The sequence below is a fragment of the Globicephala melas genome, chromosome 17 (genome assembly GCF_963455315.2).
Source record: "Globicephala melas chromosome 17, mGloMel1.2, whole genome shotgun sequence".
NCBI classification, from domain to species: domain Eukaryota; kingdom Metazoa; phylum Chordata; class Mammalia; order Artiodactyla; family Delphinidae; genus Globicephala; species Globicephala melas.
This window is the reverse complement of record NC_083330.1, coordinates 60,907,052-61,051,230: the sequence shown is the minus strand read 5'-3', so window position 1 is coordinate 61,051,230 and position 144,179 is coordinate 60,907,052. Positions and strand designations below refer to the sequence as shown.

The 144,179-nt window shown below is 40.6% G+C and overlaps 1 protein-coding gene across 7 annotated transcripts; it reads left to right on the top strand.

The window, feature by feature from the left end:
• The first annotated feature begins 23,368 nt into the window (after positions 1–23,368).
• ENPP2 (ectonucleotide pyrophosphatase/phosphodiesterase 2) lies at positions 23,369–131,348 on the top strand. Of its 7 annotated transcripts, XM_060286980.1 has the most exons (27): positions 23,369–23,835; positions 28,077–28,192; positions 55,855–55,957; positions 65,811–65,966; positions 70,331–70,456; positions 72,496–72,556; positions 74,667–74,764; positions 74,979–75,058; positions 75,811–75,930; positions 83,092–83,147; positions 88,079–88,144; positions 89,078–89,150; positions 95,694–95,802; positions 98,620–98,745; positions 102,003–102,034; positions 102,739–102,866; positions 105,542–105,629; positions 105,794–105,881; positions 107,002–107,186; positions 110,188–110,239; positions 117,456–117,530; positions 118,844–118,980; positions 119,962–120,097; positions 120,796–120,873; positions 124,046–124,178; positions 126,053–126,209; positions 130,750–131,348. In XM_060286980.1, exons 2-27 carry the CDS (start codon positions 28,175–28,177, stop codon positions 130,918–130,920), a joined length of 2,652 nt encoding a protein of 883 aa, XP_060142963.1. In that variant the 5' UTR covers positions 23,369–23,835; positions 28,077–28,174; the 3' UTR covers positions 130,921–131,348. The 7 variants fall into 7 exon arrangements, with proteins under 7 accessions (XP_060142963.1, XP_030731529.2, XP_060142962.1 ...); XM_030875669.2 differs by lacking the exon at positions 28,077–28,192 and having other exon boundaries at positions 23,370–23,835; XM_060286979.1 differs by lacking the exons at positions 23,369–23,835; positions 28,077–28,192 and adding an exon at positions 55,503–55,633 and having other exon boundaries at positions 107,002–107,174.
• The last annotated feature ends 12,831 nt before the right edge of the window (positions 131,349–144,179 follow it).

Here is a 144,179-nt window from a genome sequence, read left to right as displayed (position 1 = left end):
GACTTCATCAAGTCACTTACATCTCTCTGAACCTCTCTTTCTTCATCCCTTAAATGGGCATTATAACATCTCCTACTCAGGACAGGGCTGTTAGGAGATTCAAACTGCATAATGTTGAGTACTCAGCTCAGTGTCTGGGAATTAGTGGGTGCTTCTGAACACCAGATCAACACCCTCTACTATCTTAACAGCCTTGATGAGCAAAAATAATGAATCACATCTGTACAGTCTGAATTAGCACATTATGCATTTAGGTGTCTTTAGTTCAGGGGGAGCAATCTTCAGTAGTTTTCTTATCATACGGCAAGTTCTGGGAGGCCAGTCGAGCAGAGAACTGAGGATGACATCTTTTTCCCTTTCCTGGGCTTTCCAATGATCACTGATGTTCTGCATTGGAAAAGTGTAAAATAAAAAAACAACCGCAAAGGAAAGCAATAACTGATGATGCCAAACAAATCAGGCTTGATTCACAGTTCTAGTAGATAGATCGTGAGATGGGAGGCAACTACAGTGTGGGCTTAAGTCTCCTGAGAAAATTTGAGAGTTAAGAAAGGGAAGTTTGAGAGCCGCAGAGAGATAGGTAGAAAGGCCAAAGGACCAGGCATAGTGGCTTCCTCAGGGTTCCCGGAACCCAGACTGCCCTGGAGAAGCACCATCCCCGGGCTCTACCGAGAGGCGTGAGCATGGGTGTTCTGTGTTCATCCGTTCTGCTTGACGGAGCTGCACCTGCAGTGATTTCTGAGCGGTACCTCCGTAACTCCTGAGCTCAGCCCCCAATTTTATCCCTCCCTCACCTGCTGAAATGCTCATAATTGCCTTTCACGTGAAGGTGTTTTTCTAAACCAACCACCCTTTTGTCTCTCATTAAAATAAAAAAGAAAAATCTTTTCAGGAGAGTTTTCCAGTTATTACCTACTTTGCTGTGTGTCAGATGGGTGTTTTCCAGTGAGACAGCTTGCCGAGGGTGAGGCTGAGAACACAGGGCTTGTGATTTTGAAAGAGGAGGATGTGGTGCCTGACGCACTATTCTGGGAAGTCTTTTAATAAGTGTGGTCTGAGCACCTATATCACAAATCCTACCTAGACTGCTTATTAAAAATTCAGATTTCTGTGCCCTACCAAATCAATCTTTCAGGGGCAAGACCTGGGAATCTGCGTATTTAATGAACGCTTGAGTGATTTGATCACAGCTTCGAGAGTCCCTGCCCTGGTGGAGAATCCCCAGGGGTGAACTACATTAAGGTTCAATCAGTCAAATGTATGACAGATTTGCTTACATAATTGCCCCTAAGACAAATTCCATCTACTGTACCTCAGCATCTTTGTAGAGCGCATCCTGGTACTATTTCTCTTCCATGTAAGGAATGCCTGTACCAACGGGCTTGAGACGGAGAGGCAGGACCAGGGGGGCGAATAATCTTCCTTATCCCCTCTACACTCACTCCTTATTCTGCACTAACAAAATAATCACTCCCAGGTAGAAATACACAGGTCCTTTGATCCCAGTTGTGTTCAGTAGAGTACCACTGTGAGCATATCTGAATTGTTTTGTTTGGAGCTTCAAGGAGGAGAGAAAAAGTGTTTAGCAGCTCCCTACAAGATCATCAGTCCATGACAAAAAATCTCCAGGGAGCAAGTGTTGCCACAATCTGTTGTACAGAAACACACTAAACCCCGTTCCAATTTTGTAAGACTGGTTTGCATGTTCCGTAAGTTCTGTGGTGATCTTTTGCTTTTTGTTTTGTTTTGGCAGAGCTGGAGGAAAACTATCATGGGGGTTATTTCCCGTACTTTTACCATAAATTTTTATTTATCCAGCAGGAAAGACAAGAAGCAGTAGATTGAATATTCTGCTCTTAAGAAAGACACAAGCAGGAGGAAGGAAACTCACAAGGCTTTTAATGACATCATTTACAAAGGAAAGTCCTTAGAACCCTTCAGTGCCCCAGTAGGACTTGACTGGTTGGTGTCTGAAGGAAATGAATTGATTCCTGTTTTTGTACGCAGGTGGAAAGAGCATTAGAAGTTATGAATAGTGCTTTTACCTTGATGCCTGTCCTCCAAACTTGCAAACAGAAATAAATGCCCTCTCTCAGAAGTATTTTCTGAGAGAACCAGTTTAACCGAGTGAAGGGGCATCTCTGGTGGTCTTCATTTCTGGTTGGAAAGGAAGGATTTTTGTATCTTAAAACTTTTTTTATAGAAGAGTATGCAAGGAACGATTTTTGTGTCTTAAATGTTTTTTAAAGAAAAGTAGTAATAAAGGAATGCTGAGGTTTGAATTGTGTAACTGCTTACAAATAGTTTACATGACTCTATACATCATAAATTTTCTTACAGTTTTTACCTCTACTTTTTTTTTTTTTTTTTTCGGTATGCGGGCCTCTCACTGTTGTGGCCTCTCCCATTGAGGAGCACAGGCTCCGGACGCGCAGGCTCAGCGGCCATGGCTCACGAGCCCAGCTGCTCCGCGGCATGTGGGATCTTCCTGGACTGGGGCACGAACCCGTGTCCCCTGCATTGGCAGGCGGATTCTCAACCACTGCGCCACCAGGGAAGCTCTACCTCTCCTTTTCATATTAGTCAGACCAAGGTCATAGCAGAGGCTGTGCCACTTAATTTCATAATAGTTGTAAATGTATTGAGCATTTACTTTATGCCAAGCATTATAATATTGCTTTAGAAGTCTGATATTGTAAGAAATCAAAAGAGTTAAGTATTCTAATTTTTATGTTTCAGATAAGCAAACTGAGACTTGGAGATGACCAAAGTTAATCCCTTCCCAGCAAAAAGTAGTGGAAGATCTGTAACTTGAAACTAGACCATCTGGTTCCAAAGTGTGTGGAGTAAGTACAACCATAAGCTTGTAGTTTTCTATAGTACTTTGCTATGGGCATGCACACTCGTGCACACACACACACACACACACACACACACACAGATGGATGATTATTCCTTAGGGACAAGTTATTCCTTTACTTCATTTTTTATACTGGCATTGGTGGTATAGTGGTGAGCATAACTGCCTTCCATTTTAAAGGGACCAGGTTCAAGAGAGAGAGGAGGGACTTCCTTGGTGGTGCAGTGGTTAAGAATCTGCCTGCCATTGCAGGGGACATGGGTTTGATCCCTGGTCCAGGAAGATCCCACATGCCACAGGGCAACTAAGCCCATGAACCACAATTCCTGAGCCTGTGCTCTAGAGCCCGCGAGCCACAACTACTGAGCCCATGAGTCACAACTACTGAAGCCCGTGTGCCTAGAGCCTGTGCTCCGCAACAAGAGAAACCACCACAATGAGAAGCCCGTGCACTGCAAGGAAGAGTAGCCCCCAGTCTCTGCAACTAGAGAAAGCCCGCCTGCAACAATGAAGACCCAAGATAACCAAAAATAAAATAAAATAAAGAGAGAGAGGATATTAGAAGCTGAAACAAAGAACCCAGACACTTGGGAAAATAGGTCAGGGCTGTCAGCCTTCTGATACTCTTTCAAATCATTTTGGTATTTTAGTTTTATTCTTTCACTAACTCTTTATGTTCTTATTAGCAAGTGCTAATGTCCTTGACTCTGGGTTTTCTCATCTGTAAAAGATGGAGCTGGAGCAAATAACCATTAAATTCCTTCAGTTTCTAACATTCTGTATGTATGGTTCCTGCCTTGAAGAAGCTTGCAGCCTCTAAGGCAGGTGTAAAAATACAAGCAATGCATGATGTAAACAGAAGTTCAAGTGAGTGATTGAGGTCTCTCTTCAGGTGGTCTTGGAGTCGTTGCTAAATGAGTGGTGAAGATTGTAAGGAAGGTGTAGAGATGACTCAACCCTGGTGCCATCTGAAAAGATTTACCCAAGAGGATAAAGTGTAAGCTGGGTTTATAAAAAGTTCAGACAATTAGACTTGCAAAAATTGACAAATTGAATATATGCTCTTTGTAATGAGTCAAATGCTACAGGAGTACAGAAGTTGAAAGGTAGCCAGGATGGGTAGGGAAAAAGATGGGAGTCCTTGCTCTAGTATAGTTTGGTTTTTCATTGTGCTGTGTTCCCCTTAACACTTCAAACACATTGTGACTGACTTCACATCACATCGTTGTCGTTCACTCTTGGCACTTTGAGTTGATCTGGAATTCCTAGATGACACTTCTAGATCATCATATCTGGTACAGTGCGTGCAGCAACGATGCATTTAGCGAATAATCGGTTGAATGAATGTTGTTATATTTTGGAGATGTTTGTTCACCCATTTAAACAACAACAGTACCTCAGTTGAACACGTTGTGGGCCTGGCACCACGTGCAAAGATTAAAGTGAGATTGATCTTGCTCTCACGTATCTCCATAGTCCCATGGGGACGTGTTCATAAATGCAAAGTAGGAAGGGAAGAATTCCTCAAGAGAAATTTTGTAATTGAGACTCTTCCAATTTGGATGGACTAGAAGGAAGGGTGCAAGTAAATTTTCAACTCAATAAGGCCTAAAGAGAAGACATAGAATGGGAAAATATAGCCCTAAATAACTAGGTGATTTTCTTTGTCATATCAGTTCCCCAACTCTCAAATGGATTAGTACCCTTAGACCTTGGATATTGACTCAAGTTTTCTCCACTATTCCAGCATCTTGTAAGGCTGTATCCAAGAGACTCAGATCACTTCCTGACTTGTGGGCAGAAGTGTATCTAATTCTAGAAGAATCCAGAACATGTATGAAAACAATATAACAAAAGTGTTGGTTCTTATCACAGACTGAAAAAGAACTCAGATGGAAATGCTGGCCTGAGACTGAGGGGGAAAGGCGAGGAGAATAAAAAGAATAGGCTAGTCTTTTAATTTCCATATATCACCTCACAGAGAATTAAGCATGGCAAGTCTAGGTGAGTGGTGGTTCCGTTTTTAAATTAATTCATTCGTTTGACAACCACAAATGGAGTGTTGATAATGTCCAAGGCAATGTGCTAAGCTCTGAGAGACCCCAGAAACTCACCATTTCTGTAAATCTGTGACAGAATATTCAAAGTGTATTAGTTTACTAGCGCTGCCATAACAAAGCACCACAGACAGGGGTGGCTTAAACAAGAGACTTTTATTTTTTCACCATTCTAGAGGTTAGAAGTTCAAGATCAAGGGGTCAGCAGGGTTGTTTCATAGACCTTTCTCCTTGGCTTGCAGATGGCCATCTTCTCTTTCTATCTTCTCACAGTCTTTCCTCTGTGTGTTGCCTGCGTCCTAACCTCCAGTTCTTATAATGACACCAATCATATTGGATTAGGGCTCAACCAGATGTCCTCATTTGACCTTCGTTACTTCTTTAAAGTCCCCGTATCTCCAAATATAGTCACATTCCAAGGTACTAGGGGTTAAGACTTCAACATATGAATTTTGAGGGGACAAAATGTAGCCCATAACATGAAGCTTCAAACACTCAGCCTCAATTCGGGAAGGGGAAAAGCTTGGGGGTGTTTATTTTATTAAAATTTACCTTAAAATAAATATAATATTTTAACCTATAATAAATATAGGTTCTTTTAACAAAATGAAAACCAGCTTGAAGAATCCAAAGCATTAAAATTTTCCATTCACTCAGGGTTTGATTGTTTGATAAAGATAGTGATTTAAAAAATTTTTTTTGGCACTAAACTCCATTAACCAGCCCTGACTGTTTTGTTTACTAAGTCCTTAGTTACAGCCTAGAGTTGATGTAGAATATCTTACTCTGGAAATGTGTACACATTGTACAAGCTCTAAAAGAAGAAAAAACATGATACTTTGCTGGCTTTAGGTTATTTGCTATAAAAAGGATTTCAAGGGTGTTAAAACATGGGATGGATGGTGCTAAATAATTTTCTTCCAATGGACATAGGCAAATTGTTTGGACTTGGATAAAAGGAAACATTTTGACTTGGGATCAAGGGGAACAACGCGACATTAAGATTGTTGGTTATGCTTATCAACAGGAACCGCTATGCTTATTAAAGGCACTTCTATTCCCATAGAGGTCATTTTCATTTATGACCTTAGTCATGACATATAAGAGCCTGTGCAAAAAGATGAAAGATAATGCAAAATTCTATCTCTGAGTCGATTTTGTTATTATCACAGGGTGGTAACTTAAAAAAAAATCCTAATTTTGTACATGGAATATTAGATTGAGGTTATTTAGATAGTACAATTTATATGGATTTTAAATCTAGTAATGTTATTAACTTGATTTTTTCCATCGAGAAAGAATAATTTTCATAATGCATTTATAGAATAGTTGAACTCTATGACGTATTGTAAGGCATTTTGTTCAGCTCCCTTATCTTACAGGTGAAGAACCTGAGGTTAGCAGATGTGGCATATTTCTCTTAAGATTATCCTGTGAATTAGTGAAAGAATCAGGACTTAACCCAACTGAATTCAAGGTTCCTCAACTTCCTATTTAGGGCTTGTTCCAACTAGAGAGTCACAGAGCATTTGTGCTAAATGACCTCGGAGGCCGTTGAGTCAAATCCTCTTGTTATAATTGATTACTTCATTGTTGTTAATTAAGGGACTTGCAGCCCACAAAGGTGAGACAGTCTGCTGAGGGCACAGGGAACTGATGGCAGAGCCAGGATCTAGAACCTACATCTTTATTCTCCAAGTCCCTGAGAGCCTTCCTCCAGGATTTCTCTCGGGATGTTCTGAGTGTATGCTGTGCACAGAGCTAGTTAACGGGGCCCTGGCCCTTTATCTCCCAGGGGAAGGAAGCGTGGGGTTTGGGGCTACTCTTCTTGGAATCTTTATCTTCCTTTTGTACAGAAGGATGATGAGACAGGGCTCAGGGATTCCAACAAGAAACTAGCCAAAGTTCCAGTTTTACTTACGTGCAATGGATCAACTGAAGAATATTTTTATCAATCAGTCAAACTACTGAGTACCTGCTGGTATGCAAAGATAAAAAACAAAAGAGCCCCAGAAAAATGCACTCTTTCTGTGCTTTCTCCATCATCCATGTAGGGAAACTAGATATAAACACTCCAGTATATACCTAAAAATACACTAAGCATAAAACTTTTCTACTCGCATACCAGGTATTCCCTTTCTTTTAGTCTCAGGGGCACGTCTCCTCTCCCCTTCTAAATGGAAAGTTCCTTGAAGTAAAACTGTATCTTAGTCATTTCTATCTACAATATTTATCATGTCCAATACCAGTTTAACTCAATGAACTTGCATTTAACAACAATACAAGAAAGATTTCATAATACACAAGATGTCATAAGGCATCTAGACCCAACTGTGGGAAAAAGGAAAGAAAAGCAGTAGCTTAAACAAGAAGAGACATGTTTCCACCCCACATTCAAGAGGTCTGTAGGCAGTAGCCAGCGCTTCACAGTGCAACTGGTCTAGACATCTTCTTTCTTATTGCACTGCTGGGTATGACTTCCATTCCAAAATGGCTGCTAGAACTATAGCGATGACATGTAAATCCTATCCAGCAGAAGGGAGGGAAGTGAGGAAGAATGATATGCCCCCTTTTTTAAAGAATACTTCCAAGAAATTGCATACCCCACTTCTGCTTATGTCACATTAACCAAAATTTAGTCATGGACATAGCTAGCTGCAAAGGAAGCTGGGAAATGTAGTCTCCCCCCCCCCCCGCCAGGACCATAAGAATTCAATTAAATATTAGGGATTTGGGCTTCTCTGGTGGCACAGTGGTTGAGAGTCCGTCTGCCGATGCAGGGCACACGGGTTCGTTCCCCGGTCCGGGAAGATCCCACATGCCGCGGAGCGGCTAGGCCCGTGGGCCATGGCCGTTGAGCCTGCGCGTCTGGAGCCTGTGCTGCGCAACAGGAGAGACCACAACAGTGAGAGGCCCGCGTACTGCAAAAAAAAAAAAAAAAAAAAATCAGGGATTCAATTACTGGAGGAGAAGGAAGATCAGGGAGAAAACTGGCAGGATCTGACACAACTTCAACCTCCTGAAAAAAGTATTTCACTGCAGTATTTCAGTATTTTTTTCTTTTTTAATCAGGGGAAGGTCAGCCATCTCTAGTCTTATGACTAAGATTGTAGATTTAATAATAAACATCTGATTGTACTCTGGCTCTGCTGATTACTGCATGTGTGTGACTTTGGTTAAGGAACTTAACTCATAAGATTGTTGGAAGAACTAAGCCACAGTCTTGGCACAGATGCAATGTGCAATAAATGCTGGTGTTTATTGTCATTTTTTTCTTACTAATTTCCCTGTTGAGAAAATATATACCTCAAAACATGTCTAGTAAAAGATATACCATCCATCAGCTGGAGGATGCATACCTTATAAGCTGCAGTCACCAGCGTGCCAAAACAAGGAGTTGTATTTTTCCTTCTAATTGAGTTGGTCTGGGGAATCATTGCTGTGAATATTCTGTATATATGGGTCTTGGTCGTGTAGCCGCATGGGAAATGCCATTACTTGTAGGATCCTCTGCGTTTGCAGGGCAGGTGTCCTGGATGGAAATGGCATACAGGAATTCCAGAATCTTCATTGGTTGGTTGGTTTTGAATTAATTGAGCGATGAGGTTGAGCACTAGTTATTTACCCCAACCTTGGTGTTTTCAGGCTCTTTTTAACAGAGGCAAATAGGTTATAGAACCACCTGCAGTGACCTCGGCCTAGAAAAAACAACTCAGTAGAACAAATATCCATTGACTATGTGGCAGGCACCGTATTGAGCAATGAACAGCATTGATATCTTGTGGCAGAGACAGAATCCAAGGGAAGAGATGATACCCAGATAAAGCATAATGATAACAGAAGCTCTCAGGTCAAGAAAGTTTGCATATTCATCTCTGTACAACGTAGCTGGAAATGAATATGTGTACAGAACTCAGGTTGGACAAATTTCTATTAAAGAATGAGCAGGAAAAATATAAAGCTCTTTGCATTGTGGCCTTTCTTTTGTCACTATTTTGTGACCTCTGTTGGTTTAGTTACCATTTCCTGGGCACTTAACTATTGACAGGGATGAAGCCAATGCAGTCTGGCTGGTTTACAGGAGGGAGGCTAATAGGCTAACATTGTACCAACACAGCCCTGGGTACAGTGATTATGTTTTGCATGACAATCACTAGGAAACTATGATCTGAAGTATATTACATTTTTTAGTTTACAGGTATTTGTTAAGTTATTGTAATCTGACTTGGAAATTAGCATAGTGGAAACAGGATGGTGCTTTGAATGCAGGACAAGCTTGTGTGTAAATCTAGCTGCCTCCTTAGCTTCTGTGTGATGGCACAAGGGTTACTTAATGTCTGTTAGCCTCTGTTTCCTCTTCTGGGGGATTTTTGTGAAGATTAACTGTAATGATATATGCAAAACACTAGTGTATTGCCTGGTATGTATTAGATACTTATTATTAGTTTCTCATTTTCCCCTCCACTCTCCTTCCTTCCTGCCCAAATTGCTCTCACCAATTGCCAAATTCTGTGGACAATTTCAGGGCTTGCTTTATAACCCTTGTCAGCACTGGACACTGCTGACTGTACACCCTTTCTTGCTTCTCTCTCCTGTTGTTTTTCATAATGCCGCTGTTTCTTGTTTTCTTCCGGCCTTTACAATTCTACCCTTCATGGGCTCAGCTCTCCCCACCAGCCCCTTAAATACTGGTGTTCTCCTGCTTCCATCTTCATCCTCCTCTTACTCTATACTCTCTTTCTCGGCAAATTAATCTATTTCATGGCTCCAGCCACTGCAGCTTTCAATGTGCTGGAGACTTCTAAATCCACACCTTCTGCCCTGACTCCTTCCTGAATCTCAGTTCTGTGTTTCCAACTGCTTGCTTTCTATCTTCCTCTGAATGTCCCAGGAACTTCAACAGATTAAAAAATCAACTTCTCCCTCTGCTATATTTCCTCTCTCAGCTAATACATGGCCATCCACCAAGTTATGTTTTTCTTTTCCACTTGGCCTAATCTTCCCTTTTAATCGGTTACAAAGTCCTGTCAGTTTGGCCTGCAGAATTTCTCACAGACTTTTTCTCTTCCCCATCACTGCCACCACCACCCTAGTTCGGGTTTGCTTCACCTCTCTTCTATTTTGAATGAGCACGATAGCCTCCTAATTGGTTTCCCGGCCTCCATTATCTTTCCCCTCCAGTCCATCTGTCAAAATCATAATTAGTTTTATATCAACATATTCTCTTCTACTTAACTATTTTCAATGGAGAAATTTTGGCTAAGACAGGGGTGGATAGCTGTTTCTACTCCAATTCTATTGACATCTTCTAAAACCAACTGAAAAAAAAAGAAAAGAGAATTTTTATTTTCAAAGAACTTAGGAAATACCTATAACCTCAAATTCTGAAGAATAATTGCTAAGCATAGTAAAATTTGGATCTAATTGAGGAAAGACAGTAATAGTAAATCTGTATTTCCACAGTCGTCTTTAAAAAGAGGCAGCACATCATTAATGAGCCAACTGTGCCTGAAACAGCAATGTGTGGGGTTGTGGATGGACTAAGAAAGTATCTAAGTTCCAGTTCCCCACTGTGGAGTGTCATGGGAAGTGGAATCAAAAGAGAATCCTGCAGACATGCCATCTCTACAAGAGTTCTCAGAGTGAGAGTGTACACTAGAGAGGTGAAAATCATAGCAGGGTCAACTGACATATACAGGTAGACACGTACACACCAAACACTGCTGACATAAGAGCCTTCGCTGTATGCCAGGCAGACTCCTTGTTCTTCCAGCAGGTAGTTCTCTCTAAAGAAATGAAAGGAAATTCCCTGGCAGTCCAGTGGTTAGGGATCCAGGCTTCCATTGCAGGGGGCCTGGGTTCAATCCCTGGTCAGGGAACTAAGATCCCACAGGCTGTGCAGTGCAGCCAAAAAAAAAAAAAAAAGTGAAAAAAAGAAAAGCAGACATATCGAAGAAGATAAAAACAGACCACGGACCAAAAGTTAGAAAACAGAGGAAGCATTAAGAATAGAAAACATAACAAAGAGAATGTAACTAAGGACAAACACCTCTATCCTGTCAATAAATTGAAATGAGGGTAACATCATCTTTTAAAAGAAAGACACAAAGAATGAAAAACTAAAATCAAATGTATATATGACACCTTATAGCAAAACAAACTCTTGATTGATTAAAACTGTAAACATAAAATAGGAAGTCATAAAAGTATGAAAGAAAAAATGGGTGGATTTTAAAATAATATTGGAAAGGAAGAGACATTTCTAAGAACTGGACAGAGCCCAGACTGAGAAGCAGGAATAAGCCCCGTACTCTGGGATGAAGACAGGGACTCATTGTTTATGGCCTCCATTTGTACTGCTTGAATAATGTTTCAAATATGTGTATGGTTTTCATAATGAGAATAAAAAGGCTAAATACAAAATACAATCAAATTCAAAAGAGAACATTTCAAATCTCTTTAATGATCCTGCATTACTTGTAGGATAAATCCAGAAGCTCTGCCTCTCATGGTTAGCTAACCCAGCTGACCTTGCGAACACCAGCTCCCAGCATTTCTCTCTCTCTCTCTCTCTCTCTCTTTTTCGGCTATTATGCTTAAAGTTACTCAATGTTCTTGTACTAGTATTTTTGTGGCTCTATGTATTAATTCCTGTAGACATATTCCTAGGAGTGGGGTTTCTGGGCCATAGGATGGGTATATGTTTAACTTTATAAAAAACTATCAAATAGTTTCCCAAAGTGTTTGGACCACTGATGCCCCACCAGCAACATATGAGAGGGTCAGTTGCTTCATTGCCTTGCCAGCGCTTGAGATGGTCGGTCATTCTTTTTAATTAATTAATTATTGATTGAAAGATCTTTATCAGAGTATAATTGCTTTACAATGTTGTATTAGTTTCTGCTGTACAAAAAAGGGAATCAGCTATATGTATACATATATCCCCATACCCCCTCCCTCCTGCATCTCTGTCCCACCCTCCCTATCCCACCCCTCTAGGTGGTCACAAAGCACCAAGTACTATGCGGCTGCTTCCCACTAGTTATCTATTTTACATTTGGTAGTGTATATATGTCCATGCCACTCTCTCACTTCGTCCCAGCTTCCCTTTCCCCCTGCTCGTGTCCTCAAGTCCATTCTCTACATCTGCGTCTTTATTCCTGCCCTGCCACTAGGTTCATCCATAGTGTTTTTTTAGATTCCATGTATATGTGTTAGCACATGGTATTTGTTTTTCTCTTTCTGACTTACTTCACTCTGTATGACAGACTCTAGGTCCATCCACCTCACTACAAATGGCTCAATTTTGTTCCTTTTTATGGCTGAGTAATATTCCATTGTATATATGTACCACATCTTCTTTATCCATTCATCTGTTGATGGACACTTAGGTTGCTTCCATGTCCTGGCTATTGTAAATAGAGCTGCAAAGAACATCGTGGTACATGACTCTTTTTGAATTATGGTTTTCTCAGGGTATATGCCCAGTAGTGGGATTGCTGGGTCATATGGTGGTTCTATTTTTAGTCTTTTAAGGAACCTCCATACTGTTCTTCCCCAGCATTTCTTTTGATCAAAGAAATGAATGAATAAATGGATGGATGCATAAACATTTTTTTAAAAAAAATCTTGCACTCATGTTTCCAATGAACATCACATTTTGACTAAAAGAGCTCTGAAATCTTACTGTGTACTGTCCTGTATTTGTCTTAAGTATTTTTTTTTCTGCCTTCACAGAATGCATTTGAAAGTGTGAAGCTCTAGGAGCTGGGAACTCAGCTCATCCACAACCACGTCTTTCCCATTTTACAGACTAAAAGTGTCAGACTTCTTTCCTTGTAGTATTGATGGATGTTTCCAAATGCAAAGATGCTGGGTTTTCTAAGATGTCTTCACTCATGGGTCTGCCCACCCACCCCTGACATTGCCTCTCCTCTAGCCATACCTATCTTGTTATAGTTTCTTGAGCACGTCATGACTTCATTGTCTTTATTTATTTCCCCCTTTTGCATGAATGTCTCTGATTCCTTCCCAGAAAATTGTTAGTCATCCATTAAGGCCCAGTTCAAATGATGCCTCATTTATGAGCTCTGACCCTACTGTTCCAGGCAAAACTAGCTTTTTCATCATCCTTGCTCTGGTAGCACTTTAATCTGAGAGAGGCTAGATTTGTTGTCTTCTCAGCTGCTCTGTGAGTCCCAGGAAGAGCAGGTGAATCTGAGCCCCCTTCAGAGCACCTGATCAGGGCTCCAGTTGCTGGGAGAATTGACTCATTCCCGTGGGACTTCCGCGATTAGGGATTGTGTTGAATGCCAGTTTGGGCTCCATGCTTGCTTGGGCAGGTCACCATACAGGAGGAAGGGGACAGGAAGGGTCTGGACACGTTTGCTAATACCACACACGTATGTGTTTTACATAAATTACCTCATTCATTCTTCACCTTTCAAAGTAGGTCTTATTATCGTCATTTTGGAAATGAAGAAATCTGAGGCTCAAAGAGGTTAAATAAATTACCCAGAGTAGATGGTGGAGTTTGGTTTCAAATTGGGGACTTTCTGGCTCCAAAGCCTGTCCCTGTTCAATTCTGGAATCTGTGTTCTGGGGAGGGAGACGTTCGGCTGAAGCAACAGTATTCTCACTTGAGAGGCTACATCTCCAAACTCTCTTTTCTCTTCTGCTGTGGAGGTGACCAAGGGCGGGGCTGAGGGCAGGGATATGGAGGGCCATGTTGGGGAAGCGGGGTCTGGGAAGATGGGGAAAGTCATGTGTGGCAGCTTTCCCTCTGTGTGGCGTTTACTCTCTAATCCTCTGTGGAAGTTCTGGATTTGTGGATGCTCTCCTGACCCCAGTCCTGTCCTTCCAAAAGACCAGCTGGAGTGATTATGTTTTCTGGAATAACACAGAGAAGATGATGATTAATACTTGGCAAACTTCGGAGGAGGAAATGTGAAACACGTGCCTGTTTGGGGTTCCTTCGCATGTTTCTAATCAACCAACCAGATTTCACTAGAATCTTTTATGGCTTCTCTGAAATTTGTAGTGAAATTGAAAGCCAAGTGTAGCCCTTGGACCAATTTGTGGTTGCTATAATAACTATCCCTTTCCCTGACTCCTTCCACCACTTAGTGAAAATTATTATTGCAGTAAAGTTTCTTAGTCATACTTTCCAGGGGGTTGAAATTTCTTAGCTTGTCATATGGATAAATCTTACATTTATGTTAATATGAGAGCAGCATGGTTGGATGAGTCTTTGCATGGAATTTGACAAAAGACACAGTTGAAATTAGTTATTGAAAATTCTATATGTAGGATGTTCTCCACCTTCAATTCAGTTTAAGAAGCATTTTGAACACCTATTATGTGTGAGGTATGTCTGAAACTGTGTGTGCAGAGATAATTCCTACCTTTACTTCTTAGGAAAGTCCATAACTTAAACTGAATACATCTTAGTGAACTCTCTATCCTTATAGTCCTGAGCCCAGATGATGATACCACCAGTGACCCAGTTGCTGAAGCTAGAAATCCTAGGATCTTTTCTGATTCTTCTCCCTCTCTTATTACCATATTTAACCAAGTCCAAGTGATTTTTTCCTCCTCAATTTCTAAAAAAAAATTTGCATCCTTATCTCCATTGCCATGATCAAGGTCTAGGCTTTCATCATCTCTTGCCAGAATATTCCAGTGGCTTTCATTCTCACTTCCCTGCCCACAGGCTCTCATCTTCCTTACCCCTTCTAGAGCAATTGCTCAAGACACAAAAATGAATATGACACTCCCTTGTTTAAAACTCTTCATGAACTCCCTCTTACCCGCAGGATGAATGCAAAACTCCTCATGAAAATATTCAAGGCCTTCCCTGTGTTGCCCTGGGTGCCATGTTGGGGGAAGGTGGACAGGCCCATGAGTTGAAGACACCTTGGAAAGACCATCATCTTTTCATTTGGAAACATCCATCAAGGCTACAAAGAAAGAAGTCTGGCATTTTTAGTCTGTAAAATGGGAAAGCTGTGATTTTGGATGAGCTAAGATGAGTTCCCAATACCTAGAGTTCCACCCTTTGAAATGCATTCTGTGAAGGCAGAAAAAAATACATTTAAGCCCATTATAGGACAGTAGGTAATAAGATTTTGGAGCATTTTTAGTCAAAATGTGATGTTGATTGGAAACATGAGTTCAAGGTTCTTTAAAAATATGTTTATGCATCCATCCATTTATTCATTCATTTCTTTAATCAACAGATATCCATTGAATACCTAGACAAGAAAGTTACAAAGAACCATGGTACAGTCCCTGCTCTCAAGTAAAGAGATAAATAGGCAATTATAAAACCATAGAATGAGCACACTGTTATGAAAAACACATGGTGCTTTGAGAACACATATTGGGGGCTCCTAATCTAATCCAAGAGGGTCAGGGAAGGCGATATTTAAGTGGAGAGAAGAAAGAAGAATGTGACTTACCCACGTGAAGAGAAGAATGAAGAAAAGTTCAAGTGGAGGAGAACATGGGCAAAGAGTCAGAAGCAAGACAGAGGGGAATTTTGAGATGCTAATATGGCGGGATTATAATGCTGAGGTTAGGATGGAAGCACGTATAGGGGCTATTAGATATGTACCTACAGCAGGAAGTAATAGGTCATCCAGGGGGGATCTCCAGCCCTTCCTGTGTCTTAGGTAGAATGGGCCAGTGCTAGGGCTCATGGCTTGGCATGTGGAACACGGACCAGGTTCTAGCTCACTTGACTCCTTAGCTAGAAACTTTTGTCTATAGGCAGCAACCTTGACCAGATTATCGCTAAACTAGATTATGGAATTAACACTTTATCTTTGGGACAATGGGAAACCCTGCAGTGTATTAAGCAGAGGAATTAGGTCAGGTTGGAATTTTAGGACGATCTGTCCGGCTGCAGCATGGAGGGTAGGTTAAAAGACTTCAAATTGGAGTCAAGGAGAATGGTTAGGTGACTTTCTCAGCGGTCCCTATGAGAGGTTATGGTGGCCTGGCCTTAAGGAGTGGCATTCACTGGAGTTAGTGCCAACACATGAGGAGTTAAGAGAAACTCAGCAGGAGCCTTCGAGGAGCCAGGCAGGAATTCTAGTCTTGCTCTTTCTTACAAAAAGCCCACCTTGGTGAGAGACACAGAATAGTGGATTTGCTCCACCATGATTTTGACTCAGTGAGGAAATAGTTTCTTTTTCTTTCTTTTTAAACACATTTACTGAGGTGTAATTGATATAAAAAACCTGCACATATCTAACGGATATAATTTGATGCGTTTGGCCATATGCATACACCAAATCAAAGTTAACAAACATAACCATAACCTCCAAAAGGACTCTTAACAATAGACATTCAACAAAGGAGCAGGTAGAGAAACAGCACGAGATTCTGTTTGTCCTCCAAGCTGGCCCAAATGAGTATCGCCTATGACCTTTTGTTGTATAATCACCTCACCTGAGCCTGAGGGGCACATTGATGTTTGTGATAATTTGTTCTGTTTTTCCTCCCATCGGAAACATTTTCACGAGGCAATTGAAGAATCTCATTCATTACCCCAAAAAGCAATTTGAGCTTTCGTGGTTGTGCAATCGCACCAAGTTAAATTTTTACAGGCCCTTGGTTGGCCTGGGGTGGGTGAGATGTGAGCCAGCAGGGGTGGGTGGGAGAAGGACAGGGAGTCAGACGGTAAGGGAATTAGCCACACTGCAGATCTGCACTGGTCTGTGTTAATATCCTCCCTCACCAACTCAGGGGTGCTTTGAGCGCTAGTGTTTGATCTGGAAAAACCATTAATGAACAAAAGAATCATTCATATTTTCTCCAGTTTTCTAACCATGTTCAAAAGTCTATTATTTTTATTTTATTTATTTAGTTTTTGGCCTCACCACGCGGCGTGTGGGATCTTAGTTCCCTGACCAGGAATCGACCTGTGACCCCTGCAGTGGAAACATGGAGTTGTAACCACTGGGTCACCAGGGAAGTCCCCCAAAATCTGTTATTTTAACCAAAGGAAAAAAAAAAATCCCTGCCTTAAAAGAACAATGTGTCAGGAGAGTTGAATTCTATCCCCAATATTTTCCTTTCTCAGGCATTGTAGAAACTTGATAAGACACAACCTTTTCTGGGCTTCATTTTCTTGTCTCAAAACTCCTTTCAAAGTGAAACTCCCGTGCTTCTCTGAAATATTTGCATTTTGAAGTGTCAGCCCATAGTAGGCTCTCAATATATATCTGTAAAATTGGAGGAGCGAGCCTCGTGTGCTAGGCCCAGGGCTATTAATAGGAGACACAGAAATAAATGAAAAAGGTCCTTGTGTTTTAGTTGTTCACAGTCATACGCACAGGTGATGACTGGACACTGTCTAGGTTCTGCCCCACAGACATGTACAGGGGCTGTGAGATCACAGAGGGGAGGAAGTCAAGAAAGAGAGACAGTTGAGCTGAATCTGTACAGAGGTTTGCCAGATGTGCAGGAAAGGCCATTCAAAGCAGCAGAAGTCAGATGAAGGTCCGCGAATTACCCTCTGTAACTCGAAATAGACACTGGATGCTTATAGGCAAGAACAGCACCCCTGGAGCTGGCAGGATAATTGACCACTTGATAGCAAAATGGGTAGATCCTGTGCCCACTTGCTACAGATGGATGTGTCTGACCATTGGATTGCCTACCAAGGGTCAGCCACTTACGTGGTTTTTTTTAAATTTATTTTTTATACAGCAGGTTCTGATTAGTTATCTATTTTATACATATTAGTGTATATATGTCAATCCCAATCTCCCAGTTCATCCCACCATCACCACCCCCCCACCCAGCTTCCTGCCTTGGTGTCCATACGTTTGTTCTCTACATCTGTGTCTCTATTTCTGCCTTGCAAACCAGTTCATCTGTACCATTTTTCTAGATTCCACATATATGCGTTAATATACAATATTTGTTTTTCTCTTTCTGACTTACTTCACTCTGTATGACAGACTCTAGGTCCATCCACCTCACTACAAATGACCCAATTTCGTTCCATTTTATGGCTGAGAAATATTCCACTGTATATATGTGCCACATCTTCTTTATCCATTCGTCTGTCAATGGGCATTTAGGTTGCTTCCATGACCTGGCTATTGTAAATAGAGCTGCAAGGAACATTGGGGTGCATGTGTCTTTTTGAATTATGGTTTTCTCAGGGTATATGCCCAGTAGTGGGATTGCTGGGTCTTATGGTAGTTCTATTTTTAGTTTTTTAAGGAACCTCCATACTGTTCTCCATAGTGGCTGTATCAATTTACATTCCCACCAACAGTGCAAGAGGGTTCCCTTTTCTCCACACCGTCTCCAGCATTTGTTGTTTGTAGCTACCTACATGTTGAATTCAGATGTACCTAAGAGACACCGTAGGAGGGCTTAGCAGAGGATGCCAGAGGCAGGGCTGACACATAACAGTACAAGGAAAGTAAAGAAATTGCTGGAGAGGAGTGCAGATAAACAAGACAAGACACAGGGTCCATTTAGCCTACATCCTCTGCCTGCTAATGGCACTGATGAGCATTTGGTGGGAAGAAGTAGGTTCTCTCCATCAGCTTTTTATGCCAGGAATGGACCTAATCCGTCTCCTCCCTCCAACTTTCCATTGACAAGTACTCTTTGGCTTCAGCTACATCTTGCCACTGTCCCTACTGTCATCAAGCAAAACACAGACGACCATCTGGCAGTGGGTATCTGCATGGTGTGTGAAATTTTCCCAGAATAACGATTTGAATTATTTTGTAAAGCAGCAGAACCTTTTTCGCATATTAAATTTTACTTAGAAGAACAATATGAAAACAGCTGTAGTCAAACATCGACAAGTACCACACCATAAATATTTATCAGGCACTTGTAATGGCCCAAGTGCTGTGCCGTGCACTTGCTATGCATCCCCTCATTTCATCTTTATCACGATCCTATGATGTGGTGCTTATAAGGTAGGGTTGTTTTTATCCTCTTTTTAGAAATGAGGTAGCTGGGAATGAAGAGTAACAGCTAACATGTGGCAAAGCTAGAGTCTGATCCAGGCAGTTTGTCCTCGATGTGGCGTCCTTCTGGTGCAGGAAGTCCTGTCCCAGTGGCCTGGCTGTGACGGGACTGGTGTGGCAGAGCTGAGCCATCCGGGAATCCAACCGCTGTCCCTTTCTTCTGCGGTAGCAGGTGTAGCTAATCCCTGTATCCTCCTTCCCCCAGCTCAGGAATTTGGTAATTTACCAGGTTGCTGTGTAATGTGGTCTAAGAAATACTGCTTTGGTTTGTCCTCCAAGATCTCTCTACAGAGTCCATAATCTGCCACATCGACTCAATATGAGAGGGATCCTGCGGCCAAATAAGTCTTCAAATGTGGAAGTAAATGCCTATCACACACACACACAAAACAAGGAGTGTATGACTCCATTTATGTGAAATGTCCGGAAGAGGCAAATCTATAGAGACAGAAAGTAGATTAGTGGTTATCTAGGGCTGGGGGGCTGAGCAGTCATGGGGAGTGATAATTAAGGGGTACAATGTTTCTTCCTGGAGTGATGAAAACGTTCTAGAATTGATTGTGGTGATAGTTAACCCTGTGAATATCCTAAAAACCATGACTTGTACCATTTAAATTGAGGAATTTTATGTTACGTGATTTACAGCTCAATTAGGCTGTTAAAAATCCCCAAACAAACAAAAAAAAAACATAGAGCATCTCTTTAAAAACTTGTTTAATGTGGTAATCCATTAATTTATCTCTGGTTGGGCGGTCTGCAAGACATGGGGGTACAAGGAGGAAGGATCACCGGGTCAAAACAAATCATGACACAGCTGCTGGCGGCAGCACAACGGCTCTAACGGGGACACGTGCAAAGAGAAAGGTGAGCCCTTTGGGGACACTGGGAAAGATCTGGCAGAGGAGTTGGTATGGAGCCCCAATCCAGATTTTACCGGGAAGTCCAGAGGCAAGGAAACTCCTTAGACAGCTGAGATGCTCTATGGGTGCTCTTGGTAGAGCTGATACCACGTGAAAGCTTGGAGCAAGGACAGTGCAGGACTTGTTTTGCGGTTTGCATGCCTGGATAACATGATGAATGGGAGGACTCAGGGGAAGAGGATTGAAGGATAAGCTGGAGCGAAGTGACCCCATCCCTTGAATCATTCATTCATCCCTTCATTTCCTTCTCAAGCATCACCCACGTGTCAGGCAGAGGTTAGGTCAGTGGTCTCAAGCTTGGCTTTACGATTGCCTGGAAAGCTTACCAAAACTGGTACCAAGGTCTCATCCCAGAGGGTGCTCTGGGCATCAGGATTTTTCAAAACTCCTCAGGGAATTCTAATTGTAGTCAATGTTGAAAACCAGTAGGATGTCTGATGGACATAAAAAATTAAAAAAAGATTAAGGCGAAGATGGTGTGGCACCTGGGGGTTTAACAATCAACAAATGTTTTCTGAGAGCCTATTAAGTACACCCTGGGCACTGGGGATACAGCAGTGACTAAAAGATGGGTCCAAGCCCTCATGAAGGTTCAGACTAGTGGAAGCAGCAGGAAATAGGCAAGTAAGGGAACAAGGGAATCTCTCATTACAACATGGGATAAATGATGTGATGGACATAAAGAAGGCTAACAGGTAGCTGATGATGAGGGAGAGGATGGTTCCCTATATTGGCTGTCAGGGAAGGTCTCTTTGAGGAGGTGACTTTAAGCCTGGTTCTAAAGGAAGGAACTGACCTTGGAAGATCCACAGGAAGTATGTTCTAGACAGTGGATACATGTGGTGTGTGTGTGTGTTGTTATTGTTGTTAAAACGAACAGGCATGTATTCAGACCGTATTAGGAAAAACGGAGTACATTGTATGAGAGACAGTTGAATATGTTTAGCGACTGTGATTTTTTTTTTTTTTGCGGTACGCGGGCCTCTCACTGCCGCAGCCTCTCCCGTTGCGGAGCACAGGCTCTGGACGCACAGGCTCAGCAGCCATGGCTCATGGGCCCAGCCGCTCCGCGGCATGTGGGACCCTCCCGGACCAGGACACGAACCCGTGTCCCCTGCATTGGCAGGCGGACTCTCAACCACTGCGCCACCAGGGAAGCCCCTGTGATATTTTATTTATTCTTGTATTCCTAGAATCAAAGATGCTGACTGTCATGTGATTTATACATGCAATGTATAAATGTCTGATGAATAAATGAACTAGTGAAATCAGTAAAGAAGAAACTGAAGGATAGAGGGATGGCTGATGAAAGAATGTTCCAGAAGACATGGGAAGAGAGGGATTCCATAGCATACAGAAGGAGGGCCACTTCGAAAGTGGGAGGCAAGGTGTGGAGACTGGAAATAAGTTTTCTGGTGCAAGGACAGGAAGCAGAGTTCCCTCCTGATAGTGCTTGTGCCCTTTGCTGGGGGAGAGGAGGTCGTTTGCTGAAAGTCAACTGGGAGTGGGGTCCGGGTTCTCCAGGGGTGGGAAGAGTGACTTTGTGGAAGTGAAGAGGTGGGCTGACCAGGGACACTCATAAGGAATACAGTGGTGCTGGACCCGGCACCTAGGCTGCAGAGCACACACAGGTGGTGGTGCCAGTGGACACGGTGTGTGATGCTGTGTAGCTCTAGCAGACCGTTACATCGTGGCTGAGGGTTTGCAGATGGTATATGGCAGTGGTTGGACCAGGAAATGAACAAACTGAGGTGGAAGGAGAGTAAGATCGAAACCGACATTAAAGTCTAGGCTGGGACATAAAGGAAGGAAGTAATGTCGAGAAGGAGGAACAAAGTGGAAAGAATAAAGGACAAACTCTAATGAGTCAAAAGCCAAAAACGTATAATGGGGAGAAGGGAATGAGCTGGAAGGAAGGGAGTTCCTATTCCATGGTAGCTGCTGCACACATTAAAGCATCAATACTTTAAAAGACAACAGTAGCTACCTGTTGCTGAGCACGACTGTATGTCAGAAGAAAGGCAAGGGGTTTTACCTACATAATTTCATTTAATTCTCATAGCATGTACCATAATCCCCATTTCACTGCTGAGAAAACTGAGGCTTACTGAGGTTAAATATATTGCTCGCATTTTTTTTTTTTCGGCCATGGCTCACGGGCCCAGCCACTCCGCGGCATGTGGGATCTTCCCGGATCAGGGCACGAACCCGTGTCCCCTACATCGGCAGGCGGACTCTCAACCACTGCGCCACCAGGGAAGCCCGCTCGCATTTTTGTAGCTAGGAAGAAGAAGAAACTGCATCTGTCTGATGAAGCCAATGCCCATAACCACCAAGCCAGGTTGATATATATATTCTTCTTGTTGTAGAACAGCATAGGACTCCTGCATCCTTTTCTTATGAGCTGGTAACCCGGAGCCAGTTATATTAACCCATTGGGCTCCGCAGGATGAAGTCCAAATTCCCTCAGGTGACACAGGAGGCTGGTCAGAGTCCAAACCCACACCCTCCTCTCTAGACACAGCCTCCCACACCCTCCGCTCTTGTCTGCAGGAACTATTTTCAGTTTGCCAAAGGCATCAGGACAGCTTTTGGACATGATGCTGTATGAGTCAGTGATGTGCTTCTTCCTCTTCTCCTCCTGGCTGACTCCTTCCAGTCCTGCCAGGCTGAGTGTGAGTATCACGAAAAAATGAGGGTGATGCCATTGGCCAGACCAGACATCTCTGGAGCATCTCCGCAGACCCCCATCACAGCTCTCCTTTTCACACTAAAATCAGGGAGGCTGCCTCCTTGTTCACGGGGGCTTTCTTTACAATCCCACAGCCTCTTCCCCTTCTACTTAGCATTGTGCCATCTGGAAGGACCCAGAAAAAGGAGGGAAAAAGGCTCTGGTCATGACTAGTGACAGACTCTCGTAGCAGCCTCAGGAATCCCTAGACTTGCACCAGAACCTCAGAGTTGCCAGTCTGGTTCCTATAGCATTCTTTTAGCAGCTGGTAAAGAGAAAAAATTAGACCATAAAGAAACGTGGTCCATGAACTCAAGATATCTGTGGATATCCTTAACCAAAACAGCTATTATTTTAAAACACTTTCTAACGCTTTTATAATCCAAACATTAAAATGTTCTATAGTTACTCTTGCTGTGTATTATGCATTATGACATGTGCTTACGTGTTATAATTAAGTTACTGGGGTGGGTCACCCAGCAGGGAGGTGGGTGGTTTGTGGATGCGGACAGGATGTGATTGAGAAGACTCAGATTTCACTTTCTGGTTGGGTGATGGGGCAAATGTCTTATTTTTCTGGAGCTTCTTTTTCTTTATGTGTAAAATGGTAGTAATAGGAGAGTCTTCCTGGCATTGTTTGGGAGGCCAAGTGACAGCATGATTGTCACAAGCCCTTTGTCAATTGTAGCATGCTTTAGGGGAAAAAATGGGGGTATTATTTTCCAGAGTGTTAGAGGAATTTATACAACATACTGCTCGCGTTTAACCTGGGAATGCTAATTCAGGGAACTCATCAACAACACGGCAGGAAACTTCGGCAGCAAAATCCTTTCGGAAACCCCGGATAAAGAATCCGGCAGAATGAGGGAGAAATGGCAAATCAAACCTCGCTGAGAGTCTCCTTGAAAGATTACAGGATGAAAAATTAACTTGGCACTGTTGGGGGTGGGAATGCGGACGGCTGCCCTGGATGCCCGGTCTTCAGCCTCCGGTCACTTTCCTTCCCCAAAGCCATTTTAGTCAAAGGTCATGTGTGAGTCTTGTCAAAGGCCAGCTTCCAATGGAATCATTGTCCCCCGGGACAGCGGCCCCCTGACTACATCTGCATTGGAGAAATCCCAAAAGCAAACGGCCCAGTGCAAACAAGAGCAGCCCGAGGCAGCCGTCCCGGGGCAGAGCTCACAGCAGAGGCCGCGTCCGCAGCGCCCGGGTCGGAGCAGGCGCCCAGACGCCCGCAGCAATGAGCCGCCGCGCCGAGCGGGTACGGTAGGCGCCTCCCTCTCCCCGTCCTCCATTGCTTGGGCTCCCGGGTCCCAGCTGCTGTTCTGTCAGCCGAGAAACCTTGCAAAGGGCCTCCGGATGTGCCGGAAAGCGGTCCCCGTTGGGCTGCGTTCCCGTGCACTCAGCTGCAGCGATTTCCAGGCGCGCGAGATGCAGAGCGGAACTCATTTCGAGCTTTGGTTGCCAGGGAATGTTTGGGTTTGTAAATATGTATCTCGTTTCTGGAAACCCAGCCGGTAGTCCCTGCAGAGAGGGGCCGCGGACGAGTCTCCGGTCACCGCGGCTGGAACCTGTGCCAAGTGGGAGCTCCCCTGGGCGCAGCGGGTCTCGGGGTTCGGGGAGCTCGGTCCTCCGGGGCCGCGAGAGGGCTCGGCGTTTGGTGGATTACCTGTTGGACCAGGGCTTTGCGGAGAGGATAGGGATTTTTAAAGTCATCTTCTTCTGTAATGTGCTGTGGGATCCCACACTTGACTCCAAAGGCAACAGACATCTCGCAGATGGAGGGAGCCCGTTCCACATGGCCGGGTCCCCTCGGGGGCTCCACAAAGGGAAGGTGTTGCCCGGCGTGCACACAGCCGGCGGCGGCACAGCCAGCCCCTCGGCCCTTTGTACTTCACTATTTGAACAAGCTGACTTTCAAATGAATCTGGCTCGGTTTTGGAGAAGAGTTGAGGGAACCCGGAGTCTCAGCTGAGCAGGGGTGCTTCTGATCCGGACTTGGAAATCTCGCAGGGCAAATACGGCAGGTGGGGAGGGTCGGAAGGGGCAGCCGGCGTTCAGGTGCGAGCGGTGGGTCCAAGGCTTTCGATGGCTGTCCTGCTACACACTCTGGTTTCATTTTAACAGGTTCAGCCCCGAACCGAGCCGCTTCTCACTGATAAAGGCAATGAAAACAAAAGCCTTTCTAGCGCTCAGCAGGACGCAGAGAGGGAAGCCGGTTCTGGCATTTGTTTATGAATTTTTCACCCAGCCAGGTCTGCCGGGAATAGGACGTCTTCCTCACTTCAGTCAATCGATGTTTGTTGAGTTTCTGCACTTCCTCTCTAGCTGAAAAATTTTTTCTCCTTTACCTTCCCACCAAACGTTTTTTATTTAAATAAACAAATTTATTTAATTTTTGGCTGTGTTGGGTCTTGGTTGCTGCACTCAGGATTTCTCTAGTTGCAGCGAGCCGGGGCTACTCTTCGTCGTGGTGCCCGCGATGCGGGCTTCAGTAGTTGTGGTTCGCAGGCTCTAGACCACAGGCTCAATAGTTGCTCTGCGGCATGTGGGATCTTCCCGGACCAGGGCTTGAACCGGTGTCCCCTGCTTTGGCAGGCGGATTCTTAACCACTGAGCCACCAGGGAAGTCTGCCCCACCAAACTTCTTGAACGAGTGGGTGACATTCACCATCTCAATGCCCCCACTACCCAGTAACTTGCTCATCCACAGTCAATGGCTTCTGCCCTCCCTTCTGAAGACAAACCTTGGCCAGGGCCACCAGAGAACTCTTGGGAGCTAAGCCAGAGAGTGTGTTGTGTTCAACCTCCCCCAAGTCTTCTCTGTGTCATTTTGAACTGTTGGCCATCCCCCACACCATCCCTCTCTTTCTTTCTTTCTTTTTTTTAATTAAACTCTGTCCTGGATTCTTTGATACCACACTTCCCTGGTTTTCCTCTGACCTTCTGAGTTTCACTTAACGCCTCTAAAGTTCTTCCCTTCATCAGCATTGGTGTGCCCCTGTGTTCCTTGACTCTCTTCCCTTTCCATCCAGTAGTCTCCCTAGGAAACCTCTTCTACCCCCATGGGTTCAGCCACTACATACAAATCTATAGCCTATCTAGATATTTCTCCTAAATACCAACCTTTTCTATAGAGCATCTCCACTTTAAGGTGCATCTCCATGGAGCACCTTAAAATCAACATGTTCAAATTGAATTTGTCTTCTCTCATTCTCTCCCAGGCCTGCTCCTCCTTTTCTATTCTCCAGTGCTCAAATGGCATCCCTAATTGTCCAAGCCAGACATGACAGAATCTCATTCCTCTCTTTCATTCATGACACCTAGTCCTATCTGCTCTCCCTGCTTAATGCATTTCATACACATACCTGTGTCTCCAGCTCAGCTTCCACTGTTTTAGTGTAAGTCAGTACCACCCCAAATTTGATTCTGGTCAAAACTTTCTGTTAGTCTCATTTGAGGCCACTACTACCCATCCCCATGGCCCCTGTCTTGTCACCATACTGTATCAAATGGTCTTTCTAAAATGCAATATGATCATGCAGATCTTTTTTGAAACGTCTACCGTGGATTTCTATTTTTTTCCTTTTGAGAATAATGTCGATGTACACAGGTTCTCTGGGACTTGCCTTTCTCTTCCCTTTTATCTCTCATCAGTCACTCCCTCTACACATGTTATGCACATTTTAATACACACTTTGTGCATGTTGTATGCAAATTTATGCATATCAAACTATTTACTAAACAAGACTTTCCTCTTTGTCCTTCTCTTAGGTCTAACTTCTATTTTTCCCTAAGGACTCAGCTGAGAGCCACTTTCTCTTGGAGACCGCCCCTCATCCTTCAGAATGGGTGGGTGGCTCTCCCCTTTTTTCCCAGAGCTTCCTCTGTTCCTTCTATCAGAGCATTTACCATTCTTTTTTGCAAGTATCTATTTACTTGTCTGTCCTCCACTGGTCTGTAGACTCCTCGAGGGCTGGCATCAGCTCTGTTTGTCTGAGTATACTTCGAGCCTATAGCCTGGACCCAATGAGGATGCTCAGTAAATTTGTGGGAATTCTTGTACAATTCTTGTCAATGACTATGATCTCCAGGCATTGAATAAGATGAAAGAGATACAATGTATAATACAACATGGTAAAGAATGAAGAATGAAAGTCAACCCTGATTATCAGGAAAAGGTATAGTCTTCCAATTATTTAACAGAAGAAGGGTGTGGACTTTCTGGGTACTTAAGATAATCCCCCAACTCTCCAGGTCTACCAGCTCCCTCTCCCATCCACATCTCAGTGGCTTTCTCCTACTGCTGTCCACATCTATCCCAACCTTGCCCAAGGCTGGGAAAAGCTGCACAAAAAGCTGTTTGCAATTTTGCTTTGGCTTTGTGAAAGCGAGGGAACCGTTTTCAGTATAGTACCTGGCCCAGGAAGAGGTTGAAGACCAAGCTAGGTGGACTTGTAAGAGAGCCTTTTGATAAGCTGATATCAAAGATACAAGCTGGCATCTTTTGATACCAGAAGGAAGGCTCAGAAGGGACCAACAGGTGAGCTCTCCAAGAGCTGCTAGAGAGTGATGGAGGCTACAGATGAAAACATTCAGTTTGATTTTCTAAAGAAATTTGTGCATTTGAAACTCTAGACAGAGGTGAATGATGATGAAGAGAGTTACTTAAACTGCAGATTATTCTTGTTTGGAGCCACAGTCCTCGTGGGACTCAAATGTACATTACTCTCCTCAGAAAAAATGCACAATATACAAACATGGTACTTTCCATAAACTTTCAGGAGGTTCGTACAAGCCTACTCTTGGAACCCCTTGTGTTGTCATGAACCTCGGGTTAGGAATCTTGAATCAAAGAATTCATTCAGGGCTTCCCTGGTGGCCTAGTGGTTGAGAATCTGCCTGCTAATGCAGGGGACACGGGTTCGAGCCCTGGTCTGGGAAGATCCCACATGCCACGGAGCAACTAAGCCCGTGCGCCACAACTACTGAGCCTGCGCATCTGGAGCCTGTGCTCCGTGACAGGAGAGGCCGCGATAGTGAGAGGCCTCCGCACCGCGATGAAGAGTGGCCCCCGCTCGCCACAACTAGAGAAAGCCCTCGTACAGAAACGAAGACCCAACACAGCAAAAATAAATAAATTAATTAATAAACTCCTACCCCCAACATCTTAAAAAAAAAAAAAGAATTCATTCATTCAACAGATATTTGGGAGAGTAGGTGGTGATTAATAGGAACCCACGTAAGTCCAATAATGCATATTCTCTCTTTTAGAGGATCTCAGTGTAATGTGTGGTATTGAGTTTGGAGTCACAGGACTTGGGCTCATGTCCCTGCTTTGGCACTTGCTCGTTGTGTGACTTTCTCTCTGAATGATAGTTTTAGCATCTATTAAAAAGGATAGTAGGTGTTGGAAATGGTGACTAAAATAAAGTTTGTGAAAATACCTGGAACATGGTTATACTCACTTAACATTAATCAATTCAAAAACCTTGGTTTTAGGAAGGGCCCAGATCCTGTGATATTCTTCTGGATTAGAAGCATGCACGTGGGCCGGATTAATGACTGGATGCGTTTACTAAAGAATAGCTGATTGACAGATGGACGTCTTTAGGATGGTATGCTACTGGGGTCCATCTTCATTCCTGTTTTATTCAATATTCTTAACATCCATGAAGGCATAGCACACTGATCACATTTGCTCAGAGAAAAGGCATAAGGATTAGGAGTCCAGAAGTTATCAATTAGTTGTAGCATACTTTGACTTTTTATTTTTAGAAGCAGTGTGCAAAAATAGATATAAAATATATCATGCATGGCTGCCAAAAATCAATTGCAAATTATTGGGTGTGTGTGACAGAGAGAGAGAGAGAGAGAGAGAGAGAGAGAAAAGAGGGAAAGTTAAAGACAGAAGTGGTGGCTTCATGTAGTTAAGGTTTAGGGATTTAAACTGACAATAAATCAACCATGAGATGTTTCTTCTAAAATAATGTTAGGGGGCTTCTCTGGTGGCGCAGTGGTTGAGAATCCGCCTGCTAATGCAGGGGACACGGGTTCAAGCCCTGGTCGGGGAAGATCCCACATGCCGCGGAGCAACTAGGCCCGTAAGCCACAACTACTGAGCCTGCACATCTGGAGCCTGAGCTCCACAACGAGAGGCCACGATAGTGAGAGGCCCGCACACCGCGATGAAGAGTGGCCCCCGCTTGCCACAACTAGAGAAAGCCCTAGCACAGAAATGAAGACGCAACACAGCAAAAATAAATTAATTCATTAATAAACTCCTACCCACAACATCTTCTTTAAAAAAATAAATAAATAAAATAAAATAATGTTAGGTTTTATTAAAAGAGGTATGGTGTATAGCACATGGAAAACAATAGACCTTCTAATCTGTATTATGCAGACCACATTTAGAACAATTGTACCTGGTTCTGGGTGCTACACATTAACACATTTTTTGAGCACATACATATATACACACACACACACACACACACACACACGTGCGCATACACACACGCACACACACGTGCATACTATTTGCCAATCACTGTGCTAGACACTTATGACAACAGTGCTGAAAAGAGCAGACCTGCTCTCAGAGTTCACAATATAGCAAAGGTGTTAGATGAATAAGCAGGTGATTTTAATTAAATGTTTTACTTGTATAATAGGGGAAGCTTAGGTCCCTGAGGAACCACTTAAGAAGGGGTTTTTAATCCAGACTTAATGGAATTGGGGTAGACTTTCCGGAGGCAGTGATGTTTAAATTGAAACCCAAAAGCTGAGTAGGGGTTATCAAGGCGCAGGTGGTATAGGGAAGAGGGTTCCAAGTGCAGGTGACAGTAACTTCCATAGGGCAAAAGTCCTGTGCAAGGAACTGAGAGAAGGGATACACACACAGAGGAGAGGGGATGAGGGAGATGAGACTAGAGTGGTGGTCGGGGATAGAACTTCATGCTCTGAAGCTGTAATCGATCCTGAGAAGAACAGGGAGCCATTGAAGGTCGTAAGCACAGCAGGGTCACAATCAGTTTTGTGTTTTGGAAAGGTCAATATGGACAAAGCGTTGGAGGGATGGTCAATGAGAGAGAGAGAAAGAGAGAGAGAGGGAGAGAAACGACGTAGGAGGAGTTATTATAGTATAAGCAGGAAGGGATGGTGGCTCCAACAAAGATGGTAGCAGGGAGATGACAAGAGAGGAACATTTTAAAAGCTAATTAGGAGACACAAAGCAAATAGTGACAGGGCTTCCCTGGTGGCGCAGTGGTTGAGAGTCCGCCTGCCGATGCAGGGGACGCGGGTTCGTGCCCCGGTCCGGGAGGATCCCACATACCGCGGAGCGGCTGGGCCCGTGAGCCATGGCCGCTGGGCCTGCACGTCAGGAGCCTGTGCTCCGCAACGGGAGAGGCCACGGCAGTCAGAGGCCCGCGTACCGCACACACAAAAAAGAAAAAAAAGCAAATAGTGACAAACTTCAGGGATGCTGTAGGAAGGATGTCTGTAGGACATTTAACCTGCAAAGGAGAAAGTCTAGAGAGCTATAGTATCTGTCTTTACATCTTTCACTCTCCATGGGAAGAGAGATTAGTATTGTGCTTTTCTCTCTGAGATGGCAGTGCTGGGCCAAATGGGTGGGAGATACAGGGAGATAAATTTCAGCTCAATACAATGAAGAATTTTCTAACAGAGCTGTTCCAAGGCAATGCATTCTTTGTCACAGAGATATTTAAACAAAGGCTTAATAAATATGCTTGGAAATTTTGGACAGGCAGGGATGGGGTGGCCAAGCTGGAGGGCATTGACATTTCCTTTCAACCCCAGGATTCCAAGACTGTGTGTATGAAGTTCAAATATCTTACTTAGGCTGGCACTTAAGGCTCACTGTGACCCAGCCCTTTGTAGGGAAGTCTTATGTCCCGGTTTCCCTGTATAATCCTAGTGCATGCCTGGTGTCTCCTAGTAGCTATTATGAGCACTCAACGTTCACTCTCAAAAGGTCCTAGTTTGAACAATAAATTTTATGATCATCCATCCCTTGACTTAATGTTCCTGCCTCATGCCCTGGCATTCTGTGAGAAACCTTACAAACAACTCATACTGAAGTTTTTGTTACTCCCAGAGGAAACCTGGCATTTTGCTGCCTGTTTGTTTACTTAGGCCGTTTCCTATGTCAGGAATACTCCTCCTCTGTGCATTCTGCATCCTTCATTGAGAATATACTTTTTCATCAAGGCCTTTTTATAACACCATGGGTTGCATTAAAGTGCTAAGTACATAATTATTTTTATAAATATTTGATCTCCCCCTATTATCCCCTAGAAGTCCAGTACTAAGATCTGTGAAAAATAGTCAGCCAGTGGTATGAATGGTACAATGTGTAAGGCAGTAACGTTTCAGAAGGAAATTCCCATTTATTAGAAAAAGTCATATTTTCATTTTTAAAGTGATTCATGCATTTTGTAGAAAAAGTTTAAATTAAGGAAAGTACCAGGAAGAAACAAAGAATTGTCTACAATCGTAGCACCTATAGATAAGCATGTGAACATTTCAGTGAATATCCCTTCTATATTCTTTTATGCACATGTAGTCTTAAAATTGGAATCATGCATATCCTTCTGTAACCTGCTTTTCACTAAAACATACCAAGTGTGTTACCCCATGTCATTATATATTTTTCAAAAACGTGGTCTTTGGGGGGTGGTGAATTGTGTTCCATTCTGTAGCTGTCTCATGCTTTGTTTAACTAACTTCTGGTGGACATCAGGTTGTTTCTATCTTTTGATGTTACAAATAATGCTTTGATGACCCTCTGAGACATACATCCATGTACCCATATATCCATCTGTATGGGACATTTACATTTTCTAAAATTGCAAGATAGTTGACCAAAAACTGATATTGAGTTGCTAAGAAAGCATGAGTTTAAAAAAGGTCTAATTTTACTTTAAAAACTTCACTATTATTCTATGTTATATAAATCTATTATATATGAGATATTATGTGCATGTGTGTGTGTGTGTGTCCACTTATTAATTCTCTAATTTCATGAAGGTATCTGATTTGAAAATGTATCAACAATCTGTGGGCTTGATGCAGAAGTGAGAGATAACAAGTGAATACATTTCTTGAACAATGAATTGAGTTTGAAATCTAAAAACTTCAGTGACTGTATCAGGGTGACAAATTTTTGTTTCCAAGCTAAATATAAGGAAAAGTGATGACATGAATGTTGCAGGATAAAGAGAATTCTCTGAAAAGAGAGACACTGCCTAATGTTCTGGTGTCTGGAGGAGATATGTGGCCATGGCCTTAGATCTTTATTCTAAAGTAAATAATTCATCTTCTTAGACACTCAAGGAGCAGGTAGGTCTCCACTGTAGAGTGAAATGTTTCATCTGAGAAGCAGGCCTTGGTTGGGAAACACTGTGAATCAGTTTGGTGACTTTTTAACAAAATAAATGAAAGGTCTTGTCATGGGTTGATTTGTATCTATCTGCCACTCCTTGAAGTCCTAACCCCCAATACCTTTAAATGCGATCTTATTTGGAGATAAGTTCCATATTAGTCAGGGTTCTCCAGAGAAACAGGATCAATAGGATATACACTTGACCCTTGAACAGCACAGGTTTGAACTGTGTGAGTCCACTTATACATGGATTTTTTTCAATAAATATGTACTACATTTCTACTCAGTCTGAAGCTGGTTGAATCCATAGGTGCGGAACTGTGGGTACAGAAGGCTGACTATAAAGTTATACACGGGTTTTCGACTGCTCTGAGGGTCAGCACCCAACCTTGAGTTGTTCAAGGGTCAACTATATACATATATCTATGTATATATGTATTGGCTCACATGAGTATGGAGGCTGAGAGGACCATTGATGTGTTGTCTTCAAGCTGGAGAACCAGGAAAACTGGTGGTGTAATTCACTTTGAGTCGAAAGAATTGCGGGGTTAGTGGTGTAAGTCCCAGTCTGAGTCCAAAGGTTTGAGAATCAGGAGCACTGATACTGAGGGCAGAAGGAGATGGATGTCCCAACTCAAGCAAAGAGAGAAAATTCACTCTTCCTCTATCTTTTTGTTCGATTCAAGCCCTCAGTGGGATGGATGGTGCTCACCAGCCTCGTTAAGGGTGATTTTTAAAAAAAATTTATTTATTTTATTTACTTTCTTCATTTTTTTGGATGCGTCGGGACTTAGTTGCGGCACATGGGATCTTTGTTGAGGCACATGGGATCTTCTGTTACGGCGCACAGTCTCTTCATTGTGGTGCACAGGCTTCTCTCTAGTGGCGTGCGGGTTTTCTCTCTCTAGTTGTGGCGGCTTGTAGTTTGCGGCACATGGGCTGTCTCATTGAGGTGTGTGAGCTCAATAGTTGTGGCGGGCAGGCTTAGTTGCCCCGCGGCATGTGGGATCTCAGTTCCCTGACCAGGGATGGAACACGTATCCTCTGCATTGGAAGGTGGATTGTTTACCACTGGACCACCAGGGAAGTCCCGAGGGTGATCTTCTTTACTCAATCAATTCAAATGCTAGTCGCTTCCAGAAACACCCCGCAGACACCCCCAGAAATGTTTTGGCAGCTATAGGGGCATCACTTAGCCCAAACACATCGACACATAACAATTAACCATCATAGGGTCTTTACAGAGGTAATCAAAGTAGAGTGAGGTCATCAGGGTGGGCCCTAATCCAATAGGACTGGTGTCCTTATAAAAAGGGGAAATTCAACACAGAGACATGGAAGAAGATGATGGGAAGAGACACAGAGAGAAGATGGCCATCTACAAAGCCAAAGAAAAGGGGCCTGGAACAGATCCCTCCCTCACAGCCCTCAGAAGGAACCAACCCTTCTGACACCTTGATTTTGGACATCTAAGCCTCCAGCACTGAGAGTCAGTACATTTCTGTTATTTAAGCCATCCAGTTTGTGATACTTTCTTATGGCTTAATACAGATTTGAATTAATATAGATTTCATAAGAGCATAATCCCCTTAGCATGGCTTCAGCTGGTAACAATACAACATTATTTTGCTCTTTGGTAACCAGAGATTATGGTGTTGTCCCTAGGAATGACAGCTGACGATATATTGCTGTTTCAGTCAGCAAATATTTTCATTACCATGATCTCCTTTGACCCTGATCAAAGCCTAAGAGATGGGCATTCTTACATCTCTGTAACAATGCCCATTAGGGATAGGAAACAGAGGCTCAGAGAGACTAAGTGAATTATTCAAAGTTGCAAAGCTTGGAAGAGGTAGACCTGAAACTCAGATATTGGCTTCTGGATACTAAATACCACACTAGTTTAATGAAAACACAATGCTTTTCACCTTCATGGACATGTCAAATGTCATCTTCCTTCTTTAAAATTTGAAAGACACGTTTGTGGCATGCTGAGCCAGATTTTTCGTGGGTTTTTTTTCCCCCCTAAATCCCCTGAGAATGATTTTATAATCCTACTTGTTGGAAGATCTCTGATTGGCTGAAGGCACCTACTCCATCCACGTCCTCGTTATCAAATATTTATCAGGAATTTAGGCACCGTGTTTATGTGCACAGAATATTTCTTCTCCACACAGAAGCTTTGTTTACTGACAAAATGGGCTTTCTCAGGACACGGTTTGATTACTGACAAATCCAACTGCGAAACTTTGGATGTGTTGGATATAATTGAGTTTTTCCATCATTAATTCTGCTCAGATATTAATTCAACATAGTGACATGAGGGGCGCCAAGCAATTTCCAGGAAGCTGCTTGACTTTAATCAGCAGGAACAAATGCAAGATTATTGCACTTTTTCCTTGGGTGACCTAAGCTTGTTCTTGGCACCCGTGAACACAGAGCGCTGGTTGTCTCATAGTGTTTCAGTGGCTTCTACCCAGGGGACTTATTAGTTTTGAACCTTAGGGATAATTCCATAAGAATGTAATTCTTTCCCTCCCTGAAAGAACAAACTGTTGCTTGTGTTGGGCTATTCTTGTTATGTGATAAAACCAGTGGTTCCCAAATTGTGGAATCACAGAGATCTGTAGGTAGGGGCGTCAGATTTAGGAAAAAACGGGCAAGGGAACCAAAATACACAACAACAGTAAAACCTCCAGGATGCCCCAGTTTAACTTCAATGGCAAATAAACAAGAAATACTTCTATAGTATAATTATGTCCCCGATATTGAAAATACTAAAAAAAGTATTGTCTCTGGCAACCCTACCTATAAGGTTATATTGGGGGTAGAGTGTTGATAATTTGTCAATATTTCAAAAGTTATGAAAATTATACGTTTACACAAGTAAGACTTCAGAGGTTCCTGAAAATGTTAAATTTCCTTGATTTTGGTTGGGATTTTTTGGACCCAACTTGAAAGCACTGTCATCTCACGCTGAAACCATAATTTTATTACCGTTTTTGATGACTTGTGTTCCAGGGATCATGCAAAGCACATGCATTATCTCATGTAATCCTCAAAATCAGAGGTCGGAGGACTATAGCCTGCAGGCCAGATCCGGTCACTGCCTATCTTGTAAATAAAATTTTGTTGAAACGCAGCCACCTCGTTTGTTTCTGTATAGTTTGTGGCTGCTTTCATGCTCCAACAGCAAGTGTGTAGCTGTGATAGGAGATTGTTGTATGGCTCACAAGACCTGAAATACTTATTATTTGGCCCCTTGCAAGCAAAGTTTGCCTACACTTGCTCAAACCCACCCTTTGAAGGAGTTACCTATATTCCCATTTTTAGAATGAAAACATGAAGGCCCACAGAGTTTAAAAAACTGGGTAAGTTCTCACAGCTCTTAGAGTTCAAACTAAGGTCTGTTGAATTCCAAAACTTCTGACTACAGCTGACCCTAAGGCTGATAGTCAATTACATTTATCCTAAATGGGTTTAATAATGGAGAAACTGATTTCTGATTAAATACTGTCCATCCCGAAGATGAGGCAGAAGGAATGGGGTCGTGGTTAGGCACCCAGGCTCTGGAGCCACAATGCTTAAGCCCCAGCTCTACTGCTTAATTTCTCTGTATCTCAGTTTCCACCCTTGTGAATTGCAGATGATAATAATTCCTATATGTATGATTGTTACTGGGGTTAAGTGAGACAATGTCTAAAAAAACGGGAAGAGCAAAAAAAACAAAAAAACAAAACGGGAAGAGCATTTGCCTAGTGGTCCACTAGGCATTTATTATTTTTATTTCAAATGACTATTTCAAAGCAAGGGTAAAATAAAGAGTTTGGAAAAGTTGGGAACATCTGCCATGGTTGATTGACAGAACAGTTCAGGCAGGAAGCTCAGAGAGCACAGCGGCCCCTACTTGTCAGATCTCAGCACGGAAAGATGCTTGTCTGGCTTCTTTATACAGGCATATCTCATTTTATTTGCTTCACTGTGCTTCGCAGATACTGTCTTCCGTTTTTCTTTACAGACTAAATGTTTGTAGCAACCCTGCATGGAACAAGTGAACGGGCACCACTTCTCCAGCAGCAATGGCTCACTTTGTGTCTCTGTCACATTTTGGTGATTCTTGCAATAGTCCAGACTTTTTAATTGTTATTATATTTGTTATGTGATCTGTGATCAGTGATCTTTGATGTGACTATTGCAAAAAGATTGCGACTTGCTGATGGCTCAGACAACAGTTAGCATTTTTTAGCAATAATGTATTTTTAAATTAAGTTATGTGCACTGATTTTTAGACACAATGCTATTGCACACTTAACAGACTACAGGATAGTGTAAACATCATTTTTATATGCACTGGGAAACTAAAACATTTGCGTGACTTGCTTTATTGTGGTATTTGATTTATTGCAGTGGTCTGGGACCAAACCCGTAATATCTCTGAGGTGAGCTTGTAAGAGATGTCTTTGTTCTGAAAGTGTCTTTTAGTCCTTGGTTGGCCGTGTTTGCCTTGGGAAGCCGTGCTGTGAGATGTTACAGGATGTTCATCCAGTGCTCACTGGACCTTAAACCCCTTATTACTATTACCTCTGATATTTATAGCCCTAATATCCACCCCCAGTGGCTCCAAATTGACTAAAAATATAGCCAGGCTGCTGGAGAATAACCTTCTTAAATAGCACAAGACAGGCAATTGTCCTCAGAAACACCTCAATCTATAATTTAATCCTTAGGCAAAAACTAGAAAAAAAAATCAGTTTTTACCAGTATTCCTCACCCTCCAAAGCATATTTTGTGTATGGAGTCACTATGAATAAAATCTGTATGTAGACCCTGTTAAATATATTAGAATAGCCTTGATCTTTTGAGGAGACTAGGAGATAAACGTTGTTCCCTGAGAGTGATGGAATTGGATGACTTGAAAAGACTGGAAAAATCTGCAATATTGTGTATAAACCATTCAAGAGCTAAGTCAATATGTAGTCATTAAAAACATGGCCAAGACTCCTAGAGACTTTGCTTTGCAAAAGTGAAGTGGCATGAGCATGCATGGCCATTATCAGCAGGGTTTTGCAATTTCCTAGCGTGCCTGGGGTGCATGGAAACAGGAGCAAAGCAAGTAGCATTATTTTCCTAGGGTTGGCTTAGCCATCCTCTAGGATCTAGAAAATCCTTGAGAACTCTAGCCTTGGAGGTGGAGGGAGAAGCCTCCAGCAACTCTGCTGCCATTTTACAGAGAATAAAGCTGCAGGACAGTTGCCTCATCCCTTTTCTCCTCTGTCTCAATCCTCCACGCTCTGGTTACATTTCCCTTCCTCTCTCGTCACAATCTTCTTCCTTTGTTAATTCATTGAACCAACATTAATTGAATGTCTCTGTGTGCCAGGCACTGTGCCAGACTCTGGGGATAAATGAGAAGAGGCATAGACTTGGTTTCTAATCTCATGGAGTTTACAGTCTAGTGGGAGAGGCACACAGGCCAGGAGTTGTTACCGAGTCTAAGCTCACACTGCTCGCCACACAACAGGCCGATAATGGAGAGACGAGTTGCTGGGGCAAGGAAGAATGACTTTATTCAGAAAGCCAGCCAACCAGGAAGATGGCGAGCTCGTGCCCCAAAGAACTGACTTGTCTGAATTAGAATCCAGGCTCCTTTTTTACTAAAAGGGGAGGGAGTAAAGTCAAACACTTCCTGGTTCCCATCAGCCTCCGGAGGGGATGTGTTCATTTCTTCCTCCCTGTAGTCATTCACAGGTGGACCTGGTCAGGATGTTTCCTGTGAGCTAAACAAAGGTATTTTAGCTTAATGCTCATTACCTGGGAAGCAGGGTTCCCAGAGATGGGCCATTATCTATAATTTAAGCTTATAGGCAACATCCCTTTAGTGATTAACTTGTGATAGAATACGAAGGTTCTTCTCTATTACAGTTAGAGTAAGTATTGTAAGGCGTAAAGATTGGGGAGAAAGAGAATAATGACGTGTGTGTGTGTGTGTGTGTGTGTGTGTGTGTGTATGTATGTGTGTATGTGTGTGTGTGTGAAGGGTGTGGATGGGGTCAGGAAGGCCTTTCTCTGAGCTGAGAACTGAAGGCTCAGTGAGAGCAGAAAAGTCTGTTGAGTTGTTTCCAGACACAGCCAGCTAGTGAACAGTAGCCCTGAAGTTTGAACCTAGGTTTGCCTGACTTTGAGAATTCTCCACTCTTCACTAAATCTTAACCCAGAAAGAATTATACTTGCTCCCAAAATGTTTACATTTAGCTGTGTTGTCCTCCCATGAAGCAACTTGAACAACAGTAAGGAGAGAAATCATTCATCCTTCACCCCATCTGATCATTCACCATGGGCTAGCCACGATGTGTATGCAAGTGCAGAGCACAGCTGTGACCAACGCCAAGGAATGTTGAGGAAAGCATTGTTAGCCCGGACTTGGGGTGATGCGGCCAGAGTCCGCATGCTCTTCAAATGCATCACAATGCCCTCTTTGCTCCAAAGGATCCTGGCCCTCATTAAAATGCAAGGCATGTGCATCCCACTTGCTTATTCCTTTCATTCCTAGACAAACACAAGTCTAATAAAGAGGCAAACAAGTGTGTCCAGGTCATAAGTCCACTTGGGAAAATGGGTATTTTGGGGAGGTTAGACTAATGCTAGCAGGTTGCCATTGCATTGTGAACTCTGAATGTCATTTGGCACTCTGGGGTTCAAGGGTAATATTGCCTGCAGTACTAATTACACACTGCAACTCACTGCCAAGGGAGGTTGAGGAGGTCTGAATGTTAGAATTGGCAGCCATATTTCTTGGGTATTTAGAGTTCTGTTTGGGGAATGTGGCTGGTCCAGATGAAGGAAGTTCAACACTTTCTATGCCAGATGTTGTGGAACTTTCAGGAGATGATGGAGAGGCAATCCCTGTCCTCAAGGAACTTTCAGTTTAGTAGGAAGAATTTCTGACAAAACAAACTCAACCCAGGAGGCAAGGTGTGGTGAAAAAATCAGGAATTTGAACCATTCAGTTTGGGTTTTCTCCACCATTACCTTGTAGTCTTGAGGAAATTATTTAACCTTTCTGAGTCTTGGTTTCTTCATTCATAAAATGGGGTTTTATAACTACTTCATGCCATTGTATAACTACCTTAATAGATGGTGACTAGTAATCACTGTTGCTGTATTTATTACTGTTAGTATCAGAATATGGCAAATTCTGCTCTAACACTGAGTGACTTTGGGCAAACTATTCAAATCTTCGTCTGTAAAATAGGATAATTCTAATGGCCTTATGTGTGTAGTTCAAGAGCTAACTGCATTCTCTCATCACTCTTACCATCCTTTTTTATTCTTTATTTGTAGCTCTTATCACTCATTGACATATTTGTATATTTTATGTCTTTTTCCATCCAAAACAATGTAAGCTCCGGCAAGAATCTGGCTGCTTCTGTTAATTGCTGGTGTCATTTGTGCCTAAATACAATGCCTGGAACATAATATGCTCTCAATAAAATATTTACTGTGTAAATGGATGAGCAAGTGAATGAATGCTAACTCCTAGGTTAAATATTTAGCCAGTTGTCGGCTCCCAGCACACGGGACCTGTCCCTGTGCTTAGTGTCATTACTAGGGGTGGAATATGGTGCGTGCCAGGCCAGGACCCAATACAGAAAGATTGCTCCCGGCCCTGTCAGGTGGTGATCTTTGTTCTTAGCACTGGCATCTTATCAACTGTGTTGTAGCTGGGAGAAGCAACCGGGTCATTGTCAATAGTAAGGTCACATGAGACTAATTGTAAAAATAAGAGTTTCAGAATTTTTATCAATTCTCAAGAAGAAGGGGAAACAGCTGCAGAAAGGGAGGAAAGTCTGGGAAAAGGAGAAAATAGCATCTTTAGCAAAATGTTTTGTCACATGGGACCATAGGCTATAAGTCTCTGACTGAGACTTACCCAGCTCCAACCCTAGAAGGCATGCAAAGCAGCTGCCTCGGTCAGATGACACGAAGATAGTACACTGGTAAAGGGCCCCAGCCTGGAGTTGGTGCCAAAGTGAGAAACTGTCCTTGACAAATTCTGTTCTGTTTCTGAATTGTTAAAGGCACTAGGAAAAGAAACTCTCAACTGCCCTTCAAGTGTGAGATCAGAGGAATTTCTTTTAAAAATAATAAAACAAAATATAGCATAGTGGACTATAGCAAGAAATACTTAGAAGCTGGACTCTGGTTAGGCAGACCCGAGTTTGGAAGCTGGATTCTGGTTAGGCAGACCCGAGTTTGGAAGCTGGATTCTGGTTAGGCAGACCCGAGTTTGAATGAACTTGTGTGAACTTGAGCAAATTACTCAAACTTCTGTGAGCCTCTGTCAAAAAGAGAAACCAATATGTACTTTGCAAGATTGAGAGAATCCAGTGAGTTCATTCCTGTACAATGTCCGGCAGTTCTAGGGGCTCAATAGATGGTAGCTGTTATTGTTAACAATGAACACTACGTGGATTATTTTGCTGAATTCTGCAGTAACCCTATGAAAAGGTAAGGGGATTCTTCCCATTTTACATATGAGGAGATGGAGGTCTAGGGAGGTTTTCTAACTTAGTCAAAGCCACACAGCTAGTGAGCATCTGAGTCAGGACTCTAACCAAGCCTGAGAGCCCAGGATTTTCCTAATTAGCAAGTTGTATAACATCTCTCATAAGAGCAACAGAAGCTTAGCGGGACAACGGAAGGTCCAGGACTTCTGCATTCTCTTGCATAATACTCTAGTGGCAAGCTGGGGTTATCGGATTTCAACTTTTCAGTGGCTCTCTGTTTACAAAGCATTGTAAGAGACCTATAAGGCTGCTAGAGGCGATATAAGGTCAGCTTGTCTTATGCCTGTCTTCTAGATCCATCCAGAAGTAGATTGCTTCATATCTTAAGTCCATCAAATGATTTTGTGAAAGGTGTTCCTCCTTTTCTCAGCCCACTCCTGACAGTGTTCCCTTTAATTAGCATGAATTACATTGTGCATGCCATAGGTATTATATATCTATCTATACCTATCTATATCTATATGTATATTTCCTTCAGGAAATGAAATAGTAAGAACAAGGTTTGTATAGGATCCTTAGCTTTCCTTTGGATTTACTCAGGAAAAATAAAACCAAGTTCTGTTTATTTAATTTAATTGAGTAGCTCTTTGCTGGTCATTATATATAGAGAGAGAACTCAGCTCCCTAAGAGAGTTGTAAGAAGAGAGAAAAATAGTAGAGGCCTAGAGTTGGAAATGACCATAAATGTTGTATAGCCAATCTTCCTTTGAATTTAGATGCTTTATAAGACCAACCTTTTCTTGAATAGTAACCATGAGTTCATTTTTTTTTTTTTTTTTTTGAGTTCCTTTTTTATAAGAGAACTCTGGCAGCACGGCTGGCTAGAAAGTTCATTTTATTATGGGACGAAACATGCTTCTCTGTGCCTTCTAGTTTTGCTCAAGGAAGTGCAATGCCCTTCAAATATCTGAGAAAGACAACCACACCCACCTTCTCCCATCATGCATGCAAGGCACCCGGGAGGCATGGTCACAGGTTCCTCAGCCATGGGCCATGAGGGGAGCCCATTAGATGTCCATTCTCTAAATATTAGTCAGAGTGAGCCTTTTGAAACAGAAATCGGATCATGTCACTGCCTGACTCAGATCTCTCCAGTAGCTTCTCAGCACACCCAAAATGAAACATAGAGGCTCACTGGGTGACCTGGGTGGTCCTACATAAACCAGCACCTGATCCAGTCTTTGATGTCCTCTGAAATTGCTCCCCCATCTTTCACTCCACTCCAGCCACACGGGCCTTCCTGAACACACTGAGCTGTCCCTACCTCAGAACCTTCCCACCTGCTATTTCTCCCAAGAGACACCTGGTTCTTCCCTCACTCCATCCAGATTTTTGTTCAGAGGTCATCTCTCCAGAGAGACCTTTGTTGCCACCCAATTGAAAATAACTCCTCCCATTACTCTCTGTTCTCTGCTCTGCTCTGTTTTCCTTATCATTTATTAATTACCTGACATTATTATATTTCTCGCCCACTAGAATGTGAGATCCATGAGGCAGAAGTTTCGTTTTGTTCACTTTGCATTTCCAGTGCTAGATACATACAAAGTGCTCAATAAAAGTTTGTTGAATAAATGAACAAATAGATGAATGAATTAATGAATGGATTGGGTAATAGGGACTGCTCATCATCTTGGTCCTGCCTCTCTCAGTGCTGTCTGGTTCTGTAGTGACCTAAAACAAGCGGTCACTTAAATGAGATATCCAGAAGTGAAAACAGTCCAGACGGAGTCCATGCAGTGCCAGGCTCAGCTGAACTTTTCTCTCCTGGATCTGAGCGGTAATTGTCTATTAGAGGAGCCTAAGATAAAATGAGGTCATTTAGAGTTGTGGTCAAGCATAGGCTCCTATAGAACTTGCAGGTACCAAAAATTCCCAGCTTTCTTTTGTAAGGATTGTTTTCAGTTCTGGTCTCTCCTAGTGTGAAGTTTTATAACTGAATTTTGTATTCTAGTTCAAGAATCTTACCCCAGACCGATTGATCTGGCTCTCTCTCTATTTCTTCTAAAATCTTTTGACTTCAACCTGTCAAGATATTTTTGAATTTCGATTCAGTCCATGGTACGTAGTACGTGGCACCTAGCTGTTGCTGGAATACTGTGTTCAAGAACATACCCTGTATCCATGATTCAGGAATCAAGAAGCTACCATCTCTGTCACCCCCGCAGATGTCTCCTAGGGCATAGGAAGCTGGAGAATGGACACTGAAATAATGTTTCAGAAAACCTTCCACTTCCACAATCTTATTTGCACAGAGAAGCAGCTGAAAGGGGCTGGAAGAGAGATCCTGTCTTCATTCTGCTGTCCCAATCTCATGTACATAAAGACAATCTCAGCAGCATAACTGGCAGAGTCTATAAACTGTATCTATAACTCATCCTACAAAAAGCCTGCAAGACAGGAGGGCTCCCTGGAAGTGGGGTGGAGTAGAGATTGAAGGAGCCAGTTCTCAGTCTCTTCCACACATAACCCTTGCATACCTCTACAATGGAACTCACCAGAGTGTGTTTAACAGACAGTTGACTTCCATTTCTTCCGATGAAAACATGCTTTTTACCTCAATATCCCTGATACTACGTGGTACTTGGCACAGAGTAAGCTTTTACTAAGCATTAGCTTCTATTATAGGGAATGCTTACTAAATCTGTGTTGAATCCACACTATATGAATTTGTAAAACTCTCACACTCCAAAATTTAGAGCCATTGTCTGACAATGACCTGCATTCTCTCTGATCCCTTAGGAACTTTGAAATGACATGGTTATGATGCCCATGGCTCTGATCACTTCCTCATTACCAACTGATTCTTTTTTGGGGGTCAGTCTAGAATAGAAGTTAATCTGTGGCTTCTGATATGTTCTGAAATAGGAAACATTATCAAGTATCAAGGCTTATCAGACACTTATCAGATTCTCTGCTTTTAATAGAATCATGTTTCTTCTAGAAAATAGTTGAAATTCCCATTCCTTTTAGATCTTGCTAGTTTTGTAATTTTCATTGGGAAATCATGGAGAAAAGAGGGCTCCCCCACTTAATATGTACTTGAACTTGGGCAAGTTGCCCAAGTTGAGCTTGTTGACAGTGATAATAATCTGAAGGGCTTTATGAGGTTAAATAAGGCAATATATAAAAATATCTCTAGTTATGTTGCTGGGCAAAAGGCAGGCACTTACTAAGTACTAGCACTTAGGGGGTGTGTGATCCATGCCAGGTATGGTACCACTCATGCATACTTGCTTTTCCCTTTTCCTTCACCCAGTCCTGAGCTGTCCTGATATCCCAACCAGAGCTACTTTAGCTCTGTGACCTTGCCTACGAGCAGCATTTCAGTTTTATTGATTGCAAAGTGGGAAGACTGAGTAAGCCTTAATTCTTCTAACTCATAGCCCTTTTTTTTTTTTTAAAGAAATGTTCTTTAAATGTTAAGACAGAGGGGCTTCCCTGGTGGCGCAGTGGTTGAGAGTCCGCCTGCCAATGCAGGGGATGCGGGTTCGTGCCCCGGTCCGGGAGGATCCCACATGCCGCGGAGCAGCTGGGCCCGTGAGCCATGGCCGCTGAGCCTGCGCGTCCGGAGCCTGTGCTCCGCAACGGGAGAGGCCACAACAGTGAGAGGCCCGCGTACCGCAAAAAAAAAAAAAAAAAAAAAAAAATGTTAAGACACATTTTTTTAAATGAGGTATAATCAACATATATCATTATAGTCATTTCAGGTGTATAACAATGATTCGATATTTGTATATATTGAGAAATAATCACCATAGTAACTCTAGTTGAGATCCATCACCACACATAGTCACAAAACATTTTTTTCATAATGAAAACTTTTACGATCTACTCTCTTAGCAACTTTCAAATCTGCAATGCGATATTATTAACTACGGTCACCATGCTGTATGTTACACCCCCATGACTTATTTATTTTATAACAGGAAGCTTGTACCTTTTAACCCCCCTTCACCCATTTTGCCCTCCCCAACCCCCTGCCTCTGGAAACCATCAGTCTTTCTCTGTATCTTTGAGCTCTTTTTTTTTTTAGGCTCCTCCTATAAGTGAGAACATACAGTATATGTCTTTCTCTGTCCGACTTTATTTCACTTAGCATAATGCCCTCAAGGACCATCCATGTTGTTCCAAGTCATTGTTCTTAAATCCCCACAACTGTCCCACAGACTCTGGTTACTGTTTGTTGCCATTAAATTCGAGCCCCTTGAGATCTGTAGGTGAAATGACAGGGCTACAATGCCTTAGGTTTTCTTCTTAGGCTACTTTATTTGAAAGTAAAATGAAGCAGGAAACTGATGAAGCAGAATGGCAGAGACCCTGAAGTGCTCTAAAGGAGTCCCAGGAAATTCTCCTATTTTTAGGGAAGTAGAGGGTTTCATCACACATCGGGGCTAGTTAAAATAGGTCCACACCACAACTCAAAATGCTTCAGTTTTCCTGTTAATTATCAGGTTTGGAGGGTAACTGAGGTGACTCTGGAGACAGCTTTGAAGGCACTGACCCAAGCTGCAGATCAGGATTAATATTCCTTTTCTGTGGGTCCAGATGCTTTGGAATTTGCTTCACTGTGAGAATAATCTCACTAGCTCTCTTTTATTTTAGCAGCAATTTTTGAGATATAATTTATAAACCATAAAATCCATCCTTTTAAACTGAACATTTTGGTGGTTTTTAATACACTCACAGAGATGTGCAAACACCACCATAATGTAATTTTAGAACATTTTCAACACTCCAACACAAAACTTCATATCCAAAAGCAGTCACTTCCACATCGCCTGACAACCACTAATCTACTTTCTTTCTCTATGGATTTCCCTATTGTAAGTAGTTCATATAAATGGAATCATACAGTATGTGGCCTCTGTGTCTGGCTTTTTTCACTTAGCATGATGTTTCCAAGGTCCATCCATGTTTTAGCATGTATCAGGACTTCATTCTTTTTCATAGCTGAATAACATTTAATTGTATAGATATACCAAATTTTGTTTCTCCACTCATCAGTTGAGAATTCTGCTCTGGACATTTGTGTACAAGGTTATGTGTGGACTATGTTTTCAATTCTCCTGGGTATATACCTAGGAGTGGAATTACTGGGTCATACGGTAACACTATGTTTAACATAGAGTCTAACACTTTGAGGACCTGCCAAATTGTTTTCCAAAGCTGCTGCACCACTTTGTAATCCTATCAATAATATATGAGGGTTCCAATTTTTCCACATCCTTCCTAATACTTATTCTTTTCTGTCTTTTTAATTTTAGCCATCCTGGTGGGTGTGAAGTAGTATATATTTCATTGTAGTTTTGATTTGCGTTTCCCAAATGACTAATGATATTGAGCATCTTTTCATGTCCTTATTGTCCATTTATATATCTTCTTTCTAGAAATGTCTATTCTAATCCTCTGAACATTTAAAAAATTGGGCTATGTGTCTTTTTATTGCAGAGTTGTAAGAATTTTTTCCATATTCTGGATACTAGACCCCTGTCGGATATATAATTTGCAATTTTTCCCCCATTCTGTGGACCATCTTTTCACTTTCTTGCCATCTTGACAATAATGTTTTTCAATCCATGAACATGATTGTCTTCCCATTTATTTAGGTCTTCTATAATATATTTCAATTATGCTGTCTGGTTTTCAGAATACAAGTCTCACACTTGCTTTGTTAAATTGATTACTAAGTATTTTAGACTTCTTGATACTATTATAAATACAACTGCTTTCTCAATTTCATTTTAGATTGCCCATTGCTAGTGTACAAAAATACAATTGATGTTTAACATTTAGCTTGTATCATGCCATCTTCCTGAATTCATTTATTAGTTCTATTTTTTTTTTTTTTTGGTATGCGGGCCTCTCACTGCTGCAGCCTCTCCTGTTGTGGAGCACAGGCTCCGGACGCGCAGGCCCAGCGCCATGGCTCACGGGCCCAGCCGCTCCACAGCATGTGGGAACCTCCTGGACCAGGGCACAAACCTGCGTCCCCTGCACCGGCAGGCAGACTCCCAACCACTGTGCCACCAGGGAAGCCCAGTTCTAATATTTTTTAAACAGATTCATTAGGATTGTCTATGTACAAGTTTATGTCATTTGTGAATAGAGATAGTTTTATTTGTTCCTTTCCAAGTTAAATGCCTTTTGTTTGTTTTTCTTGCCTAATTGCTTTGGCTAGAAGTGCAGTGTTGAATAGAACTAGTGAGAGAAGACATCCTTGTCTTGCTCCTGATCTTAGGGGGAAAGAATTCAGTCTTTCACTGTTAAGTATGATGTTAGCTGTGAGTTTTTCGAAGAAATCTTTTATCAGGCAGAAGAAGTTTGTTTCTATTCCTACTTTGCTGAATGTCACTAATTGTTGTTTGATTTCAAGGGGAATCACAGAAATGGCAGTTTTGCTTCCTCCCTGAGAGGGTACCATTGTACTCTAAGCATGTGATGATGCCATTCCATTAGCAAGTATAAACTTCCTTTTAGGTTTGAGTTCAACAACTTTCTTGAGTTGAAGCTCAAATTCTCGGGACTTTCCAATTCAAATAGAAGGCCTTTATTATTGTAGTTAAAACCTGCACCTTGAAAGCTGTCTCCAGAGTCACTGCACCCTTTTCCAAATAAGTGCTGCCCATTTTCTCTTGAGGTTAGAGAGAATGTGAAAAAAAAGTTGTTTATAACATGTCTAACTTAAACCTACATGTAATCTCTCCATAAGTAAAGGCAATTCTCCTAGAACCTTTGTCACTACTAAGCACCTATTACGTGCCCAGCCTTTTGCTACCTACTGAGAATGAAACGGAGCAGGGCCCTATGGTCTGTTCCCCCCTTGTCCTCAGCCTGCCTTTTGTCTGTGGAAAGATTTTAGCCAAAGAATAAGTTTAATCAGAGAGGTGAGAAATTGCAGAAACAAAGGAAAACAGTCAAAGGAGACCAAATAATAATAGTTTAGTCATTAAGCATAGTCAAGGACCTTTAGTTCCTTCTCAAGGGCTATAGATCATATTCTGAGCCATATCCTGTGAGCTGTCTTATAGATACTGAAACCCCCGCTAGGTGGAAGAAGTTAACTCCAGGATGACCATTATGACATGACTATAGCAATGACATGAGCTGCCACCATTCTGAGGACTGGCCTCAAAGAAACGGAAACAAACTGACCCTGGAACTGAAGATTAACTATGCCTAAAACCATCAAGATGAGGCTGGTCAGACCACCAGTGACCAATTTCAAGATGACTGTCAGAGCTGACTGTGCTGTTTCTGCATGTAGCCCCTTCCCTCTGTCTATAAAAGCTCTTGCCCCCTGATTGTCTGGGAGTAGGGGGGAGTCAGCCTTTGGACCGGCATCTGCCCTCCCCCCACCCCCTGGGTGCCGGCATCCAAAAGAAAGCAAACTTTCCTTTCCACCAGCCTTGCCTCTTTATTGGCTTTTGAGCAGAGAGCAGCCAGACCCCACTTTCAGTTACATGAACATGATAGTAGATGATGAAGTCTTTATCCTCCTGGCTTTAATAATGGCTAATATTTGTATGTTTCCTATGTTCAAGTACTGACCTACCTGCTTAACATGCATTATATCATTTGGTCTTCATATCAACCCTGTGTGATGAGAACTATTATTATTTTTATTAAAAGAAATCTGAGTTTTAGAGAAGTTAAGCAAGGTCTCACGCTTAAAAGTGGCAGACCTAGGTTGGATGGACTCCAGAATCCAGACTCTTGTTTCTTTCCCCTGCTCTCTGGGGATTTATATTCTTATTGCTGAGACAGGAAATACTTAAATAAAACAGGCAATACTAAAGAACAAGAGATAAATGTTTTGGGTAGAATCTGTAGGTTCTTGAGGATAGCACAGTGGGTATTGCAGTTGTGAGGAGGGTTCTTGTTAAGATGCTGAGCCTTGGGGAAAGGAATGGATTGACTAAGATTTGTATGAGCACAAAGGAAAGAGGAGCAGGGCTGAGAAGTAGCATAAGGAGAAGTGTGGAAATTAGCTTAGACTTCTGGGGGGAAGAGTCTGACTAAAGTGAGAGTTTCTGTCATTTATCAATGGAAGATCTGGTTTGGGGGTAATTTGAGTCATATTTTGGTGTGTGTGTAGGTATATGAATACTACAACAAAGGGTAAGGTTTAGAAAAGTATTTAAGTAATGGAATTAACTTACTTATTGATTGTTTTTGTTTGTTTTTACAAACTGTACTCCTTGAATTTCCACATTTCTGAGAAAGTGCCAGAGAGAGAAGGGAGGTGGCTGCTTAGATGGGATCCTGGCTTCCCACTCACACTAGAGCAGCTCCAAATTTAGACGTTGGTATTCATTTTGAGATTTTATTTGAAAATAAAGTTTTAATGCTTAAAAAAGTGTTTCAAACCACTGAGTTAGCCCAATAATCCTGCTTTACAGATGAATAAATATGGGCTTAAAGGGACACAGCTAGTTAGTAAGAGAGCAAGAATTCAAGTTCAATTCAAGTTCCAATTTAAACTTCTTGATGCCAAGTGCTTCATTAGACAAACATTTATTGTCTGTTTGTTATATCCCAGGAAAGATTCAAAGCTCTGTGGAGTGCAAGGATGACTGGTCCCTGCATTTGAAGGACCACAAGGGATAGAGATGCCTAAAAAGAGATTATAGACAGTATGGGAGGCCCATTGCTCTGCATGGGAAGGGAAAAATCAGGGGGTGCTCCACAGAGGAGTGACACCTGACCTGAATATTCACGAATATGTTGGAGTTTGCCAGGGAGAGTAGGTGGAGAAGAGCATTCTAGGCTAAAACAACAAGGTGTATTAAAGAACGAAGATGTAGGAAAGCACAGCTTAATCAGGGACTAGCAAATAGTTCTCAAATTAAGAAAACTTACCCTTTATTTAGCATTCTCCTGTGTCAGGCATTGTGCTAGGCAATTTACATGGATTATTTCATGTAATGTTCTTAAGAATCCTATGAGCTGGATACAGATGAGAAAACTGAGTCTTAAGGTGGAGAAGTAATTCACCTAAGGGTCATGTAAGGTCTCACAGTTAAACAGTGGTAGAGCTGGGATATGAATCCGGGGAGCTTAATTTTGGATTTAGAGTCCTGTGCACCTTGCTAAGCAGTTTGGATTTGATCCTCTAGGTCAGTGGTCCTCAAATTTGCAGCAGAATCACCAGATGGGCTTGTTAAAACATAGATTCTGGGCTCTACCCCTGAGTTTCTTAGGTAAGACCCAAGGATTTGCATTTCTAACAAGTTTCCAGGTGATTCTGACCCTCCTGGGGATCACACTTTGAGAACTGCTGTGATAGGAAGCTACTGGAAGGTTTTCAGCTTGGGGCGGAAATCATCAGATTTGCCTGTATTTTATGCAGGGCTCTCTGGGTGAGGAATGGAAATGAATTACAAGTTGGATAAGAGAGACCTCAGTGAAATGGTGTTTGGAGGGGGAAGAGAAGGCACACAGGAAGAATAGTTATGAGATGAACTTCTAATTTGTGTCCAGAAGAATGAAGATGAAGAGATAAATCTAAAAGTAATCACACAGAAAGATAATTTAGGTATTAATGGCACTCAGCAGGCTCTGATAAAGGATAGTAATAATTGTAATTAATAATGAGACTCTGCAGACATGGTTTCTGATTAGAAACAAGAGATGAAAGGATTGTAGAACAAAAAGTGGTTTTAAGGTTTCCATGAAAAGACATTGGAGAGCAGAGTGGCTGTTGAGGTAGCTGTGTTTTGAACGTGCGAGTTGAGGCCCTTGTGTGGCCTCATAGAGAGACATCACACTATAGTGGGAAGAGGACCAAACTAGCTTAGGAGGTGTGGTTTCTAGAAACTCAGTCACTCATTCTACCATTTTGAGATGTCACCTATCTCCATCTCTTTATCTACAAGTGGTGTTGGCAACAGCTTCTCAGCCTGCTTATGTGAGACTGGAGGGTAAAGGCTGAACGTTTTCGACCTTGTGTTGATACTTTTAGCAAAACAATTTTCTCTAGTCACATACCCACCGATTCGTGCTCAGATGTTACACAGTCCACATGGCAAAGTAGACTCAAACGTCTTTCATTCACCTGGACTTTTACATGCACGTTTCAGAGTAGCCCCCCCCAAAAAAAGACTTAAATTGAGTTTGAGATTTAAAATGTTTTATTATAACCTAGGGTTAGGAACAAAGCTGAGTTATTTCCTGGGGGGTAATTCTTCTTAACCTCAATTATGAATAAATGCATTTTCAAGTTTTCAAGTCTACTATAACTTTACTTTAAATCCACTGCCTTAGAAGATTTTTAAGACTACTGACACGTTTTAAAGCTATTAGCGAGATCCCTTATGTTAACTATTTAATTCTAGAGTGTTAGCAAATGGATACACGTCTCTAAGTCTTTCTTATAATTCCATTAAAATTTAAGAAGTGACTTTGCTGGTCATCACGATCATTGCATATTCATTCACTCAGGAGTCATCACGTTTAACACCTGCCTGCCCCTCAACCTCCACACCCAATGCATGAACAAGTCCTTTTCCTATAACTCTCCCAGTTTTCTGCCTCTCCACCAACACCATAATGTTCTTGGTGCAAAATATCACTCAGTGTCTTTTGTCTGGATTACTGCTGTCATTTCCAAACTAATCTACTGTATCCATTTGACTCCCTCCAATTCATAACCACACTGTACAGAGATTAATGCTTCATATCTAATTAAGCTTCCACCGACTTAATCCCTTTAAAGGCTTTCCAAAGCTTTTAGGATAAAGACTATACCGCCCTACAAGACTGATGAGGCCCCACATGGACTGACCTCTACTAACCTCTCCAGTCTTATTTCACTCCAGGCTCCCTTTTATCTCCCTGAACTAGTCAAACGGGCTGCCTTCTCTTCTAGTGGATGCCTGGTGTCTCCAGGCTACAACTTTTGCGGCTCCTGTTCGCTCCACCTAGAATCCTTTTCTCCTCTCTTATCTAGTTACTCCCCCCTATCCCTCAAATCACGGCTCATCTGACACTTTTCAGAGTCTTCCGTGACCATCAAACCTGAATTACACGTTCTCATAGCATCATAGACTTCTTTACGTCTATGCTTGCCCCAGCTGCAATTTTACATTTATTTCTGTGTCTATTTGATTGATATGCAGCCAGGGGACTATGTTTGGTTTGGCTCCTCATATAGAACTAGTGCCCAGAAGAGTGCTTGGTACACAGTAGGAGCTAATGAACATTTGTGCAATGAATGCATATTCTTAGAGTGTGTTCCAGTTGCAGGGGCTCATGCTTAGATACCATTGGGAGTAAATGTAATGCACAGAAGTGTACGATATAAGTTGATGTCATTGAAAGAGGTGACAGTGTTGATTTCAGCTTTCAATTGTGTAATAAGTAATAACACAAGTACTGTTTTCATTTGAATAGGCGTATGCTATTTCTCCACTGGAGAAACCCCCGGGACCATAGATTACCCATAAAACTTTGCCTCTGTGGTTTAAACTCTTAAGTGGTGTCTACTTTATACATACAGGCAGTCCTGGGTTGTGGGAGCGATTGAGCCTGCTTGTTTTTCTATTAGCTGTCATGAGTTTTTGCTCCATTTAGATTGGCAAATCCCTTTTGCAGAGACTGTTGTCCGGTTTTTACTCTGAATTTTCTAATAGTCCTCAACCACAGCAGAATTGAAAAACAAGGCTTAAAGAGTTTTAAAATAGGATAGGAAGAATACACATGGGTGCGGTTTTCTTACTTGCCTGGTGTGTGTGCTGTAGTGACTGCTAAGTGGTACCCCTGAAAATCAGGTGGTCAGTGACTGTCTAACACCATAGTCTTAGAAGTATCCTGGGACTAGAATTAAGTCGTCAAGGCACCATGATTGCAGTTAATTTTGCACCATGAGAAGCTGGACGTTGATAAAGTTTGAATCCGTTCATGAATGCTTCATAATTACTGCAGGAGGCAAGAGTGACATCCCTCAATTACAGATCTTTCAAATCTCACTGTTAACCTCAAGCCCTCTTACCGTAATCAGGGCTTGGGAACAAGGATTCACAGAAGCATTTCATGAAAAGATGGACTGTGCATTTGTATAAATGCAACTACTGTATTGCAATTAAGCAATACACACACTGCTGCTTCGTACCACCAGCAAAGTAAATAAAACACTATTCTGCTGCTTACAGTTTGGAGATGATCCCCATGGAGGAATAGCCATGGTTTGTCATTGAGATTGAAACTTTAATGTCCAGTTAGTAGTGAATGCTATTAATGGTATATTAAAATTACATTGTGAATTAGATCAAGCAAGTCAACCTTCAGGGCAGATATTAACTGATTCAGAGTAATTTATTCTAATGCTCTGCTGTTCTTACATGATTTGTATCAGAATGTGGTCCTTACATCGCTTGCATCAGAATAGCCTATTGTGTCAGTTCTTGTCTGGTTCCTAAACCCCCTTTCTTCTCCCCACCTCCTGGAGCTAATGAATCAGAATCTTGGGGGTTAGACGATAAGCATCAACATTTTAAACGAGTTCCCAGGGTCATTCTTATGCCCAGTAAAACTTGAGACCCACAGAATGATTTTTAGGGCCTGAGACTTGTCAGATTGTTTGGGTTCTCTTCTGCCAGGGGGCAGTGTTCTCTGAAATATGGCTGGATTAATAAACCAAGCTGAAAGCTAATTTTAGTCTTTCTCATACACTTTCTTGTTTACTGACCCCAACCATGGTTGACCTGATACCAAAAATCTTAAATACCAGAGCAGGTGAACTTTCTTGATTCGGTTTTGTCATAGAAGGCTTTAGACTATATTTCAGTCATTTTAGTTGAGTTTCTGGACGTGCGGTATCAGGCTTTTTGGGTTTCTCAATTTTAGATCATGAGGGGTAATTTTATTTTGTGTTTGATTTGATGCCCAAGATAGGGACTTTGGTCATGCTACTGACAGTTAATTTATAATGATGTCTGTTAGTAAAATCCTGTGTAACTGTGTTAGATGGGGTGTGTGTGTGTGCGTGTGCGTGTTTGTGTGAATGTGTTCCATGCACACAATGACCTGGTAGAAGATAAAGTTCTTTGGCAGATGGTTAACAGAAATAATGGCTGAGTTCAATCCTCTTAGATAATTGGTAACAAGTGCTGTACAGAAGCCAATTCTGGATCACCCTGGCTATTACACTTCAGACTTTCCCCCCCTGCACAGCTACTCTGCATGTCAAAAAAAATTAATGGATAATGTTCAGCTTCTGAGTCTAATTTTTTTTTTCAAGGGGGGCCTTCACTGTCCTCATGCTGGATTTCTACCATCAAATGTCAGACAGATTCTAAATCTGCTGGACTCCGGTGAGGGCTGGGGAAATTGGCGAGGGCAGGGGAGCACCTTTGGAACGCTGTGCCATCGAGTGCAGTCACAGGACTGCCTTGCAATTTTCCTTTTAGCTTTAGAGTTGTCCTCTGTACAAGCAAGCCTGCATCTTGAAATTGAACATAAAGAGTAAAAAAAATCTTACGTGGGGTTAACATCTTTCATAAGCCTTGCTAAATGCAGGACCCCAAATCATTTCAGTATGGCACAGACTAAAGCAAGAGACTTCCATAGGAAAATTCATAAGCCTGCCATCTCTGCAAGACTGCGAAATGAAAAGGACGTTAGAAAGGCAGCTAAAAGTTTGGCACTGTGTTTTTTTCTTTTGCTCAATTAGCTGTTACTAAATTCTAGAATATCTAATGAAACCCAGGACTAATGTGCAATCCACCATAAACAAGTTCTGGCTTTTGTGCTATCAGGTTTTATTTGAGCTGAGCCACTGCTTCCTCAGTAATTTGTTGCATGGTAAGCGCCGTATTTGTTTACATACACACATATGCTGTGTGTAAGAACCATGGTCACCGGGTCTGGCCAGAGAAAATCCAAAGATAAGCTTTCCTCCCTCATTTGAATCCTAAAAGTGTACAGTATTTAAAGACCTCTCAGCTTTTGAGGCCTTGATTTCTTTTAGGAGTCTCCTGATTGCCAACTAGGTTAGTAAAGAGACTTTAATGCTCACGATAGCATCAAAGGGCACAGTGTTTGGTGGCTAGATGATAATTTATCTGGGAAAAACCTAGGGAAGCAATTCTTTAAAGCTAAATTCTTGCTGCCATTGAGATTTCCTTCCTCAATTCAATCATTAATAAAGCTTTCCCATCCCACCCCTGCTGCTCCCACACCCCTCCAAACACACAAAAACAAAAGCAAAAAACCCCAAAAAAACCCCAAACCCAAGCTGACAGTTTTTTCGGGAGGAAGAGGCAGAGAGACGTGAAGTTATATTGTCCCTCCTCACCGGTCAGAAGAACTGTGTTGCTTAGTTTGACATTCCCAGTATTTTGATAAAAGTTACTTCTCTAAACTCTAACAACAACATGGGGAAACATAATGCTATCTCTTGTGTTTAGTTACAATCGTGGGAGATTTCATCGTGAGAAATATTTGAGGAGTCGGGAGTAGCCGAGAATGTGGCAAAAGGGACAGGGTCGTTTAAACTGCCAGAAAAATAAATAAATAGGCAAGACAGAGAAAGTTATTAGGTTTATAAATTATAAAACTTTCCTTTTAAAAAAAATAAAGTCGTGGGGTTGACTACATTGAATAACTACATTGTAAACCTTAAAAGCTTAGAGCGGGTAGAAACCCTTTTATGGCTCTGTTTCATTTTTATCGGATAAAATGCATTTGGTTTCTTTTTTTAAAACCATGTTTTTAGGAGGGAAGAAAAATGAACATGCAGTGTTATTGGCTACAGCGACATAAGAAACCCTTATGTTACCAGAGGAAACCACATGAAAGTATCTGTGTGTCAGGGGAGGGACAGATAGGGGGTGGAGAGAAGGAGAGGGATATTTCAAGCTTCTTATGCTCAGAGCTGCGATTTGTGAACAAACTGTGATGAAATCAAGCTGTGGACAAATCAGAGGAGCCTGTCAACCTCCCAGGTGGGATTACTTGTAGTTAATAGACTGGACTCAGCCCCAAAAAGCAGTGCATTCAGTGTAGGCAAACAGAACACACTGCAAAAGGCTTTCCAAGAACCCTCTGCCATGGCCAGGAGAAACTCCTGTCAGCTGTATCAGGTAGGAGAATGAGAGAATGCCACGGGAAAGCCTTGGTTTTCAGAGCTGCTTCCTGATTTTGAATTTTCTTTTTGTTTCTAAAATGAAGACAGCACTGTATGGTGCCTTTGGGAAGTTGTGAGATTGGGTGGTGATGTTGAAGGCATTTGCATTTTGCCTTCCTGGAATTTGATTTAGGCTTCTCTGGCTGCATTGACAATTTGAGCTCTTTATTCCCTTAGGTAATATCCCTGTTCACTTTTGCTGTTGGGGTCAATATCTGCTTAGGATTCACAGCAAATCGAATTAAGAGGGCAGAAGGATGGGATGAAGGCCCTCCTACAGGTAAGTGTAGCAACTATTCCCATTTTCAATCTTTAAAAAATTTTATACATTGGGTCATCAATGTCAGCTCATTAAGAAATTCATCTTTAAACTGATCTTGCAGTGTAACTACTTTAGTCCTAGATGTCTCTGGAATAAAAGCAGCTCTGTGTATAATTCAGATAGGATAATGTGGTTTAATGAGAGAACATTTGTGATCTCTTCATGCTAGATCACTGGCTATTTAAATCTCTGTCCTCTGAAATTTCTAAATGTTAAGATAATATTAAAGCTCTTGTGAATTGACAAGGCTGAAACAGAAGTGGTGAGAACAGGTGCTGGCTTAATATTACAGATACATGAATTTGATTGATTGTCATGTGGTATGAGATGTAGTATTTGCTTCCAGAAAGTTCTGACCTAGAGAAAAATAGGAATGGAAGTAAAAAAGGCAGGGAACTCTCTTTGTGAAACTTCAGGGCTATGAGATTAAGATTTACCTAGAACAGGAAAAATATAAAAGAGAGGAGGTGCCTAGAGGAGCTTACAAGATTGAGTTCAACTCATTGATTTTTCTTTTGGGCTGAGGAGGGGTAAGTTTTAATAGTGTACCTTGATTTAACTAATAGAGCTGAAGTGAAAGAGTTTTCGTTTACAATACACTGTGCCATAAGCAGTGTGGGAATTCTTATGAAGGAGCTCCTCGTGCAGATGGCGGGGCTTAACTGACCAGGTCTTAAGTAATGAGTTGGTTAATTTCCTGGAAATTGGAGCTGCCGATGGTTTTATGAATAAAAATTACATATGAAGTAATGGGTACTCTATGGGGCAATCTTTTCTTGACTGTTCCTGACATCTCAGCAGGTTCGTCGGCCTTCCTGTGCATTTTGTGTTTCTCTGCACTGTATTTCTTGACCTGACTCATAAGAGACTCTCACCTGTCTCTGTTTAGCCAGCACGAGCACTTATTAGCCAAGTTATGATCCATACATTGATGGAATACTGAGTCTTCCTTACATCAAGCAACTTTTGAGTAAGGGTGAAAAAATTATATTAGAAGTAGTTTAGTGAGTCCAAGTGGGGTGTGCTTGGGGTGAAAAGTGAGAAAATAGATCATAAAAAATTGCACCCCTGGGCTTCCCTGGTGGCGCAGTGGTTGAGAGTCCGCCTGCCGATGCAGGGGACACGGGTTCGTGCCCCGGTCTGGGAAGATCCCACATGCCGCAGAGCGGCTGGGCCCGTGAGCCATGGCCGCTGAGCCTGCACGTCCAGAGCCTGTGCTCCGCAGCGGGAGAGGCCACAACAGTGAGAGGCCCGCGTACCGCAAAAAAAAAAAAAAAAAATTGCACCCCCAGGGAGCCAAATGGACAGAATGAGTTGTCTTCTGTTGGGGAAGGGGAGGAAAGTAGATCACTAGGCTGGAGAATCCTATTTTGATTGATAGCAAATGCTCTCTTCAAAGACTTCTTTTTCTTGTTCCAGACAAGCATAACTCCCATTCACACTGACTGTAACTGTTCAGACTGGAAGGGGGGAATTTGATCCTTAGTTTGGTCACGTGGGCAAGCTAACATCTTGAGAGCCCATTGCTGGTTCTTTCCAATGGACCCTAAAGGAACTTTTTTCCTGTATTGTATTAATATATTACTTTGGCTAAAACTGATATTAAAAGTGATTTCCCTGATGAACGTTGTAAAATCAAGTCGCCCATTATTTCCAAAGTTGACTTCTTTGGAAAATGGTCATGAAAGTCCTGGACTGGCACCCCGGATCTGTATCACTTGCTGGGCCGTCTTGGGGAAGTCACTTATGAATTCTGCTTCCTTAGTTGTACGACAAGGCACAGGCCTAGATGATTTTTAATTTTCATTCTGGATTTGAAAAAAAAAAGCCCATGATTCTGTCCACTCTGTTTCATTGCCTTTTGAATGTGTGTGCTCTCTTCAGGAGAACTTGAAAAATATAGACCAGATTTACTAATCCTTGAATATATTTTGTGTATAATAAATTATTTCCATATATTATTAAGAATAACTATAAGAACTAACGAATCAATGCTACTTCTGGAAAAATAATATAATCTAAATTAGCATCTATAAATCGAAGTGATCTTAAACATACTACAAAATATTTGCTTCTTGAATTATTTAATTAAATCATTGATTATTTTCAGCCTTTATGGTATCTTCTAAAAAAATTTATTAGTGAAAATTCTACGGCTAAGAAGTATTAGTCTTGGGACACAATGCCATTTAAGTCTGAGTTTTGGGATTTTGGTATACCTGACACTTTTTATTTTAAATTTTCTGTTGATATAGCTTACCGGCTGTCTAGGCACTGTGGATGATTTCTCCTGAATAAAGACCAAGATGTACTTTGGAAACTGAGTGAGAGCATAGTGCAGAGAATTTAAGCATTTTCATCTTTTTAAATGCTATATGTGCCTGAAATGACACATATAGTTGGTTATTCTGTCAGCAAAGCCTACACATCGGAAAACACTGGGTGAACGATTACTTATGTATTAGAACAAGGTACTAGGAGGAAAGGCTGCTACGCTTATTTTCAACAATGCTTTCATGTTCCAGAGAAATCCTGGGAAGCTAGATGCTTCGAGATCTTTCCACCAAATAGAAGGAACATAAAGGGTATTGACATACGGCCAGCTTCAGACTGACGGGAGCAAGACCTCTCATTCACAAGCGTTCAGTTTTTTGTTGAGCAAATGTAGGTCCTCAGAATCCTCAACTGTAGCTGAGAACGTTCTATATTCATGCACACCCTTGCTGCCGTACTACAGACTGAGGTGTTAAGTTTCAAGGCTGTGGCAGTGCAAACTGTTATAATTAATTAACTAGCACACTTGTTAGCTGGATTTTTTGTTAGGATGTTGGGATCTATTGGAAATCATGGTAGAATAGGATTTCCTCTACCAGATCATAGAAGATCTATAGATTTATTAGAAGATATGAAATGAGCAGAGGTAATTATAATTCTGTTGGGTAAATGTAACGGGCCATCAGGTAAATGAGATGGCTGGAATAACTTTTCAAAGAGAATGTAAAGAATATGTGCAATTCAGTTTGACATCCCTGTCGCATACATCTGATGTAGCCAGCTTGATTTACCTTTAAAATCGCAAGCGAATGTATGTGTATACAAGTGTGTGCGCACTCATGTAATGTGCATATATGTGTATGTTTGTGGTGTGGTGGTGGAGTCTATTTCACTGAAGTTGGTGATATGTACTCTTCCAGTCTCCAGGTGGAAATGGGATATCCTCTGAGAGAAGCAAGTTAATACTTGAAAGACAAAGGGAAATTTATAAGCTTGTGAATAACTGGCTAATACGGACTGGAAAGCTCAGTCTTCATTCTACAATGAAAAGTCACTTAAATGATAGGGTGGCAGCATGTAGGAACTGCAAAGCTGACAGATATATCAGTCATTACTCTGCAAGGAAAATTAAGGGGACTATCACGTTATGGGATTTTATGTTAAATCTAGTGTAGAAATCAGAGGGAGTTTAAGTCAATGGAATGAAACAATTTGAATTAGAATTTAAGGAGGGCATGGATTTTTCAGTTCATTTTTAATTGGTGCTTTGGTGCAGTGGTTTTTCATTTATCTTAAAAATGATACGGAATCTTCTATCTTGTTGCATTAACCAGAAATCTCCATCTTCAATAGAGTTCAAATAGAATATATCTTCCAAGATCATGTCTTAAAAAGAACATCTAAAATTCAGAGCTTATGTACATAATTTGAAAAATCCTTTGTTAATGAAAATGGCATTGTAGTTATAGTCAGATGATCTGAAATTGCAGCTAGGCCTTTGCTAACTCAAGTTAGGCCTAGAGCTCTGCTCTTCCAACCAGGAAAATGGGGTTAATGTTGCCTCTTTATCCGAAAAGATTTTTTAAAACAAAATGCCATGCTAAGACTGATGAGAATATAAAGTGTTAAGTATATGATGATACACTTAATTTACCTCCAATTTTGTTTGAAGGTCAGTGTCTAAATTTTTACCCTATCAAGTTGACAATACCTGCTATATAAAATGATGTTTCATTGTTTGGTAGCAGATTTGTAAATCGTTCAGACTTACACTACTGACTACTCTCATAAATGCTATTTGAGTGGTTTATAAGTGAAATTAAAGTCTTAAATTTCATTCAAGTCATCTAGAAATCTGTTTTCTTGTAGTTTATGAGGTCTTTCTACATGAGGATGTTGTATTTAAAAACACATTGAAAGTACAGGTGTTTGAAAACTTCCCAGGTGGACCTATTTATTAAAAAAATTGTCTATGAAATCTGGTTCGGAAACTGTGAAGAGGAGAGAATAGTGATGCCTAAGTAATAGGTATTTATAGAAAGTGATGTATTTAGGAAGCAGAGATACAGACATGTAGGCCTGTATGTAAGTGCTGCTTTCTAAGGGATGAGGTCAAAATGTATGGACACCAAGGGGGTAAGGGGTGGGTGGGATGAACTGGGAGATTGGGATTGACCTATATACACTACTACATAGAAAATAGATAACTAATGAGAACCTACTGTATAGCACAGGGAACTCTACTCACTGCTCTGTGGTGACTTAAATGGGAAGGAAATACAAAAAGGAGGGGATATATGTATAATCTAGCTGGTTCATTTTGCTGTACGGCAGAAACTAACACAACATTGTAAAGCAACTATAAAAATAAAAATTAAATTAAATTAAATTTAAAAAATAAAAAAAAGAAAAACAAACAAACAACAAAAAGAAAAAATGACTTCAGTACAGGAAGGTATGACCAGAAAGAACGAATCATATACTCCAGAAGAGGCATCAGATAGTATTAAATCCTGGAGTTGGATGGTATCTTGAGTGTCATTCATGTTGTCTGCCTCCTTTCCTTGCATTTTATATTTCAGACAGGGCAGGAAGACACAGGAGAACCAGATCTGTTTCAATGCTCTTGAAAAGGAGGCAACATAACCACAGTCTGTTTCATTTCAAGCTTTTACTCTCACTGTCAGGAAATACTAGGGCTGGGAACCATGGAGAATGGGAGGAACAGAGAGGGTGTCATATCACAAAGTCTGAATGCAGGACCAGACAAAACTTAGAAGAATCATCCAGCTTTATGCTGAGCTAAATGTTTTCAAACTTAAATACAGCCTCCTTCACTGGCCATCAGCCAAATCTGAAAATTTCCATTTTGCAGAGAGAGTTGAAGGGAAATATGATTGGGACTCCAGGATGAAGTAATGTTTAGGTCACAACTCTTGTCATGAATTAGGTTCTTTCCAATAGTCTAATTAAATTATCAAATTATCTTCTGTATATAAATAACACCAGAATTCCACAATGCTACCTCTGTGTCGATACGGTAAGATGGAATGTTTTAGAAACAAGGTTTTACTTAAAGAAATAAAAATAATTTCACTTGTTTCTCTCAGAATTATGAATTTGAATGAAATAAATCAGGTTTTATATTGGAGTTTTTTTCCTAAATCATGAAATTATGCTTCTGTGAAAAAAAAGAAATGTATAACATTGTTTTATGCGTATCATACATGTACGTTACACACATATTTAAAAATTTAAAGTCCCTATTTTTATTTTTTATTTTATTTATTTATTTATTTTTATTTTTTTTGCGGTACGCAGGCCTCTCACTGTTGTGGCCTCCCCCATTGCGGAGCACAGGCTCCGGATGCGCCGGCTCAGCGGCCATGGCTCACGGGCCTAGCCGCTCCACAGCATGTGGGATCTTCCTGGACCGGAGCACGAACCCGTGTCCCCTGCATCGGCAGGCGGACTCTCAACCACTGCGCCACCAGGGAAGCCCTAATGTCCCTATTTTTAAAAAACTTCCATCTGTGTAGATCTGTAACATTTATTTTTTAAGATTCTGGAACAGACTAGTTTCTTTGAAGTAAAATAACACCATTTAAGTATGTTATTAAATTGGCAAATGTCTCATACAAAATTTCAACCCCCCATTGCACCTAGCACAGATTTCTGACTTGATCGTTTTCAAGTTTTTTGTTTGTTTCATTTTGTCTTTCTTGTTAGTTCTGAGCTTATTAGGTCTGGAAAAGGAAGGCTTTACAGATTTTAGACTTCAAGCAAAGTAAGTCAGAGAATCTTTCCATGTTTGATCATTCAATCAGGTATAATAAAAAGAGAAGTCCTAAAATCTGTGCTTAGCCTGGTGTGGGGAGAAGGACATGGGACCTCGGCATGAAATGAAAAAGCCAGCACATGGGGAAGAATTACAGAACTACAGAAAGAAGCAGCGCTAGAACTTGTTATGAAAGAAGATGGCAGGGATGGAATAGGCCCTGGAAAGGCAAAGCGAACTTTGTTCTACTCTATCTCTTTATTTTCTTAGAAAAGTTGCGGCAGTTCAGTTCTTGGGCTCATCGGACTTGAAGAAGTATACGGCTCAATTGTTTATCTTCCTATTTCTCTTCCTGCCATTGTCAGCTGAATGCAAGTCAGCCAAGAATGAATTTTGTCATATGTATCCCTAATCCACATAGGCCCAGGAATTCACTCTCATCTGAAAGCTGTTGGTAACCCAATCTTGAGTACTTTTATGAGATGTATCTTTGCATTATGAGTGTAAGGGCAAATCTTTCTTAACAAAGCTGTCTTCAGTTTAAGGGTTGGCAAGGAAGATTATAATTGATAGGGGCAAGCTATTGAGGGAAATTCAATTATTTTCAAAGACAAAGTAAGGGATAAACTTAGAGAATAACCAACTTTGTAAGAAAAGAGTAAAAATCACGTTGATAGAATGGATGAAGAAAGGTTTAAAATGGCTAAAATTTTGTACAGATATTTTGAAAGGAAAGAAAGAAAGTAGAAAGAGATTATGATGAGGGGAAAGCAAAGGGCATGAATGGAGGAAAATTTCACATGCAGGCTGGGATGCTATGAAGAAGAGGAGCCAGGACAAGTAAACAACTACAAACAATGTGCCTTTGGATCTCTTCTGATTATCTCAGCTATAAGTGTAGCCAAGCATATTTAAGTATGCAGCTCATAGGCATGAATACTACTCAGAATTTATTAGATGGCTGTTGGAGTGATTCTGTCTAAGCAGTACCCTTAAAAAAGGAAAAATTCAATTATAAGCATTTTTCTTATCTTTATCTTTTTTCTTATCTCTACTATAGGATTTCTCTATTTTTCCTTTTTCTACTTCTCAACCCTCCTCCCCTCATAGTTTCTTAGGGTCCAGCATGCACTGTTGATTGGTTGGCCAAAGTCAATAGAAAAATGTCGTTTAGGAACCAGAGGTAAGGCATTGCATTGGAAACCTGACGTTATTTCTTAAACCAAACTGGTGTGCTTTGTGTGTATTTCAAGATCCCAGAATGAACCATGTAAAAGCGTTTCACATCTCGTCTAGTGAATCTGTTTGCTTTAGTTGAACTGATCTAATGCCATATGGGTGAGGATTGGGTGACTCTGACTTTAAAGAGGACAAAGAACTAAGGGATGAACAGGATGTTCAGATAAATGGCTTCGGTGAACCTAGAAATGTCATTTAACATCTGTTCTCTCCCTGCCTCTGGTGTTTTGATTTTATAAGTAATGAATACTAATCATAAAAAAATGAAAAATTTGTAAATGTAAATAAGGAAATAAAATTACAAATATCATGTTTTAAATAACATTTGTTAGGATATTTGTATATCAATATTATATAACATATACTTTATACACATATGTTCACATGCATGTATACATATATACACGAGAGAGAGAAGTAAGCAAGCAAAAACCCAAAAGGACATTTGTAAAATGTTAGACGTTTCAAACTGCAGAAAAGTAAGAAGTCTCCTTGTTTCTCTCTTTCTCATTTTCCCCAAAGGTAATTCCTGTAAGGAGTTTCTTACAGTGAAAATAAAATGGTTATTCATACTGGCACCGTGTCTCAATGCCTCTGTTCTCACCCTCTGTCTCATCTCGAGCTCTGGCCTCTGTTTTTATTTTATATTTATCTTTATCCTTATTGCTTTGGCTCTATTTTTAACACAAAATATATCAATTATATGTACTATTTACTACTATAACAGTTTTCTGTACTTTGCTGGTTAAAAAAATGTGTTTATCAATTTTGTAGATCTTTCCATATTAGCCTATGCAGATCTGACTCGTTCTTTTTAAGGGCTGGGCAATATTCCATTTATGGAGATAGTGATTCTTTCTTGTATGTGTATCTTGGCAAACTTTTGCAAATATATGTGAGAGAAAAATTCCTAGTAGTGGAATTTCTGGGTGAAAGATTCATATGCATTTAATAGTGTTGATAGATACTTCCAAATTATATAAAATTTTTAATAAAAATTTTCATTCCTAGCAACAGGTATGACACTGCTTATACTTTCCATTCGTCAGAAATTAATTATTTTGTAAGCTAGGATGAGGATCCAGATTAATTTTTCCAGTCAGCCCAGCACTACTTACTGATAAATCTTTTTTTCACTTCTTGATTAATCCTTCTTTCTTTCTCTGATTTAAAATGTTATTTTCATTATAAAATCACTTCTCTTATATTTGGTCCTATTTCTCATCCTCATGCCCAGCACTGATCTACTTATTTTCTATAACCAATCTGTTTTAATTATTTAACTTCAGAATATATTTTACTTTCTTTTCAGTGTTTTTTGTTTTCATATATTTATTTTTGATAAGCATTTAATATCCTCTCAAGTTTCAAGAATTCCTTTTTGTATTTTTATTGTGATTGCATTGAATCTTTAAGTTTATTTAGGAAGAACTGACATTTTGTTGTTGTTTTGTTTTTGTTTTTTTCGGCTGTGCCATGGCTTCTGGGATCTTAGTTCCCTGACCAGGAATTGAACCTGGGTCCTCAGCAGTGAAAGCACAGAGTCCTAACCACTGGACCACCAGGGAATTCCCGACATTTTTGTAATATTGATATTTTTACCTCCAAGATGGTATGTTTTACCACTTAATTAAATCTTTTAAAATATCTTTTTTTGTAGAGTTTTACTGTGTTCTTCATGTAGGTTCTAAACATCCTATTAAATTTATACCTAGATATTTTACATTTTAGGTACTATGATGAATGGAACTTCCATTTAATTTTTGAACTTATATTGCCTGTATTTTACAAATTTGTGGAATTTTTATCTCATTGAATTATTTTTTCCTAAAAGTTTTAGTCGGTTCTTGAGATTTCTAGATATACAATCATATCATATGAAGATAATGTAGGAGGATTTATGTTTGAAAAGCCGAGACTGTAGAGTTTGTGTTTGTGTAACCCTAGTTATAGGTGTAGATTTTATGGCTGGAAGAGATTTTAAGAGTCTTCTATTCCAATCCCATCTGTTCAGACTGTTCTCAGAACATTTAGGCTCAATTTTCCTTACAAAAGCTATGGATATTTGAATAGGGGAACGAACTCTTCTTTCTGAGTATATACTTCAAAGTTCTGTTCTCTGTTGGCATCACAGCATCCACAGAGAAACTATCCCTCATGTTTGTGGTAATAATCATTGTAAACAGTAGTTTTGTGGTAATAATCATTGTAAACAGTAGCAAAACCAATAGCCAACATTTGTTACTTTCTACATGGCTGACACCCTGCTCAGTGTTTTGCATGGTTTGTTTCATTTAATTCTCATTGTAACCTCGAGTGGCTTCTATTAATCCTCCACTCTACAGATGAAGAAACTGGAGCAAGGAACCTGCTGAAGGTACATAGACGGCAGGTGATGGATCCGGCTGCTCAGCCAGAGTCTGACTGCATCACCGCATTGTATTGCTACACAGGGTCACCCCTCCATAGCAACATAACCCATTCCCTAATCCCCTTGCCTTTGTCTCTTGTATCTTGTAGTGTTATCAGACTCCCCCTGGACCAACACCTCTGGATCTTGCAAGGGCAGATGCTTTGAACTTCAAGAGGTTGGACCCCCTGATTGTCGGTGTGACAACCTGTGTAAGAGCTACAGCAGCTGCTGCCATGACTTTGATGAGCTTTGTTTGAAGACAGGTGTGTAAGTTTTGAGTCTTCTCTAGCCTTGATTAGATGGCTTAAGACCCCCTGCTGTTGTACAACCTGCCATTGCCATTCTGCTTTGGCCAAACCAAACCGTGAGTTTTAGTTTTGTTTCTTGAATGATTATCAGTTTTATTATGAGCACACCCTATGTGACTGTTGTGTCCACATAACACCCACCCAACGATGGTTCTTTGCAGCTGCAGTCATTATTTGCTAGTTTTGGAAGTATTTGAGGCCAGCCTTTTTTTTTTCATCTTTATCATTTCTGTCTCTTGCTGTCAATTCCCTCATTCACTGCGAGGATACCTGGGCTGAAACTGTGCACATTCTTAAAGTGTTGGGGTTCTTTTGTTGTTGTTGTTTCAACTTTAATTTTTTTGTTTGCCTGCCCAGTTTCTAACGTTTGTTTTATTTCATCTTATAGTCTACTACTATACTACTTTGATGTCATTCCCTGTTCTCAGTGCAGGTAGAAAATTGTTATAGAATTCTACTTGGGGTCGCGTGCTCAAGGCACCTCTCAGATCTTCCTCTACAGGTTCCTGACCTTTCTTTGCATTTCTTCCCTATTGGAAGAGTCAGTAGAATATACAGGCCTCTGAGTGAATGTACATGAGTTGAGAAGAAGCACTTTGGAGACTCCTGCCATTCTACCTGCTCTGTTTCCAAAGCCTAACACTTTAGAGGGGACTTTTGAGATACCTTGTAGGCTATCCATCATGCCTCTGGGCAACATCACATTCAAACTTTCTGGGAAAGGTGATGAGCAACCCTGCTCTTAACACCATTAGATACAATGATTCTACAGCTCTCTTGATAAATTATTACCTGTTTGCAGACATTTATGGTTAGATGATTCTTTCAAAAATCTGACTTATATTATCATTAACATTAGTCTGAGTTTTCTAATGACATCATGAGAAACAGAGACATTACTCTCCTTTACTAAAGAAATAGCCGCTGATTTACATGAAAACCTATGTCAACCCCCTTACTAGTTCTGATTTGTTTGTTTTCTGCCCCAGATAAGAAGAATTTTATTAGACTGTTTTTTTGCATAATACATTTTCCAAACATTTGGCCATTTTTTGGGTTACTTTCCTTTGGAACTTCTCCCAGCTTCCTTAGTTGTGGGTTTGTAAACTTAAATGCTGAGAAGCTTGTAACCTGAATATATGGATGGAACAGATGTTCCAGGAGAGCTTTTGGCTCTAAAGTGTTATTTCAAACCAGCGGTCTGTATTTGCTTGGCACTGAGGAACTAGCTAATGTTGTGTGTTTCCTCTCTACCTTGAGTATCTTGTCCCTGACACGTCATCTCAGCCCTCCAGATTCCTGATCTTGGAGCTCCTTGCAAAGTTTAATGGATCTCCTGCCTTTAGGTTAGCTCTCTCTGAATGTAGCTCATGCCTTTCTTCCCAAGTTTAATAAGCATGGGTTATAATAGCACTTTAAAGTAGTTCATTTCCCTGTGGAAATGAACAAGGCCAAATGTGGAAGAATAAAATAATAGCAAAAGGTTGAAGGAGCAAACAGAAATCTCTGAGATTCTACTATGCTGACACAGCACTCTCTAGAGATAAGCACAATCAATGTTTCAATGTAAACTCTGAGACTGGGTGTGTGTTTAGAATGTGTGTACACATTTATACATGTGTGTATTTATGCCTGTGTGAGGTGTATCTGTATTTGTGTACCTTTGTACACATCCCCCTTTTGAATGCCTACATTGTATTCTATTGGACAGATGCAGCTACTTCATTGAGTAACTGATCAGCATTTATGTTTCGGTAATTTTTGCTATTATGAACAATGTATCAATGAATATTTTTCATACATATTCATATTTTTGCCTATTTTCCTTGAGATAAATTCTGAGGAATGGGATTTGGGGATCAAAGCGTATATGCATTTTTAAAATTTAAATATATATTACAGAATTACACTTCTCAAAGTTGATGTTTCTCTCAAAGGGCACAAGAGCTTTGCAGCACTCCCTTTTCAGCATGTTCTCATTTTAAATAATATTTTTCTGATAGGTAACTTTCTTGTTATCCAATAAAGTTCAATGTTTTTTGTGTTTATTCCCATATTTGCTTTGAAAATTATACAGCTGACTGAATCATACCTTACTTGTAGTTCACTGAATTTTTAAAAATTTCATTCTTATACAAAGTTAGTAATTTCTCAATAAACCTAGCTTGTTAATAGTGATGCTGTTTTGTGAGCAAAGGGATTTTCTTATGGAACTAGAGAGGAATAAGCTAGGAGAGGAATACTGGTTGATAGAGTTATCTCTGAATTGAGGAAAAGGACTCGCATGACCTCTATCAGTCAAAGTAACCTTGGAAAATTGCTAACCATTGGGAATAGCATACCCTGGGCAAGAGAATTCCAAGCATTTATTCTGGTTGGGAAGAGAAGGCAGTGGAAATGGGGGATATTAAAAAAAAATCAGAGAATGGAATCAGGATGCAAAGGTAATTCTAAAAGAATGGAAACTAGACAGTAGTTGCATTGTTTTCTAGTGTGGCAGCTGTTATCCCCTTATCCATTTATTCACATAGCTGTAGTATCTCTAGGTAGAATATTATTAAAGAGCTGCACTGCTTTCTTTTCTTTTTTTAAATTTAATTTAATTTATTTTTTATACAGCAGGTTCTTTTTTTTTTTTTTTTACGGTACACGGGACTCTCACTGCTGTGGCCTCTCCCGTTGCGGAGCACGGGCTCCGGACGCGCAGGCTCAGCGGCCATGGCTCACAGGCCCAGCCGCTCCGCAGCATGTGGGATCTTCCCAGACCGGGGCACGAACCCGTGTCCCCTGCATCGGCAGGCGGACTCTCAACCACTGCGCCACCAGGGAAGCCCCAGCAGGTTCTTATTAGTTATCTATTTTATACATATTAGTGTATAGATGTCAGTCAGCACTGCTTTCTAAAATCATTGCTTTCCACTTATGACACGTTTTAAGAGGTGAAGACCTGAAGTGTCCTTTAGCTCAAAGAAGCGTTTCTTGACCATTCTATGTCAAGTAGACCGGGCCCACCCCTGTCACTCACTATCCATGCCATCCTGTTATTTCCTTCACAGCACTTAGCACACGCTGAAATGATCTCATTGACTAGTTTACTTGCTTATGGTCTGTATTTCCCAATTGGAATGGAAGCTCCATGAAGACAAGACCTTGTTCTTCACTACCTCCCCAGCACCTAGAACACGGAAAATATAGTAGATGTATTTATTGAATAAATGAATTAACTCTGAAGTTTCTCAATACAGCAACCCCAAATTTAAAGAGTCATATTTTATTTTCATGGTAATTCTCAATTAGATTGAATAAGTGTTCATGGACTACCTGGCGTGTGCCAGGTAGATAGACTCAGGTACTGGGGATATAGCGGTGAAAGGAGAGATGTGATTTTTCCTTCCATGGGGCTTACAGTCTAGCAGATGAAAAGTCACACAAAAAGTACAGCACACTCTTTAAAATAAAAATATTACTTTTCCGAAGATATTTTCTTGGTAGAGTTGAGTGTGAGCTCCCAATCAAGTATGCTCAGATAGAAATCTGTAACCTAGCGATTGACCTCCTTGAAAAAAGGGCTCTGACCTCTGATTGTGGGTAGGGCCACAGTTTGGTCAATGCTTAGAGCTGTGAACGTTTTTAGTATACCTTTATACTCTTCATATCTGTTTAGGACTTTAACCCCCAAGTGCATCTTATAGCAGGTAGAGGCCATTTAGTTGCACTATTATTTTTTTTTAAACTTTTTATTTTATATTAGAGTGTAGTTGATTTACAATATTGTGTTTGTTTCAGGTATACAGCAAAGTGATTCAACTATACATATGCATGTATCTATTCTTTTTCAAATTCTTTTCCCATTTAGGTTGTCACATAATTTGAGCAGAGTTCCCTGTGCTGTACAGTAGGTCCTTGTTGCACTATCATTTGTATTTAAATCAAGCTGATTAAAGTTTAAATAAAGCTACTTGGGAAAATAAGAGTCCAGCTATAGCAACTATGCCTACAATGGTAGGTATCTCTATCACAAACCTTACACACTATACATTGTATTGGGTCATTTAGGACAGTTGGCAAATGGTTAAGGGTTTCATTTTTCCAAAGGAGCCCAGTGTCATTTGGCTTTGTACTCTGATTTGAAAAATTAAAACTCCATCCTATTTGTAAGCCCTCCAAATATCATCTAGGCCTCAGGCCAACTCTAATTTCACAAGCAGATTAAATGATGTGGGATTTTAGCTCTTTTTCTTGGCAAACGTTGTAAGCAATTGTGGCCTCTTTTATTTGGTTTGTGTGAAGCAGTGAGTGTTCTGTTGTGCCGATTTCAGCTGGCGGCTGGGAGTGTACAAAGGACAGATGCGGAGAAGTAAGAAATGAAGACAATGCTTGTCACTGCTCAGAGGACTGCTTGGCCAGGGGAGACTGCTGTACTAATTACCAAGTGGTTTGCAAAGGTACATGTTTCCTCGGGTTGGCTTGATCTTTAAAAGAATAAAAACTGGAGATGTTTGAAGAGACCTTGGATATTGTGGCTGTATCACCTTGGATATGGGCTTGGGAGGCAGGAAGGAGTTGTCCTTCCTAATTTCTCATGCTTCTTTCTTAGTTTTGCTTCTCTGCATTTCACTGATCTGAAATAACAAGGAAATAACCCCAAGTTCCGTAATTAGATACAGCCGGAATAATGAGGAGATTTCTAAAAGAGTTCCTGCCTTGGTCCTAGGTCAGGTTTCCTAGAAGCAGAGCCTGAGACAGGAATTGTGTGTGTATGGAATTTATTGGAAGAGTGCCCTGCAAGAAAACCGTATAAGGGAGCAGGGGATGTGGGAGAGGGGAAAGTAAGCAAGGATGTGGCCTCAGGGGAGGTCTCACCTTGGTCTGCCCTACTGCGGGCTCTGGAAGGTAAATCCCAGAGTCCTTACCTTTGAGGCAAGGGGCATGGCTTTTGTACTCACTGGCTGTAAGCTGTAAGGCAAAGCACCAGCAGCAGCATGGGGATGGGGGTACTAGCTGCTAAAGGGGATGGGACACCAATAGCTCCTGCTATACCCCAAAGCCATACATGCATGTGTGCTGACTTTGTGTGGCTGAGTGTCAAATATGATGGTTTTATTCCAATAATAAATACTACTCAATGGACTGCCAAACATATAAAAATATGCAGTTTCTGTCTTTAAGGATTTTTAAGCCACCATCGCACCCACTTCTAAAGTTAATGGAAGGATCCAAGGATCTTTGTGTAAAGTTTGCAAGTCATTTTTTAGTGTCTAAATTAAGTCCTCTTCCTAGCTGTGACATGGAACATTTAAATAGAGTTTCTGTTCAAATATTTTGGGGGAAAAGCAAATCAGTTCTGAAATATGCATAGTGTTTATTTATGGCAAGGCATACTGCTTGAATGCTGAGTTTGAAAATTTTTCCTACCCCAGATGATTATTGGAACTGTTGATAAAGCATAAAACTCGTTGAGAATTTATTTCCTTTTCCCTTTTATTTCCCTAGTAAATGTACCAATAAGCCACAAAGGCTATTAGAAGAGAAAATAAAGTCCTAAGTATCACTGGTCGTTGAATCATGAAATGCTGGCTTTTGCTGGTTTAAAATTCTAGTTGCAGTACTTTTGTAGGGCCCATATGTACGCCTGGGTTATTACACGTGTGGTAAAGCTTCCCTATTTTAAGGAGCATGGTACTTACACAATTGTCAGTGGTTAGATTCTTATTGACCAGGGAGATCTCCAGTGCTCTTTACATGGGAGCAATTTCTCCAAAGTCTTGGTCACAAATGTTACTTATGTTCAAGACATATGCTTTTTTTGTTTTAGGAGAACTTAAAGCAAATGCTTTTTGATAATTTTCTTTTTCTCCAAAGTAAGCTTCATTTTGTATCTAAGCTCTTTTCTGTTCTCTATTCTTGGTGGGAGTAACTCAAGAAAGACATGGCTTTATGCTTCCAGATCTTAGTGGAAGATAAAAGTGACAGATAGCATTGGTTTTATTCCTAAGTGCAAGGGCTATTCATGGATCCATTGGCGAATAACCTCTCTATTGCAATATTCCATCTATCATCTCTGAGTAGCCTAAATCTTTTTCCCCAACTAAAGGGAAGTTGTGCCATGTTTTCTACGGCTATGAGATGTTTGGTGGCCTAGGAAAAAATGTTCTGTCTAATGACCAAACAGTTTATTTCTGGAGGGAAACAAACATGGAATTTTGTTCGCTGACGCCACTGGTGTTTTTATCTACAAACCATTTAGACTCGGAAGGCTCAAATAAACACCACTTGGGGTTATTAAATCTAGACTTTCCCATCATGTATGGGTGTAGTTTAGTAAGCCAAAACAGACACTAGGCTTTATTTCAGAAGTTCTTTTTAGATGGCGTCCCATAAACAATGAGTATCAAACAGGACACAGGTCCTGCAATTATACACTTCAAGGCTCTGGATATTTATAATTAGATTCATCAAAAAGTCTACCCATTTTTCCTTACAGGAGAGTCACATTGGGTAGATGATGACTGTGAGGAAATAAAGGCCCCAGAATGTCCTGCAGGGTGAGTGCATTTTATGAATATTATACAGTTTTAAATATTTATTGATAAAATATCACAGGCTATGGATGGGTAAATAGTTAAAAACAATGTAAAACTGAAATCCTCTTATATAGGCAAACTTATGAGTACTTCTGAGTAATTTACCAGTCGAATGCTGGAATGTACATCTTGAAGTAGGGAATTAAAAAACTTTTTTTTCTCCTATCACCTGCACATATCAGAGACTGAATATCCTCTGTATCTCACCTTAGCTGAAGATTTTACGAAGTATATATAAATAATGCTGAAGAAGAAAAGAAACATTTCTGGCAGTGATTTGGTTTGTTTTCCTGTGTTTTTTCCTGAAGTGCTGCTTTTGCTTTTTGTTTTTTTGGTGACAGTAGTGGTGGTGGGGTGGCTGAAGGGAGGACTACAGAATGTCTCAAAAATATTATCTGCGATGATAACTCCTACCAGATGCTACAGAAACTTGACAAACCACTACAGCCCTGCTTTGCTGGGATACAGCCAAACTTGAGTGACACCCCACAGCTCAAGTGGGACCAGCATAAGACACTTATTACGCCTTCCAGGAAACTGTTGCAAATTCATGGACCCTTAAAATGCCTGGCAGAAAATAAAATGTTCTACAAATGTGTTTTCATGAATGTATTTGATCGAGTTCTTTTCGTTTTAGGCAGCAGAGCCTGGGACACAAAATCCAAGAATTTAAATATTTTTATTTTTGTCTCCTTTTTAACTTTCATGAGCTACTTGAACTTCTTTGGACTTTTAGAATGGGATGGCAATAGTTTCTGAATGTTTAAAATGTGTTCAGTTATTTTGGAGGTGAAAGCAGTCTATGTGGTAGAAGCGTAAAATTATAATAGTTATGATAATAATGAACTCATATAGTATTGTTCTAAGTTCTTTATATGTGACTCTATTTTAAATGAGTCATTTAAAATATGCCTCATTTGGGACTTCCCTGGTGGTCCAGTGGTTAAGATTCTATGCTCCCGATGCAGGGGGCCTGGGTTCGATCCCTGGTCAGGGAACTAGATCCCACATGCTGCAACTAAAGATTCTGCATGCCGCAACTAAAAAGATCCCGCATGCCGCAATGAAGATCCCGCGTGCCGCAACTAAGACCCAGCACAGCCAAATAAATAAATAAATATTTTTTAAAATGCCTCATAAGAAATGTAGCTTCAAGTAAATTCAAGCCCGTGCTTGCTGAATTATCTTCAAACTATTAGAAACAGTTTTGCACATAGTTTAGCATTCTCAAGTCTGATCGAACAACTGTATCTTTAGAATATAACAAAAGGCCTATTTCATCAGTCCTGCCCTAGTTAGGTGGATAGTCTAGTTCTTTATTGATTGATTTTTAGATCTTCAACAATTTTAATTATTTTTGAAATTATTTTGTAATTAAACTTAAAATAATTTTTGTATAAGTATTTAGTTCTAGTGACAGGAGTACTACTGCTATTAATTTCATCTCCCTCCCTTTCTCCCTCCCTCCCTCCCTCCCTCCCTTCCTTCCTTCCTTCCTTTTTTCTTGTATGTGATAAATATTTGTTGAAGCCCTACTATGGGTCCACAAAATAAAAGATGAATAAGACACAAACTGTGCTTTGAAACGAGTGAAGAAGGTAAACATGTTAATATAGCAATATAATATAGTATAATGTATATATGAATGATAAAAGAGGTATTAATTAATATCTTAAAGGGATTCAGAAGCATGACACCTAATACTATGAAAGAGGAAATCTTAAGCTGAATTTTAAAGAATGAATAGGAGTTTTTCAGGTAGCAAACGGGAGAATCAATATTCCAGGCAAATATAGCGGCTTTTTACATTGTGAAAAACCTTGTTTGCAGTGCAAGAGGCAGCAGTGGAGAAAGTACATTAGGGGAAATCTGGAGTCCAGTCCGTTCCCTGGTCATTTAACTCTGCACTTAAGTTGCCACAAATGTTATGTGGCTAGAAGCCCAGGCTTGTACAGAATCCTCACTTGAAGTTTCATCTTGGAAACCCTCGGTTCCAATTATTGAGAATGACTAGGCATAAAGCAAAGCTGTGACAATAATTTTTCTAAAGCTTAATGTGTTACTGTTTAAGGTTTGTCCGCCCTCCATTAATCATCTTCTCTGTGGATGGTTTCCGTGCATCGTACATGAAGAAAGGCAGCAAGGTCATGCCTAACATTGAAAAACTAAGTAAGTCATTTTCATACTGTGTTCTTATCTGTAATCCATGATCTGCCCAGTAGCCACTTAGCTGTCGGTTTTGAGATGTATGGACACATGACTTTACCATTTGAAGTTCAAAAGTGAAGGTAGCACATGTCTTTGCTCATTTATAGAATGGATTTGCATACATGAGGTGATTCCTGGTTGTTCTCTTGCTCTAATACCTGAATTCTGTTTCTAGGGTCTTGTGGCACTCACTCTCCCTACATGAGGCCCGTGTACCCGACAAAAACTTTCCCTAACTTATACACTTTGGCCACTGTAAGTATTTTTTCAAGTGGTGTAGAATCAAAGCGCTGATTTCATGCTGAAATGACTTAGAGAGATTTAAAAAACATGTTCCTTAGTGTTCAAAGAAAATCTTTCTCTTTTTCATCTTACCTGTATCAGTTGTTTATAGTAAATGCCTTTTACAACTCTGTGGATGACTGAACTTCATTGCAATTTTAAAACCTTTTTTTTTTTTCAGCTGCAGTTCTGTCTGCATATATACATTCAACCTCTCAAATACCACAGGAGCTATTCTTTATTTTCCGAATTTTCAAATAAAAAATGTTGACTTCAGAGCTGCTATGTTTAAATTTTCAGATACTCCCAATTCTACCTTGCTTTCTTCTTTAAAAAATATAATTTATTTAGTTATTTTTTGTTTGGAGTAGAAATAAAACCTAGGAAAAAGGAATAGTGTATTTAGAAACTTTGGAGGCACATAAGTAAATTTCATTCTAAGGGGTAATTTATTGTAATAAAAATTATCGTCATCTTATTAAATGCAACAGTTAAAAAACATCCCAATATTAAATTTCTTATAATCATGTCAAGTTTCACAGATGGCTTATAATTAGTCCATAGATAATATTCCTGTTTGCTAAGACAGACACGTATAGAGGTTATATATGTCTTATATAAAATTGGAAATTAAATATTGTTATAAAACCTTCTATGACAAGAAAATTTATGATAGAACTATTATGTGTGGATTATTTTGACAATAAATTTGCTTTTCCACAAAGGGCCTATATCCAGAATCACATGGAATTGTTGGCAATTCAATGTATGATCCTGTATTTGATGCCACTTTCCATCTTCGAGGGCGAGAGAAATTTAATCATAGGTGGTGGGGAGGTCAACCGGTGAGTTTTGCATTTTTTTGTGTGTCTGTGCCTTGAAACATTTCACCCACCCCTAAATTTGTTACCTGTTGAAAAGATGCATTTAATTTCCTCATACTTGGCAATGTTTCTGTCTTTTGATATTGTATATATATATGTGTGTATGTGTGTACATAATATATGTGTATCTATATGTGCATATAATATGTATGTGCATGTGTATTATGTATATATATACGTATGTGTTAACATGTGTGTATGCAATGTATATATACTGTATATACATATGTTTATGTGTCTATGTTTATACATGTGTGTATGTGAGGTTATGATTATAAAAGTGTGCGATGATAAGGATCTCCATTAGGGTGACAGTGGTAGAAATGGTGACATAGGGGTAACTTTCAGAAATATTTTGAAGAAGGAATACTCAGATCTTATTGATTTACTAGATTTGTGGACACAATGAAAAAGAAGTGAATGACATGACTGCCACAAAATTTTAGCCCAAACGCCATATGATCAGGAACAGGGAAACTTGCTGGGAAAAAAAATCTCAATGAAACCCACAGTAAATTTATGAATTCTTCTGTTTAATCCATTTTTTAAAAAATCTTCGAAGTTACGTATAAGTGGAATCTACCTTGGTTCTGGACCAGCAGATTGATACTTTGAAAGAAATCATCCTATTTACTTCAGATCAAATGGCTGGGCAGAAAGTAAAAAGGGATATAGGTGGCTTTCTGCACAATATTTTTCCTGTGACTGTGTGTATGTGTACGGTCAGGCAGCTTGCTTTGGTCAGAGGTGAGCAAAGCAGCAACATAAATCCAGCTGTTTAATGTGCAGAATTGAACTAAGTGCATGTGACCCTGGGTAGAAGGATCCGAATCCCCGTAGGAACACATCCCAGTACACACAGTCAATCAGAAACACGTAGAAGAAGGATGGCAAATGGTTCCATCTCATGTTTACTCTGACTGGGGGCCACGGCTCCCTGGAACACTGGTGGGAAGGGGGGCTGGGAGGCTTTTGTGCAATCTGCCATGGCATGAAGAGTGGGCAGTCTGCACATATCCACGTACCTATCATCCCCAAATGATCTCCTACCTGGAAATGTTTGCTTCAGTCTATGGGCTAAATAGAGAATATAAAGTATGAAAAAAATGGTATTGCTCTTTGAGAAAAGGTCATCTATGACAAAAAAATTCATATTGCATAATCAGTATGCATGGTTAAATATGGGCTTTTCATTTAAAAAAAAGTTGGAAGACTTGTATATCTGTAGAAGTGTTTCTTTCTATCAGAGGTTCTGATTCTGCTGTCTTTATTCAGGCTAGACTCCCAGAAGTCTGTGATGTCTTACGTTGTAAGCAAAGTGAAATTTGTTTACAGTGTGGATTTCCCAAACAAAGTTTATGATGGAGGAAGATTTTAGGTATAAATAAAATAATTGAAATTTGAGTTCTGTCAAGAGCTGTTGCTAGTTGGTGTTTTATATTAATTTTGTCATGGAAGCAAACTTGCTTGAAGAACCACAAAGGATATAAATAGTAATTTTATCAAATTGGATCAACTTCCACTGAGTGTGGATATTAGGCTTCCTCTGGGTTGGCATGACTCAGAAGATGAGTCCACATATTCATTAACTCCTGCAGAAACAGAGCAGACGGAAAGCTGTGAACCTGCTCAATGAAGTGAAGTCTGTTTTAACCCTGTTTGCCTGTTTCCTCACTAACTCTCTAAGACGACACATTTCACTAAGTTTAGTAATTCCCTAGTGCTGACGGAGATTTGCACTGAAACTGATTTGTGTTTCTGTCTATCTTCTTGAACAAGATGCCACCATAAGAAATCCAAGGAGCACAGTAGATATCATTTAAAAACATGTTTTATAGAAACTTGGCACATAGGAAAAATATATGGACAGAAACTATAAGAAACTACAGTATGAGTATAAGAAATTATAAGTGCTATAAGAAAAGATGAGCCTTAATAAATACTCCTTAAGCGTAAGAGGCTTGTATATTTCACAGTGAAAAAATAATTGGAGTAGAGAAAATATTTATAAAAATCTTAAACAGGTAATTAAGTCAAACAACTTATTTTTTACTGAGTGATTAAACCATGAAAGACATTTGGCTAAATAATATATGAGTCATATTAAATGGTGAATAAGAACCATTCTTATTCTAGTTTGAAATCTTATATATGACATGAGGCATTTGTAGTGTCCATTCAATTTGAATTGCGCCATTCAACTTCCAAAAATAATTTCTATAATTTAATTTTATTTTTAAAACCCTGATATAGCCACTTTAGCAAAGTTGAGTCTGCTTTTAATTTGTTGATCTTCAGAATGCACTATTAAAAGTTGTCATTCACTGTACGATCCTACATTTCTCCTACATATTATAATGGGATTCCTTTTCATGTTGTTTTGAAACTATTTACTTTTTTCTCATTACAAAAGTATGTTCCATACTCTTAACAGAGTGCCATAAGTGTGTTTGTTTCTTTGAAAAATCTCTCCATTCTAATCCTGCAATTTCTAATACTAAGATAACTCAGTGAGGAAATTGCCTGTTCCGTTCAAAGCTGGACTCAGAGAGGTGGAGAGTGAGTGAGACTCCACAGGGCCCACTACGTGTGACGATTTGAGAGATGAGTCCAGCACCCTACCATGGTGCAAGTCCTCTTGAGCCATAGTTTCTGGAGGAAGGAGGATTCTTTTTAAAAATTAAAAAAAAAATTTAATTGAATGAAAGATTCTTTAAACTCTGTAGTGCTTTACAATTTTCAAAAGTTTCACACACGATATCAGATAATCCCATAATAACCCCCCTTCTTTCCCCTACCTTTATATTGCCCCCTTCCCCTTCCCTCTCCTCACTGGTAACCACTAGTTTGTTCTTTATATCTGTGAGTCTGCTTCTTTTTTGTTTTATTTACTAGTTTGTAGCATTCCTATTACTTCTCAAGTTGCTGGACCTATGGTGGTTTTCGGCCAGCATTGGTGATGCAATGAGTTGGTCCTGAGACCATCCTTGTGAATTACTGTAGTGTAAGAACACAGGAAAGATGGCAGGTTCAAGAAAGAGATAGCAAAGAGAAGAAGAATGACATTAGAGTAGGAGTGAACTTCCAGGCCAAAGGGATTGGCCTGATGGAAAATGTTGGTCTTTGCTTACCACTTTGTCTAACAGGTGACTTTCTTTTTTATTTTTTCCAGGAAAATTTTACCTTTTCTTTATTGTGTTTCTTTTCCATATACTGCGATAAATCTATATTTCTTTCTCATTTTACTGTATCATAATGTACCTAGGATAGACTCTACTCTCCTGGTCCCTTTGCTGCCAGGCTCATTTCTCTTTCAAATTTCACTGTAAGCAACCTTTTCTAAGTAGATTTCACTAAGCTCCCTCAGCCCTCGCTAAGCTCAGGGACCCACTTTTGGGTTTTCTTGTTATTTCTATCATAATTGTGACCATATCATATGAAATTATTCACATAATCTGCTTTCGTCTATGGGCCCCATGAGGGTAGAGACTTGATTTATTTATCTCTTTATTCACAGGACCTAACCCACAGCCTAACACTTTTAGGTGTCCATTTATTATGTTTTGGATTGAACTGTTCTACAGTCCCATCTGAGGCGTGTTTGCCTGTACTTCTTCCTGGATTTCGTCACTCACCTTCTTCTGGCCCTAATCACCTGGAAAGAGCCACACTGGTTCACAGTCTATTCTGCTGCATCCCCGAACCCTCACATCTTTAGTTTGTTCCTACTCTTGAATCTCAGCGATTGATTTACTCCTGCTGATACTAGGGCCCCGCCCATTCCTCTGGTGTCCCAGAATTCTATTTCTTCTACCTCTGTGCTTTAGAATGCAAAGGAATAATTTCCCTGCAAAGAACTGCTAGGAAGACTACAATAGTAGTTCATGGTTTTCAAAAATGTTTTTTTGCATGTTTTCCTTTTTAAAACATCTCCCCTTCTCCCACAGCTGCATATTCTCCTGAATTTGAGAAAGTGTTGGATTTCGCATTTAAATGCTCCTGGTCCCAGTGGGAGTTTTCTTTTCTTTTTTTTTTTTTATTCCTGATAACATATCAAGAAGGTACAATATTATTTCCATTTGTCCCCTTTTCAAAATGTAACATCTAGGACACAAATGTTGAAAACTCTGCCTCTAGATAAAGGAAAGCAATGGGCGAAATACTGGGATTAAAGGTGGGAAGGCCAGACTCAGTGTCTTCTTAGCTAATTATTTTTTAGCTGTGTTGTTTGGCCCAGCGCTGAGGAAATACAGATTACATTCAAATTCAGAATGGGAAATGGGAAATTATAATTCCTATTTCTCTGAATTAACAAGAAACTAGTTTTATGATTTCTGTTTTATGATTCTCCCTCCCCTGCGCCTCCTCTACTTCATAGACCAAGAGGCTCCTTTTCATTTATCTTCCTTTGGACCAATATTTTACTGCACTTTTTTCTCTGTAATTACTAGATTTAACTTTAGAGTTCTGAAATATAATATATAACTTGCAAAGGAACTTTTATAACTGCTCATGATCTGATTTAACTTAAGAAACTTTCTTCATGCTTCAGTTTCATACCATTTGCCAAACCTTTGACCGACCAGCTTCATTACTGCTAGGGTCCTTTCCTTTGAGATTTTAAAATGTTTTTTTAATTCCAAGTATTCTCTCTTATTTGTTCATTCTTTGCACTTTTCTGACCATGCTCCCAATTTTCTTTTAGAAAATGCGGCCAACACGACTTGTACCAAGAAGCAGGGAGGAATTTTTTGCATCTTTTTTGGAAGACATAAATAAAAAAATTTTACCTTTAGCTTGTCTTCATAGTTCACATTGCTTTTGACAACCGGTTAATTTTTTTTTTTTTCTGATTACCAAGATGTTAATTGTCACTACAAAATTTTGGGGAAGTACAGACAAGTACAAAAAACCAATGATTCTGATTTTGCCACTGGGATAATTTTAGCACCCTCACATCTGTCGTCTCCCCTAGTGCTCTTTCCTTATACCATTGCAAAGACTCCTTTGGTGATCATTCCCCCTGAGGGTTAATAAGTTAAAAGTTACTTATAGGGCTTCCTGTTGCTCTGATAATGCCAACATCAGCATGTATTCCACAATATAACTTTTGAAAATGTAGGGTCATCATTTGACAAAATTCTATTAAAAAATTTTCCGTTAGAAAACCCCAGATTGATTTTACATTTCATATCTGCCAAATATTGCCTAATACAACTTCCTTGGAAATGTCAAGGCACCACAGTTTCTAGGAAGTTGTTTGGCTGTGCGTGCACCAAGGATGTGTCTCTGAAACTAAAATAAGTATGCGAATAGATCACTTAATATAAGAAACTGATCTCTCTGGGATCTGAGGTGGCTTTGAGGCACCTGCAGGGTGTCCAGGACTCGGTTTGAGTTCACCTTCTTGCTAAAGGAGGCGCTGACACAAGACTGTATGAAACTCCAGGACCCATTTGAGTCCTCCTTGGCTTGAGGATACCCAGAAATGCCAGAGTTTATCTGTAAAGCAGAAGGATACTTTGGACCAAACCCTGGTAAGATGCTTAGAGCAATCTGAGGTCCTGATCTCTCTGGTCCATCCTAATGGGACAAGGACTCCACCTTTCCCATGCTAATGACATCCGCTGGCAGCTCAGCCCTCCAGGAATCTGGGAGGGTGCTGTATGCTCTCCTGCCCCATCCCTCACTTGCCAGCTACAGCAGCTGTGATTTTGGAGCTGGGGGTTTCCAGTCCTCCCCAGGGGCCTGGGAATCCTTGCAGAATTCTCCCAGGCCAGGCGTTCCAGACCTTTCTGAGGCCGTGGCCAAGCTCCTGAATGCCCCACACCTCCAAATTGCCCCTTTCCTCAAAAACAAAGATTTTAACTGGAGTAAGTAAAACACTATCAAATTCTGGAGACAAAGAAACCAGAAAGGAGGTTGGTTGCAACTCGTAGACCATTTTTGTTTTGGTCTTGTAAAAAACCAAGCTACACTTCTTTTTCCTGTTTGCCTCCTAAAGCTAAGGGGTTTCTTCCGCGGACTTCTATTCAATGGGACACTGGCCATTCTAAGTTGTTTTTAGTGTCCTGAAAATAACTGGATTATATTTATTTCCATTAATGCATAATAATTAAGATGAAAATTGATCTAGTGTTTACCAAATGCTAAAACACTGTTTTTAAGGACTTTACATGTATTAACTCATTAAAGCTCAGAATAATCCTATGCGCTAGGTAATATTATCTATATTTTAAAGGAATGTAGAGACCTTAAATAACTAGCTGAAGGATCACGAGGCTAGTAAGTGACAGAGGCAAGGCTTAAAATGCAGCTAGCTGGTCGCTGGGCTCAGGTTCTTAACTGCCGTATCTTCTACCTCCCAACAGCATGAGCTGGAAAGAATATACATATATTGGCCACTCCACGGGGCATGAGGGATCTTAGTTCCCCAACCAGGGATCGAGCCCATGCCCCTTGCAGTGGAAACGCAGAGTTTTAACCACTGGACCGCCAGGGAAGTCCCTGGAAAGAATATTTTAAAAGCCTTAATGACATGCTTGGTTCACCTAACTTATCCCAGGAATTTACTCCTAAAATTCCACTTACTAAAAGGCTAAGTAAAAGGTACAAGGGGAAAACCAGAATAAAAAATAGCCCCTTTTCCCCATTTCATTCACCTCATTTCAAACAAAACAAGACAAAGCTAGGTTCCGAGATCCTGGCATCTGTGTGCCAAATTAGGGTTTTCCTCTGTAGGCTTTCAACAGTCAGGGAAACATATGGTCACTCGGGGTCCTTTGATGAGCAGAATTCTGCCATGTAAGTGAAATGTTCAAAACAATGATCAGAAAAGACAGGTACAGAAGAGACTCTTGAGATGAAATAAAAGTGTTTTAAAAAAGAGCCACTATAATCATAGCAGAGCTTGAAAGCTTTTGCAGAGAATGTATTGAATAACATTTATGGAAAGAATAATTCTGACTTCCAGATGTGAAAAAAAAAAGGTTGCAAATATTGGGAAATTTATGGTGGGGTATGGTAAAGTATAACATATCTGAGCTAATATATTTTAAAACCTTTTTCTTCTTTGACCCAAACCCAGAATATGTTCTAAGCCTCTTATATTTTCCTCATTAGCTATGGATTACAGCCACCAAGCAAGGGGTGAAAGCTGGGACCTTCTTCTGGTCTGTGTAAGTTACCTCTATTTTGTCAATGTAAAATTACAATTATGATTCCATTTAAGAAACATTCATTCAATTTGATTTCACTTCAGTTAAATGTTAACATACTCCAACGAATGAATATTTTCTGATTCAAAATAACCCTCCATTTTTTTTTTTAAGAGATCCTCTCTGTCTTTTTCCCTCTCCATTCTCTTTTTCTCTTCTCTCTCTTTTCCCCCATCTTTTCTTAATAGAATGTAAGGAAGATTTTCTCTCCTACATCTAGTCACCCTTTAGAATTTTCTGTCCCTGTTTGTAGGTTTTTGGTAACTTGGCAACTAGGGAATGTATATTTCTCAGGCTATTTATTGCTGTGATTTGAATTATCATTTTCTATAAATATATTACAACATTCTATATTTATTTTGGTTCACAACTTTAAAAATTGAATATGGTCTCAGACAGCTGATGTAGTGGTCTAGAGACTGGAAACTCCAGACAGGAGACAAGAGGAAGTCTCTGTTTCCACCCCATTTTCCCACTGAGCTCCAGGATTTCCCTAATAAGAAAAAAGGAACTACTTCTCTTCCCCGCAGAGGTGATGGGGGGATTAGTAGTTAATGTTCATAAAATAGCCTTAAGATGAAACTTACCTAATAAAAGTGTCAACATGTTGATTATTTTTGAGGTTCCTTAGGAAGAAAAGGAATCTGTTTCAACTTTCATGGGGATTTTGTTCCCACTGAGATGTTCTTTCCATCTTTATTTTTTTTAACCACCTAAAGCTGTTTCCATATTTGCCTCTTATGCCGTAACAAAAATATGACTATTCTGTAACAGTAGTGAGCTGAGAGCAATCACAGGTTCAGATTAACACAGAAGGGTACCGTCTATATTCTCCAAATTCAGGAATAAAGGTAGCTTTTTCAGATTGGAAGGGCTAAATTGAAATTGGGTTTGGTGATTTGATGCTAACACAGAGTGTCCCTTAACAGTCTCCCACCCCCCTTTTTAAAAAGAGATTTTCTCTGTTGAGAAATAAGTATATGTTAGAAATGACATGTAGATTTACCAATTTAATCTTATGCATTACATTTTTTAACCTTTGATTGCCATTGATACTTATAGAAGTGATTTCTTCTGCTCCACAACATATTTGGCTGGTAGAATGGAGAGGTGCCAACGGCATAATTAATACCTAGTCCCCACCCTTTACCCCCCGAAACTGCCGCAGAGCTTCATTGAAAAGCCTTAGTGTTCCGGTTTTGAATGGTAATTTTTTCCACCCATTTCAAACCTTATAAGAAGGTAGCTTTTTTGCTCCAAAGATGTCTGTAGTTTGCTTTGCTTCTCAGACTATTCTTTTATTTCTATATCCCGGAAGTGACTTGGATTCATTTTCTTTCTTTCTTTTTTAAAAATCTCTTTAGAACTTAAAAAAACTTGTCATACTTCCAGGTATTTAATAATTTAATATTTAATATGTCAAGGAAATCTACACATCATAGGTTCTGAAAATTTAAAAATTTAAAACCAGATTCAGCCATAGACTTAGACTTTAAAGGTCATCTTTTTAACCTGGTTCCATGTTGCAACCTAGAATTAGTCTAGCTTTTCAAAAGATAGCATTTCATTTCAAAATCATCCTCAGCTGAGTCTCCATTACATTCTTTTATGTCAATTCATGTTCAAAGGCAGTAATTCCCTTTATATATGGGTGTCTAGATTGATTCCAATCCCAGCTCTGTCACATAATAGAGTGCTGACCTTGGACAGGTGATTTAATGTCTCGATAAATGAATGTCCTCATCTTCAAAGAGGAATGATAGTGTCTTCATCATAGGGTATCGTGAAGGTAGAATGAGTTAACTTATTTAAAGTGCTTAGTAGGGTACTTAGTACATAGAGAACGGCCAATAAATGGTATCTGTTTTCTTATTCACATTACCTCTTTCAACAATGACCAGACAATGGCTATATATGACCTAAGGTAATTTGTTCCCCTTTAGCACTAAATCACTCATCTGGTTTATTGAAACTCATCTAGTTTATTTTCCATTTTTCCTACTTCCTTTTCTTTTTCTAAAACATGTCTAATGTACTTGGTGTCATGAGAAATTCTATATCAATCAATAATGGTAAAGGCAACAGCATGAATCCCATGTCCCTTTCTGTTTGGAATACACTCTTCCTTTGTCAGATCTGTTTGTGCCGTGTCTGCTTCAAATTTTAAACATTAATGGCTAAGGGCCACGTCTCTTTTGGTCCCTGAGGTTATTTCGTAAAGATAATCTAAAGCGACTAGGAAACTTAGAGACCACTGTGTCTGACTCCTCACGTTTGAGAGCAGAGTGCCAAGGCTTAGAGAGGTAAAATGTACCCAAGGCCACAGTTACGGTGGATACTCAGGCCTCCAAAGTACTCATGCTCTTACCACACACACGTATTCATCCCCTGCCCAGAAAATGGCAATTACCTGCTTCTCGTTCCAAGCAGAGAATGGTGACTTCCCCGTAATAGCTTTTTTTTTTTTTTTGGTAGGAGTATCTTGTATCTTTTTTCGTATTCACAGAAATGCCTTGAACGTAATACGCTTTTAACAAATATTTCGTGAATGAGTGTACTATATCTGTGGGCCTGTGAATCCAGTACATAATGATAAAAGCTAACTTTTTTGGGGGGTGGGGATGCCACGTGGCTTGTGGAATCTCAGTTCCCTTACCAGGGTTTGAACCCTGGCCACAGCAGTGAAAGTCTGGAATCCTAACCACTAGGCCACCAGGGAACTCCCGTAAAGCTAACATTTTTCAATGTGTCAGGCACTATTCTAAGTATTATCTCTTTTAATCCATACAACAACCTTATAAGATAGGGATTATTATTCTCCTCATTTTATAGAGGCACTAAAAGGTTAAGTCACTTGTCAAAGTCTCATCCAACACAAACCCAGGCATTCTGGCCTCAGAGCTGATGCTTTTTTTCCCTGCTCCCTACTTGTCAAGTACCCCATCCAAAGAAGGCATTAAAGGGTGAACATTTTGAGCTTGAAACAAATTCTATTAATTTGTATTTTTCCATTAGCATCAAGTGAGTCCATCAGAATCCATTTTTGTGACTTAACACCAATTACATAAAATAAAGCAGCTTGTAGGTAGGTAGTGAAGTAAGGTAAAATGAAAAGGCTACAACATTCACTTTTTTTTAAGTTAGGAAAGAATTCCAAATATGTAATTATTTTGTTCAGATACAGGGGATTTCTAAGGCTGGAGAATTAAATACCTTCAGCGATTAACCTGGCTTTGCTATGCCTACTTCAAATTCAATTATAGGTTATAATAGACAGGATCGCATTTATTCAATAGCGTTGGAATTTGTTTAAATGAGAACTTGTTTTATGGTAAACATGACTTTTTGGGGGCTGGTAGGATAGTTCTAGACAGAGAAGGCGCCAGAGAGAAGAATGACAAATCCTTTACCTATTGGCAATAGGAGGAGGCTGCCTGAGTAGAGTCCCTGCCAAGTCCAGCCATCTACCGTGGCTCTGAAGGTTCGTCTTTCCTCCTACCTCTCTCATGCTCACATCTACCAAAAGTAAAAGCTGAAATGGCTCACCCAACATCCCACAATAAATTTTTAGTAGTTTATTTTTTAGAGCAGTTTTAGGTTCACAGCAAAACTGAGCAGTGGGTACAGAGAGTTCCCATCTACCTCCTGCCCCCAAACACGCACAGCCTCTCCTGGTATCAACATCCCCACCAGAGTGGTACCTTTGTTACAAATGATGACCCTGCATTGACACATCATTATCACCCAGAGACCATAGTTTATATTAGGGTTCACTCTTGGCCACAGTAATTTTTATAGTTTATATGAGGGTTCACTCTTGGCCACAGTAATTTTTACTATCTACAATTAAACTTAGGCTTCAGTTTAAATTCATCATAAACATGCTCTAATACTTGGTCTTGGATGGGGAAGCAGAAAAGTATGTTGTGTTCCTTGTTAGGAAAAAATAAGCAAATTTCCCCACAAATAAAGACATCACTCAGCCTGTGAGCATCTTAATGTAACTCAGCCCATGATACAATGCTATCATGTGAGCCGAGAGCTCTTGAAATGAGTGCCAGATTGAGGGTAATTATATTTCAACAGAGGAATGAGACTTAAACACAAAAGTCATTGTGGGTGAAGATTATACCCTTTTTGTCAGTCTCATGATTATATGTGCCTATTCTTGATAGATTTTTATAGAGCTAGAAGAGAATTTCAAGCATACCTTTCCTAAACACTGATTTTATACATGAGGAACTTAAAGTTTCAGATTAAATAATGTTTCTTAAGTCATATAACTACTTAGAGATCGAATGATAGCTAATCATGATCGTTAATGAAAATAGGGATTATTTTTATCACTCACTATGTGCTAGGCACTGTACATGCCTTTTGCCTTTCTTGTCTCATTTCCCCCTTACAAGCAAGCTGTTCAGTGTGCTTTGCTATCATCTTTATTTTACTGATGAGCAAACTGAAGCTGAGAGAGGTCGAGAGGCATAGAGGTCAAGAGAGGTCACACCAGCAAGAGGCAGATTGGGGATATAAGTCCTGGCCCTTCGGTGGCTACAACGAATGGCTTTACCCACTAAATAGCAATGATTCTGAGTGTGGGGCCCTTTCCGCCTGTAGCTGAGCCTCTGATAAGCATGGCAGATTCTTCATTTGACTGTGAATCAGAGTTTCCAGTGTTGTCTTCTGTAGCAGAGGCCGAGCAGCATGACATATGGCAAATAGAAATGGACGTTTAAACACTAATTGGAAAAGGGATCTTTTACTACGACAAAGTGAAAACAGATGGTGGTAAATAGAGAGCCCTTGGCCTGGGTGCAGGAGTAAGAGTTCATCAGGCTGGAGATGGTAGAAATGCAACCTAACCTCACGCTTTGCCGGTTGCTACCCTACAGGATGATCCCTCATGAGCGGAGGATATTAACCATCCTGCAGTGGCTCACTCTGCCAGACAACGAAAGGTATTTGCTTCCCCCCATCCCACCTGGCTCTCCCTCTTCTTTCTTTAGTACATTTCCACTTTAGGTCGGAATTGGGTGAATAACCAGACGGACTATGCAATAGAAGCACAGCCACTGTTTGGTATTATTACAAGTTTTGTGGTTCTGAGCCTTAAACGTGGCTTCCCTAAGAAGGACTTAGGTTACAATGGACGTAGGTTATTGAGGACCATTTAATTACATGAATTACTCCAGCTATCAATCCTGGTCACCACAGCAGAGCTCGAGGGAGTTCCCGGCTTTGATAAATAAACCAGCAGCATCCCAAGGATTGGGGAAGCATGAAGACTGACTTTTAAAAAAGATTTTATTTTATTGATTTACAAATGTTGTGTTAGTTTCTACTGTACAGCAAAGTGATTCAGTTATGCGTATATATACATTCTTTTTCATATTCTTTTCCATTATGGTGTATCACAGGATGTGGAATATAGTTCCCTGTGCTATACAGTAGGACCTTATTGTTTATAAACTCAATATATAATAGTTTGCATCTGCTAATCCCAAGCTCCGAGTCCAGAAGACTGACTTTTCACTTGAATGGAGTTGTTCTTTCAGGCTGCAGGTTGCATGGCCCCTGTGAATTTTCACTGGGTTCTATTATTTTGGGGATCCAAGACCAGAGTTTGCCTTCAGATTTTCCTCATGACTTTTTATTCCTGAAGGTAGTAACCAGGCAGTTACCCCAGCAGGGATGGTGTAGGGGGTGGTGGGTGGTTTTTTTTCTTGTAGAAAAAAAACAAGAAAGAGACTTTTTTTCATGCTAAGACTAACAGTGGTTGGGCGATGAATTAACTTGATTTGAGAGGATTTTTTGGTAATGTGTAGGGATATTTGATATTCTTTGTCATGTGTGGTTTGGGGGAGATTCTGAACCTTCCAATTTTCCCGTAGGCCTTCAGTCTATGCCTTCTATTCCGAACAACCTGATTTCTCTGGACACAAATATGGCCCTTTTGGCCCTGAGGTTAGTAGCTTATCTTCTGCCTGAGGAGAACCTGTGTCCCTGGGCCGCCTAATCTACTGACCTTTTTCAGGATTTGTACAAAGTCTCTTAGGGTGTTTGTATGTGCCAAGTGGATACAGAGTCAAAGAACTACAAGAGTAAAAACATTTAAAAGAATCTTAAACATACGTGGTTTTCTTACAGGAACTTCATTTCAGATTGATTTGCTATTCAAACATATCCTAAACTTGGTGTTCATAGGAAGGAATGTATTCCAGCCCTGCAGGCATCAGTCAAAAGATGAAGGATCGGGAATGGTTGGCATTTGCCATCACTGGGATAGGAGTAGAAAAGAATCTGGAGATGAAACCTGCAATATAAAACATTGCAACTGAATTTCAGCTCCCTTAAAACGGTTATGCTGTTCAGAGAGGGTAGGTCAGCTCACTAACCTTAGCAGGTACAAGCAACCTGGAATATTTGATAGCATTGGACATTTTTTATTTGATAAATCTTGACATACGTATATACCTGTGAGACCATCACCATGATCAAGAGTATGAACATATCCATCACCCCCCGAAGTGAAACAAATTCTTAATTGGGAGAAATACACTGTTGAATGAATCTGTTTAGCAGAGCAACGTGACACCCTTGTATCACTCGGGGATCTTAGTAGAAGACAATCTGTCTATAAGGTAGCATCCAGTATAACTTCAAATTCAGGAGGTGGGAAAGGGAAGGAGATATTTTATTATGTTCCTCTTTTATCGAGAGATGGAAATTTTCCCAGTGCTTCAGCATAGATCATTTTAAAAGATGCTGGGATTTGCAAATCTAAATCTTTTAATCTATGAAATGTTTTCCACCTCTCTTTCTTACTAGGGTGGTGAGGTCTACATCAACATAATAAAACTTGATTTGGATGAGAAATTGTTTCATAAACTCTTTGAGGATGGGAACTACCTCTTATTCTCTGATAGCCGATGGCAACACTGTTGGCTATAATTAAGTTTGTTATGTTCAGCATAAGGATGACTAAGCAAATACAGATAAGTGTGTCTTGGTTTAAGTATTTCTGACCAAAATGCAGCATGTTTAAACAAAGACAGTAAATACTAAGGAGCCATAAATACTTCTGAATGCTTTAACATCAATTCAGCGGTGATGTCCTTAAGCACTGGAAACTAGAGGCTGTGTGAACCCATTCCTAGTTTACCTTAAATCATTGAAGTCATATAAGTCTCATGCTCTTTTTCCTATTCCTTTGATGTTTAACCACTGGTGCATGATTATGAAACACAAATGATAAAATTAGATAAACATCTGCGTACATGAAACACAAATCTTATTCTTGCCAGAGCAAGCGTGGCTGTTTTATCTTTAGGGTGTTTTTCTTTGAGATTAATCTAAAGTGAACAATAGGAGCCTCATTTTATTAAGATGTTAAAAAAAAAACCCAAACCCTAAGCAGTTCCATGTACCCTATTTAAAGGTTCAATTTTGTTGGGATAATAGTATCCCCTAAAAGACCCTGTGGCACAGGCAAACAGCGCTTGTTATAGCCGCTCTTTTAAAAGCCAGAGGCTGGTACTTTAAGAGGTTAGCAGCTACTCCAGTTGCTCAGCTGGTAAGCGAACTTGGAGACAGAACTTCTGACTCCCAGACTAGGAAATAATTTAACTCTCCTTTAGTCCAGGAGATAAGCAAAGTGGTCCATTAATAACTATGTTCAAACCACACAGAACGTTTTCTTTATGTCAAACGTTGGCTTTTTACAACACAGAGGAGGTATAATTCTTATAATTTTCATTTCCTTAAAAGTTATACGGCTTAGCAATGAATATTCTTTATTCATTAACATCTCTGGATTTCTAATATGTGTAGTTCAGTTATAATTACTTACTTGAAAGTGTGTTTTTGATCAAGAAATAAACTAAAAGGTTCTTTTAAAGTCCTGAGCAGTGATAAATGAAGCATAATATAGGACACTTTAATTTGCTGTAATGATGGTTCTATGTTCAGGATTCTCATAAATATACAAACATTTTTTCCTGAGTATTTTTGAATTAAGAGTTGGAAGTATTCATGCTATGTTCTTTTTAGTGTTAATGCTTCTTATAACTGGGATATTCTCATATATCTACGGGGTAAAACACGATGTATCTTCAGTTATGATAACCTGAGAACTTGGTCACTTTCTCTCGAACAAGCAAGGAATGTTTTCAGATTTCAATGATTTCTCATTTGGTTCTAGGAATCTTATTTTTTGCTGAAAGAAAAACAAAACAGTTTAAAACATGAAACCAAAGCCAGCAAAACCTATTTTTTTGTGGTAGACGAATTGGTTTATCTACCTATATATCCCTCATCTACACTTATTGTGCATGTAGCTGAAATATTATTTTTAAAATCAGTAACATGTTATCTTTTACACCTTGCATTTGAAATTTAATCGAAATGATTCAATCTGGCAAAATGTTGTGTGCTCCAACACACTTGAAGTTTGTGCTTTATTCGCTTAATACCTGAGTATACTTTTTTCAGGACGATTCGCAAACATTGGGCTAATAGCTTCGAGAAATGGCGTATTGCTCCTGGTTTCACAGTGTAATGGTGAATGAATGTTCAGAAAATATGCTTGCTTTTGGTTACTGGCGCAACCTTTTTCTCTCTGAGCTTCTGTGCTTTCCCTGTGACTCTCCGTTCAGCTGCTCTTCAGGCCTAGAGGCAGAGCTTTGGCTGGCTAGTTACTACCTCCAGATGGCAAAGTATCCTGAAAAGCAGGGAAAGTTGCCCATCTCCTTCCCATCCTTTTAATAACCTCAGGCTAAATCTTCTAAAGTCAGACTAAAGTATGGCTGGTCAGTGAAAACTTAGCTATTGTCAACCTCTAACGTTCAAAGAAGGAAATCCATGCAATATAATCCCTGGATGAAAACTCATTTTGACTAAAATCCTGTTTCTCCTGCCGCCCCTCTAACCTGCTGCCATCAGAAGGGCTACCTTTGGAGCCTTCGGAATGTTGAGGTCTCTTGCAAATGGCCGAGTGTCTGATGGGCAGACTTGAGCGCTAGCTGAATGAATTTGGTGACCATGAAATGGTAAACCCTCTTTTTTCCTTTTGCTTCTCATCTCATGGGGAATTGGCTAAAACTAGAGGCATTAAAAAAAAAAAAAAAAAAAAACCAGAGTCCGTGGGACTGTCTTTCCATCGCTCTGCTGGAGAGAGAGGATGAGACAGCTGTGGCGATGCCTTTGCAGTGGCTTGCTCTGGAAACAGTGAAATCGCATGGCAGATGGCCTCCTTTCTGGATACACTAACATCGTTCCTCCTCCTGGCCCTTCTTGCGTTTGAATGAGTCTCGGAACAGTCCCACCGAGAGAAATCAGCTAGGTAGACAGCAGGGCTTGCTGCTTTAATTCACCTTTGCACCATCAGCAAATCAGGGACCTGTTTTTCTCCAGCATTAGGAAGTCCCAAAAGGTTACCTTCCTCATCTACAGTTTACGTGTCAGCCTTTACTGCTTGCTAGGTTTTCAAAACAAATGCATAGTACAGCCACTACCCCCCAACCACCGCTAAAAGGGGAATGTCTAACGGAAAGAGTATAAGTAGAATCTTTCTTGATATATTTATGTATACCAAGATGAAGAGGTCTCGATGACTTTTTACATTTGACCTAATTTTACAAGAGGATTTTTAAAAAGACAGTTAGTTCTATTTATGGTTACCTCTTAGCTCAGAGTTCTTCTCTACCAGAAACCTAAATTATCAGTGGGAAGTTCTCTCTGCTGATTTGTGGGAGTACATTCATGACCAAGGAGGACTGCTTAGTATTTATGTTTCATTCCATCCTTGGTTTAAAATTTCTTTTCCTGATCCTTTCCAATGAAGGTGACAGTTGCTTGGATATAGTTGGTGGTCTGAACAGATACCTGTTAGAATCTGAATTGGAACCGCCTCCGTGAATCCTTTAGCACTTTGAAACGACCAAGTGACCAGTATTCCATTTAGTTTTCAGCTAGTACTTTATACATGGAGAGCTTTTCATAGCCAAGGACCAGTCTCTCCGTAACGCAGGAGTTATGGAATGCAGAATTCTGTGTCACCTTCAGGTCTATCCACAGTAGGTCCCTCAGCCAAAAGAGACCCACACGACCAGATTCTCTTAAATTATATACTTGTTCTCAGTGAAGAAGCTGTAACAGCAACATCAAGATCAATCTAGGAGGCTTCTCTCTGTAGAGTTCCCCGAATCATCCCTCATACCAACTTTTTCTCACTTAAGGAGTCAGTTTTTTTTAACTAAGACTCTACTGACCCCAGATGGCAAAGTGTGAGCTTTATGATCTGACCCAGAGGGACAGACGACTTCTGAGTCCAGACATCTCTATCCGCCAGTACAGGACAGTAGTTATGGTTCACCTTTTACTCCGGCTAAGAGACCTAAGAGGAAGGTTACCCCTAAGAGGAGACAGGAAAGACCAGTTACTCCTCCAAAGAAAAGAAGAAGAAAATTACATAGGATGGACCATTATGCTGCGGAAACTCGTCAGGACAAAGTAAGTTTATCTATTGTTCCAACGCTTTGTGGCGGGCAGGTCTGAGTTGAAGGTTTCCTTCAGTGCCTTGGTTTGAAAATCAGCTGAATATGTTAAAGAAAAAGTCTGGTGTGTCATCCTTGGCTTTGAGTCCAGAAGAATCTGCTCCTTCAGAGGTTAACACTGATGTGAAGACTTCTTGATCTTTCAGCCAGAAAAAAAAAAACCCAACAACTTCTACTTTCTTTAAAGTTAGTTGCCCCAGACTAGTATGAATATGTAGGCTTGAATGAGTGTTAAGAAAGCTATTGGTTTTGCTTGCACTTTTTCACAGAATTTGTCACAGTTTCTTGTAGCCTTGGTTCTTGAGAACAACCCAGCAAGGTAGTCGGGGAAATCCTGAGAGACGGTATAGATTAGAACTCAATAGTATATTGGACTAGATTAGTGGTCTGTACCTTCCAAGTTCAGAAGAGGTCTTAGATGATAGGCAAGGGAAGAACTGAGACAGAAGGAGAGAGAAAACAATGGGTAGATAGAGTTGGGTGTGTTTTCTTATAGAGATATGAGCAATGTGTACTCTTTTCATTACATTCAGAATAGCCTATATGTTGTTACTTTTCTTGAAACCTCCGGAGACCTCCGAGGCACTATCTTATTTATGATTGTTTGAACTAATCACTAGGAAATAGGTTCTGGATTTTAACCTGAGTCATCTTTCTGACTGAAGAAAATGAATTTGTTGTCAAGGGTTGACAAAGGTTGTGCATTTGGTATTTCTTTGTCTAGGTGAAGGTCTTAGAGGAGAGCACAGTTTACTCAGAAGCAAATACCGCTAAGTCTACCCTCTGTTAGTCTCTTCAGATTATGCCGCACACATCATTATGAAACTTTCACTTGTGACTTACTCCTTGGGACAGAATTTGAAACACTGACTCCTGTCATGAAGAAAAAAAAATTTACACCTGATTTTACTGATGACATGATATGAGGAAAGGTCAAGAGTCATCTGAGAAGATGCTAATGGAAGATAAGATTATGTGTCTGAGGAAAAAAGATATGCCGATCCCTTCCGTTCTTATCTCTGTCATTTTGAGTGGATATGTGTGACTGTAGCTAAGCTGTCCAATTCAGCTGAAGTTCTGTCAAGTGTTTGTCTGATGGGATGTTTCTTGAAAATCTTTCCATTGCACAGAGATGAGAGGGAGAAGGAACTCTCTAGTAGGTTCTATCAGAAACTTCCACTTGAAACAAGAACGTGAGAGATGGATTATGATTCTTGTGCTTTGGAAATGTTCTTCAGAGAACTGAGTTTTCAGTTTTCGTTAGGCTAAATAAGAAACCTTCTAGAACAAGCTCAATGATTCACTTCTATTTAAGTTTGAACTCTTGTAGATTTTTATTTTACTCAAAATCAGCTTGAAAGGGACTAAATTGAGACGTAGTAGCTTGCTTCTTAGAAGTGGTCCTTCTACTAAGAATCTATTGTTGTCAGAAATTGACAGTAAGTTTTTTGGAACACTAGATGGGTCTCTTTGTATTAATGATGCTCTAATTTGGCATCCAGTGGAAGGTTACCATTTAACCTCAGAACTGCTTTTGATTCACTTAGCCTCCATCTTCTTGCCATGGTTCAAAGCCTAGGTGATTTCACGTAGGGAACAAGAGGCTTAAACTGTCCATCTGACTCACTCTCAAAATTCTTGGACTTAAAGAACATTGTTACATTTTAGAAAAGCCATTTTATCTCTAAAAAAAGAAGTGCCCTTAATTTTTCTATTTTTATGTCAAAGAATCTTGAAAGGGATTGAATGAGGAGAGGTTTTACATTCCTAAAAGAATATAAATAAAAATGCTTAGACCATGTTTCCATTTAGAAAGGCAGGAAAATCTCCCTAGACAAAGCTCTGCCTCTGGGCCTGAAGTTTTCTTTCCAGAATGTTTTAGGGGTAGAAGATCTATGAGATACTGAAAGGAAGAAACAAAAACCTTCAGGGACTAATTTGCTCCTTTTTCCAGATGACAAATCCTCTGAGGGATATTGACAAAACAGTGGGGCAATTAATGGATGGACTGAAACAACTAAAGCTGCATCGCTGTGTAAATGTCATCTTTGTTGGAGACCATGGTAAAGCTTTGTTTCTTTATCCAGATAGATAACGTTTCTGATGTGCTGGGGAAATCCTTGCTCTCGGAATCCCAGGTTATATTCTTCTTCCTCCTTCCCCCTTTCTTCAGGATGGAGAAAGAAATCGAACCGTGACTCAAAATTATGAGATGACCTGAGATGACCCTGCATACATTTTGATCAAAACCAGGGAATTCCTGTATCTTCCTATTCTTCGCAGGAAAAGCCTTCCTACAAAAATCTGTCCCATATTAAAAAGTTGCAGGGAATTCCCTGGCGGTCCAGTGGTTAGGATTCGGCGCTTTCACTGCTGGGGCCTGAGCTCAGTCCCTGGTGGGGGAACTGATATCCCTCACGCTGTGCAGCATGACAAAAAAAAAAAAAAAAGATTGTGATATTAAGAGCTTCCTCTGTGAATGTGACATATCCCTCCTAGCCACATCCCCAAAAGGAGCCCACAGAGTTCATGTGGCTAAAAAATAAATCTAAATATGATTAAGAAAAGGTGGAGACATAGGCTTCTTGTCAAAGAGGTGACATATGAGAAAAGTGATTTCCATGCATTCATTGAGCGAATTCAAGACCCAAGTCAGAGGACCCTGGATCAGTAGAGAAGACTGTTAAGAGAGGAAGAAGCAGTTTAGGGAGCTGTTTTCTAAATCACTGTATAAAGTAGAAAAATGTATGGATCAAGAGCATTATAAACATATATGTCTATAGAGCTGGGGTGGGAGGGTGCAGCAGAGAGCATTCTTATTTCACAGGTGTGCAGACTGAGAGTGCCTTCTGCCTTCCAGAACCAGCAAATTGAAATCATGGCTCTGGAATATGGGGCTGCTCCCTTCTAGGAGAGGGTTTGGAAGAAGAAAATTAGTTGACTTGGTAGTTCTGTTAAGAAGGGCAGATAACTCTCCCTAATCAAAACTCTGCTCTGGGCCTGAAGTTTTCTTTATAGAATTTTCTAGAAGATCTATAAGAAATTAAAACAAAAACAAAACAAAGAAAACCCTAGAACTAATATGCTCTTTTGCAGGGACTAAATGTAACCATCTGCAAAATCATGTTCCATGAGTTTGACTCGGTGGAGAGCTGCAGATAAGACAGAGAATGGGGAGCCTGTGACACAGCTGATTTGATTTAAGTTGCCCAGAGGTGTCAAGAACACTTGCTTACATGTTGGAGCCATATGTCTAAGAAGTAGATGGGCTCCAGTGAATCACAGGCTGGAGCCCTGTAAAAGTCTTGGCTAGATTCCAGTCTGGTCTTGCCAGTGTGCAGGCTTCTGAGACGAATAAATGGCACAGCATCTCTTTCTTAAAAGGTAGTATTGTCTAGTGTTCCAGAGCCTGGGTTTGGGAGTAAGAATGAGTTGCAATGGAGTTCAAATTGCACTGTGCCACTTAAAAGCCTCTCCAAGTCTCAGCCTCCTGGTCTGTAGAATGAGAACACTAATACCACCAACACAGAGTTAGTCTGGAGGGTGAAGGGTGATGACGCTTGCTTGAGAAGCACTTTGAAAGCAAGAGAGATGGTTCACCACTGGGGTGGCTAAAGTGACTTAGGAAGGCAGCAAATGGAAGATTCTTCTAGTCTTCCATTAACATGTATTTAGAGACTTCCCCTTCCTGGATTCACATTGTGCTTGAACATAACAGCTGTTTATTGCTTCAGTTATTCCTCCTGAGATTTTAAATGTTAAAAGGCAAGATCTATAACCCTTGTGCTATGTTGGGATATGTTTTTCTCTCTCTTCCTTCCAATTTATATTTTAAAAAGAGGGGTCTGGATCTGGGATCCCAGAAGGTGATAATTTGAATTTCACCATATCTGGGCCACTCTGAGTTATATTTCTTTATTCTAAAACCTTAGGAAATCCTTTACAGAATCATTTAAGTTTCCCCACTTAAAAAATATTTGGATACTGGATTATACAAAGCAATATATTAAACCTTTATAGCTTCATCTCATCTCGTAAATTCTGAAATGACAATAAAGTTCTCTTCCAGCCTCCATAACTTGTGATTCTAAGATTTGAGTTTGTTTTTATTTATTTTTTTAATATTGATCAAGAAATTCTCCTTGATGGGAGGCAGGAAACAAATCATGGGTGGGAGGGGGCAATATTTGTTGGTGAAAAAATTCCCTACCAAGACCCTTTTCATATTCTAGTTGCTAGCTTTCAGTTTTAACTGATTATATTGTTTACAGCTTGTTTTCAGCGTTATTTTGTTTTTCAGTTTGGGTGGTCACTGGGGCTGACATTTTTCTTTCTCTGTCTTGTTGCCAGTATTGTTTTGTCAGTAACATCCAAGGCCACCAGTGAAGGCAGAGTGAGGACTGGTGATTATGTACTCAAGTCGTGAGATACATTAGAGAGTTGGAAAATGACATTTTGTAAAAGAGACACAGCTATTTACACCACCCCTAGCTGGGAAGAGTTTAAAGCAATCTGGGATTTTTTTTTTAAAGAATAGCTCTTTTACATAATGACAGTGTAAATAGATTTTTTTTTTAAAGATCACAGTTACTTCCTTTATCTTGTTGGTCTTGCTGAATGACTTAAAATATAATTGAGATGATGCATTTTCAGCCTTCTAGTGCTGCAAGATGATATGACTAAAGCAATGTCTGATGAAAAGATTATATAATGAAACATTCAACAATTCAAAGTCAAGTTAAGAAACCTCAAAAGAGAGGGAGCCTCATGTTAAGTTGTGAAAAACGAATTAAGGAGAGGCCTGAATGTTACCTTTAGTGTCTGTGTGGAGATTTTAATTTTACAGTTGCCTGAAAATACTTTCTTTTCCCTCCCCTTAGGAATGGAAGATGTCACATGTGATAGAACCGAATTCTTGAGCAATTACCTAACTAATGTGGATGACATTACTTTAGTGCCAGGAACTCTAGGAAGAATTCGACCCAAATTTAGCAATAATGCTAAATGTAAGTTGACTCTTAAAATACTAAATTGTTAGAAGGGTAATTTAGTGGAGTGAGAAAGGGCTTATTCTCTGAAGCTAGACTACTTGGGTGGAAATCCTAGCTCTGCTGCTCAGCTGAGTGAACTTGAACGAGTCATTGAAATTCTAAACCTCAGTTTTTTTCATCTGAAAAAAGGGATGATAAATAACAACTAGCTCATAGGGTTGTTGTGAAAATGAATCTATGTATATCACTTAGAATAGTTCCTGGCCCCTGGTAGCATTATGTAAATATTTGCTCTTGTTTTTATCATGTGAAAAATACACTTAATTTGAGTCATGTGTATAACCATAAACTTCTGCTTACAAGAGACAAACTTTCCAACAAGAGGTTCAGGTTTACTCTTTGGCTCAAGTGAGGGAGTCCATGACAGGGTTGGCAAAAGTGCCCTCAGACCCTAAACCTTCCTAGGAGCCTGGTTGAAGGGAACTCTTTACCTTTAGAAAAGTGATTGACAGAAAGCAGCAGGAGAAACTATTAAGTCCTTGGAAAGTGGCAGCTGTTTTGAAAGATTAGAAATAAAATAAACAGGAATAATCTTATCACTTCTGTTTTACACATTTGGGTTATGATATGCCACTGACGAGAACTTTGATTTATGGGCTAAGATGTTTTACATGCTGCCCAACCACCTAGCTTTGGAGACGTGTATAGTTTTATTGGAGGCATGCTGCATTTTGGGGAAGAAAAAAATCCTTTAGCATTTTTAGCCTTGGGAATAAGAAACCATTGGCACCAAGCATAAAGCTTTGGAAAATTAAGTTTTTCCCAAACGATGTTACTGAGTCAACAGAAATGGGAACTGTTCCAAGGTCAGCTCCAGGCAACGCTGTGAAATAAACAAAACGTTGGTGTCTCTGCCTTCTCTTTTCCGTTCCTTTTCTATCTTCCGTGTCCTGTCTTCTCTGTTCCCTTGAGCTAGGCAGGCCCTTGCCAGAGTGGCCCAGAGTCACTACGGTACCTCTTGATCTAGTATTTGCATTCTAGGACTTATGCAAGAAAGTTTTTGTCTATTTTGAAAAGTATTTCAAAACATCAGTAAAAGTAATGGGGAGGTTGCTTTAGGGGTGGAAGGAAAACTTTCCTAAGGCTAATGAAATGATAACTACCAATAATTAAATGTCTTGTATTTAAAAAAACACGTTCATACATTTTATGAGAGATGGGAGAGCGAGATGTTTAAGAGCAAAAACAACGGTGGCAGGATGTGTGGGTTCAAATGTTTGCCAGCTGCTTCACTCTGTGACCTTAAGCTGCTTAAACACTCTGTGCCTTAGACTTCTCATCTGTACCATAAGGATTTGGGGGAAGATTAAATGAGAGGTTCCCTACATCTCACTTAGATTAGTGTTTAGCACATAGTCAAGCTATGTAAATGGTAGTTATGACGATGATGTTTTCGTCACATCACTCTTTCAGCCAGATGTATACACATTTTATTGAATCCTTCCAGTGGCCTGTGTGTTAGGTATTATCATCTCCTCTTATAAACAGTGGCAATCAAGGCTCAGAGAGAGGTGAAGTAACCGGCTAAGAGGACGACAGTCAGTGAGCGGCAGAGCGGGGACTTAAACCCAGATGCTTAACTGACTCTTAACCACTACCCTGTCCTGGGGGCCTCCCCTGCTCTCTGGGAGCTGTTAGCATGAGAAGGCTGAGTATTTCAGAATTGAAGGATTGGTGTCCCACACGTGGACTCAGGCATTTGTTATTTCCTAGAAGTTCTCTGGGATTTATCTGAGCACAAGACTGCCCTGTGCTATTTATTTTTCTTCATTATCGAAGAACATGAACTCATTCTGTTTGGTCCCTTTGAGGACTGTGGTTGATGAGGTCACTGAATGTAGAGGTTCAAAGCATGGCTTTGCTCAGTCAGATTGCCAGCAGGGTCCTAGTGTGCACCTTCCCCTCGTCCCCCGCCTCCACCTTCTAAATGCCAGTTGGCTCAGTGAGGATTCTGATCGCACCTACATTCCAGCAGACTAGTTGTGAATGACCAGAGAGACAGTGCCTGCAAAGCCCTTACAGAGACCGAACATGGTATGGACACAATTTGGGTTAATTATTATTGCTACCATTATTACTTATTTTCGTGTCATTGAAAGATGCAACTCAATTTTGACCCCAATTTAAGGAGAAGGGAATCCACATTTTTTTATCTTCGAATTTCACAGCTTTAGAACTAAGATGCTGAACATTGTCTTTGAAGAGTGTATATTTATGCTGCAAGGCAAGCTTATTCATGCATTTGCACCAAACATGAACAAATATTTATTTATATTTATTAACAAATGTTTATTGAGTGCTTACCAGGCCCTGGGGACGCAGCAGGAAATGACAGAGACATGACCTGCTCCACTGATGTTTATAGTCCAGGGACGGTTGCCTCATGGCTGTCGGTATCTCTTCTGAACGCTGCTTTCCTTTTCTGCTGATTCTATAATGACATGCTGAAGCAAATTTTTGGAAAACAAAACAAAATGCAACCAACCTACAATCTCCTCTTTCTCCCCCCGCCCCCCCGCCAAAAGGGGACCATCAGATAATATAATCCTGTCCACAGTTTATACACAGCCATCATTTACATAGTTTTGCTTTTAGCTAGTTCAGGGTATTGACTAAAATATCCTTTGTTTGCTGGTAGTGAAAATAAAGAAGGTGCATACGTGTGTGTGTCTGCAACTGGAAAGGGGCAGCCACCTATGTAATTAGACCTGTGATATTACCGAGGAAAAAAATTCCCTTTAGAAAAAATAATGGATTAGAAGATTCATCTTAAAAGTGGATGATGGCTTGTTTGAAAGATCTGCAGATACATAGGAAGTTACATTAAAAGCCCCAAATGCCCAGTTTAGTTCCTGATGTTAAATTTCAAATAAACTCAATCCAGGTTCCAGAGGGACCATTTGGGAGAATTTTAAAAAAGCAATTTACCCAGCAATACCCCAGTGCTCTGGAAGGAGGAATTCCCTTCCGGAAAGGTTGACTTGGACCTAGCAGGGACATTTACCATAGGAATTGTTCCTCTCATTTAGATACATTTCACTTACTGAAATTTTAAATACCCACACACAGTTTTACATATATTTTACACAAAATCTAAAGTGATAGGTCTTCTTGGAGAGAAAAAAAGAATCGAGTGTCTCGCTGCAAAAATGATTTCTCTCAGTGATTACTGTCAACTCTTTTGAAATCTTTCTCCTTCTCTCTTTGAACAGATGACCCTAAAGTCATTATTGCTAATCTCACGGTGAGTATTGCATGTCACCAGGCCTCTGCCTTTGGAGTAGCTTCCACACACTCATCTCCTGTATTCAACTCCCCTGTAGGCTGAGAGGAACATTTTCCTCACTGCCCTGCCATCCTGTATATTTGTTTCCCTAAGAGCTTTCTGGCCCATGGACAGCTGCAGGCTCCCTAATGGTCTTGGTAACAAAACAAAATGAGAGTATTTGACCTTGCCATTAGGGCTGAAAAGTATTCATTCATGATTAAACAGATCCTTACTCTTTCTGAACCAGATCTGCCCACCACCCTGTTCCACAGTTTTCCCATCCGGGATAGAGACCTTAAAGGCACATGAGACTGTAATCACATGGTCCTGAACATGCCTTCTCCTCCCTTCCCACCCCACCGTCCCATTCCTTGATTTGAAGCATTTGGGAAAAGCCTTGGAGTTTGAGCTGCTCTTCATGATGGTCTCGCGAGTCAGGAATGTATCTTAAAAATTTCTAACTCCCCTCTGATAACCTTCTATGTCTTCTTCAACATTATCTGTTCCCCTTTGAATCTATTTGTTTTCAGCTTTTATCATTTGATAGGGGTGACAAATGCCATTTATTCAGTAATTAGCCTTTCGTTTGACTTAAAACCTCCTTCCTCTTTCTAGAGAGAATGTCTTGGACTTTTCTAGAAGACACTCCATCTGAAGTTCAATATCCATTTCTATTTCAGTGTAAAAAACCAGATCAGCACTTTAAGCCTTACATGAAACAGCACCTTCCCAAACGTTTGCACTATGCCAACAACAGAAGAATTGAGGACATCCATTTACTGGTGGACCGAAGATGGCACGTTGCAAGGTAACTTGGGGATAGGCTGTCCCTGATTCTCAGCTTCATAACCGCCCCTTTGGCAGCTGGAGTGCTTTAAGGTCCTTAGCCATTATAAAAAGAAATCTCAGTTGGAAATCTCATCGTTTGCAAAGAGTTTGTGTGCTGGATAAACGATTAGCCCCGAGACAATACATCTCTGTGTTCCTGGTCTCAGCATCTTGGTGGCTCTTTGTAGCCTCTCAGTGCATCTTTGTGTGTTTGTCTCTCTGTTTTGTTTTTCAAATTTACATTCTATTCTTATTACTTGAGTAAGTCAAACATATGCCTGGGACATTGCCTTACCACACTGGACAGGTTTGGCCTCCGTTGACGAAACTTAGCTTGTAGCGACATTTATAGAAGAGTTCAGAAAATGTTGTTAATCTTAAAACCTCTGTTACCTCTGTTACTCTGTTACTGAACAGAGGCGTGTTTTACATTGCCTTAAATATTTCAGATGTTTGCCTTGTTTGGAACTACAAAAGACTCTCCAATATGGAAGAGACTATTCCTTGCTCTTGAATCTGATGTAGGATGTGTCTGGAAGCTCTAACCAGTTCCAAAGAGTTAATTATCCAAAGCTTAATCACTTTCACACAGACCTGGGGTAGCCCTTTCCTACTCACTCTTTTTTTATTTTTTCTTTTGGCTGTTTTGGGTCTTCGTTGCTGCGCATGCGCTTTCACTAGTTGAGGTGAGCAGGGGCTACTCTTTGTTGCGGTGCGCGGGCTTCTCATTGCGGTGGCTTCTCTTGTTGCGGAGCACGGGCTCTAGGCGGGGTCTTCAGTAGTTGCAGCACACGGGCTCAATATTTGTGGCACGGGCTGTAGGGCATGTGGGCTTCAGTAGTTGTGGCTCACGGGCTCTAGAGCGCAGGCTCAGTAGTTGTGGCGCACGGGCTTAGTTGCTCCACGGCATGTGGGATCTTCCCGGACCAGGGATCGAACCCGTGTCCCCCGAACTGGCAGGCGGATTCTTAACCACTGTGCCACCAGGGAAATCCCCCACTCACTCTTGCTCTGACTTTCTCCTTTAAAAAAGTGCTGAGACTCAGTCTTAATTAACTTAGCAATAATTGAACAACTACTAGATGTACTCTGGCTTGGTACTTGAATGAATTTACAAGGGAGAGAAGATAACAAGAAAATGTGTGTCCTCTAAGAGCTTGAGTCAGTATGGAACATCTAGAGAGACACATGTGACAAATACACAAATATCCTACTGTAATTGTCAGGGTGTACATAAAGTGAAATATGTAGGATTGTGAAGAGATATGTATGTAAACTAGAAATTAGTGAGATCATTTAGAACAGACATGGGGAGTCTTCAAGGAAAAGTTACAAAACTGTGACCAAAATGGCTTGGCTAAGTATGGGATGGTTTGGAAGAATGAGCAAATTTGTACCATTTGTAGGTTTCGATGAAGAAAACTTGGGAGTTGAGTAGGAGTTAAGTAAAAGATGAAGATAGTTGAGCACATTAGTGTAGACCAAAGCCAGGCATTTTAATTAGCAGTAAAGTTTTTCAACTTATGTCTTGCACTGTTGAGTTATTATATGCACATATCTTATTATCCCGAGCTGAAAGTACTTTTCCTAAGAGCAAAGACCCCAAAGTTTAATTTCTTTGTTTTCCCCCAAGCACTTTACTTCAGTGCAATGTACCTATAGGTACTTAGGAAATATTTGTCTTAATAAACATGAAAGTGTTTTGGAAAAGTGCTGCATGACTCTAAGCAAAAGGTATCTTCCTGTCTCAACAAGGAAGCTCAGATGCTTTTGATGTCTAGAGAGCAAGGTTTCCATTTTCTGTTTCTAAATAGATGTACTGTCTAGGTGAGGCTTGGCTCTTCTTAGCTATGCCACTATTACATATGTTAAGCTTATGACTCAGTTATGTTCTCTAGTGGTATTACTAGGTAAATCTGTAGACAGGTAAATTTGTATGCAAACATTTTTATAGAGTACAGATCTCCATTCACTGATTAAAATCACATATTTTTAAAGTGCCAACTGTGTGCTTAGCATGGAGCATAGTGATGGGTATGTAGAAATGAACCAGACAAACACGGCCCCAGAGTGGAGAGTCTTACAGTCCTGGAGCTAGTGAAGCACATAGGCAGACAGTTGAAGCTTTGTGGCAACCCTGCATCGAGAGTCTATAGGTGACATTTTTCTGACAGCACTATTTTTAAATTAAGGTATGTGCGTTGTTGTTTTAGACAAAATGCTATTGCAACTTAATATAGTATAGTGTAAATATACCTTTTCTATGCACTGGGAAACCAAAAACTTCATGTGACTCAGTTTACTGCGATGTTCTCTTTATTGTGGTGGTCTGGAATCGAACGTGCAGTATCTACAAGGTGTGTCTGTACCTGTGACCAGGGCTTTGCTCAGTGCAAGCACGAGGCATGAGGAGGGGACCAGGACTTCAGGTCCCAATTTGTCCTGGGCTGATTGTCAAAGCAAAAGCACTTGGGGCAAAAGAACAGCATCATGTTTTCGTCACCACAGGAATGATGCAATTACAATGAGAAGAATATACTTGTAAGATCCACTCCTTAGAGATTTTTTTTGTGCACTGGTTTTTTTTTTTTTTTTTTTTTAATCAGAATGATTTCATGAGAAATCCTGACTGATTGTACAATTGTTTCACTCTAGGAAACCTTTGGATGTTTATAAGAAACCATCGGGAAAATGTTTTTTCCAGGGAGACCATGGATTTGATAACAAGGTCAACAGTATGCAGGTATGCTCCTGGAACTGTGAATCGAAGTGTGTTTTAGTGACTCCAAGAAGGGATGGGAATGGTGTTGTGAGTGAAGCTTGCAAAGCATTTATAAATCGAGGAAGGGTTGCTACTAGATATTAGCAATGCCTAATTGTTTTGTTTGTTTTCTTTTCTTTTGGAAGACTGTTTTCGTAGGTTATGGCCCAACATTTAAGTACAAGACTAAAGTGCCTCCGTTTGAAAACATTGAACTTTACAATGTTATGTGTGGTAAGTCATTTATTTCATCAAAACCAAGAAAACAATCTTGAGTTAACGTATGAACTTCTTTCAATGTCGGAGAAAGAAATGAGGTGTCTGTTTTCTGGGATCACCTCATCTTTTCACACACAAAAAATGTTGTAATTTGCCCATTGGTTCAAGAGACAGAATATCATCCCCTTCTAAGGCTTCTTTGTCTTCCTTCAACAGTTGACTAACGGGGAGTTTTCATAGTGTTGCTGTTGGCAGTCTCTGGCTGATCTAACATAGCATTACAGTTTGACACCAATGGTCAGAGGCTGGGTAAAGCAAGAGTTCGACACAGAGCTTTCTCCCACCTCCATCTCTCCCATTGCCGCCCAGTTAAAATCTCGCCAGCTTGTATCCTGGCCAGCTATTTATGTACGCCTAATTATTTTTCTTCCTTGAGTTTCTAGTTGCTGAATGAGGACAACTTTTCCTATTTAGTAAGGGAGTGCCAGTCTGGTGGTTAGAGGGGGAGTCTGAAAGTCGGGTCTCCTGGGTTCTTTTCCCATCTTGGCTGCTGGCTCTCCCCTGCCCCACCTCTCAGCTTAGGCAAGTCACTGTATGCTCGCTTGGCAAACATTTCACTTGCTGTGAAATCAGCCTGTTCATTTCACAGCGGCACTTTAGGGCACAAGGCCAAAACCTCCTCTTGTCCCCGTACTTCTGTGGAGTGCATGAGAGGGCAGACTAGAGGTTATTTATTGATTATAAGTCCCACTTCAAAATTCGGGAAGAAAAGTCTCCTTAGACTTTTAGAGAAGCAGAAAGGCAATGATACTGAGGCTGATGGTCCTGGGTTGTAACTATCACAGACATAGGCAGTAGCTAAGTAAGGCCCTATTTCTTCACTCTGTCTTTTTGGAAATGTCTCTCTTTATAATCAAGCAATGAACATACTATTTCAGAAAGTTGTTGCCAAGACATGATCAGGCAAGAATGATTTTGGAAGTAAGAAGCGAGCCTACAGTCTAAATTTGGTTTTATGCTATTCTAATTTGTGTTCCAAGTTTTCAGGCCCTTGGAAGGTGAATGACTTTGACTCTCCCTATACCTCATCAAAAATATTTACAAAGTACCTGGCTCCTTTCTTTCTTCTCGTCAGATCTCCTGGGACTGAAACCAGCTCCTAATAATGGGACTCATGGAAGTTTGAACCATCTCCTGCGTACTAACACTTTCAGACCAACCATGCCAGAGGAAGTTACCAGACCCAGCTACCCAGGGATTATGTACCTTCAGTCTGATTTTGACCTGGGCTGTACCTGTGATGATAAGGTAGAGCCAAAGGTAGAAATAATTTTTCATGTTTATCATGGAGGAGCCTATTGGGTGTAGGGCAGTGCTGTCCAATAGAACTTTCTGTGATGATATGAATGGTATATCTGTACTGTCCAGAATGGTAGTCACTGGTCAGATGTAGCTTTTGAACACTTGGAACTAAGTTTTTAATTTCGTTTAGTGACTTTAAATTTAAAGAGCCGTATGTGGCTCATGGCTCCCACATTGGACAGCCCAGGGATAGATAATGAAGAACAAAAAGTAAAATTCAGGGCTTCCCTGGTGGCGCAGTGGTTGAGAGTCCGCCTGCTGATGCAGGGGACACGGGTTCGTGCCCCAGTCCGGGAAGATCCCACATGCCGCGGAGTGGCTGGGCCTGTGAGCCATGGCCGCTGAGCCTGCGCGTCCAGAGCCTGTGCTCCGCAACGGGAGAGGCCACAACACTGAGAGGCCCACGTACCGCAAAAAAAAAAAAAAAAAAAAAAGTAAAATTCATAATGCTATTCTGTGGAATCACAATTCCCAACCAAAATGATTTTTTTCTTTTTTTTTCAACCTGGATCACATGTGTATCAGTCATGGTTCCAATAAGAAACAGATGGCCCATGCAGAAGAGGTTTTTAAAGAAGGCTTAAAGAGATTGTTTCAATCACGTTTAATGAGAAGACTGTTTCAAAGGCTGGCAGGGTAGAGGGAAATCAGTGAGGGATGCTGAAGTACCCTGGGGCTAATAGGGTACCAATCCTAGGTCTCAACAATAAAGGGAGGGAGCAGTTACTGGCACATGGAGAAAGAGCTATATAGGAAGGAACGTCGGAATTTGGTAGATGGGTGCAGCTAACGCACTGCAACCTGGTAGAGGGGAAGCTGGGGGAGTAAATCCACCCCTCCCAATCCCCCGCTGGTACCTCTCATTGTTGGAGCCCTGCTAGAGGGCAAGCTTGCTCTCTGATGAGTCCCTAGAGATCAGTCTCCCAGGGCACAGAGCAGGGTAAGGAAGGGTGTGGCCGGGCAGGCGTTGGGGGTGCAGATAGGGACCACCCAGCACCTCGTGTTTGGACAGTTATTGAAACAAGCAAACTACACATGTTCAGTAATGATTTGCTTATTGAATTTTATATTGATCAAAGACCTTTTAGAGTTGCCCATCAGTGCTTCTGACAGCAAGATACAACCAGTGTTACCACTAACACTGGTTAGTGGTTGAGAGGGTTCCAACACAAATCAAAGCAATTTTATTTTTGCATGTGTGTTTTTTTTTTTGCGGTACGCAGGCCTCTCACTGCTGTGGCCTCTCCCGTTGCGGAGCACAGGCTCCGGACGCACAGGCTCAGCGACCATGGCTCACGGGCCCAGCCACTCCGTGGCACGTGGGACCTTCCCGGACCGGGGCACGAACCCGTGTCCCCTGCATCAGCAGGCGGACTCTCAACCACTGCGCCACCAGGGAAGCCCTGCCTGTGTGGTCTTATTACAGGCAAATGTGTGATCTTTCTATTAGACCTCATAAAAATGGAAAATAATTTTCCCACTGGTCTATCCCCCTCCCCTACCATTTGCTACTTTCTAGGATTCCTTGGGGCCTAGGAGCCACAGTGTGGGACGCCCACCATGGGAGGAAGTTTGCTCTTCTTCCCTACCTCCTTCCCTTTATTAATCCTTCCTACTTTAGCTCCTGGTAAGAACTAACAGGGCTAATTAGTATAAAGTAGGTAATTCTCAGACCTCAGCTGGAGGAGTTGAGTTGCCAAAGTCAACAGGAAGTGGTCTTTGAAGTGAATTCTAGTTATATTTTTAGAAGCATCTATTAGCTGTATCTTGTTTCCTGAATTACCTTTCTTCTGCGAAGCAAGAAGTATTTTGGTTATTTTACCTTAAGCCGTTTTAGTGGGGTTCTAGATCATCTTTATTTTGTCAATGGGTTTCTCCAAAAGACTATTTTCCTTTTCTTAAAAAATAAATACAGACATACTGAAAAGGTATAGAGATTAATAAAATGAATACTTCAATACACACATTGTGAGAAAGAAAACATTACAGATTGAATGGATACTCCATGTGACATCCCACACCCCAATCCCACGTCCTTTCTACCCCAAAGGTAACTAATATCCTGAATATAGTGTATATAATTGCCATGTAGGCCTCTATACTTTCACTCCATACATATGTATCTCTTAAATAATGTATTAACTAATTTTTAGTATATAGTTCCCTAAAATAACCTATGGGATAGCTTTGGATATCTTATATTTTTATGTAAATGCTGTTATACTATATGTATCCTGCATTTAGTTGTTCATCCTTGTATTTTTGAGATTTATGCATATTAATATGTGAAGTTTTAGCTCATTCATTTTTACCATTAATAATTAATATTTAATTATATAATTATACCATCACGATTCTATTCAGTTTCCTATTTGAGAACATTTGGTAATTTCCAATTGTTAGTTCTTCCAAACAATGCTGCAGTAGACATTACCGCAAATGTCTTTTTGTAGACGTATGCTAGAGTGTCTCTAGAATATATAGTGGGAGATGGAGTTGCTGAGCCGTGACTTTTCAGAACTGCTGAGTCATTATGTTTCAGCTTTAGAAAGAGCAATTTCATAACTTGGTTTGGGAATCACTTTAGTGTACCTAGAGATTAATCCGAAATATTGAGGCAATATTCGAATTAATTTACATATATGTGCCCTAATCGTCGTTGTCGACATGGGAGGTTGGTACCATGATTATCCACACTTTTAAGGAAAGGAAACAAAATCATGGAGAAATTAAATAACATATTCGTGACCATAGATCACTAGGAAATGGAGCCTAAATTTTCATTTTGAGATAAAGTAGTAAATACTCTGCAGAGTTTATGGTATTGATGAAGTTTAGGGTCCTGTTTTGAATTTAGCTGGGTACTAAATAGAGAGAAGGGTGCTGGAAAGAAAAAACGTTTCTGATTTGCTTTCTCTTCTCTTTTCTTTTCTTTTTTTTTTGGTTTTCACACATGAAGAACAAATTGGATGAACTCAACAAACGCCTTCATATAAAAGGGTCTACAGAAGGTAAGGAGTTGATGGAAAAAACAACCAGATAATTTTGTTTTCTAGCTTCCAAAAATTGGAGAGACTTCTTATTTACTTCATAGTGTAAGCACAATATTTTTTAAAATTCGAATTTGGATTGCAAATTGATTTTTATACCATCTGGCAAAAGGTATTAGTTTATTCTATGTACACAGGTTGCCAGCTGTGTAATAAGTCAGAAAAGTTCCATTACCTTTTTTTTTCCTCAATAGCTTTTAAGCCCTCTGAAAAGCAGAGGGATTAAATATACCATTGTGCATCTGATGGGTCATAAGTTAAGGTGCTTATGGGGACTTCAGTGAAGGGAATGGAAGTCACAATTATAAATGGTAACAGCTGGTACCTCTACTGAAGCTTACCAACCTGCAGAGTCAGTGTGTATGTTATGGGAAGGGATGTACAGAAGGATCCAAATCAGAAATCTCTCTTCAAAGAAGAATTATCTTGAGCCCTAACTCATTCTCCTCTTATTTTACGTACAATAATAACCCTCCTGTATTAGTCAACTTTTGCAAGCTTGTGATGAAAAAAGAGAATCTCAGTGGGCTGTGCATTTCTTGTTCATATTTCAGGATGCTGACTATAGGCCAAGTGTGGCTCTGCCCCATGTGTACTTTTTATTCTGGAATCTAGGCTGAAGGAGCAGCCCCTAGCTGGGACATGCCCTTCTCGTGGCAGAGGGAAAAGAGGAATGGCAGAACCAGGCAATGGGTCTCAACACTTCTGCTTTGATGAGGCATCTGTCACTTCCATTCCCAGTTCATTGGTGAAAGTAGGGCACATGAAACCAGTGGAGTAGGGAAGTATATTCTTTCCACAAGGACACTGTCCTACAAGTCACTTGGCAATGGGTAGAAGTATATAATCCTTTACAAAAGAGCAGTAAATAATTAGGAACAATAATGCAATCTACCACATAAGCTCTTCCTTCTGGTTTTGAAATCCCAGGAAAATTAGAAGAGATTAGAAGAAGGCGGAAAGGCTCCTACACAGGTTACTACAGCAGGTGGGATAGCATCTTGTAACAGCAAGGGAATGACCAAAAGTGTATTAAAAAGAAGACAGAGATCAAGCACAGCAGCCCAAGTCATGCAGTAAAGATGCACGTAGTCAAATTCTCGTGAGAGCGTTACATGAGTTATTAGCTTACATATGGTTCTATTTATCGTACGTGCCATTTCCAATCTGATTAAGTAAAGGTTGAGGAAACCAGTGGAATATTTTATTTACTTGGCTTATTTCCCCTCTTTATAAAGATCTTCATGTTTTTTCTTCTTCTCTTTCTACATCACCACCCTCCCGGTTCTCTCTTTGATGATACAACACACAGACTCTTTGGCATGTAATTGGATGAACACGGCTTTTGAGATAGGACTTAGTTGATGGAAGGTACACAAATCCTTCACAAATCTAGAAGTGATTTGAAGTGTTTGACATCAAACCTCTAGTGGACTGCGGTGTCATTAGAATTGGAAAAATTACAATGCTGCCAGGATCGAGGAGTATGGAGTCTCATGACTTGAGTTTTTAAAATATTCACTCACCAAGGCAGAGAAGTATTACTGAGATGTTTCTCTTCTAAAAGTCACTAATGAAATAGTTAATTATGATAACTTTGAATGGACCCTAATGTTTTCGCTGATTCAAGCTCTGACTATTCATGGTCCTAAAACATTTCCATCTGGGAAAAAAATCTTTCATTTAGTTTTTTCGTGACAGTGTGCTCATAGGACAAAACCAGTCCCACAAGTCAGCGTAGACAGTGGCCTCAAACTTCTGAGCTTGAAAATAAGAGGCATCTTCTAGGTGAATCACTGACTCTCAGGGCTGGAAAGAGCCATAGTTATTGACCTCACCGCACCATTGCTCTGCTCAGAGGTGAATATGTGTCTTATCTCTAGATGATTTTATGTCACCGAGGCTTAAAGTTTATATACTTTCATGGAAATGGGCCCTCACGTGTTTTTGTTGAGCGCCTACCCTGGGCTGGGAGCTGATTTCTCTGAGACGTCTGGTTCTGTCAGCTGTGTCACCAATAGTTTCCAGCATGTAACTTCACAATGGTGACATAAAATGTTAGGGGAGGATCATGGTAGCACACCTTCTTGGTCTGCTCATGGCCTAATGGGATAGTCTCTAATGATACAAGGGAGACTTTATTTATTTTTATTATAATTAACAGTTTAATATTCAATAGACTTTTGGTAAGGTTGTTTAAGTTTATACAGCATTGTTTTGTTAGTGTGTATAATAATGTCTATTTGCAATTGCCAATAGCTGGAGTGATACAAGACAGACTTTAAAACTATTACATGAAATTCAAATAATTATATATCATTGCCTTATTATGTGCAAAGCATTGCTCATTTAGATTCTAGGATTCATGTAAGCCTCGGTGTTCTCTCTCCTGTCTCTTTCTCTCTGTCTCTGTCTCTTGGTGTCTGTCTCCTTAAGGGTCTTGTCTCAGTCATTTCTTCAGCTGCAAAGTGACATTTTCTTGGTCTGAGTTCTTTCAGGCCTTTATGGTGAGTCCTGGGTCATAAGTCTAGTCCCCCACTGGAAATAGTCAACGTCTGCTCTGCTGGAGTAGAACCTCGTGAATTCGAGGTGCTGTATGTGTTGTGCTCAGAGCGATCACTTCCCCTTTCTGGCTATCTCTAATATATATTGAGGCTTTTAAACCATTTTGTAGACCTGAAGTTCTATACAAATGTAAAGTTGTATTATTTTCCTGCCGAGTTTTTAAAAAAAATACACGTATAGGTAGCTGATTTTTTCAGAATAAACCACAGGCCATGCCCATTCCATTTGTAACATTCATATGTAAACTGTTTTAATGTCATATGACATAAAACCACTCATACATCTGTACAAAACACACATGTAAAAGCTATGCATTCCAACAGTGAAACAACCCAGGGTAAATGTGAGGTAACAAAACAGTGGTATATTAAATTAATCTTAGGCTATATTTTATTACGAATACTAAACTTACAGAATCAAGTCCTGTACTAAAATGAAGAGGAAGAACAGATATGAGCTTCAAAAACTGGGATCTAAACTTCTTGCTAAAGCTTTACTATTTCTACATTTGTAGTGAATTCCGGATCTTAATTGCATGGCTGCTTTTCTGGATCACATGTATGTAATGTCTTGGCAAACTTATTGAATTTTCATTTTGTAATCCATGAATCAATGGATAAATGAATGAAATTGAAATATTTAAATTTCTCACAGCAAGCAATTCTGGCACTTGAGCCAGGTATAATTTTTACTGTAAGAATAATCGCACTATTTATTTTCACTTTAGTCTTTTCTCTACTAGCATTGCTAAACCATGTTTTGTATTTTCTTAGTCAGGTTGACATTCACTATCACCTTTGTGAGACAGGGAATTAAACATCCTCTTAACACCTATGTGTTTGGCTCCTTATCACACGCCATGAGAAATTAGTTTGGTTAGAAAAATGACTTCAACACTAGTAATTCTTGTTAACTTTAAAGCAGTCCTGAATAGCTAGAGAGGGAATATTAGGCAAGTTATACATAGAAAGCCAGTTCTTGAAAGTCATAAAGAACAGTATTTTTTTAAAAAATAAAACAATCAGGGCTTCCCTGGTGGCTCAGTGGTTGAGAGTCCACCTGCCGATGCAGGGGACACGGGTTCGTGCCCCGGTCCAGGAAGATCAGACATGCCGCGGAGCGGCTGGGCCCGTGAGCCATGGCCGCTGAGCCTACGCGTCCGGAGCCTGTGCTCCGCAACGGGAGAGGCCACAACAGTGAGAGGCCCGTGTACTGCAAAATAAAATAAAACATTTATTTATCCACATAGATATTTGGCATTGTTGGAGGTAGAGATACAATGGTAAACAAAATAGATAAAATCCGTGTCCTCATTAAATTATTATTTTATTGTGAGATTTAGCCAGTTGATGAATTACAGCATAGTGGTTTTTTTTTTTTTTTTTTTTGGTACGCAGGCCTCTCACTGTTGTGGTCTCTGTGCGGAGCACAGGCTCCGGACGCGCAGGCTCAGCGGCCATGGCTCACGGGCCCAGCCGCTCCGCGGCATGTGGGATCTTCCCGGACCGGGGCACGAACCCGTGTCCCCTGCATCGGCAGACGGACTCTCAACCATTGTGCCACAAGGAAAGCCCCGAGAGTGCTGTTTCTTGACAGCATTGCCACCTGAAAGTTATGGTTTCTAAAAATCTTAGTCTTTATTTTTAAAATTAAGTATGCATGTTAGTATGCTTGTTGCAGTGATTCATCAATTCAGTAAATATTTCTTGTCTGATAGTGATAACACTCACAGATCTGCCCAAGTCACCCAGTCTTCTGGTATTATCTTTGATTGTTCCTTAGGGTTTCCCTTGGATTCTCTTAAAGTCACTTACTTAGTAGCTGTGGTCCTAGAATGCAGAAACTCCTTGGAAAAATCCTCATTACACAAAATAAAATCAAACTTTACAGCCTGACTTTTAAGATCCTCTTTACCTTTTGTTTATAGCCTCCAAATGAGAGCTTGTAGATATACTGTTTTCAAGTTTGGTTTAAGGGTAGCCTTTAAAACAAAACCAACATCTTTTTCTTTTGGGTAGAAGAAAACCCATTTTAGATTTTGTACAGAAATGCATAACCTTCAGTTTTGTTCTGAAGGACCTCTTGAGGGTAAATAAGGTGAATAATCACCTTCCCCTAGGATTATTGTGGTATACTTTTTTTTTTTTTTTTTGCGGTACGCGGGCCTCTCACTGTTGTGGCCTCTCCCATTGCGGAGCACAGGCTCCAGACGCGCAAGCTCAGTGGCCATGGCTCATGGGCCCAGCCGCTCCGCGGCATGTGGGATCTTCCCGGACTGGGGCACGAACCCGCGTCCCCTGCATCGGCAGGCGGACTCTCAACCACTGTGCCACCAGGGAAGCCCCAGCGTAGTGTTTTAAGGGTTGAGGTAAGAAAGAACAGGACCCTACCAGAGGCATCAAATCTAATCCCAGAGGAGGTTGACATGGCAGTAAATGCTAGTAGACACTTCTAAGGCAAAGGAGGAGAAAGGACGTAGGAAAAGGAAAGACCTTGGGTAGAGACTTTGTGGTAAAATGTAAGAGCATAATATTGTGGGAGTAGATGTTTAAAATAAAAACAAAAAAGAGGAGAGATTTTCATGTGGCTCTCAAGTCAGCCAGCTAATCTGTGGGAATATGAATCAGGAAGCTGAAGAGGGAAAAGAAACACACACTCAAGTCTGGATGACCAAGTTTTGGAACACAAAAAGAATGAGCGCTGGGGAAGTCCACACCACTTAAAAAGATTTGCCTCACAGTATTTTGCCGACGTGGTATCTGGAGGAGAACCGTGGCATGTACCAAAAATGCCAGCCACTATTGTAAACAGGGAACTGGAGTGTGGAATGGAGGCTCTGTCTGGAACTTCACGGAGTAGGAACCCAGCCTGGGAAGACACAAGCTATCCTAGATCCATATCAAGAAATCACGAGGAACATATTTCAAAAGCAGAAGATTGCAGGCTCATCTCCAGGGTGGCTGGTCTCTAGATGAAGCACTTATGTGTCCAAAGAGTGAGCTTCAAGTACACTCTTGTGGCTCAACAAGGGACTTTTTGCTAAACAGAAATGCAATGGGTGACTTGTCTAAGATGTCATAGGGAGTAGCAGGCTGTGACCAAGAACCTGTGATTGTTTGATACCCTGATAAACTGAAAAAGGGAAATCTAAATTTTGTTTCTGGACCTTAAAGTGTTTCTTACTGCAAAGATGATTTCACCTCTTTCTAAGATGAAGCTATTATGCAATAGGAAGACCCAAGTAGATTCTTTGGGTCAGTTGGGGAACTTGGTTGGATATTAGGAGACTGCCAAAGCCACTACATTTTTTTTTCTTCATGTCATACATGCTCAGTTAACAATTGAGAAAAAGTTAGTCAGATGATGATATATTTGGGCTCGAACTGTGTGCCAAAAACTGCAGTTGTGCATATCTTGGGAGCTATGACACCCACATTTCCAAAGAAAATTGAGTTTCTACATGCAGAGCAGAAGCATGAGTAGAGATGGAGAAGCTTAACTGGAGAAATCTTTCAGGAGAAAGTGACTCTTAAGATGTCTCTTCCCCTCTTGTCCTTTTCTCCCTCTCCTCCCCATGTCTCTTTCATGGGAGCTGAGCTATGTGACCATATTATTTGTCATCCCCTTTTGAAGGTGAGAAGGACAATTATGCCAGGGCAACAGGCATAAATGGGATGTGGGGTCACTCTGGCTTAGCTTCATAAGTTCTGTAAGGTCCGTACTGATGCCACCTCATCCCCATCTGCGGCATGCCTCATGCTCTGTTTTCCTGTTCCACTATGTAGATATCTCTGATATAGTGAGCAGCATATTGCATTTTAGTTATTTATGCCGTGTTTGTCTCTCTAATTGAACTGTGAGCTTCTTGAGGGTAAAAGCTCTTTTTTTTTTTTTTTTTTTTTGCGGTATGCGGGCCTCTCACTGTTGTGGCGTCTCCCATTGCGGAGCACAGGCTCCGGACGTGCAGGCTCAGTGGCCATGCCTCATGGTCCCAGCAGCTCTGCGGCATGTGGGATCTTCCCAGACCGGGGCATGAACCCATGTCCCCTGCATCGGCAGATGGTCTCTCAACCCATGCGCCACCTGGGAAGCCCAAAAGCTCTATCTTAATTGTCTTTACCAAGTATCTCTATTCCATAGCCCAAGGCCTGACACAAAGAAGGTACTCAGTATATGTTTGATGAGGGGGGAATACATTAATGAAAAATTTGGAGGGAGATAAGTGACAGGACTGGTGGAGAAGTTATTCCCAGTAGAGAGAAAAGGAGTCATATATATAATAGCATAGAGTTGTTGACAATGATTATGAGCAGTATTACAAATCAATCAGTCTTCATGGAATGGAGTGCTATGTTGAGGAATGGTGAGAAATAAGGAGGAACCAGAGTTGGTGGAGTCTATAGATTGTCTAAGAGTGTTGATTGATGGCTGCTCTAAAGAGGGGTGTTGCATAGAGGACTATGGCTGCTGTTTTGTTGTCCTCTTAATGGGATAGATTGGATAATATGCCAGGTTTGCATCTGAGCTTGGAGGAATGTGTTGGGTAAGCATTAAAACTTGAATGATAAAAAGAGAATAGCTTCTCAAAGAATCTTGATACTTCTGCTTCCAGCTGAAACCAGGAAATTCAGAGGCAGCAAAAATGAAATCAAGGAAAACGTTAATGGAAATTTTGAAGCTAGAAAAGGTTTGGTTTGAGTTTTGAAGGAAAGTCTGACCTGGTAAACTGCTCCCAAGTACTACTGTTATGATTTGCTGGCTTTTCATTATATTTCATTTATACGATATTAGCATATTATGTTCTAATTCTTAGGGGTGGGTCCCCAAATTTGGTAGCTTTACCAAGACTTCTACATTTACTGCAATGTTGACAAAGCCCAACTACCCAGAACAGGCTTGTGCTGTGAACTGTGGGCTGTTTTGCCTCAAATCAGCAGTTCTACTTGGGAGGGTCTTGCAAAGTAATCTACAAAGGGTTTTCTCTGTTACTTGTGTAGAATGGTAATACTTTAATTAAAGCAACATGTATACATAATTTAGTAAGTGCCAGAACTGACTTTTTTCTAATAGAAATCATAGTAAAACAATTTTTTTTTTGGATTATCACTTAGGGGATTGTGAATTGCCAAAGCCTCAGTCTCTCAATATTTTGGTCTGCAGGACCCCAATTTCTATGAATCTATGGCAGTTCTGACTTTAGCCTGTCTAAAATGGGCAGATCAAGCTTGAGGCATTTATTGTGGGCGTAGAATGAAGGTTTGCACATTAATCTCCCATGTCTTCTTCCTAGAAGAATAAAGTTTCAAACCTTTATTTTTTCCTAAGAGGAGAGCTTCCTCTTAGGGGTCTGAATCTACATTCTGGGGTCTTAACTGAGTTCTTTGGTAACCGATGACCTCCCTTTTGTATTTAAAGGACCCCCTTGAATGCCACTTATTTTATCTATACATGTTCCTTTAAGTTCTTACCTAAAGAGTTTTCCTCCATGTCACAAAGCTACTTACTTTAAATGCTCATTAGTACTCACTTTTTATGCTGAAATAATGCATATTTGAGTTGCAGTTTACAAATAATGATCAAAGAGTACCTTCCTCTTAATTAAATCTTTGGTTAATTTGATGAGCCTTTCCAGGGTCAAGTGAATTAATTCTATAAAAATCTAATTGTCTTGACTTCCCATTCAGCTGAATCATTTCAAAATTTAATAAATAATTGTCTTTCCCATACAGATTAAAATTCTTTATAACTGAAAAAAACCATTCAAATAAATATGGTATTTACACTACAGTTTTGATAACTGTAAGCCTTGACCCACGCTTAGGTGATCAAATAAACCACAGAAGTGTTAGGAAAACTAACCTGATTAAATTAAGAAGAAGGAGCTACATTATTAATAAGTAAGCAAGCAAATCGTGGACAATTTGACTCTTTCAATATTTCTTTAACATTTGATGTACAGTTTAATATGCGTTTAAGACAGTTTATTTTTTTCTTTCCTAGAGAGACACCTCCTCTATGGACGGCCTGCAGTGCTTTATCGGACTAGATATGATATCTTGTATCACACTGACTTTGAAAGCAGTTATAGTGAAATATTCCTAATGCCACTCTGGACATCGTACACTGTTTCCAAACAGGTCATTGAGAAAACTGGGTTTCATGTTCTTCATGTCATTACGCTCCTTGCCTTAAGATAATGATTGTTTGCTGAACAGAATTGTCTTAGACAAGATTTTAAGTTTTCCTGATGAAAGAAATCCTATATTGGATCTGTTGTAAAATATTTTGAATTAGACTTTCTGCAGTGTTCTAAAAACTTCATGGTAATAGGTGAAATAGCATAGCATACTAATTCTTTTAGTTTTTTTTTACTCTGCTCGACATGATCCACTAGTTACAGAAGCCACCAATATCTGGCCATTTGTTTTAATAGACTTTATTTTTTAGAGCAGTTTTAGGTTCAGAGCAAAACTGAATGGGAGGGACAGAAATTTCCCATATACCCACGGCTCCACACATGTATAGCCTGCCCCACTATCAACATCCTGTTCTTTTTTAATGAAGGTTTTTATGTCGGGGTTTCAGTTTTGGTAAAGATGAGGTAAGAAAGTTTATATCAGGAATTAGAAAAATTCATTGGGCAGTTGAACTATGTTTTTAAACTCTGAATACAAATGACTATTTCCACTGCCCCAAACACAGCTTCTTATTCATTTGTACTCAGGCACATACAATACATATATAGTCTTTTTTTTTTAAATAGGAGATATGTCTATATTATTTCTCAGAATATTATTTTTTAAGCTGTCTTATGTGGAATCTCATTTGTTATATCAACAGTGAGATTTCTGCCTTGCGTATTATTGTTTCACCTAAGACTGATCAGAGAGTCCTGCTACTAAAGACATAAGAGTTAAAAAGTTACTAGCTTAGTACATTTAAAACTGAGGTCCTTAGGAAAAAAAAAAAGAGTCAATATCAGAATATGAGCTATAGTAAAAGCTAATGGGGCTTTGATTCTGGCTGTCTGGAACCAAACGATCTGGCTTCAGTATTTCCCTGTTGGTTTGGTGTTATCTCTGCCATGGCATTGCTGACTACCTGTGACTACCATACAGGCTGAGGTCTCTGGCATCCCTGAACACCTGACCAATTGCGTCCGGCCTGATGTCCGTGTTTCTCCGAGTTTCAGTCAGAGCTGTTTGGCCTACAAAAATGATAAACAGATGTCCTATGGATTCCTCTTTCCTCCTTGTAAGTTACAGATAGCAGGATCTGACCATTCTAGAGGGATGTTATTTTGTGGAGTCTGGCGTGTGCAACTTGGTATTTAGGATTTCAGTGGTTTTTAGGTTTTCTAAAAAACCTAAAAACCAGAGGGGCGCTCAAGAGATTGAGGAGATGAACTTCTCTGGGAGCCTTCCAAAAGCAGCCGCCAGAAAAGAGACCAGCTTTCACAAATCCTATTCCCGGGGAATTCTAAAATGCAAGGGAATATTCTGTGTGTCACCTGACATCACTAAATGAGCATCTGAAAGTGAAATAGGAAATTATTGACATAAATCTTTTACATAATACTATAGAGGTGATCTCTTAAGAATACATGAAGCCCTTTAATTCTCTCTCATTACCTTGATGACATTTTTTTAAAAGTCCAAATTATGCCAGTAAAATCAAAGAATTCTTTTATAAAATACTTAGTAGACCCAAGACTAAGTAGGAAGAAAAAGAATCATAAAAATTTTTTTAAGGAGAACTATTGAGAAAAGAGATTGAAGAAAAGAGATTGAGTGGGAAGGGAAGTAGGAAATGGTATATAAAGAATGGGATAAGTAGGAATAAAAGAGTAGATACATGCATTTCATGCTGTTTGGACCATTTTAGAAGATTCCTTTTTTTATTGATGTCGATTTTATTATGTAATGGGCACTATTTGTTTTCCCAATGTTTAGATCTGAGCTCTTTGCCAGAAACTAAATATGATGCATTCCTTGTAACCAATATGGTTCCAATGTATCCTGCTTTCAAACGTAAGTCTAATATTTACCTAGTAGACTATTATTTGTGGAAAGAACTGTTTCTAAATTTACCACTTACCTTTCCTACCTCTCTATTCATTTTAATAATAATAATACCTTTCATGTGTTTAGCCTTTATAATTTTTGAAGACCTTTAATGTAAATTCTCTACTGCTAAGCCAAAATATGAATCTGTGAGGGAGCTTGGCAGGTTTTTTTTATCCCTTGTTTATAATTAAGAAATTGAAGTCACAAGAAGTGACCCATGAATGGCAGAAGCTGAGCTAAACCAAGTTTGTGCTTTCCTTCGAATCCGGTGTTCTCTCTATTTCAATGCTCAGTGGTTTAAAAGAGTCTTCTCTGTATTTTGGAGGCTACCTGACATTTAACAGCATCTGTATTTATTTATAGAATGTTACAGTAAAAGCCACTAACACCTTTTTCCTTTAGTGGGATGGCGATGTATTCTGAATATTAACCCCGAAACCCAGCAAGAGCTTAAAGGGTCTTCTGAATCATCAGAGAATTAAGTTCAGTAGGTTTTAGGGCGGTGCAAATTATATACACTCATAATTTCTTTGTATATGACATAAATATTCGTGGATGGTAGTGATGAAATGAATGGTATAGGCACAGTGAGCCCCAGCCCCAAAACTGAGTTCTGGTCTCTGGAGTGTGAACACTGGCTATGTGATCATAGAAATGCCATCTAGCCTGTCATTTATAAAATTATGAGATTTGATTGCATGACTTCTGTGGCTTCTATGGATTTGTAACTTAACTGTCCGATGACAAAAACAATCCATTTTCTATGTCTGCTAACAAAGAATTCATTCATTTGCCTATCCATCCATATTCCCTCCATCCATGCATCCCTCCATCCATCCAACCATCCATGTATTCAAAGACAGAGAAGGCATTATAGAGTAGCTTTGCCCTCCCTTCGGTTTATTTACAGTGAGCAGACATATATGCTTATAGGAAAGGTAGGAAAAGGGAACACTTCTACGTAACTCCACTTTCTAAAGGAGTATTGGGCTGTGTTACATGACTCTCGGGGCTGAAATAAAGTCTCAAAATAGGACACGAGATGGTGGAATGTCATCTACAGAGCCGAGCCTCCTCAACTTGACGTTGGTGAAATGGCCAACACGGTTTAGAGAGAAAAAAAAATGTTTATTTGATGTCCTAAGTTAGTAAATAAAGGCTTATTCAAAGGTAGAATCTCTTGCCTATGAGTGAAAAATTAAAGTATGCTTTTAAAAGGTTTCCTCGTTTGTTCTCAGCCCCAGCTGAGAAATGTTTCACAAACCCCCGTAGATCCATTTGTCCTAATATTACATGGAATGCAGCTTCATTGAATTTCCACAAATCAGGGTTTCCTGGATTTCTTTATCCTTTACTGATGCCTTTTTGACCAAGCAGCAATAGAGGAAGCACACGGTACCACCCTGAGGCTGGTGTGGCCAAAGGCCTTTCACAGAGGGCCCGCTGTCCTCCTTCACTAGGGGAATGGTTTTCTCCCATGCCACATTTCTGCGGGTTTGGCCTTTTGACTGTTCTCATTGTTATTTCTTTCCCTCTATGGCTCTCCAATTTTTACGCTTAAGTTAACATTTGAACTTCTTCCCCACTGTCCTCATTTCTTTATTGCAAATAATTATCCATGGTATTTTGGCTCTGGTGGGCTGCTCTGTCTTTCTCATTTAGAATAGAGGATCAGCAGTTGAAGCACTATGGGAAAAATGCCCAAGCATTTTCTAATAAGGGGAGGTAAAAAATGATAACAGCCTGAACCTCAAAACCCCAATGTAGAATAGAGCATGGTAAGTTAAATCTAACATGTTAGAGCCAACTTCTTTGGTTTGCCTTTCCTGTCATCTTCTGTTATTCCCTTCTTTTGCCTTTTCCCTTTTCCATTCTGCCCCTCTCCTTCCCCTGTGATTGACTATCGTGTAAATTGGAGCTAGCGAGGCCAAGGAAATCCTCTCTAGAGGATGACCATGAAAGTGAGAAAGGAATAGCGGAGGAGAAACTAGGCATGCCTAGTCAGGGGACGTGTTTTCCAGATGAAGGGAAACGCATATGCAAAATCTTACTCTGAAACAAGTTTAGTGAGTAGGGAGACAGGAAGAAAGGCATGTACCTGAGGGGGAAAGGAATAGGAGGAAAAGTCATGGAGGGAGGCAAGGGCCATGGTGGAAAGTTGGGATTTTATTTTAATTACAGTGAGAAATCATCTGGAGTGTTAGAGGTGGGTGTTGCAGAAATGTGATACAATCACATTTATAGTGTAGAAGGATCCATCTGGCTACTCCAAAGAGAATGGGCTACGGGGAAGGAAGAGTTTCTCCCAAGGTGCCAAGTAGTCTTTTGTGGTAGTTCATTGCAAAGAGGATAGTGACTTAGACCAGGGTGGATGCAGTGAAAATTGTGAGGAGTGGTCAGATTTGGAAGACTGGGATGTATTTTAGAGGTAGCACTAACAGGACTTGTTCACATGCATATGAAGTAAGGAGAGAAGTCAGGGATGAATCCTAAGATTTTGACCTGAACATCGGGGTGAGTGCGAGTGCCACTGGCTGTGATGGAGAAGCCAAGAGTTGGATCAGGAGTGGATGAAAAATCAAGAATTCTCTTTGGATAATTTTTTGTTAGATATGATTATTAGGTTTTCAAATGCACCCTGAGAGGGCTGGTTGGATAACATGTCTGGAGTTGCCTGGAAAGGTTAGGGCTAGAGACATAAACTTGAGAATTAGCCCATCTCCGACATGTGAAAGAAGAGGAAGTAGATTAAAGCCTTTTTTCAATTTCCCACAAACACCATACTTCCCCTGTTGCACATACTATTCTCTCTGCCTGGAATGTTGTCTCCACCTCTTTGCCTCAGAAACACCCACTTGTCCTTCAGATCTCAGCCTAGTAACCACTTCACCCGTAAATCCTTCCCTGACTGGTTGGGCTACGTTAAACTCCTCTACCATTGTCTCTGTATCTTTCTCTTGGCCGGTTCATAAATGACACACCCACAGCTAATGCTTTAGGATGGATTGCTCTTAAGAATCACAACAGATCTACTGTCTCTTGGCTTGTGACATTTGGCTTGTTTAATGCATCCAAGAGAGAATTTGGCCAAAGCAAGGAGTTTTGTTTACGGAGAACTGATTTTGTTTCTGTACAGGAGTCTGGAATTATTTCCAAAGGGTTCTGGTGAAGAAATATGCTTCAGAAAGAAATGGAGTTAATGTGATAAGTGGACCAATTTTTGACTATGACTACGACGGCTTACGTGACACACAAGACAAAATCAAACGGTAAGCTTTTCGTTCCCACGCAACGTGTGCTTTTAAATTCCAAGATCTCACTCAAGAATATTTTTCAAATATTCACGTACTAGAGAAGAGCTGATACCTCTTAAACCTGTTGCTCTTCGAATCTCCTTGTGATTTCTTCAGTTCTTTTGGACCTGTGATTAAACGAGGCATTGGTGGTTGGAAAGGAATTAGGATTTGTGGTAAATAAATGCACTTTTCATTTTCATGAAAGAAAATGTATCAAAAGATTAGAAAATTTTTTAACTTTATTCTTCAACAACTCTTTAGTGGGAAGATGATAATTTTCACTTGTGTTCACTATTTGGGGGGGACTTCTGGCATTCCTTAGGTTTTCTGAGTCAGTACATTTCAATAGGAAATTACATATAAACTTTGGTCAAATCTCATTTCTATCCCTCTCTGTGGTGCTATTAGGGATATAAAAGGCATACTCTGTTCATAAGGAACTTACAGTCTGGTGGAGAAAGTAAGAAGATATAAATACAACAAATTCATAATAGGTCATCATTTAATTTTTTTTTAAGGAGCTGATATACCTAATATTTGAAGAACTCTTTTAAAAGATTTTTTAAATTTTATTTTTGGCTGCGTTGGATCTTCATTGCTGCATGCAGGCTTTCTCTAGTTGTGGCAAGCGGGAGCTACTCTTCGTTTCAGTGTGAGAGCTTCTCATTGAGGTGCCTTCTCTTGTTGCGGAGCACGGCTCAAGGCACGCGGGCTTCAGTAGTTGTGGCACATGGGCTCAGTAGTTGTGGCTTGCGGGCTCTAGAGCGCAGGCTCAGTAGTTGTGGCACACGGGCTTAGTTGCTCTGTGGCACGTGGGATCTTCCCGGACCAGGACTCCAACCTGTGTCCCCTGCATTGGCAGGCAGATTCTTAACCACTGCACCACCAGGGAAGCCCTCTTCATTTAATTTTATAGATGCATGAAACAGTTAGAGAGCAACACAAAATATGAGAGGGTTTCATTGTGATTGACAGACAGACATAAAATGCTAATTTTTTTCATATATATAACTAATAAAATAGGTGTTATCCTACCCCCTTTCCAGTCATCCATAAGAGAAATTTTATCCTACTTGTACATTTATTTTATTGCTGATTATTGTCATAGTTTTCAGCCCAAATTATACTGTTAGTTCAATTATAATTTCAATATTTTGAAATGATTAAAATTAAGATAATAGAAAACCAGGTAAGGAATTATGAATTTCTATACTATGCTCTACTCAAAATAATTTTTTATACTTTTGTAACTCATCAGTAGCACTCAGTTCTTAGAATTTTCTTTAGTAAATGAATTCTCTGTACCAACTGTACCAAGTTCAGGATCTCACTGTGGCTGGAAGGGCTATCGCTCTCCTAGCTCCTGTGTTTTCTGCCTCTGGTCCATTTTATACAAGTCTTTGAAAGTTCTTTTCCTGAAACATGGATCTCATAATGGTACTTCCTAGCACAGAAACCTTCAGTGGAGCATTACTGCCTGAAAAATAGTGCCCAAACTCTACAACTTTGGCACTCAGAGCCCCCCTTACTTTGACTTTTATTGACTCTTCCAGACTTACATTTCTACTCCATTGACCTATGCATTATGTCCCGCCTCTGAGAATTGGTTCAAGCTGTTTTCTTTGTCTGGAGTATCTTTTTCAGTCTACCAGGTTGAGAGAAAGAGGGGATTCCAGGCATTGAAAACATGATATTCAAAGATATAGAAGTGGGTTAACACCTGTAAGTGAAAAATGACTCCATTGAGTGAAATTTAATTTTCGTGACTTGGGCGATATTCGCTGGCCACCATTTAAAAAAGAAAGCTACTACCTCGGCTAGAGTTTGATTTTGCCTTCCTGTTTCAGGTATGTGGAAGGCAGTTCTATTCCTGTTCCAACTCACTACTACAGCATCATCACCAGCTGCCTGGATTTCACCCAGCCCGCCGACAAGTGTGACGGCCCCCTCTCTGTCTCCTCATTCATCCTTCCTCACAGACCGGACGATGATGAAAGCTGCAATGTGAGTTCAAGAACAGTGTCCTTTAGGATTTGCTGACGGAATTCATCTTGGTGTCTTAATTTATATTCCCACCCTTGAACTAGGACATACTTATCATAAAACATTTGCACTACACAAATTGGGTCTTTAGAAAGGACCCAAAGGAAACTTTGCGTAACACTTGGGAACTTTGTGCTCTAATGGCTTTTTATTTTTCAGCATAGGGGTCTGTGGGATGTGTGTGCATTTAATGTTGTTCTATTTCTGTGTTTGATTTTGGCAAATGATAGAAGTGCCCATGTTTTCTATTTTGCAAAACACATAGATATTTTGTAGAAAGTGAAAAGTAACACAATTTTGGTAATTACTGAAATGAGGGAAGAGTTCTCAGGAGCTCATTATATCATTCGCTCTACTTTTGTGGATGTTTGAACATTTCATTCATAAAAACTTTTTTAAAAAGACACACACACAGGAATATATACTTTACAAATCAGAGTTTCATTTGCTACTAGTTATGAGGGCAGACGTAACAGGTCACCCCATTCTTAAATAGCACAGATGACTCTTGATTCACTTATTCCAACGTGAAAGGAAGACGGCATGGCAAAAAAGCCTCAGGAAGGCAGACAGGATCCGTGCTCTGTGCTCCTGGCTCTGTACTAATGCTGCACTCAGGGACAAATCACGTGATTACTCCAGGTTTCTTTAATGTGATGGAAATCCTGTGCTCCAAGGTTGATTTTAGAAGTAATAGTCTCTATGCTTTTGTTTATATAATAGAATAGGAGATAAAATCTATAGAGGAAGATTTTTAGTCAAAAAGCAGTACTCAAATTCCTTAATTAGGTAAGGTACCCTGGGAAAAATGATGGCGTGTTTAACATAGTCACACTCCAGGCAGCCTTCAAGGGGGAAAGTAAATGGAACAAGCACAGAAATTGCTTCACTAAAAGGCAAAGACCCTTAAGAATAGCTTCAACAGAGATTTTCAGCTTCATGGACAAGGCAGCTTTGGGGCTATGGCTTCAATTACAGGTGAAGATTGAGGCTATGACCATGCAAAACAAAATAACAGGTGCAGACAAAAAATTGAAATGTGGCTGAAAAAGCTAATTAAGTTGGCTAGAATATTGGAAATGAGGATCATAGTGGGAGGTAAGGTTTTAAAGTTTGCATGGAATCAGATTTAAAGTAAAAGTAGTCGTGGTAGTAGTCATAGTGGCCATAGTAGTAGTAGTTATCATTGATTGAGTCCATGTTACTATCCAAGTACTGTGCAGGTCCTCTCATTCATTACTTCTGATCATCTCATTACCCTATTAGGCAGATATATATGAGCTCCTTCCCCTCCCCTTTCATTAACTCTTGAGAAACCTGTAGCTCATAAAGAAAAAGTATGTAACATGGTTACTGGTTAGTCAGTAGAAAAGTAGAACTTTAGATTCAAGGCCTCTGATTCCAAAAGCTCATCCTTTTTCAAATTTATCAGATTTCTGTAGTGGAAGCTTGGGGCCTGAAGACTTTTTTCTCATTGCACAGACATTAGATAACCATGGAAAATGTTTAGGCATAAGAGCAACATTGTAGACTCTGTTTGGGGGAGATAAATTTGAATTGGAGGGGATCAAGCATGGTCCTCAAAGGTCTTTGGCAAGATTCCCAGGATTGAGGGAACAGAATTTGAACTGGGTGTGGTCTTGGAAATTTCTAAAGGAAGGTGGAAGGCAGCAATACTGTACTGGAAGGATAAATAAGATCTTAGACATAATTGGATGGGAGGTGGAGAAGCAAGGGAACTTCAAGTGAGAGAGGAGCTGTCCTCAATTTATTGGCTCGACTTTCTCAATTTCGATTGTTCACAGCCCTCGAGACTAGGTAATGGCATACCCGAGAGGGATGTAATGCCTCTGCATAGCATGATGTACTTTTTTGAACTTCAGTTTTACTAAAATCTTGTTGTGGGGAGGTAAAAGTTTTGCAGAAAAGGAAACACATATTTTATGGAGTTAAATTCAAAATTGCCATACATGTTTAAGATAAGGCAGAGACTACAAAGACATTTCAGACTTAAAGTAGGCCATTTAAGAGACACCTCAATTCCTGGGGGATGTATGTTCACATTTCCCTGTCATTAGGGGAATTTGGTGATGCAGGAGTTTGAAAAACGTTGTTCTGAACTCAGCTCAGAGGCAGTTCTTTATTCACCCCGATGTTACATCTGACAAATGAAATCCACTGATGTCCTCATACATCTTCCTCTTTGCACAGAGCTTAGGGGTATTTCTTATAGAGTTCAAGGCCAGCATGCCTCTTATTGAAGAACCCCCTGCCTACGTAGACACCTGTCCTTGCCTTAAAGTCCACCTTAAGACTTCTGGGACTTGAATTCACAAATTCACTTGGGAGGAAGTTAGGGGGAAAAGGCAGGTGAAGGATAAATGTCCATAGCAAGAAAAACACTAAGCAAGTTCCTGGACTGTGCTTTCGTTTGCATTAATGTGTAAAGTTGTTTATTTTTTAAATTTATTTTTAAAGTTTTTCTTTTCCTCTCTTGGAGCACATGAACTTTTATTTGACTTTTATTAGTTTTGCATTTTGTACTAGAGTCTCCTGCAGCAAATCCTTCTGTGGATTGCTAGCAAGAGGCAGAAGGCCTTTTCTTCATGTGTAACATAGCCCAGTATTTTGACTAATTGGAGGCCGGATTTTAGCCTGTGAGAACCAGAGGAGAATGCCCCTCAAATGAAATTGGCAAATCACTTCCCAAGGAAAGAAATAGCCAAAGACAGATTTTCCCCCAAATTCGTATAATCCCGGCTAGCCATTATTTAAATTAGGAAAAACCTTTTCACTTCTTGTCCACACATTCAAATGACTTACATTTACAAAGGAAACATTAGACTTACTGACCATTGAAAACTCAAATAAATGAGTTGAATATGAAAATTCTCCCGAAAATATCACTTCATGCTTACTCTGCTTACTCTGAGGGGGTCCCGACCCATTTGGAGACCTCCTACTTCGTTAATTATGTGGTCACACGGAGGATTGGTCAGTACCGTTGTGGGTAGAGTTATATTTAGGCCTGTTCTTTCCTATGACTCGCAGAGATCTTGGTTAGCTTGGGTTAGGGGGGTGGGGCGTGGAGGGTTAAAATCCTTATTTCCCCCAGCCTGCAAAGCAGTTTCTTCCTGTTTCTTCATTTTGCCTGGGATGGCCAGGCATCAGTTTCCTGAACCAACACCCTCCTGTACATATTTAGCACTGGCACAAGCTGCCGGAGCTCCCTGTCCAGGTCCGTGTGGATTGGAGCTTTCTGAGAAAACCCAGTGCAGGTTCTTGGGCTTTGGTGGGTCGTTCATTGAGACCACTTGCAGTCAAAGACTTGGGCGAGGGCATGCTTGAACGTTCTCAGCCCTGGGACGCACAGCTACCCTTCGACTTGTAGAAAGACTTTTGGAAGCCATTGCAATTCCGGAGGCATTTGGGAATAAAATTATTGGCAAAGACCCTCCTGCCCCATGTCTACTGACGAAGGTAGACATTTCTCCATATTCTCAAGGTTCTCAGATCTCGTTCCTTCTCTCAAGTTCCCTCAACAGTGAAAGAAGATATTTTTTAAATGTAAAGGACTGCTTTATCTGCACTGCCTTTTTGTTTCTACTTAGATGTGAAATAAATTGTTTAGTGTGGGACATTTAAATGTCTTTCATCTCGAATTTGTGCCAGTGAGGCAATTTTTGGCAAGTAGTTAAGACAGAAAGAGATTTCCTTCCTTCCCATCATGGGAAAACCCATGATGTTGTTTCCTTACTTTACTCATTTTTTTCCCCTTCTTCCTTCCTCTCCTTCCTCCTTCCCAGGGAGCTGAAGTAAGCATTATTATTCTTATGAACCAATGAAGAGACCGAGGCCTAGAGAGGTCAAGCAGCTTCAGCAAGGTCTCACAGCCAGGAAGTGGAAGAGTTGCGATTCCAACTCAGGCCTCTTGGGCCCCAAAGTGCCAGGTGTATCAGCTGAGCTGCTTAGAGTCGAACTCATTCAAATATCAATTCACTGCCGTCTAATAGAGGATGTCCTTCATCTAGCACGTTCTTCTGAAGGACTAGAAATGCACACACATCATTTTGTGCATCGGGCACAAGCTCTTTCCTTTCCTTGGGAGGCAGAGGAGCATTCCTAATCCTCATGCTCTGTACTTCTCATTGCAATTTGACAGCAGGGGAAAGAAACACATCACTGAATTCTCCAGGGCCTTTGGTTTTCCCAATTTTGATTTATGTTAGGAGAACATGTTGCATCGAATGCCGTTTCGCACCACACATCTGGTTTATTTGGTACAGCTAATTGCTGCTGAAAATGTTCACAGCCAAGGACCCGTATTTGTGGCCCGTTGCCAGCAGCACTGTGGGAGAGAGGCGGGGAGGCCAGGAAGGAATAACACGCCTTGGCTTTGGGTGCAGGAGTATGTAGAGGTCATTTGTGGACGTGGAGCAAATGGACCGTGTAGAGAAACTCCTCTGGAAAATTCTGACTCTGTACTCCCTTTCTGTTGCAGAGCTCAGAGGATGAGTCCAAATGGGTAGAAGAGCTTATAAAGATGCACACGGCTCGGGTGCGGGACATCGAACATCTTACCAGTCTGGATTTCTTCCGCAAGACCAGCCGCAGCTATCCAGAAATTCTGACGCTAAAGACATACCTGCATACATATGAGAGCGAGATTTAACCTTCTGATCCTCTGCGGTGCAGTCTTATCAACTGGTGTATATTTTTATATTATTTTTGTATTTATTAATTTGAAACCAGGACATTAAAAAAAGTTAGTATTTTAATCCTGTACCAAATCTGACATATTACGCCTGAATGACTCCACTGTTTTCCCCTAACGCTTGATATAGGTAGTCTTGTGTTCTGAGTAGAGCTTGTAATAATTACTGCAGCTTGCGTTTTTAGTGGAAGCTTCTAAATGGTGCTGCACGTTTGATATTTGCATTGAGGAAATATCAATTTTTCAATGCACAGTTGCCACATTTAGTCCTGTACTGTATTGAAATACTGATTTTGTAAAGTTGCATTCACTTACTGTTAATTATGACAGACATATTTAAGCCTTATAGACCAATCTTAAATATAATAAATCACACATTCAGTTTTCTTCTGGTTTTATTTGGTCTTTATTTCACATAAATTAGAGTGTTTGCTTCTGGTATAGTTCATGCATAAAATGTACACATTTCTTGTATTGGGCCCTCTTCTTAGTTGGACGTAGTTCACATAGAAAAAAGGACATCCTTAATATTCAACTGTGGTGGCCCGGATGAGGTAGATGAGGTACATATCTATGGGAAATCAGAAGGGCAGAGGAAACAGAAGAACTCCTGAATATCCTCTCTCACCTATCTATTTTAAAAATATCTTGAAGTCTGGAGGAACAGGTTCTTCTGATCAAGTTGTTTCAAAGCTTTTATTAGGGCTTCCCTGGTGGCGCAGCGGTTGAGAGTCTGCCTGCCGATGCAGGGAACGCGGGTTCGTGCCCCAGTCCGGGAAGATCCCACATGCCGCAGAGCGGCTGGGCCCGTGAGTCATGGCCACTGAGCCTGCGCATCTGGAGGCTGTGCTCCGCAACGGGAGAGGCCACAACAGTGAGAGGCCCACGTACCGCAAAAAAAAAAAAAAGCTTTTATTAGACTCAACAGAGACTATATTAAGGCTATATTCTGTATAAGTATCAACGTAAGAACCAGAGAGGATATAAAGAGGAATAAGACACTGGGATGAAATATAGACATAAATGTGTAATTAACCAATCAAAGTTGAGAATAATAAATGCCAAGTGAAAAGTGTTAGTAATCACGCAATATGACAGAAGGGTCTGAATGATAGGTGGGGTGATTTTTGATCGACTCAGTTGTGGCTTTAAGTAATAATGAAGCACAAAGCAAGGAATCATTCAGAGATTTTCAGTCCTTCTGATTGTGTCAGGGAGAACGCTGCATCTTAGTGTTGCCATGTCTCTAACAGTTAGTAACCTCCCATAAGAAAAAAAAAGAACAGCACTTCTTTTTCATCATGTTAATTTTTACAGCAGCCACCTTTTATGGTCAGTGAAATGGGTTTTTAATTTCTATAAATTCTCCTTTAAAAGTAAATCTGCGTAAGAAGGAAGACATTGTGGGGACTTCCCTGGTGGCACAGTGGTTGAGAATCTGCCTGCCAATGCAGGGGACACGGGTTTGAGCCCTGGTCCGGGAAGATCCCACATGCTGCGGAGCAACTAAGCCCGTTCGTCATAACCTCTGAGCCTGCGCTCTAGAGCCCACGAGGCACAACTACTGAGCCCGCAAGCCACAACTACTGAGTCCGTGAGCCACAACTACTGAAGCCCATGTGCCTAGAGCCCATGCTCCTCGACAAGAGAAGCCACCGCAATGAGAAGCCTGCACACGGCAACGAAGAGTAGCCCCTGCTCACTGCAACTAGAGAAAAGTCCGTGCGCAGCAATGAAGACCCAACACAGCCAAAAATAAATAAATAAACAAACAATTTTATTTTAAAAAAAAGAGGGAAAACATTGTGTGAAATAAAAAATACATAATAACAAAAGTAGGACAGATGGTAGTGGGGATATGCGAAAAATCATGAAGGTGGTATGAGAAAAACCGATGTTTGGGAAACACAGATACGGGAATACGCTGGAAGAAATGAACATGGTCATACTGTTGACATCTGTATTTATCCAGCAGCTATGATAGTCCAGGCACGCCTCTGGCACTTCATATGCTTTGTCTGTAAATATTGAAAAGTGAGGAGCTCAGAGAAGATTTTATGGAAAGGGGAAGCATGAAGCTGGGAATGGAGAAGGCTTGAATTGGGCTTTGTAGTTTGGGGTAGGTAGTGTGGAAGTGAAAGCGTGGGCGATCGTTAGTCAAATTCATTTCACCTGCCTTCATGAATCAAAAATACTTGCGTGTCCTCCAAGTGGCATGTAGCCTAAACAATAGGTCGCTTGCCCAAGTTGTTTTCCAGGAACCCGGAGTCAGCTTTGTCTAGTTTGAGCTGAGCTGGTTAAGACTGGATAGGACCACCAAGCCTCCAACTGGGCATGCGCGAGTGTCCACTCTCGGTGACCTTCTGACATCACAGGGCCAAAAACTCCACCTTCAGATCGTGCTAAGCGCCTCCATTTTTTAATGTGCAGAGGCCCGTGGCTTAGTTAGCCCTGCACAGAATGATGATTGACTACTGCACCTTTTTCCAGTCACCTTTCCTTACAATCCTTGTGCTCCCCAAGCCTCAGACCGCCCTGCTTCTTTATTTTTTAATCCCCAAAATACCCCGAGCTCCTTGCCTTCTGGGAGGCGGCTCTGAGATGCCACCTCACTTGGCTGCCTTTCAAATAAATCCTCTCTCTGCTGCAAAACTCAGTGTCTCAGTGTTTTGGTCTGCTGCAAGTCAGGCAAAACAAACCTGGTTTGGTAACAAAAGTATGGTAGAAATGAATTGGGATATCACTCATCATTTATTTAATATTCAGTAATGATTGATTGACCATCTACTGCTTGCCAGTACCTATACTTGCTGTTGAGGTTAAAACTAAATAAGATAAACATGGTTCCTGCTGTCGCAGAACTTGCACTTTAGTGGGAGAACGAGACCACTTAAAAAACCCCAGGGTTTAGTTGTGATGTGTGCTGTGAGAGGATAACAGGTGCTGAGGGACAAGGGGGTGGAAAGAGAAGAGCCTTCGATGACACTACAGCCAACACTTGAGGGATGAGAAGAAATGGCCTCAAGAACAAGGATGAGAAGGTAGAGCAGGGCCAAGGATTAGGGGTGGGGAAAAATCTCGGGATGCATGAGGGTCTGAAAGAAAATAGGTGTGGCCAAACACAAAGGTGGGGTTGGTTGGGAATAGGTCAGCAGATCCTAATGGGCCCTGCTGAGGATCCTATTCTAAGTGCAACGGAAAATAATTGAGAAGTTTCAAGCCAAGGTACGACAATATTCAATTTAAGATTTCAGTGTATTGGCATGGATATGCAATAATTACATAGTATGCTCTAAACGTAATTCCACATAAAATACGTCTGATGTGAGAGGGTACACCTATTAGGTGCAGTAATTCTGCATTAATACTCCCAAAAGTAGCATTACAAGAGAGAAGTGTTAATTCTACTTTTTAAAAATATTTGCAAGCTCCTTGCTTAGCTAGATTTGCACATCACCTCAGATTGAACTCTTCTAAAAATAGGTTATACCTGAGGCTTTTGGGCAAAGCAGCTGCAAATTTAGTTGAGTACCGTTACTCTATTTTTAATCCTTAGGTCAAGTCTTTCTTTCTCATAAATAAACTCCATACCGACCACTGTATATTTCAAGTGAGTGGTTTTGCCGATAAACACATGTCATTAATTGTGGGGTTATTCGTGAAAGTCTCTGAATGGACAGGAACTCTATTAAAATGAGGTCTGGAAGACTATTTTAAGTTGGGGTTGTTTTTTTGTTTTTTTATTGAGACCTTGGTCCATTCATGCTTTCATTGAGCCCGTTGCCAACTGCTTGCTAGCACGGTGGTCCTGTTCTAGTGGATGGATTCAGAAAGTGACTCTCTAACACGAGCTCATTGTAAATAGAGTAAACCAGGGAAGCAGCCACAGAGTTTCTCAAGGGTAAAAACATTCTGAATTGTTTTTAGGAGGGTTGACTTAAAAAAAAAAAAAAATCTAAGCAAAAGCAGTGTTTGGTGTCAATCGGGTTTGCCCCGGATTCCAGTGCCCATTATTCCTTGCGGTGGCTGGGGGGAGGGAGGCTGTGGATGAGGTCTTCATCCCTCCTGTTTGTGTTCCTCTGACTTCAGCTGTCTCTCCCTATCTCTTTGCTGAGTCAGGCTGGGGCTGCCCTGCGGGTGGGAAGTGGTAAAGGCAACGGGAATTCTCCCAGGAGGAGAGGGATTGTATGGGATGGTGAGGAACAAGATTTAGCTGTTTGAGTTTGTAGGCTGGGGTAAGCAGAGCCTGCTAGAGGCTCAGCCAACAGCGGCAGCGGTTCCTGTTTGGGCTGCACTTCTAGGAAGCGCGTGTCCTTGATCCCTCTTGTCCCCGCTCCTGGCAGGGATGTCCAGTTTGGGCTGGAATATGCAAGTGGAAATTGTGTCCCTGTCCTATGAAATTTTGCACTCTGGTTCCTGGGAACAGGCAAAACTCCAATCCCTGTTCCCTCTAATTCCCCCTGGACTCTGTTCCCTCTAATTCCTTCAGGTGGTTCTTTTCCTGCCTTTCAGTGGAAACTCAGGTGCTGATTAATGTTCAGCTGAACATTTGAGACCCTTGGCAGTGTTCTTTATACAAAAATGCATGAGAAATAGTTTTAACTTTAAAAGTCTTACAGTACAGTGGATCATATATATGTTAAAATATAGTTACAATGCAACATACGTTTAGTGAGAACAGAAAGGAAGAGTCACTCTACCTTGATGTGGAAATTAGCATTTATTAAGCACCTATGATATGCCAGACTCTGAGCTAGTTATCTTACCTATGTTATGTTTTTCACTGCTATTAACAGCCCTGAGGTACGTACAAAACCCCACGTTTCATAGCTGAGAAAAATTAGGCTAACTGTTGAAAAACGAGTTGTCCACAGCCACATAGGTAAAGAGGAGAAAGGCAGTGTTTGAATCCCTCTCTCACTCCAAGAGCCATGCTATTCCTGCATGCCAAAATGCCTTTCAGGTAGGAAGAGGGGAAGAGCAGATCAGAAAAGACATTGAGAAGTGATGACATTCAAGCAGTAAGACACCTGAAGAATTAGTAAATGTTTTTCAGGGAGAAAATGAAAGAAGTCAGTTCTAGCAAACATTTGCAAAAGTAGGAATTCTGAAAGCTCGATCGTAACACTGTCAGGGAATGGAAATTAGTTTCGTGGAGCATATGCCTGTGCTGGCTTTGGAACTGGGGTGTGGAGACTAAAAGTTAGACTGGTAAGGCTGAGTTCAAGTAATAAAGGAGCTTGCTGAAAGGATTTAGGCTTCATCCTGATGGAACTTGTTTACTAGGAAGACCAATCCACTCAAGATTGTGACTTAGGAAGCTCCATCTTCCTTCAATGCATAGCATAATTGGGGCAGGCATCTAGTAAAGAGTCTTATTGTTACTGTATACGGGTGAAGGCTCAGACAGTTTCAGTAGTTTGGGGGATGGAAAGCAGGGGAAAATCTGACAGATACATAGGAGGTTCAATTGACAGAAAGAGGGATGATAAGCATAATTCAGAGGCTTTTAATTTGGGCAGTTGGGGAAATGATGGGGCCATTACCCAAAAATTCCAGGAAAAGGAACAGGTGGAAAGATGCTGGAGTAACAAGGAGACAATAAATTAAGTCATTCATTTATTAGGGCTGAAATGGAAGTGTGAACAAGTCGTCTCGGCGAATCTGACCAGGAAGCAAGGGAAGTAGGAGACTCAGTATAAGGAAAAATCTGCACACCTGGTATGTAGGTGTCAGTTAATACAATACATGTGGGCCCCACTACCCTTGTAAGGTATATAGAGTGAGAAAAACCAAGATAGAGGAAGGAGGCCAGCATTTCAGGGCAGAGGAGAGAAGACAAGGCCGTATTAGGCAGTGGGATAAACGCTGGAGATTTGCAGGTATACTCCTTTGGGAAAACCTAAACCCACTGAAGATGTGGAAAGAAACAGTCTTTAGAGTTCCAAGAGAGAAAGGGAACTTTCCTGGGATTCAGGACAGAGAGAAGTCTGTGGATCTGAGCGGTGGTTACACTCTAGGATGTGCTGTATGATCCTTTTAGAGAGATGGAGCCCTAGGTCCTGGAGATCCTGGCTGTGGCTTGGAAACAGAAGATGGGCAAACCTCAAGGGACCTGGGGATATGCACAGTGTAGATGTCCATGCCTGTTGTATTGGTTTGGCCAAACAATTTGTTTGTTTTTTTCCATAACATCCTACGGAAAAACCTGAACCAACAATTTGGCCAACCCAATACTTCTCCTGTTGTTCTCCATTTACTAGATTCTGGTGTAACCTGGAGGGGAAGATAGAACTCTCCGTAAAGACTGAATTAAAACATCACGTAGGGCTTCCCTGGTGGCGCAGTGGTTGAGAGTCTGCCTGCCGATGCAGGGGACATGGGTTCATGCCCTGGTCCAGGAAGATTCCCACATGCCGCGGAGCGGCTGGGCCTGTGAGCCATGGCCACTGAGCCTGTGCATCTGGAGCCTGTGCTCTGCAACGGGAGAGGCCACAACAGTGAAAGGCCCGCATACCACAAAAAAAACAAAAGCAAAAAAAATCATGTAAGCCATGTTAGCTGGGATCTTAGATCTTAGATTAGAAATGAAATTTATTTTAGGGAAATAAAGTTAGGGAGTGAGATACATACCCGCTACATTTGGAAAATGCTTAACACCATGCTTGGTACATGTCAGGTGTTCAAGAATATTGTCTAAACAAAAATGAGCCAGGAAAAAAATTTTTCTTTTAAATAGAAGGAGCAGCTTGAGAGGCAGGGAGAGAACGGGGAAAGAGTGAGTATTGTGAAATGCACGGATAGAGACACTTTCAACATGGAGGAAGTGGTCAGTGATGTCAACTGCCAGAAAGAAGTTAAATTAGACAGGAATTTGAAGGAATCCATTGAATTTTGCAATAAGGTGGTCCTCCATGACCTTCCTGGAAGCACCTTCAATGAATGTACTGAGAAACAACCAAACTGTACTGGGACGAGGAGAGAATGGGAGACCACGCGAGAGGCAGTGAGTGGAGACTGCCCTTTGAAGATAGGAAGTAGGAGAAATAGACAATAATTGCAAGAGGTGGGTAGAGTTGAGGGAGGACTTCATGCTATTTAGGGTGGAAGAAAGCTTTTATAGGCTGTTGAGAAGATTTGATAACCCTGGAAAGGCCCTCATGGGTAAAGCCACTGAATTATAAACAAATTTGAAATTGAAAGCAATGAATGATGGAGTCCTCTGTCATAGATTTGCCTTCAAATTAAGGAACTAATATAATTTCCTCTTGGGATAAGTGTTAGTACAAAACATATGATGTACATTGTACTTTGCAAAATGGTGGCCTGCAGGCTGGATACAGACCACAGATTGCTTTGGTGTGCCCACATGGTATTTAAAAAATACATTAGGGGCTTCCCTGGTGGCGCAGTGGTTGAGAATCTGCCTGCTAATGCAGGGGACATGGGTTCGAGCCCTGGTCTGGGAGGATCCCACATGCTGCAGAGCAACTAGGCCCGTGAGCCACAACTACTGAGCCTGCACATCTGAAGCCTGTGCTCCGCAACAAGAGAGGCCGCGATAGCGAGAGGCCCGCGCACCGCGATGAAGAGGGGCCCCCGCTTGTCACAACTAGAGAAAGCCCTCGCACAGAAACGAAGACCCAACACAGCAAAAATAAATAAATAAATAAATAAATAAACTCCTACCCCCAACGTCTTCTTAAAAAAAAAAAAAAAATTAGATGCCAAAATTTAGAATCAACGGATTGCAGATTTTTGACCTCTCTTAAAACATAAAGCGTTTTTTACTTAGTCATTGTTTATAGGCTATAGTTCCTGTCAACCATCAGCGGAAGCCTATTTGGTTGCCTTTAGACAGGACAAGCATTCTCTAGAACAGGGTTGGCAAAGGTTCTCTGTAAAAGGCTTTGCCATACAGCCTCTAATTACTCAATTCTGCCCTTGTAGAGTGAAAGCAACCATAGACACTACATAAATGAATGGGCTTTACTTCCTTTAATACCTCTCTTACTGTCCTTCTTTCCACCCCAGGTGTAGTACAAGTTGCCTTTTTTTTTTATTGTGCTGGTACTTTTGTTTTATTGTGCTGGTACTTATCCTACTGCATGAATTTACTTTGCTTGTCCTTAGGCATTTGATTTTGACCCCCATGTAGGGTGACCAGATGCCTTGGACTGACAGACTTAGTGCTAAAACCTGAAAGCCTTGGGCAAACCATGATGGGCTGGTCACAATATCCCTATGTTTACATTACTTTACATTTCTATTACCTACTTTGTCACAGAAAATGCATTGTCAGTTTCCTTAACTGATCTAAAAATCTTAATAATCTTTTATCTCTTTCTCCCCTAGGGCTTTGTTTGCCATTTCAGTAGTAACTCCAACCAGTGTTGTACTTTAATATGTTTATCTCCTCTACCTCAAAAGTAGGGGATCTTGTCTTGTTCATCATTATATTCAGAGACATTTGCCTAGTGCCTCATATAGATTTGATTATCATTAAGCAATACATGAGTGAATGATGGGGCTTCCTCTCTCTTCAGCCCTCTGAGATAATGTCATTGTGGCTGAAAAACTCTAGGATGAGATGAAGATAAAATGGTAATCCAGAGGCCCACATCTCCTGAAATGAAACCTGTGTTTCTTCTTTGTGTTGATAGCATTCACCCTGGGCTATGATAACACCCCAGCCAGAGACTTACAGTTTTTGTCCTGTTCTTCCACTTTGGTAAAACTCAGTTGCCCACCTGGTCAAATGACGCCCATCCCTCTGCTGTGCCCTTTCACATAAACAGCTTGAATCTGCAACATGAGGAAAAACCTTGGGGCTTTGAAATCAGATGTAGGTTCAAGCATAGACTCTGTCATGTACTAGTTCTTGGCCATGTTTCTCACCTGTGGCCAGCTCATGTGTAAAATAAGAATGCTTATATGTACCTCTTTGGATATTTAAGAAAATTAGAGATAATTGTGGACTGAAAAAAAATGCACAACCTCAACGTTGAGAATTATGTGTTATTCGGCAGATTTTCTGAGGACTTAAGACAAGAGGCCAGCCTCTAGATCCCTCTGGGGGACTGCTGCAAAGAGGCAGGAGGAGCCAGGATATAGAGATTTTGCAACAAAAACCAGGTAGTGGGCACATCAAAGATCACTGTTCATTAAAGAAAACCAGGCAACTCAAGTCAAGGAATTTAGTGCTTTTCTATGTATGGGAAGATTCAAGAGTCTGGCTCATTGAAATCATTCCTTTGATATACACCTTAACTATCTAAGTCTAAGACTGGCATCCTGTTTTGTTTCGGTTTTTTTCATCCCAGATTTCCTGAGTGCACAGCTGGGGGCTGCCACAGCGACTGCTGGCTTGATGGCTGCAACATCCTTTTTCTACTGATACGGCAGGTGATGTTCTTCATCCACATAACGAATGTGCAACACCTAGCGTTACGCCTCGTTCAATGAATATTTAGTATCTCCATGGGAAAAAAAAGAAGAACCCAGAGGTGTGACCATGGGGATCGATACTAATCATATTAATATATTGGAAACGTACCGTGTTTCAGACACTGCGTGCAGCACTTCACAGGAGTTACTGTATTTAATCCTTACAAAAATGACATGATCTACCGTCCTGGGAATGATGGTGTTCCTGGAACACAGGATTTTAGCTCTAACATTTGGAACAGCCGCAGGCACGCTGGGACAAATCGGTCACCCAAAAGCCCATCAGTTAAGTGTATTAGTGGGCCCATTTTATAGATGTGGAAGCTAAAGCTTAAGGAGGTTAAGGAACTTGCCGAAGATGGTACATCTGTGGCAGAGCTGGGATCCCAAGCCACAGCTGTACAAGGTCCAATCCAGATTTCTCCATCGTGACCCAAGGCTCTTTCTCCTTTCCTCCAGCTCTACTGGATGTAAGAGAGTTAAGCTGTCAGTTCTCAGTAGGAATTTGGCTGGGCACTCGGTTTCATAGAAACCTGGGATTATTTTTTTGGGGGGGCTGGGGGATGGTTGAAGGAAGGCTGGTTTGAGTTCTATCCTTTATTTAACACCAGAAGGAAAACATTTGTTTTCCTGGTGGGAAAGCATTTTAAACTGGGGGTGGGGCGTGAGAGCAGAGGTGGAGTCTGATCTCTTTTCTTTTTTACACTTTTAGTAAAAGCGCAAAATAAGCTCTTTTCTGTCAAGGTCACAGTAAACAGCTCTCTGCGGCTTGTACAAATCCACATCACACACATCTGCTGACATAATAAGGAGTTCTGTTGCTCTGAATGTGGGGAAAGAATCCTTTCCTCTTCCTTTACAAGTCAGAAGTCTTATCCAGAGAGATGTAAATAGTTTTACAGGATCTGAATATAAAAATGTCAGTTTGTCTCTGACAACATGTGTACGTGGCATCCACACTCATCGTGACAAAAGTCCAAGTATTTGAGGGTAAAATGAACCCTCCTGAATTCAACAGTATTTTCTTCCTGAGCAATATTTATTAACAATAATACTAATGAAAAGGCAGCTGTCATAGGCCCGTGGATGGAGATGCTCCATGGGTGGGTAATACTTGGGATTCCCTAATATAAGATGTGCCTCTCATTCATGTGTTGGACCTGAGACAGGCCAAACAAGAGTGACTTTGGGGAGAGCTCCAAAGAGTTGCAGCATCTGGAGGAGCAGGAAGCAGATGGAATCTTCATGGCGTTTTCTCCAGAGTACCAAAAAGCGAAGCCACCTGGGGACTGGAGCCTGGAGTGTGGCCAGGTGGGGGACAGTGGCCTCTACTTTGGTATCAAGTAAAATCTCTCATGAAAAAGATGCTCCCTTCCATTACATTTTCTGTATGTCTCCACGTCTTGCTTTTACACTGCTTCTTCTGTTGTCTTTACCAATAATTACATCAATACATTACCTTAATTTATTAATATTTTTTATTGAAGTATAGTTGGTTTACAATGTTGTGTTAATTTCAGGTATACAGCAAAGTGATTCATATATATATATATATATATATTCTTTTTCTGAATCTTTTCCTTATAGATTATCATAGGATATTGAGTACAGTTCCCTGTGCTATACAGTAGATCCTTGTTGGTTACAATACATTACCTTTAAAATATTGTTAAAAACTATGTTTGAGAATGTGTTGACAGGAAAATCCTTGCTTCTGTTCCAACTAACCCATCCTTCCACAAGCTGAGCTGGACTTGGGTTAGTTTAGTTTAGGTCTTGGTTTCCATAACTGATGGGGCAATAACACTCCTTCCTGTCTCACCCAAGGTGGATTTCTACTTGGGGTGACCAGTAAGATCTTTGTAGTCAAGAATGTATGAGGAAGATTCAGGACTGTTTTTATTTTATGATACTGTCATACTACGTTCCACATGTCAAAATAAACCATTGCTGACTTCTAAATGGGAAGCCAGCATTTTGTTTAACTGAAGAAAGTCACCTCCAGGTTTGCATTCTTTTCTTTCTCTTCTTGTCTTCTTGAGGTCTTCCTTTGCGATTTCTCCCTGGGGAGGAGGAGGGGATTACTCGTTTCTGTTATTCGTCTGGTAGGAAACAGAAGGCACATTCAAAGGGGGTGATGGAAGAGAGTTAAATGAAGGCACAGTTTGCAAGGATTGAGACAAACCAGCTAGAGGTAGTGAAGCTCTCTTGTGGTAGCAAAGGAGAATTACTGCCTTTTGGTCAGACGAGCCAAGGAAAGAAGAGGTTATTGGAACCTGGAGAAAGAGCTGTGGTTGTAGAGATGGTCCTCGAGTGGTAGCTGTGACCTTCAGAAGAGGGATGCAGCCATGTCAAACCATTGCCTGGAAGGGAGAGACCAAAGAGATAAACGCAGTGAATCTGTATCTCTCCTGCTGTCTCCCATTGGTCAGACCCTACTGAACACTGGAAGACGAGGGAGCCGGTTGATAAGTCCACAGCTGCTGTTGAACCAAACAGGAAGAATAGTGGAGAGTGGAGATGCAGGGGCAAACAGAGGACGTAGAGCAGAATTTCCAGCGATGAAGGTGTGTCTTTGATCTCTCCATGGAGTATCCTTATGTCTCTTCTTTCCCAGGCTAATTTTCAATGGAGCATCTCCTCTAGAGGTAGCTGGCTGCTACTCCCTTCTCAGATTCTCTTCACCCCCTGGTAGCTATATTTACTGATCTTTTTCTGGGGTAGCCTCTACTCTAAATCTCCTCAGGAACATGGACTGTGCTTTAGTCAACACTTTTAAGTTCTTTTTTTAAAAAATTGAAGCATAGTTAGTCTACAATGTCTTGTTAGTTTCAGGTATACAGCACAGTGATTCAGTGATATATATATATATATATATATATATATATATATATATATATTCTTTTTCACATTCTTTTCCCTTATAGGTTATTACAAAATAGTGAGTATAATTCCCTGTGCTATACGGTAGGTCCTTGTTGGTTATTTATTTTATATATAGTAGTGTGTCTATTTTAATCCTATCCTCCTAATTTATCCCTCCCCCTGCACCTTCCCCTTTGGTAACCATAAGTTTGTTTTCTATGTCTGTGGGTCCATTTCTGTTTTGTAAATAAGTTCATTTTTTTGGGTGTGGTATATATACAATAGAATATTACTCAGCCATAAAAAAGAATGAAATAATGCCATTTGCAGCAACATGGATGGACCTAGAGATTATCATACAAAATGAAGTAAGCCAGACAGAGAAAGACAAATATCATATGATATCACTTCTAAGTCGACACTTCCACCGTCAGGTCTCAGCACCATGTTTGAACCTCAGTAGATACTCAGAGTACTAACTGAGTAGTAACTGAGTAGTAACTGAGTACTAACTGAGTAGTATTGGACTAAAGCAGCAAGACGAGCTCCAGGTAAAATCAGGAATTTGAAAATCAGGGTTCTAGTCTTACACTGTCAATAATTTTTGGAGGGACCTTGCTCAGTTTGTTCCTCAATTTTCTCACATGCAAAATGAGAGTGAGTTGGATGATCTCTGGATTAATACAATGATTAGAATCTTGTAATTCTGAGTTTCTAAACTTTCCCTCCCACTCCACTCCTAATTTCTAAATCTGTCTACTCAGTTCAAACGTAGAATTCTTCTTGTGCCCTTCACCAATAGTTTGTTCCAAAGTCAAGATTATTTACTCCCATCCTTGTACTCCCATTGCTGTCTAACCAAGTAAGAGATAACATTTATCTCTATATTCTTTAGTTAGTTGACT

Bases quoted from the DNA above. Each gene is read 5' to 3' on its own strand.
- ENPP2 (XM_030875668.2), top strand. From the start codon at position 55,601: ATGGCCAGGAGAAACTCCTGTCAGCTGTATCAG. The intron at 107,187-110,187 runs GTAGAAATAATT...TCACACATGAAG, and splicing joins ATGATAAGGTAGAGCCAAAG to AACAAATTGGATGAACTCAA. The intron at 118,981-119,961 runs GTCATTGAGAAA...ACTACCATACAG, and splicing joins CGTACACTGTTTCCAAACAG to GCTGAGGTCTCTGGCATCCC.